The sequence below is a fragment of the Muscardinus avellanarius genome, assembly GCF_963383645.1.
Source record: "Muscardinus avellanarius genome assembly, chromosome: 21".
In the NCBI taxonomy this organism is placed as follows: Eukaryota; Metazoa; Chordata; class Mammalia; order Rodentia; family Gliridae; genus Muscardinus; species Muscardinus avellanarius.
Window position 1 is genome coordinate 1,315,008 of NC_137807.1, and position 121,455 is coordinate 1,436,462.

Sequence of the window (121,455 nt, forward strand, 5' to 3'; positions counted from 1 at the left end):
TAAAACAAAAACACAATTCAATGGGACCAGCCCTTTAAAAGTCTGTGGCAGGTAGAAAGGAGGCGGCGGCGCATAAGATGACGTCATCAACTTCCGGCCTCATTTAAATGAGCATGCGCACAGCTCGCCTCTCGGAACGTCACTTTCTGGGCTGTGTGCGCATGCGCCTGTTGAAGGCCGGCGGTATCGGCACCGCCCACCACCTGAGTGGGCGGAGACAGCCGCGGGAGTTCCTGCACCCACTGGCTCCCGCGCAACCTCTGCACATGCGCAAACCTAAGCGATAGCTGCGCCTGCGCTCTGGAGGTTTCTGCGAGAAGTGGGCGGGGCGCGTTCGCCAAGACGAAAGGAAGGGAGGAGAAAGCGCGGCAAAGTTGCCCTGGAGAGTACTGTGGGTATTCCAATGTCCACCTGCAGAATTACTAAACTTAAGAGTACAGGCCGGAGAACTTTTCGACTTAGAAAAGATTTCGCAGCACCCAGGGGCATTTTATTTCTGAGTTACACCCCAGCCTTGCCTGATTTTGTCTCTATATTATCTCCTCTATATATTATCAAGGGGGTGGAACCCAAGGGCATCCTACCTCCACGCTACACCCCAGCCCTATTTTAGACCCTAGAAACAGGGTCTTACGAGGTTGAAGAGTCTGGTTATTTGCTGGGGCTGTCCTCACACCTGTGGTCCTATTTCAGCCTCCTAAATGCTGAGATTACAAGTGTGCTCCACCACGCCGGCATGCTAAATACTTTGAGGAATCTATTTTCGGAGGCGGAGACACCATCTCGCAGGACCACGAAGACCGGCCACCGGTTTTCTCTTGCTCCCAGATCAGAGCTTGGGTTCTCAGAGGAGCAGCTCCCTCCATCCGAGGGTCGGGTCGGTGCGCATTGGCTTCCTGGAAATCCAGGACAGGACCGGGCTCTGGACGTGTCTGCGGTCCAGGAAGACGACAGACCCGTGTCCTTTGCGAACCAGCTGGCCACACTCCATTTCCCCTAGGATTGCACCCCAGAGGTCAGCCTCGGGTCGCGTGGAGGTGCAGGCCGACCCAGGCCCCAGCGGAGATGCCCGGCCAGCAGGGTGGCGGCCACCTGATGGCCGGGAGTGAGAGGGAGGCAGGATGAGGGCCGAGGTGGGGGCGCTGGGACGCCGGCCGCCTTCTCCCTGACCTGGCCCGCAGTGCCCGTCTGAGATGTCGGCCATGCTGAGTGAGTGTGCGTGCGAGGCGTGTGCATGTGGGCCCGGGCAGTGTTGGTGTCCAGGGTCGAGAGGCACTGTTTGTATTTGTGCAGGAGGTTGCAAGTGGAGGTGGCTGGTGAAGCGAAGAAGAGCGTGAATCGGGGTGTGTGCGCGCGGTGTGTGCTGTGGGAGGTGCAGGGGGTGTGTTTGGGGTGGGCCTGGTGTTGGTGAGGGGTGGAGGGCGGCCGCTGGGAGGCTGTCGGGGAGGGCGGCGTGTTTGCGAGTGTGGCCCAGCAGGTGGCGGTGTGGAGCGAGCGGCGCCGGGGAGGGCGGCTGCGTCATCGGGCGAGCGGTGAAAGGGCCGCGGAGCCGGCTGCGCCAGCGCCTGGCGTGGTGGCGCACGCCTGTCATCCTAGCGCTTGGGAGGCTGAGACAGGAGGATCGAGGCCAGCCGGAGACCTTCGGCAACTTAGCGAGACCCTTTTTGGAGACCTCTTCTACCTCCCGCCCCACACCTAAACCTGCTTTCTGTCTCATTTCCCTCTGTCTCTGATTGGTCTATTGATTGATGCGCTGGTTTACCTCGCCGTGTCACTGCAGTCCTATTTCCTCTTTTCGCCCTACTGGGGATGGAACCCAGGGGCATTCGACCTCCGAGCTACACCCCAGCCCTAGTTTTTATTCTTTATTTTGAAACAGGGCCTCACTGAGTTGGAGGCCTCACTAAATATCCGAGGCTGGCCGTGAACTCTGATCCTCCTGTCTCAACCTCCCAAGTACTGGAATGACAAGCGTGCGCCACCACGCCCGGCTCCCGTAGGGCATTTTCAGAAACAGAAAAGGGATCATCGTTTTGATGAAGACACATCTGTTTGGGTGCCCAGCAGTCATGAAACCCTGGAGTCAAAACCCAGCACCACCTCCGAAATAAAGAAATGACAGGATGGAACCCAGGGGCATTCTACCTCTGAGCTACACCCTCAGCCCTAGTTTTTATTCTTTTTTCTTTTTCTTTTTAATTTGTGTGTGTGTGTGTGTGTGTGTGTGTGTGTGTGTGTGTGTGTGTGTGTGGTACTACGGATGGAACCCAGGGGCGTTCTACCTCTGAGCTACACCCCACCCCTATTTTTTAGTGTTTTATTTTATTTTTAACTTTTTTGGGTGGTACTGGGGTTCCTGGAAGCCCTTCTACATATGAGCTACACTCCCAGACCTATTTTTATATTTTTTAATTTGGAAACAGGGTCTCTTAAGCCAGTGCGGCTGGCTTTGAACCTGCGTGATCCTCCTGTCTCCACCTCCCAAGCTCTGGGATTATAAACGTGCACCACCACGCCCAGCTTTTATTTTATTTATTTATTTATTTTTTATTTTTTATTTTTTTGGTGGTACTGGGGTTCCTGGAAGCCCTTCTACCTCCGGGCTACACTCCCACGGGCTACACTCCCAGACCTATTTTTTAACTTTATGTGGAGACAGGGTCTCTTAAGCCAGCGAGGCTGGCTCCGAACCAGCGCGATCCTCCTGTCTCAGCCTCCCAAGCGCGGGGACTACAAGCGTGGGCCACCACGCCCGGCTTTTATTCTTTATTTTGAAACAGGGTCTCACTGAGTTGCAGAGGGCCTCACTAAGTAGCTGAGGCTGTCTGTGAACCCTGATCCTCTGGTCTCAGCCTCCTGAATGCTGGGATTACAACCGTGCCCACCACACCTGGCTTTATTTAATTAATTAGTTTTGTGGTACTGGGAATTGTACTCACCTCTGAGCTACACTCCCAGTCCTATTTTTATTTGAAGCAGGGTCTTGCTATATTGATGAGAGTCTCACTACTTGCTGAGGCTGTCCTCAAACCTGCCTTCCTCCTGTCTCAGCCTCCTAAGTACTGGGTTTACAGGCAGGCATCACCACACCCAGCAAGGACTGTTTTGTTGCAGGGGAAGGAAGTGTCCACCGGGGAGAGGATGGTGTTTTTAATGAGGGTGGATTGCCTGTCAGGAGTGCTGACTGGACAAGGAAATAAGCTATGACTAATCTATTTATGGAATCCTTTTGGAGAACGGAGTAACAAACAGCGGAGACTGGAGGTGCCTCCTAACCCCAGTATTTGGGAAGCTGAGCCGAGATCACAATTTTGAGGGCAGTTTCAGCAAGTTATGGGACTCCCCTCAACCTATCGAGACCTGTTTCAAAATTAAATATAGCCGGGCGTGGTGGCGCACACTTGTCATCCCCGCGCTTGGGAGGCAGAGACAGGAGGATCGCGCAGGTTCGAAGCCAGCCTCTCTGGTTTAAGAGACCCTGTTTCCAAATAAAGTATAAAATAGGTCTGGGCCGGGCGTGGTGGCGCACGCTTGTAATCCCCGCGCTTGGGAGGCAGAGACAGGAGAATCGCGCAGGTTAGAAGTCAGTCTCAGCTACTTAGTGAGGCTCTCAGCAACTTAGTGAGACCCTGTTTCCAAATAAAATATAAAAAAGGACTGGGAGTATAGCCCGGAGGTAGAAAAGCCCCTGGGTTCCACTCCCAGTACCATAAAAATAAAAAATAAAAATTAAATAAAATTGGTCTGGGAGTGTAGTCCGGAGGTAGAAGGGTTCCATCCCCAGTACCACCAAGAAAAATAAATAAATAAAAATAAAAAAATAAAATAAATAAAATATGGCTGTGCATTTCCCTTGGGATCCAGGATGGGGCTCTCAACCTGTCTGCATTCAAGGAAGAAACAGACACGTGTGTCTGATGTCCAAGCAGGGGAGGCAATGTTTGATGCTATGCGGGAGTTTTGAAGTCGAGGTGTTTCCTGAGGTGAATTCTGTGGATTGGGGTGTGTGTGTGTTGTTTGTGGTAGATCTGGAGTGCAGCAGGCCGTTCCTGTTTGCCTGAACCTTTGGGCTTTTGTTAGAACAAGTAGACATCATCGCAAGCAGGCACCAGCAGGTGGCGGGAGCAAAGCGGCTGGATTGACTTGGGTTCTTTTATTTATTTATTTATTTTTATTTTTTAATTTCTAGGTACTGGGGATGGAACCCAGGGGCTCTCTACCTCCGAGATACACCTCCAGCCCTATTTTTTATTCTTTATTTTGAAACTGGGTCTCACTGAGTTGCAAAGGACCTCACCACATAGCTGAGGCTGTCTGAGAATCGCGATCCTCCTGTCTCAGCCTCCTAAATGCTGGGATTACAAGCCAGCACCACCATGCCTGGCACAGTCTCTCCTTTTTTACCTCTGTGTACTCTTTGCAGAAATATGTGCAAAGCCTGTAATCCCGTGTTGCACACCTGTAATCCCAGTGCTTGGGTGGCTGGGACAGGAGAACCACAAGTTTGTGGCCAGCCTCCGCAGTTTAGGGAGACATTCAACAAGTTCTGAGATCCTGTTTCAAAAAATAAAACAGCCGGCCGGGCGTGTTGGTGCACGCTTGTAATCCCAGCATTTGGGAGGCTGAGTCAGGAGGATCTCAGTTTGAGAACAGCCTCAGCTATTTAGGCCCTTTGCAAGTCAGTGAGACCCTGTTTCAAAATAAAGAATAAAAAATCGGGCTGGGGGTGTAGCTCGGAGGCAGAATGCCCCTGGGTGCCATCCCCAGTGTAGCTGTGGTACAGGACTGTGGGTGTAGCTCAGAGATACTATGTCGCTGGTTTCAATCTCTAGTCACACACACACACACACACACACACACACTCTACCCAGAGACTGCATTTTTGTTTAGACCTCTTCCAGTTACTTAAGCCATCCAGTTTGGGTCCCGACAACTACTTAACCCATCCGGTTTCTGATTCCTGCAGCCCTAGGCACCTAATACAGGTCCCAGCGGCCCCGAGGCTCCGGCGACGAGAAACAGGGGCGTTCCACACGAGGTCGGGAGGAGCCCCGGCAGGGGCTGGGGGCAGGATCCAGGTAGGAGAGGCGACGAGGGCCAGGCCGGCCTCGCATGGCAGGGGGTACGGGGGTCCATCAGCGCCCGAAACAGCTGATAAGAGTCACCCAGGGCCTTAGCGGGCGGGAGTCTAGGATGTATCGGTTGCAGTAAATAATGACAACCGAAGACGTTAGGGTTCTCTGCGCGCTTCCCCTGACCTTGCTGCAAGGTCAAGGTCAGCTTTGCCATTCCAGGGCGTTGGTCCGGGGCAGGCCAGGGTTTAAGGGGCCGGTGGGCTTTCACGGCCCCCTCCCCAAATCTTACTCCACGTCCCCCCAGTCCCCAACCTGCAATCTAAGTAACGCACTCCTGCAAATGCAGCTCGCGGAGGAGCTCCCAGCCTCCCGGAGAGGAGGCGCCCCGGCACCCGGGAGGAGCGGGCACGGACCCCGCCAGGCCCCGCCGCGCTCCGCAGTCCCGGGCCCGCGGGCCGCGCGCCGGGGCGGGGCCGGGGAGGCGCGCGCATGCGCAGACTCCGCCTCGCGGGGCGGGGCCGGCGCGGGGCGGGGCCGTGACGTCAGGTGCGCGCGTGGCTCCGGCTGCGCAGGCACAGCTGGTGCTCCGGCGGGCGTGGGGCGCTGCTGGCGGCCGGGCCACGCCGCGGGAGCCGCCGCCGCCGCCGCCGCCCGGCACCCCTGCACCATGTCCGGCCAGCTGGAGCGTTGCGTCCGCGAGTGGCACGAGCTGGAGGGGGAATTTCAGGAGCTGCAGGTAGGGCCGGGCCACCTGGTCCCGCCACCCTGCCACCTGCGGGGCGCCCCGCCCCGGCCCGCCCCGCCCCCACCCAGCCCGGGAGGCGGCGGGGGGTCGCGCCGGGGCTGCTCGCTCCGGGGGAGGCCCTGGGGGGGCTGGCGGCGCCCCTCAGCCCCCCCCCGCCCTCCCCTCTCCCGGGCGGTGCCCGCACGGGGCGCCCCCCGCCGCCCCCCGGCCTCTCACCCGCCCTGTGCTCCGCGCACCTCTGTGGCTGGCTGCGGAAAGTTGGCTTGTGCCCTCCGGGGGCAAGTTCCAGGGCTGGTGGTTGGGGTCTCCCGCACCCACCCCCGCAGCTGCTCCCTGCGCCGGCCCGGAGGGGTGCTCAGGAGCCCCGGGCTGTGTGGGGGGCTCGGGCGCCCTCGCACACAGACCCCTGCCTTCGGGTCGCTGCGCGGTGCGGGGTTGAGCCCCGGGCTGGTGGACCGCGGCGGTCAGCCCTGACAGCCCGGCTGCCTCCGCGGTGATCCGGGCTGCGCCGGCCTCACCCTGCTGGCCCCGAGCCTGGGAGCCAGGGTGGGTGTACCCGGCGTCCCTGGGGAGGTGGCGTGGCCACCAGCGAGGGTCACCGGCAGCAGCCTCCTCCCGGAGAGGGCGGCCTCAGCTTCCTACTCTGATGACTGGAGGCGCCCCAAGAGGGACACGGGGACCACTTTAGAGATTTCCCTCTCTAGCCACCGGGTTGTTTCCTCCGGGGCTGGCGCTCAGTTTTGCCTGAAATCACATCACATCCGCTAGCTCCTCCATGTCCAGAGGACAGGAGAGGACTGGACAAGGGTGTCTGGGTCGTGAGTGTGTGCGTGTGTTACTCGGGATTGAACCCAGGGGCATTCTACCCCCGAGCTCCACTCCCAGCCCTTTTTTAAAAATTGGAAACAGGGTCTCAGTAGGTTGCTGAGTCTTGTTAACCTGCAAACCTGTCTCAGCCTCTCAAGTGGGATTATATGATGGTGTCACCGTGCTCAGATCTTTTTGTTTTTGTTTTTGTTTTTTGGCCTCATGGACAGAGGGGTGAATGAGCCTGAGGTGGGCCGGGGTGCTGTTTCAGGCGTGGACCAGGTATCTACGATAAGGTACCCAGGGCCTGTCATCTGTTCTTGGCCTGTTCAGTGTGTACGGATCAGTGCCCTCTCCTGCGGATTTAGGACTTGGGTCCCTTGCAGTTCCCGGGGCCCCCCCTTTTTAAATACTGGGGATGGAACCCAGGGATATTCTACCTCCAAGCTGCACCCCTAGCCCTATTTTTTTTTTTTTTATTATTTATTTTGAAACAGGGTCTCACTGAATTGCAAAGGGCCTGCTGAGGCTGTCCTCGAACTGTGGTCCTTCTGTCTCAGCCTCCCAAATGCTGGGATTACAAGAGTGCGCCATCATGCCCAGATTATTTTTTATTCTTTATTTTGAAACAGGGTCTCGCTAAGTTGTGGAGGGCTTTACTAAGTAGCCGAGGCTGGCCATGAACCCAGATCCTCCTGTCTCAGCCTCCCAAATACTGGGATTACAGTCGTGTACCACCATGCCTGGCTTGCAGGGCTCTCTTTTGTTGTTACCTCTGTTCAGAAGACACTCCTTCTTTTTTTTTCTTTCTTCATTCCTTCTCCCACCCTCCTTTCCTTTTTTTCTTTCTCCATTTCTTTCTTTGCTTTTTCTTTCTTTTTTTGTGGTACTGGGGGTGGAACCCAGGGGCTTTTCTACCTCTGGGCTATACTCCCAGACTTATTTTATTTTCTACTTTATTTGGAAACAGGGTCTCACTAAGTTGCTGAGAGCCTCACAAAGTAGCTGTGGCTGGGTTCGAACCCGCGCGATCCTCCTGTCTCAGCCCCCCAAGTCCGGATGCCCAGCCTTTGCTCTTTCGAAGAGAGTCTCATGTTTGCAATCCCAGTACTTGGGAGACTGAAACTGGAAGATCACGGGTTCGAGACCAGCTACCACAACTTAGGCCCTCCGCAACTCAGTGGAACCCCTGTTTTCAAAAAAGAAAAATAGGGCTGGGGGTGGAGCTCAGGTAGAATGCTGCTTGCTGGGTCCCATCCCTAGTCTCACACACACACACACACACACACACACACACACACACACACACACAGTCTTACACTTCAGAGACATGCAATTAGTGCAATTAACAGCAGTTGGACAGCGTGTCTTGGCAGGCAGACCTGGCAGCGGAGCCCTTTGATTTGTTTTGATGTGTTGATGTCCAGGATGCACAGGTGTGTCTGTGTCCGGGGACAGACGAGGAACTGGGAAGGGGGTCTGGGTCTCATTGCTGAGGTTGTAGACAGGGAACTGGAGCAGACTGGATCCTACTCTGGGAAAGAGAGACTGCTGGTCATGGCCTTGGGGGTCAGCTGCTGGGTCAGGGGCCCTCTCCATGGCCTCCCGGAGGTCAAGGTCCTACACAAGACTGAGAATGTTGTTTAGAGTTTCAGTTCTCAGACTGGAAGCCAAAGCTTGGGCAGGCTGAGCGTGCTGGGGGCGCAGAGCTGTTTAGTGGTAAGGTTGGAGTTAGAACTTGGTTCTGAAGCTAGGCGTGGTGGCGCACGCTTGTAAACCTAGTACTCGGGAGGCTGAGACAGGAGAATCCCTGTTCATGGACAGTCTCGTTTACTACCCTGTTTCAAAATAAAGCATAAAAAAAAAAGGTGAGTGTGTAGCTCAGAGGTAGAATGCCCCTGGGTTTCATTCGCAGTATTACGAAAAAAAAAAAAAAAAAAAACTTGGGGGTGGTATTAGGGGTTGAACTCAGGGGCAGTGTACCTTCAAGCTATACCCTCAGCCCTTTTTTCTTTTGTGGGTCTGGGGATGGAACGCAGGGGCATTCGACCTCTGAGCTACACCCCCTGCCCTATTTTTATTTTTTATTTTGAAACCAGGTCTCACTGAGTTGCAGAGGGCATCACTAAATAGCTGAGGCTGTCCGCGAACCACTATACTCCGGGTCTCAGTTTTCTGAATGCTGGGGATTACAAGCGTGTGCCACCACACCCGGCTTTCAGCACTATTTTTTTTTTTCATTTTTCTTTTTTGCAGGTCTGGGGATGGAACCCAGAGGCATTTGACCTCCAAGATACACCCCCTGCCCTATTTTTTTATTCATTATTTTGAAACAGTGTCCCACTAAGTTGCGGAGGGCCTCACTAAGTAGCTGAGGCTGTTTGCGAACCACGATCCTCCGGTCTCAGCCTCCCGAATGCTGGGATGACAAGCGTGAGCCACCACGCCTGCCCAGCTTATTCTTTATTTTGAAACATGGTTTCACTGACTTGCAGAGGGCCTCACCAAGTAGCAGAGGCTGTCCTCGAACCGCGATCCTCCGGTCTCAGCCTCCCGAGTGCTGTGATGACCAGTGAGTGACATCACACTTGGCTTTTTCTTAACATTTTTTTTCCTTTTTTCTTTCTTTCTTTCTTTCTTTCTTTCTTTCTTTCTTTCTTTCTTTCTTTCTTCTTTCTTTCTTTCTTTCATACTGGGATTGAATCAAGGGGCATTCCTAGCTCTGCACTACACCACCAGCTCTATTTTATTTTTATTTTGTTTGTTTTGTTTTTTGGTGGTACTAGGGGTGGAACCCAGAGGCTTTCTACCTCCGGGCTACACTCCCAGACCTATTTTATACTTTATTTGGAAACAGGGTCTCACTGAGTTGCTGGGAGCCTCACTAAGTAGCTGAGGCTGGCTTCGAACCCGTGCGATCCTCCCGTCTCAGCCTCCCAAGCGCAGGGATTACAAGCGTGCGCCGCCACGCCCAGCTTCTATTTTGTTTTTATTTTGAAGCAGGGTCTCCCTAGGTCGGTGAGTCTTCTTACTTGCTGACTTTGACCTGGATCTGCCTGCCTCAGCCTCCAAGTACTGAGGCAGGTGTGCGCCACCATTCCCAGCCTTCCTTCTGTATTTGAAATGAAGAAAAAAGAGATGGGCAAGGTAGCATACACCTGTAATCCCGGTAATTGGGAGGCTGAGACAGGAAGATCACAGCATCAACCTAGTGAGACTCTGTTTAAAAATAAAAATAGCTCGAGCCGGGTGTGGTGGCGCAGGCTCGTAATCTCAGCATTTGGGAGGCTGAGACTGGAGGATCCTGGTTCAAGGACAGCCTCAGCTACTTAGGGAGGCCCTCTGCAACTCAGTGAGACCCTGTCTCAAAATAAAGAATAAATAATAGGGCAGGGGGTGTAGCTCGGAGGTCAAATGCCCCTGGGTTCCATCCCCAGACCTGCAAAAAAATAAATAAAATAAAAATAAGAATAGGGCTTGTAATCCCAATAGGGTGAGACAGGAGGATCACAGGTTCGAGGACAGCCTCAGCTACTTAGTGAGGCCTTTCCCAACCTACTAAGACCCTGATTAAAAATAAAGATTAAAATTGGGCTATGGATGTACCTCAGAGGTAAAATGCCCCTGGTTCAATCCTCAGCACCACACAAAAAAACAACAAAACAAAAAGAATAAAGTCGAGCGTGGTGGCGCACGCTTGTCATCCCAGTACTTGGGAGGCAGAGACAGGAGGATATGGGTTTGCGGCCAGCCTCAGCTATTTAGTGAGGTCCTCCCCAACTTAGTGATACCCTGTTTCAAAATAAAGAATAAATAATTGGGCTGGGGGATTAGCTCAGAGGTAGAATGCTCCTAGGTTCAATTCTCAGCACCACAAATAATAATAATAATAATAATAATAATAGTAATAACAACAACAATAATAATAATAATAAAGAAAAAAGGAAGCCTAATTCTCAGAACCTGGAGGACTTCAAAGGTTTTATGGAATTCCCTTTCCTTCATTAAAAAAAAAAAGCCTTGTCACAGTTGGGCGTGGTGGCACATGCTTTAATCCCAGCGTTGAGACCAGAGGATTACGGTTTGCAGACAGACAGCCTCAGCTACTTAGTGAGGCTCTTTGCAACTCAGTGAGACCCTGTTAAAAAAAAAAAAAAAAAAAAAGACTAAAAAATAAGGCTAGGGGTGTAGCTCGGAAGTATAATGCCCCTGGGTTCCATCCCCAGTACCGCAAAAAATAAAATAAAAATAAAGAAAGAAAAAATAAAGAAAAGAAGAAGCCTATTCTCAGAACCTGGAGGACTTCAAAGGTCTTATGGAATTCCCTTTCCTCCAATAAAAAAAAAAAAAAAAAGAAAAAAAGAAAAGAAAAGAAAGCCCTGTCCAATAGCTGGGCCTTTGTGGAGGACAGTTTTCTGGAGGACTGCCTTTCCTTGGAAATGAGCTGTGCCTGTCGGGGCCTTCCTGGACTCAACACTGAGCGTCTGTGAGGACTCTGTGTGGGTCCTGGGGTTCCAGCCAGGCGGGTGAGTCTGAGAACCAGCGTGCGTCCTCCCCCTGCCCGTGGAGTGACCACAGAAGGTCCCTCTCAGACGCCGCAGGCTACCGAGTGAGCAGCCCCTGCCCGGGTCCCTGCAGGCTCCTGCTGTTCCCCCGACCTTGCAAGGTTATAGGGCCTTGTAGGTCATCGCCCAGATTTTCAGCTGTGTGTGTGTGTGTGCGCGTGTGGGTTGCTGGAGATTGAGCCCCGGGGGCATTCTACCTCAGAGCTACACCTCCAGCCCCTTTTTTTATGTTTTATTTTTAATTTAGAAACAGGGCCTCACTAGGTTGCAAAGAGTCTCCCTACTTGCTCAGTAGCTGTCTTGGCTTCTGTTGTCTTTCTGCCTTTTGGGCCTTTTCTTTAGAAGTGGGTAGTGGGGGCCGGGCGTGGTGGCGCACGCTTGTCATCCCAGGGATTGGGAGGCTGAAACCGGAGGACCCAGGTTCGCGGCCAGCCTCAGCTACTTAGCGAGGGCCTCTGCAACTCAGTAAGACTCTGTTTCAAAATAAAAACTAAAGCCGGGCGTGGTGGCGCACGCTCGTCATCCCAGCATTCGGGAGGCTGAGACCGGAGGATCGTGGTTCGTGGCCAGCCTCAGCTACTTAGCGAGGGCCTCCGCAACTCAGTGAGACCCGGTTTCAAAAGAAAGAATAAAAAATAGGGCAGGAGTGTAGCTCGGAGGTCAAATGCCCCTGGGTTCCACCCCCAGACCCGCAAAATAAATAAATAAATAAAGACTAAAATACAGGGCTTGGGGATGTAGGTCGGAGGAAGGCTGCCCCGGGGCAGCCAAAGTTCCACAAAAAAAAATTTAAAAAAAGACATAGGTAGTGGGCAGGAGGCAGCTTTGTTGGGTGTAGGCCCTGCCTCTACCTCCTCTGTCGCATCTGACCCGCAGCAAACCTCTGGTCATTTATCTGCAAAACAAAGGTCGAAGCTGGTAATAACTACCGGGATTAGCAAGGTGTGCGATGGGCACTTGATCTAAACAACAGCTTTCCCTGTTTTACAGATAAGAAGATGGAAGTGGAGATATTATTAAGCAATTTGAAAATCTTGGAGCCAGAATTTGAGCTCAGGCCTGATTTTTTTTTTTTTTTTTTTTTTTTTTGGTACTAGGGATTGAACCAAGGGTTCAACTCAACACCCCTGGTTTTTATCCCTAGTACCACAAAAAAAAAAAAAAAAAAAAAAAAATTTGAGACCGGATCTCATTAAATCGCCTAGGCTGGCCTTGAATTTACCGTCCTCCTGCCTTAACCTCCCTCCCAAGCTGAGTCCAGTCACTGGAATTAGAGCTGTGCGTCTCCACCTGTGGCAACCCCAGTGGGCTCCCAAAGAATCTAGACGCTCTTAGTCCTAGAAGAAGAAAGCCTTTGACCTTAGGAGGCCTCCACGTTTGTCTGAGGCTTTTGCAGGACACGTTGGTGCAAACGACAGACGCTTAGCTCACCTCGTTTTAAGCCAAAAGGTGGGTTTATTGGCTCATGCGTCAGAAAGTTCTGTGGCAAATGGCTGTGGGCCAGGCCAGATCCACGAGCCGCGGCGGTGTCCGTGAGCGTCTCTTTTTCCTCCTCTCTGTCCCCTTTGTTCCCCGGGCAGCCTTTTCTGTATTTGGCAAAGTAGCGCACAACCCCCCAGGTTGACATCTCCCAACTCAGCCAGGCAGGCTGACTGGACGTTTCCCCGCCCCTCGGCTCCAGCAGGGCGTCCCAGGGCTGCCGCTCCCGGGCCCAGCTTGGCTCTTGTGATATTACTCCTTGCTTAACCAGTCTCTGGCACAGAGTCACCGGGCCCTGTTCACATGTCAGCCCCGGGACCCAGGCATGGGATCCGTACTACCCACAATCCAGGGAACCAGTGGGTGGGGGGAGCCCAGAGAGGAGACTCAAAATACTAAAAGTAAGCCTGGTGTGGTGGCGCACTCTTGTAATCCCCGCGCTTGGGAGGCTGAGACAGGAGGATCGCACAGGTTCGAAGCCAGCCTCAGCTACTGAGTGAGGCTCTCAGCAATTTGGCGAGATCCTGTTTCCAAATAAAGTATAAAATAGGTCTGGGAGTACAGCCTGGAGGTAGAAAGCTCCTGGGTTCCACGCCCAGTACCACCAAAAAAAAAAAAAAAAAAAAAAGAAAGAAGAAAATACTAAAAGTAAGCCTGGCGTGGTGGTGCACCGTTGTCATCCCAGTCCTTGGGAGGCTGAGACAGGAGGGTCCAGCTTCACTGTAGCCTCAGCTGCTTAGTGAGACCCTGTTTCAAAATAAGAAATAAAATTGGAGCTGGGCTGGTGGGCCATGCCTGTCTTCCCAGTACTCGGGAGGCTGAGACAGGAAGATTGCAGGTTCTTGGCCAGTGTCAGCTACTTAATGAGGCCCTCTGCAATTTAATGAGACCCTGTTTTCATAATAATGAATAAAGCCGGGCGTGGTGGCGCACGCTTGTAATCCCAGCATTCGGGAGGCTGAGACAGGAAGATCACATTTCACAGACAGTCTCAGCTACTTAGGCCCTTCACAACTCAGTGAGACCGTGTTTCAAAATAAAGAACAAAAAATAGAGTTGGAGATGTAGCTTGGTGGTAGAATGCCCTGGGTTCCATCACCAGTGCGACAAAAAGAAAGAAAGAAAGAATAAAAATAGGGCTGGGGGTGTATCTCAGAGGTAGAATTATTTTGCAACTGAGTCTTGTTAAGTTGCCAAGGCTGGCTTTCAACCTGTGAACCTCTTGTCTCAGCCTTCTGAGTACTGAGGTTACAGCTGGGTACCACCACTTCTGGCTGCAGTGATTATTTTTTTAATCTGAGTGGATGTATATGTGTGTGTGTATACATATATTTACAGTTGACAATGTCAATAGCATACTTGTGTTACAGGTGGGTTTTTTTTAACACTTTTCTGTAAAAAGCTAAAAAACACTGGACCTACCATGTACAAGGCTCACTTCCCAGCACTCAAAAAAAAAAAAAAACCCAAAAACATTGGAAATCTAATTGTCCACCAGAATGAACAGTTACACTGAGCATCCATAAAGTGTCAGTACTAGAACAAATAAAGGGGGGGATGTATCGCCATTGAGCAGAATGTTGCAGAGGAATATGCAGGCTAGGCCGTTTATAATTCAATTAAGACATTTAAAGCAGTGTTGATGTATCACTAAGGGTTACGATTGTATATAATACAAGTATAAGACTTTGCAAAACATTAGACCCAATTTAGCACTGCAGGGCCCTGGCAGGAAGCAGGTCCTTCCTTTGGGGTGAGCGCTCCGCTCAGGAGCTCAGGCTTTGCCGGGTCCTTGGCTAACATGAAGGAAGAAAGTTTCAGCACATGCCAGTCAGAGACACAGAGGTGGCGCACTCGTAATCCCAGCACTCGGGAGGCTGAGACAGGAGGATCGCAGGTTCGCAGCCAGCCTCAGCTACTTAGGCCCTCTGCAGCTTAGTGAGACTCTGTCTCAAAGAATAAGCTGGGCATGGTGGCGCAGCTTGTTATCCCGGCATGGCTAGGGAGGCTGAGACAGGAGGGTCATGGTTTAGTGAGGCCCTTTGCAACTCCTTGAGACCTTGTTTCAAAATAAAGGATAAAAAGAGCCGTGCATGGTGGTGCACGCTTGTCATTCCAGCGCTTGGGAGGCTGAGACAGGAGGATCGCGCAGGTTCGAAGCCAGCCTCAGCTGGCTTAAGAGACCCTGTCTCCAAATAAAATATAAAATAGGTCTGGGAGTGTAGCCCAGAGGTAGAGAGCCCCTGGGTTTCATCCCCACTACCACCAAAAAAAAAAAAAAAAGTATAAAATAGGGCTGGGGTTATAGCCCGGAGGTAGAAAAGCCCTTGGGTTCCACCCCCAGTACCACTCATGCCCCCCCCCAAAAAATAGGGCTAAGGTATAGTCCAGAGGTAGAATCCCCCTGGGTTCCATCCCCAGTACCATAAAAATAAGTAAATAAGCTGGGTGTGGTGGCACACACTAGTAATCCCAGCATTTGGGAGGCTGAGACCAGAGGATTGTGGTTCACGAACAGCCTCAGCTACTCAGGCCCTCCACAACTCAGTGAGACCCGGTTTCAAAATAAAGAATAAAAAACAGGGCAGGGAGTGTAGCTCAGAGGTCAAATGTCCCTGGGTTCCATCCCCAGATCCGCCAAAAAAAAAAAAAAAAAAAAAATTAAATAAAATAAAAAATAATTAATTAAATTAAATTTAAAAAGGGCTGGGTGTAGCTTGGAGTTACTGGGTTCTATCCCAAGTACCAAAAAGAATTCGGTAGCATATTATGGTTGTGTTTTTGGAAGAATAAATGTCTTAGTATTTAATTTGTTAATGGCAAGGTTGTGTGTGTGTGTGTGTGTGTGTGTGTGTGTTACTGGGAACTGAACCCAGGGGCATCTACCTCTGAGCTACACCCCCAGCCCTATTTTTTAATTTGGAAGCAGGGTCTCACTCCATCGAGGAGGGCCAGCCGAGGCTAATCTCCAACCCGCAGTGCTCCTGTCTTCGCCCTGCGTGCTGAGATTCCTGGCGTGTGCCAGCTGAGGTTTGCTTTATAGCTGCCCAGCTCCATCTTGAGCTGTCCTGCCGAGCTTGTGTTTGTCTGGACGGCCTGGGACCAGGCAGCTGGGGGCTGGGGCCCGCCTTGGGCTCCAGAAAGAAGTCCTGCTCTCCACGGCTGCCCGTCTGCGTCGGAGTCTCGAGCACCGGGTTATTTTTAGAGGGAGCAGTTGATGCGCCAGTCAGTCATGCTCAATAAGCTGGTTTAAGGAGCAAGTGGCCCCGTTGCAGAGAGCCGACTCCCAGCCTGGGGCGAGGGTCTCCTGGGATCCAGTCCCCTGATGCCAAGGTTAGAAAGAAGAATAACAGCCCAGCCCTTTGGTATTTTCGTTCCTCTTATTTATTTATTTACTTACTTTGGTACTAGGGATTGAACCCAGGGGGTTCTACTAACGACCTACACCTCCACCCCGTTTTTTTTTTTTTTTTTTTGCGGGTCAGGGGATGGAACCCAGGGGCATTTGACCTCCGAGCTACACCCCCTGCCCTATTTTCGTTTTATTTGGAAACAGGGTCTCACTAGGTTGATGAGAGTCTCACTGCTTGCTGAGACTGTCCTCAAACCGTGATCCTCCTGTCTCAGCCTCCCAAATACTGGGATTATGAGCATGTATCACCAAGCCCGGTTTATTTATTTATTATTTATTTATTTATTTATTTATTTATTTATTGCGGTATTGGGGATGGAACCCAGGGGCATTCTACCTCTGAGATACACCCCTCCTCCAGCCCGATTTTAATTTTTTTATTTTTTGTGGTACTGGAGATAGAACCCTGTTTTGTTTGTTTGTTTGTTTGTTTTTGCAGTACTGGGGATAAATGCCTCTGGTTCAGTCTCCAGTACCAAAAAAGATAGATAAATAAGCCGGGCGTGGTGGCGCACGCTTGTCATCCCAGCATTCGGGAGGCTGAAACTGGAGAATCGCCGTTCGCAGGCAGCCTCAGCTACTTAGTGAGGCCCTTTGCAACTTAGTGAGATCCTGTTTCAAAATAAAGAATAAAATATAGGGCAGGGGGTGTAGCTCGGAGGTCGAGTGCCCCTGGGTTCCATCCCACACCCGCAAAAACTAAATAAATAAAAAAAAAGAATAATAAACGAATCCGGGGGGCTGGGCTTCCACCTCCCTCGCAGCCTCTTCACCCATCCGAGGCAGCTCCTTCTCAGGTTCCAGCTTGGCAGGGCAGCCCCACCCTTGCCCCGGGCCACCTTGCTGCCTTCAGAACCGGGGAACAGAGCCTCTCTTTTCTGTGGTTCTGCTCCTGCCCCGGGCTGCCCCGTGCTGGCTCTGGACGTCCATCCTCGACCTGGCGGTGGCTCAGGAGGCCGATGCTGGTTGGCGGGGCCTGGGGTGGTTCTCTTCCTCCGGAGCCCGGGCCGGGCCAGTCCCCGCCAAGCCATGTCTCCACTGGGTGTGGGGAAAGATGGGTCTCCAAGGAACCCGGGGATGCAGACCGAGAAAGGGTGGCTGCCTGGTTAGCAAGAGCACCAGAAGGCTTCCATCTGGCTTCCTGGTTGCGTGCAGAGGCACCGGGTTGTGTGGATGGGAGGGAGGCTGGGATGACCTCAGTCGGCTCGTTCTGATCTTGGGAAAAGCAGCTCAAAGCACAGTTCCAGCCGGGGTGTGATGGAGACAGAAACTGTGTCCTCCCCCAGCCAGGTGTGGTGGCGCATGCTTGAAATCCCACCACACCCAGGGAGGCTGAGGACAGGAGGATTGCAGGTTCGAGAACAGCCTCAGCAAGTACCGAAATTCATCAGCCTGGCAAGAACCTGTTTCAAAATAAAAGTAAAGCCGGGCGTGGTGGCGCACGCTTGTCATCCCAGCATTCGGGATGTTGAGACCGGAGGATTGTGGTTTGTGGACAGCCTCAGCCTCTTAGGCCCTTTGCAACTCAGTGAGACCTGGTTTCAAAATAAAGAATAAAAAATAGGGCAGGGGGTATAGCTCGGAGGTTGAATGCCCCTGGGTTCCACTCCCAGACCCGCAAAAAAAAAAAAAAAAAAAAAAAAAAAAAAACTATTAAAACCAAAAACAGAGCTGGTCATGGTGGCGCACGCTTGTAATCCCAGCATTTGGGAGGCTGAGACAGGAGGATTGTGATTCACGGCCAGCCTCAGCTACTTAGTGAGACCTTGTTTCAAAATAAAGAATAAAGAACCCAGCCTCAGCTACTGAGTGAGGCTCTCAGCAACTTAGTGAGACCCTGTTTCCAAATAAATAGAACATAGGTCTGAGAGTATAGCCCGGGGGTAGAAAGCCTCTGGGTTCCACCCCCAGTACCACAAACAAAGTAACTAAATAATACAAAATTTAGTTGGGCTGGGGTGTAGCTCCGAGGTAGAATGTTTCTGGGTTCCATCCCCATTACGCAAAAAACCAAACCAAACCAAAATAACAACAAAACAACTCTGTTGCCTCTGGCCTGGGAATTCCACGTCCTTCCCCAGAGGGGTGCCCGCCCGTGCGCCCAGAGAAGCTGCCCGAGGGTGGTGTTGAGTGCTGCGGTCAGAGCCAACCCAAATATCCCTGGTAGGGGAATAACTACTGCCAGAGCTTGAAATCTTGACACTAAGGGGCAGGTGTGAGCCTTGGGATACATCAGCTCTGCCAGCCGCGTACGGTGGTGCACATCTGTCATCCTGCGCTCGGGAGGCTGACGCAGGAGGATCGCAGTTCCCAGCCAGCCTCAGCTACTTAGTGAGGCCATGTGCAACTGGGTGAGACCCTGTTTCAAAATAAAGAATCAAAAGTAAGGTTGGGGGTGTAGCTCAGAGGTAGAATGCCCCTGGGTTCCGCCCCTAGTACCTCAAGCAAACCAAACAAAAACGATCCTAGCCGGGCGTGGTGGCACACTCTCGTCATCCCAGCACTCGGGAGGCTGAGACTGGGGGATCGCGGTTCGCGGACAGCCTCAGCTACTTAGTGAGGCCCTTTCAACGCAGTGAGACCCTGTTTCAAAATAAAGAATAAAAAGTAGGGCCGGGGGGGGGTATCTCGAAGGTAGAATGGCCCTGGGTTCCATCCCCAGACCCACAAAAACAAAACAAAATCTCACTGGTGGGAAGCTTTGCCGCGCGCTGTCACCGTAGGACTCCGGTTGCAGAGGGGACGGTGGGCTCGGCGTTTGCATCTTTTGACTTCCAGCTGTGTGATTTATGTAATTAGACCATCACCCTTATATCCCAGACAGGAAAAAGAGCTACTAGAGGGCAGACAGTTCCTTAGAAGACAGTCTTTAACCTGAACGCGTCGGCCGGGGAAGTACCGCAGGGGTCAAGTACGCATTTCTATGTGCGGTCCTCGGGTCCAGCCCTAACAGCAGACCAAAGAAAAACCCTGGCACGCATTGCTTCCTTGCTTGGCTGACCCGTGCGCTGCTGCCCTGCTGCAGTGGGGGCAGGGAAGCCAGTCCTCAGCTGAGCAGCTGGCCAGCAGTGGTAGCGGACTGTTACTTAAAGGAAACACCTCTGGGATAATGATTTTCTTGCCATTCTCGGGATACTTTTTGTTTTCTTGCAACAGTATATATTGATGAGTGGATGCTTTTATTTGCAACAGTGGACATCAGTGCTCTTGGTGCTTTTTTTTTTTGCAACAATGAACTATGTATCAATGCTCTTGATACTTTTTTGCAACAGTATATTTTTGTTTGTTTGTTTGTTTGCAGTACTGAGGATGGAACCCAGGGGCATTCTACTTCTGAGCCATAACCCCAGCCCTATTTTTTATTCTTTTTTTTTCTTTTTTTCCCTGTGGTACTGGGGATGGAACACAAACCAAGCTACCTCCAAGCTATACCCCAGCACTATCTATCTATCTTTCTATCTATCTATCTATCTATTTGCAGTACTGGGGATGGAACCCAGGGGCCTTCTACCTCCGGGCTACACTCCCAGACATATTTTATATTTTATTTGGAAACAAGGTCTCTTAAGCCAACGAGGCTGGCTTCGAACCTGCACGATCCTCCTGTCTCAGCCTCCCAAATGCTGGGATTACAAGCGTGCGCCACCACACCCGCCTTCCCAGCCCTATTTTTTGTTCTTTATTTTGAAACAGGGTCTCAATGAGTTGCAAAGGGCCTCACTAAATAATAGCTGGGGCTATTATCAAACCATGATCCTCCTGTCTCAGCTTCCCAAATGCTGGGATTGCAAGTGTGTGCGCCATCACGCCCGGCTCCCTAGCCCCCCCCCCTTTTTTTTTCCTATTTTTGTTTTGGGCCAGGTGTGATGGCACATGCATGTAATCTAAGTACATGGGAGGATGAGACCAGAGGATCACAGGTTCTAGGAAAGCCTCAGCAATTTAGTGAAACTCATAGAAGTCTAGGAAGACCCCACTTCAAAATAAAGAATAAAGCCAGACGTGGTGTGGAGGATCGTGGTTTGAGGACAGCCTCATCTACTAAGTGAGGCCTTCAGCAACCTAGTGAGACTTTATTTTAAAATAAAGAATAAAAAGGCCGGGCCGTGGTGGTGCACACTTGTAATCCCTGCGCTTGGGAGGCGGAGACAGGAGGATCGTGCAGGTTCGAAGCCAGCCGCGTTGGCTTAAGAGACCCTGTTTCCAAATTTTAAAAAAAGTATAAAAATAGGTCAGGGAGCGTAGCCCAGAGGTAGAAGGGTTTCCAGGAACCCCAGTACCACCAAAACAAAACAAACAAACAAACAAACAAACAAAAAAGAATAAAAACATAGGGCTGAGGGTGTAGCTCAGAGGTAGGATGCCCCTGGATTCCATTCCTAGTACTGGGGAAAAAAATAGGGCTGGGGTGTAACTTGAAGGTAGAATATCCCCCGGTTTAATCCCAGTACCACCAAAAAGATATATATATAATGTATAATTAAATTATATGTAATTACATATAAATATATATTTATATAATTTTGAAACAGGATATATCGCTGGCTTGCTCTGTGTAGCTAAGTTGCTAAGGCTGGCCTTGAACTTGCAATCCTCTTGCCTCAGCCTGAGAGGAGGCACTGCTTTTTCACAAGAAATAATGCCTGGCTTTCCACACTCTTAGGAGTGGTGACAAGCCTTGTTATTTTCCAAGCGCTGAAGGGCCGGTCTGCAGGGCGTTGCTGTGCAGCCGGCTGACGGGCATTTCTCCTGGATTACCTTGTTTCCCCACTTTTCTTGAAGCCGGAGCGGTTCTGTGGCAGAGTGTTTTAATTTTTACCAAGGGTAATGTCTTCACGTTTTACTTGTGGAATTAAATATTAATCTACACTGAGGAGCGCCTGGCCGTCGAGTGTCTGGCAGCTGATTCTGTGGTTTCATCTTATCGCTCAGCCTGGGAGCCCAACAAGCCTCCCGGGAGGTGGTGCCCTTATCTCGCCCAGCCCGTCCCTGAGGCCCCACCTTCTGGAAGGTCGCCTCTCCCTGCCTGCCCCCTCCAGCACTTCCTTAGTGTCTGTCTCTTTTTTGGGGGGGAGGTCCTGGGGATGGAACCCAGGGGCCTTCTACCTGTGAGCTCCACCCCCAGCCCTATTTTATTCTTATTTTAAAACAGGCTCTCTGGAGGTTAATAAAGGCTTCACTATTGGCTGAGGCTGTCCTCAGCCTCAAGATCCTCCTGTCTCAGCCTCCCAAGTACTAGGATTACAGGGGCGCACCACCACGTTCGGCTCTAAAAACATTTTTTTAAAGACAGGTTTGTAGCCGGGCATGGTGGTGCATGCTTGTAATCCCAGCATTCGGGAGACTGAGACCTGGAGGATCACGGTTCGCAGACAACCTCAGCTACTTAGTGAGGCCCTCTGCAACTCAGTGAGACCCGGTTTCAAAATAAAGAATAAAGAATAGGGCAGGGGGAGTAGCTCGGAGGTACAGTGCCCCTGAGTTCCATCCCCAGACCCACAAAATAAATAATAAATAAATGAATGAATAAATAAATACAATTTAATTAAAAAAAAAAAAGCCAGGCGTGGTAGCTGGGCACCCTTGGAATCCCTGCCCTTGGGAGGCTGAGATAGGAGGATTGCACAAGTTCGAAGCCAGCCTCAGCTACTAAGTAGTGAGGCTCTCAGCAACTTAGTGAGACCCTGTTTCCAAATAAAATATAAAATAGGTCTAGGAGTATAGCCCAGAGGTAGAAAGGCCCTGAGTTCCACCCCCAGTACCACCAAAATAATAATAATAATAATAATAATAATAATAATAATAATAATATTATAAGCCAGGTGTGGTGGCACACACTTGTAATTCCAGCATTTGGGAGGCTGAGACAGGAGGATTGCGGATCGTAGCCAGCCTCAGCTACTTAGCGAGGCCCTCTGCAACTCAGTGAGACCCGGTTTCAAAATAAAGAATAAAAAATAGGGCTGGGGGTGTAGCTCGGAGGTAGAACGTCCCTGGGTTCCATCCCCAGTACCGCAAAAAAAAAAAAAAAAAAAAAAAAAAAAAAAAAATATATATATATATATATATATATATATATATATATATATATATGTATATAGCTGAGGGGTGCAACTTAGAGGTAAAATGCCTTTGGGTTCAGCAAAGAAAAAGACAGACAAACAGACGGAAAGAGATATACACGTACCCAGCCATGCCGCCTTCCCAGTTCTATACCAGTCCTCTGCCCGACATCTCGGGTAGCGTACCCTGCCGTAGCCATGTCCCCTGTCCGCAAGCAAACTATAAAAAGTGACCTGTCCGCCTTTCTCCCCCGCGCCCGCCTGGCCTCGGCTTCAGGAGACCCACAGGGTCTACAGGCAGAAGCTGGAGGAGCTGACGGCGCTGCAGACGCTGTGCAGCGGCTCCATCCGCAAGCAGAAGCGGCGCCTCAAGGACCTGAAGCGCTCGCTGCAGAGGTAGGCGGCCGCGTGTGCGCGCGTGTGTGTGCGCGCGTGTGTGTGTGTGTGTGTTACTGGGGGCGGACCCAGGGGTTTCTAGCTCTGACCTACACTTATGTTCCCGGGGATGAACTCAGAGGCAGTCTTCCAAGCTACTTCCCAGCCCTATTTTTTTTCTATTTTATTAATATTTTATTTTATTAATCCCCTCTGGGGATTGAACCCAGAGGCATTCTACCTCCGGGCTGTACCCCCAGACCAGTCTTACTTGTTTGGAAACAGGGTCTTGCTAGGTTGCTGAGTCTCAGTACTTGCTCAGGCTGTCCTGGGTCTGTGACCCTCCCGACTACTAGGATACCAGGATGTGCCTCCACGCCTAGCTGTATTATTTGGAAACAGGGTCTCCTAGGTTGCTGAGAGCCTCACTATGTAGCCGAGGCTGGCTGCGAACCCGCGATCCTCCTGTCCCCGCCTCCCAAGGCTTGTGCTACCACTCAGCTTTTTTTTTTTTTTTTTTTTTTTTGAAACAGGGTCTTGCCTACATTCTTGAGGCTGGCCTCAGACCTGCAATCCTCCCCTCTCAGACTCCCCAGTCCTAAGATTACAGGTGTGTGTCACACGGAGATGGCACCCTTGGTTTTAAAACCGAGGGACAGGAACCCAACTCAGAACTGGCTTACACAGAGAATTGAAATTGCTCTTTGGATCTGGTCATGGTGGTGCACACTTGTCATCCAGTACTTGGGGGGCGGAGACAGGAGGGTCGCAGGTTCGTGGCCAGCCTCAGCTACTTAGTGAGGCTCCCAGCAACTTAGTGAGACCTGGTTTCAAAATAAAGAATAAAGCCAGGCGTGGTGGCGCACGCTTGTAATCCCAGCATTCAGGAGGCTGAGACCGGAGGATCGTGGTTCACAGACAGCCTCAGCTACTTAGTGAGGCCCTCTGTAATTTAGTGAGATCCTGTTTCAAAATAAAGAATAAAAAATAGGGCAGGGGGTATAGGTCAGAGGTAGAATGCCCCTGGATTCCTTCCACAGTTCCACCAAAAAAAGAAATTGTCTTTTGGCACTGGAGATGGAGCCCAGGGCCATTCTACCTCTGAGCTACACCCCCAGCCCTATTTTATTTTCATTTAAAAAAATTAATTAATTAGTTAATTTGTGGTACTGGGGATTCTCCTATGTCGGCCTCCCAAGTACTAGGATTACAGGTCTTTTCCACCATGCCCAGCAGAGAATGGAAATTTTAATGGAAAACAACCAGAAGGAGCTTCAGGGCCGACTGGACCCAGGGGTCAGAGGGCGCGGGTTGGAATCTGGACCTCTCCTCGCAGCTCTCCTCGATGGCCTCCAGAGGGTCCAGGGCAGGCCCTTCTGCCTGTCTTGTTTTTCTCTTGAAGTCGGCTGAAGTCCTGGGACTGAGTCTCATTGGCTGGAACTGGTCACGTGCCCGTCTATGAGCCAGTCACTGAGCCCTGCTTGGGCGGCACGGCTTGTGCTCAGCCTGCGGAGCTCTGGTGGTTTGGCCGCCTTGATCCGAGTGGAGGGAGAAGACTCATCTGTAATCCTAGTACTTAGGAGGCTGAGACGGGGATCGCTGCCGCGGCGATGGAGGAAGACCTTGTTTAAAACAAAAAATAAAATAGAGCCGGGGATGTAGCTCAGAGGTACAGTTCCCCTAGGTTCAATCCCCTGTACCAGACACACCCCCATGGACGTGCGCACACGCACACAGAGAAAAGGCTGAGGGGATACCTCGGAGGCAGAACACCCCTGAGTTCAGATCTTTAACACACACACACAGTCAAGCATGGTGGCACGCACCTGTAATGCCAGCACTTGGGAGGCTGAAACTGGAGGATCGCAGGCTTGAGAACGGCCTCAGCAAGTAGTGAGACTCTATTCAACCTAGGGAGACCCTGTTTCCAAATAAAAATAAACAGGGCTGGAGGTGTAGCTGCCGGAGGTAGAATGCCCCTGGGTTCTATCCCCAGCACCGCAGGGGAAAAAATTAAGCTCAGAGCTCGGCCTGGTGGCGCACGCTTCTAGTTCAGCAGTTGGGAGGCTGAGAAAGGAGGATCGTGGTTAGAGGACAGCTTCAGCTACGTAGCGAGGTCCTTTGCAACTCAGTGAGACCCGGTTTGAAAATAAAGAAGAAAATGGCCGGGTGTGTCGGCACACACTTGTAATCCCGCATCTGGGAGGCAGAGACAGGAGGAGCCGTGTGCGTTCACCCTCAGCTGCTCAGGCCCTCTGCAGCTCAGTGAGACCCTGTTCCAAAACAGAGAATAAGATATACTGCCGGGAGTGTAGCTTGAGGTAGGACGTCCCTGGGTTCCATCCCCGTACCATAAAACAAGATAAAAAAGAAAGAAAGACTAAAAATAAAACAGTAGCTCGAAGGCAGAATGCCCCTGGGTTCAATCCCCAGCACCAGGAGAAAAAAAAGGAAAAGGAGAAGAAAGAGCCGCAAGGACATGGCGGGGCCCCGGGGTGCACGGGGAGGCTGACGGTGACCCCGGGGCGCCCTCTTCCTCGTCCGCACCCACACTCTCCCGCAGGTACCAGCGCCACGCGGGCCCGGAGGCGGCGGAGCTGGTCCAGCAGATGGGCGCGCACGTCAAGGAGCGGCAGAGCGACTTCTTCAGCATGGAAGCCTACCTGCCCAAGAAGAACGGGTAGGAGCCCGAGAGCCCAGCCGCCTCCCGGCCGGGCGCGGGCCCAGACCCCAGCAGTGTGGGCGCCTGCTGCGTGCCCAGCGCGGCCGGCCGGCCGGCCTCTATGGCAGAGTGGGGTCGGTGGTGGTCTCCGTTTCCGCGAGGCCCCGAGACGTCGGGGGATACCTGGGCCCAGATATTTGGGGATCTCTCCACGCAGCTTTGAACATGAGCCAGCATGACCCCAACCCTCTTCTCAGGTTCAGCCTGGCACCGAGTCTGAGCCCCGCTAAGAGGGCACATTCCTTGTCGGCCCGCTTTATTTATTTATTTTTTGAAACAGGGTTTTGGTAAGGTGCTGAGGGCCTTGCTGATTTGCTGAGGTTTGGCCTCCAACCTGCAGTCCTCCTGTCTCAGCCTCCCACTCGGATGACAGGCATGTGTGTCTGCCTGGCAGCCAGCTTCTGCATCCATTCTCAGAGAGAAAGAAGGCTCTTCTGTTTAGATTTTTTTTTTCTCCTCTCAAACTCATTATTCAAAGCTTAATTTATATTTTACTTTATGATTTTTAGTGCTGAAGGTTGAAGACAGGGGCGTTCTACCTCTGAGCTACATCCCTGGCCCTATCTTTTATTCTTTATTTTGAAACAGGGTTTCACTAAAGTGCTGGCTAAGAACCTGTAATCCTCCTGTTTTAGTCTCCCAAGTACTGGGATTATAAGCTTGCACCACCAGGCCCACCTTAATTTATTTCCTTTTTTTTTGGGGGGGGGGTACTGGAGAATTGAACCCAGAGGCATTCTGCTTCCTAGCTATACCCTCAGCCCTGTTTTATTTTATTTATTTATTTATTTATTTATTTATTTATTTATTTATTTAAGTTTTGTAGTACTGGGGATGGAACCCAGGGACTTTCTTTTTTTTTTTTTTTTTTTTGGTACTGGGGTTCCTGGAAGCCCTTCTATCTCCGGGCTACACTCCCAGACCTATTTTATATTTTTGAAACAGGGTCTTTTAAGCCAGCGAGTCTGGCTTCAAACCTGCACAATCCTCCTGTCTCTGCCTCCCAAGCGTGGGGATTACAAGTGTGCGCCACCACACCCGGCGTGGACCCAGGGGCTTTCTACTTTCAGGTTATACCCTTAGACTTATATTTTATTTGGAAACAGGATCTCACTAAGTTGCTGAGAGCCTCACTAAGTGGCTGAGGCTGGTTTCGAACCTACACGATCCTCCTGTCTCAGCCTCCCAAGTACTGTGATTACAAGTGTGCGCCACCATGCCCGGCTTTTATTTTATTTTTTTATTTTTGTGGGTCTGGGGATGGAACCCAGGGCCATTCGACTTCCAACACCCCCTGCCCTATTTTTCATTCTTTATTTTGACTCAGGGTCTCACTACGTTGAGGAAGACCTCACTAAGCAGCCGAGGCTGGCTGGAGCTAGTTGGAACTGATTCTCCTGTCTCAGCCTCCTGAGTACTGGGGTTATAGACAAGTGTCATCATACCCAGCCGGGTTAGTGAACTTAAAGTAAACTCCAGGTTTACTTTAAGTTTGAGTAGTTCAATTCCTAGTACTAGATATAAAAATAACCAAGATGTTGATGGCGGGAGTGGCTAGGGGTGTGGCTCAGAAGATTACCCCTGGGTTCATTCCCAGCGCTGTCAAAAAACAGAAACAAAAAGAGAGTCCTTTTAAATTGACCTCGAGATTGCACCTCCGTCTTTTCCTCCTGGGCTGGGACTTGGTCACATGCTCACGTCTGGCCGCAAGGGAGCCTGGCAGAGGGACCGCGAGCCAGCGTTGAGGGGACGCGGTCAGCCGCGCTCGCGTGTGCCCTGGAGGGACGTGACGTGGTCCTCATGGGGTTTTCCTTCCAGCCTCTACTTGAACCTGGTCCTGGGCAATGTGAACGTCACCCTCCTCAGCAACCAGGCCAAGTAAGTGTGCGCACACACCCGGGCTCGATCGGGGGAAGATGGGCCCCGGTTAGAACGTTTGCATAAAGGACTCATCCAGTCCTTGGGATGCCGAGACTGGAGGATCGCAGGTTCGTGGCCAGCCTCAGCTGCTTAGCGAGACTCAGCAACCTTGCGAGATCCTGTTTCAAAATAAAAACAAATAAAAAAAGGGCTGGGGGTGTAGGTCAGAGATAGAACACTCCGTGGCTCCATCCACACTGCCACAAGAAAACAAAGACAAACAACAAAACACTTAGCAGCTGGCATCCGCCTTCCCAGCCTGGCCCTCCCCGGCGGGGACGCGCTTCCGCAGGCCCCGCTTTCTTCCTCTCCAGTCTGCTGTTGGGTCCCGAAAGGTTGCCCCTGCCCTGATCCCTAGTACTGCCTTTCTCCTGGGAAGTGGGCACGCCGTCCACCTGGGTCCACCGGCCCATGTGCAGACGCGCTGGGCCTGGAGGAAACGCCCTGGCGCTGCCTCCTCCCCGGCCGGGGCCAGGCTCGGGGCCTTTGCGTTTCTTCTCTCCCTCCTCGGGCCTCGCTGACTGGAGGCCGGTGTCTCCTCTAGCAGGACAGGCGGATCCGTGGCAGGCGTGGCGGTGGCGTTAGGCCTGGGGTGTGGCGGAGATCAGGGTCCTGCGCCCCGAGGGGCGGAGCGGGTGAGGAGTAGTGTTATGTTGCTAGTACAACGGCAGTAGCGTTATAGTAATAACATCATAGTAATAATGCTGTCGTAATGGTACCGTAGTAATGACGCCATAGTAATAGTGTAGTAATGACGCCATAGTAATAGTGTAGTAATGACGCCATAGTAATAGTGTAGTAATGACGCCATAGTAATAGTGTAGTAATGACGCCATAGTAATAGTGTAGTAATGACGCCATAGTAATAGTGTAGTAATGACGCCATAGTAATAGTGTAGTAATGACGCCATAGTAATAGTGTAGTAATGACGCCATAGTAATAGTGTAGTAATGACGCCATAGTAATAGTGTAGTAATGATACTATAGTAATAGTGTCGTAGTAATGATGCTGTAGTAATAATGTAGCAATGATGCCATAGTAATAGTGTAGTAATGATGCCATAGTAATAGTGTAGTAATGATACTATAGTAATAGTGTCGTAGTAATGATGCTGTAGTAATAATGTAGCAATGATGCCATAGTAATAGTGTAGTAATGATACTAGTAATAGTGTAGTAATGATACTAGTAATAAATAGTGTAGTAATGATGCCATAGTAATAGTGTAGTAATGATACTATAGTAATAGTGTTGTAATGATACTATAGTAATAGTGTTGTAATAATGATACTATAGTAATAGTGTAGTAATGATACTATAGTAATAGTGTTGTAATAATGATACTATAGTAATAGTGTTGTAATAATGATACTATAGTAATAGTGTAGTAATGATACTATAGCAATAGTGTTGTAGTAATGATGCTGTAGCAATAGCACTATGATATATTATGGTATGTATCAGAGTATATTACTATGATAGCACGCAACAGTACTGTAGTAATCGTGTCGTCGTAATGGCACCATAGCCACGGTCTCCCTGAGACGACGCCATAGTAATAGCCTAATAATAACGCCGCGTAATGGCATCATCGTGTGATAGTGCCGCCGTAAGGCACGCTGTGGTGCTCGCACTGACAGTAGCCTCCCCGGGGCTGTGTCCGGCAGGTTTGCCTACAAGGACGAGTACGAGAAGTTCAAGCTGTACCTGACGATCGTCCTGCTCCTGGGCGCGGTGCTGTGCCGATTCGCCCTCCACTACAGGTAGGGGCTGCGGGGCACCAAGGGCGGGAGGGCGCGAGGCGGCAGCCTTGGTGTGGTAAGCTGTGACGCTGGAGGGAAACGGCAGTGCCGTCCATTCCGTGCTCATCCCGCAAGTACCTAGTAGGCCGCAGCTGGAAGGACTCCCTCAACGTAGTAAAGGAAGGGCCCCGGGCTGGGGGCGTGTGCTTGTAATCCGAGTACTCGGAGGGCTCAGGAGGACCCCAGGTTCGAGGCCAGCCTCAGCAAGTACTGAGACTCATTCACAAGTGGCACCTTGTTTCAAATTAAAAATGAAGCCAGAGCCGGGCGTGGTGGGCACGCTTGTCATCCCAGCATTCGGGAGGTTGAGACAGGAGGAGCACGGTTCACGGACAGCCTCAGCTACTTAGTGAGGCCCTTTGCAACTCAGTGAGACCCTGTTTCAAAATAAAGGAATAAAAAATGGGGCTGGGGGTGTAGCTTGGAGAGTAGAATGCCCCTGGGTTCCATTCCCAGTACTGCCCAAAGGAGATATATATATATATATATATATATATATATATATATATATATATATATATATATATATCGCCAGCCAGGTGTGGTGGCACACACTTGTGATCCCAGTACTTGGGAGACTGAGACAGGAGGATTACAGGTTTAAAGCTAGCTCAGCTACTTAGTGAGACCTATTTCAAAAATAAAAATAAAATCGGGCTGGAATGTAACTCAGAGTTTGAATGCCCCTGGGTTCGGTCCTTGGTAGCACACCCATACACACACAGCCCGATGTGGCTCACCCATAGAATGGAATATTCAGCCATGAAAAGGAATGAAGCAGCGGCCAGGCGCGGTCACGCGCTTGCAGCCCCAGTCCTTGGGAGGCTGAGACAGGAGGATCGCAGGTCACGGCCAGCCTCAGCTACTGAGTGAGGCTCTCCGCAAGGTAATGAGACCCTGTTTTGAAATAAAAGAGTAAAATAGGGCAGGGGGTATGGCATAGAGGTAGACTGCCCCTGGGCTCCATCCCCAGGACCACACACTACAAAAAAATAATAATAACAATAAACTGCCCCCTGCTCTCGCGTGCTCTCACACGCAACCAAGCGAAAGGAGGTGGACGGAGGCCACGCATTGCTTAACTCCGCTCCTGTGACACTCCCAGACGGGCAGGTCCATGGAGAGAGACGGAGCTCCTGCCGCTTGCCAGGCCGGGGCAGCAGGAGGAGAGTGCTGTTGTTGGGCTGCGTAGCTTCTCTTTTGGGGTGAAGCGAATATTCTGAAATTAGGTAACCGTGATGATTGCGCAGTTCTGAATTGCGTACCTCTTTTGGGAGGGGCAGGGGCATTTTACCTCTGAGCTATAACCCCAGACCTTTTTTTTTTTAATTTTAAAACAACCGTATTTTATTTATTTATTTATTTATTTATTTATTTATTTATTTTTGGTGGTACTGGGCGTGGAACCCAGAGGCTTTCTACCTCCGTGCTATACTCCCAGACCTTTTTTATATTTTATTTGGAAACAGGGTCTCACCAAGTTGCTGAGAGCCTCACTAAGTAGCCGAGGCTGGCTTCGAACCCGTGCGATCCTCCTGTCTCAGCCTCCCAAGCGCGGGGATGACAAGCGTGCCCACCACGCCCGGCTAAAACAACCCTATTTTATTTTGATGTTGAAACAGGCTCTTGCTAGGCTGATGAGAGTCTCGATACTTGCCGACGCTGTCTTCCACTCTGCCACCCTTCTCCTTTCTCAAGCCTCCCAAGTACTGGGATTACAAGCATGAGCCGCCACACCCGGCAGCTGCTTGTGTTTTTTGTTGTTGTTGTTTTTCTGTTTTTTGTTTTGTTTTGTTTTTTTGGTGGTACTGAGGATGGAACCCAGGGGCATTCTATTCTACGAGCTTATTCTTTATTTTGAAACAGGGTCTCACTGAGCTGCAAAGGGCCTCACTAAGTAGCTGAGGCTGAGAACCGCGATCCTCCTGTCTCAGCCTCCCTCCCGAATGCTGGGATTACAAATACAAGGTGCGCCACCACGCCCGGCTCAACTGCTTTTTTTTTTTTTGTGTGTGTGTGTGGTACTGGGGTGGAACCCAGAGGCTTTCTACCTCCGGGCTACACTCCCAGACCTATTTTATACTTTATTTGGAAACAGGGTCTCACTAAGTTGCCGAGAGCCTCACTCAGTAGCTGAGGCTGGCTTCGAACCTGCGCGATCCTCCTGTCTCAGCCTCCCGAGCGCGGGGATGACAAGCGTGCGCCACCACGCCCGGCTAACTGCTTGGTTTTAAGTCAAATCCTGGCTGGCCACGGTGGCGTGGTCCCATCATCCCACTCCTTGGGAGACTGAGACTGGAGAACCAGAGGTTTGAGGGCAGCCTCAGCAGCTTAGTGAGACTCTCCACAACCTAGAAAAACCCTGTTTCCAAATAAAAAAATAAAATAGGGCTGGGGGTATGGCTTGGGGAAAATGAAATCAGATAAAATAAAATAAGCCGGGCGTGGTGGCACACGCTTGTCATCCCAGCTTTGGGAGGCTGAGATAGGAAATCCAGATGGGAGGACAGCCTCCGGCTATTTAAGTGGGGCCCTCTGCAACTCAGTGGGACCCTGTTTCAAAATAAGGAAAAAAGGGGGTAGAATGCCCCTGGGCTCCATCCCTAGTACCACAGGGAAAAAAAGTTTAAATCCTGGCCTTGAGATTCCCTGGCCCTTAACATGCGTGGATTCCCTCTGGGTGCCTCAGTCTCCCCGTCTGTGAGACAACGTGCCAGGCTCAGGACCATTAGTGGGTTAACACGTGTCCTGGCATCGTAAGGAGCCAGGCTGAGGCCCGTGTCCTGCTGCCCAGGGAGTCATTCCTCTGCCACCCTGCGTCTTCTGCCCCGACGAGGGCAGCCAAGTCGGGCCTGGGCCTTTGGCCCAGCCGTCTAGAGTTTATTTCCTGCCAGGAGCTTGGCCGGTGTGAATGTCCCGCAGAGGCTCCTGCAGGCCCCGGGCGCGTGTCTGCCCCACGTGGGTCCTGGCTCGTCTCCCTGGGGGCAGAGCTGGAAGGGGTACAAGTTCTTGGCATGCAACCCTGTTCCCTTACCCTGGGACCGGGGGCCCTCCAGGGGCAGCCTTGGGACATTGACCTTCTACCTCTGAGCTCCACTCCCAGCCCTATTTTATTTTATTTCATTTATTTTTGCAGTACTGGGGATGGAACCCAGGGGCATTCTACCTCTGAGCTACACTCCCAGCCTTATTTATTTTTTTTTTTTGGTGGTACTGGGGATGGAACCCAGAGGCTTTCTACCTCCGGGACATACTCCCAGACCTTTTTTATATATTTTCTTTGGAAACAGGGTCTCACTAAGTTGCTGAGAGGCTCACTAAGTAGCTGAGGCTGGCTTCGAACCTGTGCCATCCTCCTGTCTCAGCCTCCCAAGCACGGGGATTACAAGCGTGCGCCACCATGCCTGGCTTATTTTTTATTTTAAAACAGTCTCACTGAGTTGCAAAGGGCCTCACTAAGTAGCTGAGGCTCTTTGAGAACTGCAATCCTCCTGTCTTAGCCTCCCAAGTACAGGGATTACAAGCATGCCGCCACACCTGGCTCTAGCCCTATTTTTTATTCTTTATTTTGAAACAAGGTCTCACTGAGTTGCAACAAGAGGGCCTCACTAAGTAGCTGAGGCTCTTTGGGAACTGCGATTCTCCTGACTCAACCTTCCAGATGCTGGGATTACAAGCACCACCACACCCGGCTTTATTTTTTGTTTGGAAACAGGCTCTCACTAGGTGGCTGAGTCTCACTACTTGCTGAGGCTGTCCTCAAACCTGCGATCCTCCTGTCTCAGCCTCTCAAGTACTGGAATGACAGGTGTGCGCTACCACGCCCGGCTCAAGTTTCCTGTTGGGAAGGTCCTTCTGTTACCGCCCCACTAGCAACTCGCCTTCATACAGGAAGAGTTCCGAGGAGAGGAGAGGCTGCCCTGGGCTGGGGGGGCAGGGGAGGAGGGGGAGCCACCCTGAGCCTGGAGTGGCTCCCAAAGTGGCCCACGCAGGGGGAGGGCCTCGGAGGCGGCCCCTCTGCCGCGGGCTGGAGCGGAGGTCCCGGAGGCTGTCCCTTGTCTTGCTCTGCTAACCTGGGGCTGTGTGCTTTCTCCAGGGTGACGGATGAAGTCTTCAACTTCCTGCTGGTGTGGTATTACTGCACCCTGACGATCCGGGAGAGCGTCCTCATCAGCAACGGCTCCAGGTACCCGGGAGCCGGCCCGGGGCGGGCACGGGGCGGCCAGGGGACCGCGTCGCCGGCCACAGACCCTGCCTTCCTCCCCGGGACCCCGTGATCCTCAGACCCCGGGAAGTCTAAGGTCCCTGCAGAGCCACATGTTGAGAGCCGGTCTCCGGCTCATGAAGCCCTACTTCAAACTGCGTTAAGCCGGGCGTGGTGGCACAGGCCGGTCATGGCCGTCCTTGGGAGGCTGAGACAAGAGGATCGCAGGTTCAAGACCAGCCCCAGCAACTTAGTGAGACTTTCATGACCCTGTTGCAAAACAAAAAAAATAAAAAGTGTTGGGGCTGTAGCTCAGAAATGGAATGCCCCTGGATGCCATCCCCACTACCACCAATAACAAAACAAACAACCACAGGAAGCCAGGTGTGGGGGCACAAGCTTGTAATCCCAGTGCTCGGGAGGTGAGACAGGAGGATTGCAGGTTCGAGGCCAGCCTTGGGCTCCCTCCCCTGCACTGGGGGGAAAAGGAGATAGGTCCTATGTTGCTTGGAAGACCTGCTGAGGCTGGCTCAAACCTGCATGATCCTCCTGTCTCAGCCTCCCAAGTGCTGGGATTACAGGTGTGCGTCACCACACCCGGCTTCTTTGTGTGTGTATGCGTGTGTGTGTGTATGTGTGTGTGTATGCGTGTGTGTGTGTGTGTGTGTGTGTGTGTGTATGCGTATGTGCATGTGTTATGTGGCACTGGGAATTGAACTCAGGGGTGTTCTCTGAGCTATACCTGGGCTCTTTTTTTTTAAAAATTTTTTTTTTTTTTTTTGGCAGTACTGGGGATGGAACCCGGAGCATTCTACCTTTGAGTGGCACCCCCCCCCCGCCCTATTTTTTTTTTAAATTCTTTATTTTGAAACAAAGTCTCACTGCATTGCAAAGGGCCTCACTAAGTAGCTGAGGCTGGCTGCGAACCCGTGATCCTCCTGTCTCAGCCTCCCAAGTGCTGGGATTACAGGTTTGCACCACCGTGCCCGGCCTTTAGGGCCTACTTTCTGATTCCTTCTTGGGGTGAAGAGGTAACAACCTCCCAACCCCTCCCCACTTCTTCCCTCCTGGGGCCTGTAGGGTCAGCCAAGGGCTGCCTAAGACTGGGGGACCCGTCAGACCCCAGGAGCGGTCCGGGCAGGACCTGGCCTGCTGGATCTCCCAGAAGGCAAAGCGCAGAGGTGAGGACAGAGCGTCCTCCTGCTGCGGGGAGACTCAGCACGCGGCCTGGAGCTCGCAGCCGTGTAGACAAGCGCAGTGTTTCTCAAACTCTCATTCTTGTCCCGTCCTGGCTAATTTTGCCATATCCACCTGTCACCCGGGGGATGACTCCCTCGCTTTTTAAATAAATCCCACCACCTTTTTTGTTACCGGAGACCGAACCTTCTGAGCTGGACCCTCAACCCTTTTTATTTATTTTATTTTTTGAAGCAGGGAGGGTCTCCCTAGGTCGCCAAGGGTCTTGCTGAGTTTTGTTTTGTTTTTTTTTTTTTTTTTTGCGGGTGTGGGGATGGGACCCAGGGGCATTTGACCTCCGAGCTACACCCCTGCCCAATTTTTTATTCTTCATTTTGAAACTGGGTCTCACTGAGTTGCAGAGGCCCTCACTAAGTAGCTGAGGCTGGCCGCGAACTGTTGCGGGAATATCTTGGGGGGGAAATGTGCGTGGTGTGTGTGTGTGGAGAAGTAATTCCCCCCCCCCCCCCCGCCACCATACAGACAAACAGAAAAACCGTGGATTCTTGTCCTAAGCTAAGAATAAGTATTCATCGCTTGGACAGCTGCTGAAGATTTAAAGAAGTTTATTAAAAAGATAGAAATACAGAGATAGTTACAGCCCTGTGCCGGAGCGGGGCACGGGGTGGGGGCAATTCGAGTGAAAATGCCAACGAACTCCAGTTTACTGAGTTTTTATCCTGTCTAAGTCCAGCAGGTCCCTCTGATTTTGGAGATCATGTTACCCCTTATCTCCAACCCAGCCCTGCTTCTGTTATCTCTCCCTCTGAATTTATGGCCTAAAGGGGGAGGCATCTCTGTCTCCAGACACAGGCTTTTACCTTTCGTCTTCTCCCCCAAAATGTGTTAAATTGTTCTTAGGAATGCAAGGACATTTTAGCTAACCCTGGCTTTCTTAGTAAAGAAGATATATTTTAAAATTGGAAATCTTTCCCAGTCCCGACACATTAACACATTTTTTTTTTTTTTTGATGGTACTGGGGTTCCTGGAAGCCCTTCTTCCTCCGGGCTACACTCCCAGTCCTATTTTATATTTTTGAAACAGGGTCTCTTACGCCAGCGCACGCGGCTGGCTTCGAACCTGCGCGATCCTCCTGTCTCCGCCTCCCAAGCGCGGGGATTACAAGCGTGCGCCACCACACCCGGCTTCACATTAACACATTTTAACCCCTCTTCCCAACACCAGTCCATGGACCGCGGTCCTTGGTCTTAGTCTCTTAAATGCTGGGATTGCAAGCGTGCCCACCACGCCCGGCTGGTCTTGCTGAGTTTTTGAGGCTGTTCATGAACGTGTCATCCCCAAATCGGCACCCCAGATAACGGGGTCACAGGTAGTGCCATCATATCTGGCGCAATCCCCATTTTTTTTTTCTTTTTTTCTTTTTTTGATGGTACTGGGGTTCCTGGAAACCCTTTTACCTCCAGGCTACATTCCCAAACCTATTTTTATACTTTTTTATTTGAAAACAGGGTCTCTTAAGCCAGCATGTCTGGCTTCAAACCTGCGCGATCCTCCTGTCTCCTCCTCCCAAGCGCGGGGATTGCATACGTGCGCCACCACACCCGGCTTCAATCCCCATTTTTAAAACCTTAAATAAGCCAGGCGTGGTGGCGCACGCCTGTCATCCCAGTACTTGGGAGGCTGAGGCAGGAGGATCGCAGGTGCGTGGCCAGCCTCGGCTACTTAGCGAGGCTCTCCACAACTTAAAGAGCCCCAGTTTCAAAATAAAGAGTAAAAAATAGGGCCGGGGCAGGTGTAGCTCAGAGGTAGAATGCCCCTGGGTTCCATCCCCAGCACCACCAAAAAAAAAAAAAAAAGAACAGACCTTGTTCCCTTGCGAGAGCGGCTCACCAACCCTCTCCTTGACTTAGACTCGCCCCTCCGTCACTGACTCCAGGGCCGCGCTCTGGGGTCCCCTGAAACTTCCTGCTCAGTGCCCCACACTTTGGGAACCGCCGAAGTAGAAACCGTCGCTGAATTAGTAACAGCCATAGTCTCCCCTGATGGCAGAGCCTCTAAAAGACCCTAAACGAGGCTCCTAGGAGACCGGAGCCTCTCCGGGTTTTAGAGTGACTGTGTGTCTGCCTTGCGTGGTTGGAGGGAGGGCAGCAGACGCTGTCTGGTGGGGACGGGCAGAGCTCCCCACCACCATCTTCCTTCCTGCGCCGGCTCGGTGCTCCAGCCTTCCGGGGACTCACAGTAAGAGCGCTTGGCGGCGGCGCTGTCTTCTGTCTACATGTTCCCAACTCCAACAACTCCTGTTTATTTCTGTATGTTGAGGTGTGGGCGGGTGGGTTGCCAGAGGCAAGGAAGCGGGCTGCAGAGAGGGTTTTGGGGAGTGTGGGGCTCAGCTGGGGCTGATGACGCCTGTCATCCTGGTGCTCGCGAGCCAGACCGGGGATCGCAGGTTCGAGGCCGGCCTCAGCGAGTAGTGAGCCTGTCATCGATAACGAGACCCTGTTTCCAGTGTCACACACACACCAAGCATGGGGCTCATTGGGATACTAAAGTGGGGGGAGGGGGTCCCAGAGACCTGTCTCTATTGCTTATCAGAGTGTTGCCTTATCACTGGCCCAGACTGTCTGTCTGTCTACCTACCTACCTATTGTATGGCTGCTGGGGATGGAACCCAGGGGCATTCTACCTCTGAGCTGCACCCCAGCCCTATTTTTTATTCTTTATTTTGAAACAGGGTCTCACTGAGTTGCAGAGGGCCTCGCTAAGTAGCTGAGGCCGGCCGCAAACCGCGATCCTCCGGTCTCAGCCTCCCAAGTCCCGGGATGACGAGCGTGCGCCTCCACGCCCGGCTTTGGTCATGCTAAGCTTTCCGTGTGGCCTGCTCCGGCTGCCCCGCCCCATACACTGTCCACCTCACACTTTCTGAGCATCTCCCAAGCCAGACAGAGTTAGAGCCTTGGGGATAACTCATGCAGCCGGGCGCAGTGGTGACACCTGGAATCCCAGCCCCGGGAGGCTGAGACAGGAGGATCACAGGTGTGAGGACAGCCTCAGCGACTCCACAACTTAGTGAGACCCTGTTTCTTTTTTCTTTTTCTTTTATTTTTTGCGGGTCTGGGGGTGGAACCCAGGGGCATTTGACCTCCTCCTGCCCTATTTTTTTTTTTTTTAATTCTTCATTTTGAAACCGGGTCTCACTGAGTTGCAGAGGGCCTCAGTAAGGAGCTGAGGCTGTCTGCGAACCGCGATCCTCCAGGCTTAGCCTCCCGAATGCTGGGGTGACAAGCGCGTGCCGCCATGCCCGGCTTAGAGACCCTGTTTCAAAGTGAGAGATTGCTGGAGTATAGCTCAGAGCTGGAATGACCGTGGGTTCCATCCCCACATCGAAAGCAAAAGAAAGACAGGCCCTTTTGAGGCAAATACGGTCCAAGCAATCTCCAGTTGTAATGAAACCCGTCCTCCATGCCTGGCTCCACCCCAAGTTGGGGGGCGGGGAGCCCCAGAAGGTGCCTCAGCTTCTAAGACCCTTTGTGGGGGAGGAACGCGCAGGTGGGCGAAATCGGGCGACTCCACGCTGACTCACCCTCACATCTGCTGCAGGTTTAGTCTCTCCCAGAGCCGCGAACAGGGGCGGTGAGGGAGGGGCTTCGGAGCCCTCCCACTCTGGCCCCAACCAGGAGAGCTCAGGAACCATTCCCAGAGTGCGGGGAGGTCCGGCGGGGGGAGCGCTGAGAGGGACCCCGCCCTGCCCCTCCGGAGCACCCCCGAGCCAGCCAGACCGCGGGCCCGCCAGGGTCCACCTCCCAGGTTCCGTGTCTACAGGCACGCGCCACCAGGCCCAGCGTGGATTGTGTTGATTCGTCTCCTTCCTTTCTTCCTTCCTTCCTTTCTCTCTCTCTCTCTCTCTCTCTCTCTCTCTCTCTCTCTCTCTCTCTCTCTTTTGTAGTACTAGGGATTGAACCCAGGGGGATTCCACCTCTGAGCTATTCCCTTGGCCCTATTTTTTTTTTTTTCCAAACAAGGTCTCTCTAGGTTGATGAGAGTCTCACTATTTGCTGAGGCTGGCCTCAAACCTGTCATCCTCCTGTCTCAGCCTCCCAAGTACTGGGATTACAGGCATGAGCCACCACGCCTGGCTTGAATTGTTTACTTGAAATGGATGAATAGTTTGGTATCTGAATTATATCACCATGAAGTACTCTTCTTTTTTTTTTTTGGTGCCATACTGGGGATGGAACCCAGGAGCATTCTACTTCCAAGCTACACCCCTTTGAAACCGGGCCTCGCTGAGTCTCAGAGGGACTCACTAAGTAGCTGAGGCTGACCGCGAACCTCGATCCTCCCATCTCAGCCTCTCGAACGCTGGGATCACAAGCGTGCGCCACCACACCTGGGTCCCACAATTAAGTACGCCTACATCGGTACACAGGTGCACAAAACCAGCCAAGAGCCCTGGGCGCAGAGAGACGGAGGGGCTGGTGAAGGCGGAGCAGGGAGAGGTGATGCCCGCTGCGCTCCTGGTGGCTGAGCAGTGCAGATGGCTGGCGGCTGGCGGCGCTGGGCGCAGTGAAATGAAGGGCTGCTGCTCGGCCCAGCTGGTTGCTGGAGTGTTTCAGGCTCAAGCAGCTCGCAGACAAAGAGAGGGCACTACCCCTGGGAGCTCTGGGGAACAGGGCAAAGGACTTGGTTTTGCAGAGCTCTGGAGAAGCTGCAGCGAGACCTCGTGTGTGTGTGTGTGTGTGTGTGTGTGTGTGTGTGTGTGCGCGCGCGCGCGCGCTGCTACTGGGTATTGAACCCGGTGGCTCTACCACTGATCTACTCCCCCTATGGAGGTCTTTATTTGGAGACAGGGTCCTAGCCGGGCGTGGTGGCGCACCCTTGTAATCCCCGCATTTGGGAGGCTGAGCCGGGAGAATTGCGGTTCATGGCCAGCCCCAGTTACTTAGTGAGGTCCTTTGGAACTCAGTGAGACCTTTTTTCAAAATAAAGAATAAAAAATAGGGCTGGGGTGTGTAGCTTGGAGGTAGAATACCCCTGGGTTCCATCCACAGTACCGCAAAAAAAAAAAAAGACAGGGTCTTGCCAAGTGGCCCACAGTGGCCTCAAATTTGCCATCTCGTGCCTCAGCCCCTGTTTGCTGGGATTGCAGCGTGTGCTCCTGCGCCTGACTCTCAGTTACTTTTTATTTTTTTTTTGCAGTACTGGGAATTCTACTTCTGAGCTACACCTTCAGCCCTATTTTTTATTCTTTATTTTGAAACAGGGTTTCACTGAGTTGCAGAGGGCCTCGCTAAGCAGCTGAGGCTGGCTGCGAACCTATGATCCTCCTGTCTTAACCTCCCAAGTACTGGGATTACAAGTGTGCGCCACCGCACCTGGCTGTTGACAATGCATTCTGAGGCTCTCCAGAGGCCCTGAAAGCCCAAGTGGGTATCTGGGCAATTCTGCAGGTAGTTTATGCAGGATAATGTCTGTCTGTCTGTCTCTCTCTCTGTCTTTCTTTCTTTTTTTTTTTTTTTTTTTGGTGGTGGATTGAACCCAGAGACATTCTACCTCGAGCTACACCCCCTACCCGATTTTATTTATTTGGAAATAAGGGTCTCACTAGGTTGATGCAAGTCTTGCTCTATAGCTGAGGCTGGGCTTGAACCTATAATCCTCCTGTCTCAGCCTCCCAAGTACTGAGATTATAAATGTGCGCCACCGTGCCCGGCTTATTTCTTATTTTGAAGCAGGGTCTCGCTGGGTTGCTGAGAGGCTCAGTAAGTTGCTGAGGCTGGCTTTGAACCTGTGATCCTCCTGTCTCCGCCTCCCAAGGACTGGGATTTCAGGGCAGGGAAGGGTTCTCCATGCCTGGAGGACTGGGAGAAGGGCCAGTGCTCTCCCGAGCCAGCCCTTGCTTGGGCCCCTTCTTCCCACAAGGAGCTGCTCGCAGCTGCAGAACGTGGCTGGCCGCGTGGGCTAGGAGCAGACTCCCGCGGCTCTCCCCGCCTGAGTGCCTTTCCTTCTCTTCTCCTCCCTGAGAATCAAAGGCTGGTGGGTATCCCACCACTACGTGTCCACGTTCCTGTCTGGAGTGATGCTGACCTGGTGAGTTGCCCCTCGCTGGGCCCCTGGAGCCGCCCTGGGGGCCGGGACTGGGGCTGGTGAGTGGGGAGGGGCCGATCCAGGTTAGGGGGTCTTCTAGGGCTGACTTGGGGCAACTCTGAGCTAAGCACAGGGCCTGAGGCCCAGCTGCCACGGCCCCAGCTGAGAGCTTTCACCATCCTTCCGTGGCCCGGCCAGGGTGGCGGGGAGGGCGGGAGGCTCCCCTGGTTCTAGAACGGACGGTGGACACAATCCTGCCCAGCTTCAGGACAACTAAAGGCAGCAAGTGGGACTCTGGTTGAACTTTAAAACCTCATCTTCTAGCCGGGCATGGTGGCACACATTGTAATCCCAGTACTTAGGAGGCTGAGACAGGAGGAGCACAGAAGCAGCCAGCCACAACTACTTAGTGAGGTCCTCTGCAACTTAATGAGGCCCTGTTTCAAAAAATAAAGAATTTGCTGGGCGTGGTGACGCAGGCTTGTAACTCCAGCATGCGGGAGGCTGAGACAGGAGGATCGTGGTTCGCGGACAGCCTCAGCTACTTAGTGAGGCCCTCTGCAACTCAGTGAGACCCGGTTTCAATATAAAGAATAAAAAATAGGGCAGGAGGTGTAGCTCGGAGGTCGAATGCCTCTGGGTTCCACCCCCAGACCCGCAAAAAAAAAAAAAAAAGAAAGAATAAAAGAATAGGGCTGGGAGTGTCACTCAGAGGTAGAGTGCCACTGGCTTCATTTCCAGTACTGCCCAAAAAACACACACACAAAACAGTAAATCCTCATCTTTCCTCTCTTGGCTGGAAGGGAGACGGGGCAGGCGCGGAGGTCAGGTTCCACAGCGGCTCATCTTTGGTTTTCCTTCTCTCTCCCCAGGCCTAATGGACTAATTTACCAGAAGTTTCGCAATCAGTTTTTAGCTTTTTCAATTTTTCAGAGTGAGTGTCCGGGCCCAGCTGTGGAGGAGGGGCCTGGCTTTCCGGGGGCTGTAAGTTAAGGGGCCCCACGCGTCCACCACTGCCAGCCCACGAGGAAGGGGCGCGGGGAAAACCGAGGGCCCTGGCCAGCACCCTGCGAACGAGCCCCCACCCGGCACAGGAGCCCCTCCTGCCTGCCACCAGTCTGGGGTGGGGCCGGCCACCCCTCCTGCGTGGGAGACACGAACCTTATCTATCAGCTGAACCCAGCCCTAGAGTGGACAGATGGGAGCCGGGCGTGGTGGGCACGCTTGTCATCCCAGCATTCGGGAGGCTGAGACAGGAGGATCTGGGTTGGCGGCCAGCCTCAGCTGCTTAGCGAGGCCCTCTGCAACTCAGTGAGACCCTGTTTCAAAATAAAGAATAAAAATTAGGGAAGGGGATGTAGTTCAGAGGTAGAATGCCCCTGGGCTCAATCCCCAGTACTGCAAAAAGAAAAGAAAAGAAAGGGTGGCGTGTCTGTCTGTCTATCTTGGGGACTAGGGAGGGGAGAGGGTTGTGAGCAGGGCGTCCCCTGCCCGCACCATCAGCCTGTGGGTGGGAAGGTCTGTGGGTCCGCGGCCTCAGGGAGGGAGGCCAGCCCCGAGCCGGCGCTCTGCTCCCGCAGGCTGTGTGCAGTTCCTCCAGTACTACTACCAGAGGGGCTGCCTCTACCGGCTGCGCGCGCTGGGTGAGAGGGACCACCTGGACCTCACGGTGGGTGAGTAGCGGGGACACGGGCCACCAGCTCCCGCACGAGCCGCCACGAGCGCGAGCCCTTCCCCGAGGGCCGGGCCCAGCGTTGACCGGGACGCTCGTCATAATTCATAGTGGGTCCTGTGTCAGCCGCGTGTGTGACGCTGGCTGAGTGCGGGCCCTCAGGGCCAGCCCCGCCGTATCCCTGTGCTTGATTGGTGGTTTGGTGCTGTGGATTGGACCTGCGCCTCCGAGCTACACCCACAGCACACTGATTGATTGATTGATTGATTGCTGTACTGGGATGGAACTCAGGGGCATTCTGCCTTCAAGCTACACTCCAAGCCCTATTTTTTATTCTTTGATATAATAGGGTCTCACTGAGTTACAAAAGGCCTAAGTGTCTGAGGCTGTCCTTGAACCGCCATCCTCCTGTCTCAGCCTCCTGAATGCTGGGATGACAAGCCTGCGCCACGCCAGGCTACCAGTATTTATTTATTTGTTTGTTTATTCATTTATTTATTATGGCACTGGAGATCAAACCCAGAGGCATTCTACTTCTGAGCTATACTCCCAGCCCTATTTATTTATTCATTCATTCAGTTATTTGAGGTTCTGGGGATGGAACCCCGGGGCTTTTCTACCTCCAGGATACACCACCAGGCCTATTTCCTATTTTATATTTTATTTGGGAACAAGGTCTCACTAAGTTGCTGAGAGCCTCACTAAGTAGCTGAGGCTGGCTTTGAACCTGTGGGCTCTTCCTGTCTCAGCCTCTCAAGTACTGGGATTACAAGTATGTGCCACCATGGCTGGCTAATTATTAGTATTAGTATTATTTTGTAGTACTGGGATTTGAACCCAGGGGCATTCTACCTCTGAGCTACTCCCCCAGCCCTATTTTTTTCTTTTCTTTTCTTTTTTTTATGGTACTGGGGGTGGAACCCAGGGATTTTTCTACCTCTGGCCTATACTCTCAGACCATTTATTTATTTATTTATTTATATTTTTATTTTTTTGGTGGTACTGGGGTTCCTGGAAGCCCTTCTACCTCCGGGCTACACTCCCAGACCTATTTTTTTATATTTTTACTTGGAAACAGGGTCTCACTAAGTTGCTGAGAGCCTCACTAAGTAGCTGAGGCTGGCTTTGAACCCGTGTAATCTTCCTGTCTCAGCCTCCCAAGCGTGGGGATTACAAGCGTATGCCACCATGCCCGGCTTTTATTTTTTATTTTCAAAAAGAATCTCACTACGTTGCTGAAGGTCTTGCTAAATTGCTAAGGCTAATCTAGAACCTGTGATTCTCCTAAATACTGGGATTACAGGCACGCGCCTAGGCACCTGGCTACCTTTTTTTTTTTTTTTTTTTTGTACTGGGGATGGAATCCAGGGGTATTCCACCTCCGAGCTACACCCCCAGCCCTATTTTTTTTTTTTGAAACAGGTGTTTGGGGGTTGCATGCTTGTAATCCCAGTGTTTTGGAGGCTGTGACAGGAAGATCGTAGTTCGCGGACAGCCTCAGCTACTACTTAGGCCCTTTGTAACTCAGTGAGACCCTGTTTCAAAATAAAGAATAAAAAATAGGGCTGGAGGTATAGCTCAGAGGTAGAATGCCCCTCGGTTTCATCCCAAGTAACACTAATAATAATAATAACAACAACTAAAATAAAAAGAACTGAGGGTGGAGCTTGTAGCTCAGAGGTAGACTGTCCCTGTACCAAAAAAAAGTCATGAAATACAAAATACTGCATAAATTAGGGAAATGAGCGAAGGCCTTGGGCTCCTGGAGACTAGGGGGAGGACTGTGGCGGTGGCGGGGTCTCCGCGGGGCTGGGGCTCCCCCTGGGGGGGCGCCCACCCAGCTGTTGTGTGGCCTTTGCTCCTGGCCAAGCTGGGGCTGCGCGGGGGGCAGCCAGCGGGCTCTTCGCCCCTCACCCGGCCGGCCCTTCTCCACAGAAGGCTTCCAGTCCTGGATGTGGCGAGGCCTCTCCTTCCTCCTGCCTTTCCTCTTCTGTGGCCACGTGAGTCCCCTACTCCTTTGGGGCCCCCGCTTCACCCACCCGGGAAATGAACGTCCTCGGGGTTCCTCCCCTCGCTAGCTATCCCTGGGGACAGGGAGCTGAGAGGGATGTCCTGCGTCAGGGACATGCTCTGTACACGGTCCTCCCAGCGTCCCTGGGACCTGGAACCTTCCCCACAGGCCCTGGCATTGGTGGAGGCTGCCCCAGTCTCCCGGCGGGGGGGGGGGGAGCCCGCGTCCCTGTTCCCTCCTGCTCCACCCGGGGCCCACCGCTTCCTTGGGTGCTGGAGGTCCCTGGTGTCTCTGGACGGGGGGCGGCGTGGGGGGCTGGCCCAGGCCCCGGGCTGTTGGGGGCACAGTGGGCGAGCTGGGCTCGTCTCCCCTCAGTTCTGGCAGCTCTACAATGCGGTCACGCTGTTCGAGCTCTCCACCCACGAAGAGTGCAAGGAATGGCAGGTAGGCCGCGAGTGCACACGTGTGGGTGCGTGCTAGCGGGGTTGGCGGGTGGGCTAGGAGGAGTCTGTCCTCAGCTCCCTTCTTTCCTCTGCCTTGGGGCCCTACTGCCCGGACGCTCTGCTGCAGGGGTCTGGTGGATGGTGGGAGGGGTTTCGGGAAGCCCCGCAGGGGTGCACGGACCCAGGAGGCTCACACAATCCGATGAGCCCTTCACCTGGCGTTCCACCTGTGCGGAGTTCTGGGGTGCGGGCTCTGGTGGAGAGTGGGTCCTCCGGCAGAGCACTGTGTGTGTGTGTGTCTGTGTGTGTCTGTGTGTGGTGTACTGGGGATGAACCCAGGGGCGTTCTATCTCTAAGCTACATCTCCACCCCTATTTTTTACTCTTTATTTTGAAACGGTCTCACTGAGTTGCTGAGGGCCTAAGTAGCTGAGGCTGTCCTCGAACCGGGATCCTCCTGGCTCAGCCTCGCTAATCCTGGCTGAGGAGCGGCTGGAGCAGAGCCCTGGACTGGTTTCTGCGTCTCGCTGCAGGTGTTCGTGCTGGCGCTCACCTTCCTGGTCCTCTTCCTGGGCAATTTCCTGACCACACTCAAAGTCGTGCACACGAAACTACAGGAAAACAGAAGCAAGATCAAGCAGCCGTGAGCCGGGGTCTGCCTGCCCCGACCGCGGGCACCGAGACTGCTGAGGGCCCCAGCGGCGCCCTGGGTGCCGGTGGCCGGTGATCAAAGGCAGGAGCACTGGGGGCCAGCGCTGTCCCCGCTGGACTGGACCGTGAAGGCCGCGTGTCCGCACAGTATTAGCGCCCAGCCCTCCTATTTATGATGTATTTAATGCCAGGTCTTCCCAGCGCCCCTGGAATCTGAGGCCTTCCCCGCTGCCCGCGGCCAGGGCCCAGACTGGCTCAGTCTTCCTGGGGGTGGGGGGCAAAGCTCAGGGACCCCCGTGTCCCCACTCCCACCATTTGAACCCCGGACGTTGGGGTTTGGATGTACCTCGCCGGGGCTGGGTTTATGCTGAGCCACCACTCACCGTGTCCCAGGAACGGCGGGTGGACAGAAGCCTCCACTTGAGTGGAGCCTGCGCCTGGCCACGGTGGCCCTGCCGCACGGCCCTCTGCGGCCTCCTCCCTCGGCGCCGAGGTTATTAAGTTCTCAGAGAACCACGCTTGCTGTAGCCTCCTGTTCTTTGTGATCCCTGAGTCGCCTGGCCGCTGGCCGCATGGAGAATGGCCCTGCCTCCCTGGGCCGGGCAGGTCCAGGGCCTTGGCACCTGTGCCATCCTCCGGCTCACCACCGGGGGGCACCCGAGGACCGGCGTTGTTTTGCGTGGCCAAGGGGAAGAATGACGGAAAATTCCAGCGGGCTGGGGCAGGGCCCTGATCTCCCTCAGCCCACTCCCCACGCTTGCCACGAGTACTCGGGTTAGGACCCTCCATGGAGGCTGGGACTGAAGCCCCTGGAGCCTCCGAGCAGGCTCACCCCCACTGTGAGGCCGGGCGGGTGTGCTGAGGTGTAGACAGGGCCCTGGGTCCAGCTGAATCCTGCCCCTTCCCCGCCCACCAGCCTCTGCCACTCTGTTTCCCTACAGATCCACCCCACACTGGCGGCTACAGTCACGCTTCTTTTGATCCTTAAAGGGTTTTTGTTTAGCCAGGCGTAGTAGTGTTCTCGGAGGCTGAGACAAGAGGGTCGCTGGGTTGGGGCCAGCCTCCGCAGTTCAGTGAGGGCCTCTGCAACCTAGTGAGACGCCCCTGTTTATTCTGTGGTACTGGGGATGGAACCCAGGGGCGCCCACTCCATCGGCAGCTCTTTTTATTTTGAGACAGGGGCTGCATTCGTCCAGGGCGGCCTCAAACTCACAGCCCTGCCCCAGCTTCTCGAGCAGCTGGGGTTACAGTCGTGCCACTGTCCCTGCATCAGAGGGGGCTTATATTCCGCAATCACCTTTAGCCAGGCGGTAATCTCAGTACTCAGGAGGCTGAGACAGAAGAATCACAGGTTCGTGGCCAGCCTCAGCTACTTAGCGAGGCCCTCTGCAACTTGGCGAGATCCTGTTTCAAAAGAAAAGGTAAAACAGGGCTGGGGTGTAGCTTGGAGGTGGAATGCCTCTGGGTTCAATCCCCAGTGCCCCCCCCCACACAGTTATATTTAGCCTCTGGGCATGGTGGCACACACGTAAGTCCTTGGGGAGGCTGAGACAGCAGGATGCAGGTTGAAGGCCAGCTACAACAAATTAGTGAGAGCCTTATTCAAAATAAAAAGCTAGCTGGGCGTGGTGGAATCCCAACTTGGGAGGTTGGGACAGGAGGATCGCACAGGTTGGAAACCAGCCTCAGCTAGTGAGGCTCTTAGCAACACAGTGAGACTCTCGTTACCAAATAAAATATAAAGTAGGTCTGGGAGTGCAGCCAGGAGGTGGAAGGTCCCTGGGTTCCATCCCCAGTACCACAAATAGATAATTAAAAATTAAAAGGCTGAGGGTGTAGCTCAGAGATATGTTCCTGGGTTCAATTCCAAGTATCCCCTGTACCCCAAAGAGGGTTCACATGCACCCCCAAAAAAACCCACAGATTTTTACTTTCCCTAGAAAAATGGAAACATCTGGCAACCTTCTCACAGGGCAAGAGCGCCTCTCCCCGGTTCCCTGCGGCCCGCCAGCCCTGATGAGGAGCCAGGCCCGGTGGTGAACATTCTCGGCTTGTTGGGCTACGCGGGCACCGCGGCGCCTGCCCTGGTGCGGGGCGCCCGCACGCGATGCATAAACGAGTGCGCGTGGTCGTGTGCCAATAAGACTTTTATTCACAAAAATAAAAGGGCCCTGGCCAGATGTGCGCACGGGCCGGAGCTGGCCGGCCTCCACCCTGCGCCATTCGTCTGTGCATCTTGGACCCGCCAGAACACAGAGCCTTGGGTGACCCCCGGGGACAGCGGGGCCTCGGGAGCCGGTGGGGATGGGTTTCCCAAGTCTCTTTCCCTGGGTCCCCTCGCTGGGCACGGGGCCGGGGGAGAAGGCGCCGGGCAGGGGGTGCCCGCCAACGCCACGGCCCACCCGCCGCCCAGGGGGCCCAGGGCCATGTTAGAGTCCCCTGGGCCCTTGGTTGAGAAGTCCTGAGGCTCGACTCGGAGCGACACAGGCGGGCAGAAAGCGGTTTATCCCGGGGCCCCCTCCAGGTGAGGACGGAACTGTCCACCCCGAGTCCCCCCAGGGGCGAAGCCTGGAGCACTGGTCAGATGGGCGCCCAGGACACACTTTTTCTTAATGGCTGCGGATGGAACCTGGGTTATCCTTCCTCCACGCTACACTACCCTGGCCCTATTTTATTTGGAAACAGCCTCACTAAGTAGCTGAGGCTGGTCTCCAACCCGCGATCCTCCCATCTCAGCCTCCCAAGAGCTGGATGACAAGTGTGCACCACCACGCCCCGCTGCCTTCTGACCTTTTAAGATGGCTTGTTCTCCCTGGACCGAGGCCCAGGCCCACCTTGTGAGGTGGAAGAGGAGAAGCTGGTGCCAGCCCCACATCCGGGCTGTGGCCTGTGTCCTCTTGATAGGCTTTGGCCTCGCGGTGGCCCCCCACCTTCTGGGGGAAGAAGGAAGAGGCCGGAGGATGCAGCGGACATATCTCGGCAGCCCAGGGGCGGGACGTGGGGGCAGTGCCAATCCACGTTCACTGACGTGCTGGCGTAGCCCTAAGTTTTTGTGTGTGTGTGTGTGTTTCTGGGGATTGAGCCCAGGGGCATTCTACCTCCAAGCTGCACCCCCAGCCCTATTTTATTTTCTTTCGAAACAGGGTCTCCCTTGGTTGGTTAGAGTCTACTTGCGGAGGCTGTCCTCGAACCTGCCATCCTCCTGTCTCAGCCTCCCGAGTCCTGGGATGACAGGCGTGTGCCCCCACACCCGGCTTAGTCCTAAGTCTTAAGCATGAGGTGGGCGCAGAGGGGCCACGGGTGGCAGGGACCCCGGGGTTGAGGGATGTGCAGCCGTTCACCACCTCAGTCCAGCGTGGGCCCGGTGCTGAGTCTGTGGGAATGGAGAGTTCCAGAAGGCCCTAAGAGTCCAGCGCCGGGGTGCTGCCGGCCAGGCCAAATGAGGCAGGATCCTGGGAGCAGGCCGTCTGTCCGTCCGTCCCCCTCACAGCAGCAGGCAGAGGCGGTGATGTTTCTGCCTCTGAGCTTTCTTCAGGGCGCTGAGGGCCACCTTGGTGGCTTCTCGGAAGACATCTTCCACATTCTCCCGAAACTTGGCCGAACACTCCAGGTAGCGTGCGGCGTGGATCTGCTCGGAGGCGCTCAATCCCTGGGCGGGAAGGGGGCCTCGGTGAGTAGGGCCTGGGGGACGGCCGGGGGGCTCCCCACAGGTGGAGCCCGGCGCTGGGAAACCCTGTCCCTTCTCCATCCCCACCAGCAGGCGTGGGTGGCTTAGGGCCCATCTTTATTTCATCTTTTCTGAGGTTTTAGGGATGGAAGCCACAGGCGCTCTACCTCGCAGCCCCAGCCCCAGCCCTATTTGATTATTTTTCTATTTTGGAACAGTCTAACTAGGTTGCTGAGTCTCCTTCTTGTCGAGACTGTCTTGAAACTTGTGCTCCCCCCCCCCCCCGTCTCTGCCTCCCAAGTACTAGATTACGGACGTGCGCCACCACACCCAGCTTTCTCTCTCTTAGTACTGAGGATTGAGTCCCGGGGTGTTTTACCAGAGTTATGCCCCCAGCCCTATTTCGTTTTTTATTCTGAAACAGGGTCTCACCGAGATGTTGAGGGTCTAGTCTAGCTAAGTTGCTAAGGCCTGCCTGAAACCTGTGCTCCTCCCGTCTCGGCCTCTCCAGTACTGGGATTACTAGCATGCACCACCACGCCTGGCTAAAAATCTCTTTTTAAAATGAACTTGCGGCCGGGCGTGGTGGTGCACGCTTGTAATCCCAGCATCTGGGAGGCTGAGACGGGAGGATCGAGGTTCCTGGACAGCCTCAGCTACTATTTAGGCCCTCTGCAACTCAGTGAGACCCTGTTTCAAAATAAAAAGAATAAAAAATAGAGCTGGGGGTTTAGCTTGGAGGTAGAATGTCCCTGGATTCCACCCCCAGTACTGCAAATAAATTAAATAAATAAATAAATAAATAAATAAATAAATAAATAAAATTGGGCTGGAGGTGTATCCTGGAGGTAGAATGCGCCTGGGGTCAAACCTCAGTTAAAAAAAAATAGGGCTGGGTGTAACTTAAAGGCAGAGTGCCCTGGGCTCTAGCCCCAGCACCACAAATAAAATGTATTTGTCATTATTAATGTCCTCTTTATTTGCACCTATTGACGTTCCTCGTTCTGTTCTCCCGTGTGTCAGTCACGACGTTGCAGGGCGTGGGGTCGGTGGTGACTCTCGGGGTCCCAGGCCTGCCCGCCCTTCTGGCCCCGGGAGGGTAGGGGCCGAGCGCCGGTGGCCACGTTCTGCCTCCACCTCAGGCGTATTAGCTGTGTGACCCCGGGCAAGCTGCCTAACCTTTCTGGGCCTCAATTTTTCCCCTCTAAACTGATGTAAACGGTACTTGGCTCAGAGGCATAAGGATTAAATAAAGTAATAGCAAGTGCTTAGATCCCTGGGCTAAGAATATTTTAAATTATTCTTAGATCAGACAGGAGGATCATGGTTTGCGACCAGCCTCAGCTACTTAGCGAGGCCCTCTGCAACTCAGTGAGACCCTGTTTCAAAATAAACAAAAAATAGGGCTGGGGAAGCCGGGCGTGATGGCGCACGCTTGTCATCCCAGCGTTTGGGAGGCTGAAACCTGAGGATTGTGTTCAAGGACAGCCTCAGCTACTTAGGCCCCTGTTCAAAAATAAAGAATAAAAATTAGGGCTGGGGGTGTAGCTCAGAGGTAGAATGCCCCTGGATTCCATCCCCAGTACTGCAAAAAAAAAAAAAAGTTTTTATTTTGTCCTGGGGATGGAACTCGGGGGCATTCTACCTCTGAGCTGCACCCCCAGCTCTTGTTATTTGGAAACAGGGTCTCACTAAGTTGCGGAGGCTGTCCTCAAGCCTGCGGTCCTCCTGTCTCACCCTCCCAAGTACTGGGATCACAGGCATGTACCACCACACCTGGCTTTTAGTGTACGTGTGTGTGGTAACGGAGATTGAACCCAGGACCACCACACCTCGCCTGGCTCTTATTTATTTTATTTATTTATTTATTTTTGGTGGTACTAGGGTTCCTGAAAGCCCTTCTACCTCCGGGCTACACTCCCAGACCTATTTTCATACTTTTTTATTTGGAAACAGGGTCTCTAAGCCAGCGCGGCTGGCTTCGAACCTGCGATCCTCCTGTCTCCGCCTCCCAAGCGCGGGGATTACAAGCGTGCCCACCGCGCCCAGCCTTACTTTTTAAATTTGAAACAGCAGAGTCTCACTAAGGCTGAGGGGCTCCGTAAACTACTGAGGCTGGCCTTGAACCTGTAATCCTCCTGTCTCAGCCTCCCTAGTCCTGGGATTTCAGGCGTGAGCCACTACACTGGGCTTGGAATCACTCTCGCTTCGGCTCCCTGAAAGCCCATGCGGCCACGCGGTGGCAGAGGCCGCAGCTCGGGGGGCGGTGGCCGCGGCGTGGGTGGGCACGAGGCGCGGGCTCACCTGCGTGTAGGTGATGGGCTCCAGCTGGGCCGCCCGGAGCTTCCGCAGCTGCTCCTTGTCCTTCCTCAGGTCTGTCTTGCAGCCGATGAGCACCATGGGTGTCCCCCTGCAGAAGTGTGTGACCTCCGGGAACCACTGTAGGGAGAAGGCGGGCGTCATGGCCGGGCCAACCCGGCCCCTGACCCCCGACCCCGACCCCTGACCTCACCTTAATGAGCACGTTGTCGTAGCTGGTGGGGTTCATGACGTCGTAGCAGATGAGCACAAGGTGGGTGTTCTGGTACGACAGGGGCCGCAGCCGGTCATAGTCCTCCTGGCCTGGAACCAGAGAGAGGCCTCTGTCCGCAGGAGCCCCGTGTGGGCTCCGGGGAGTGGGGCGGGGTGGAAGACCGGGCAGAGCCGGGTGGTGACGCGGGCCTGCCATCTCAGTACTTGGGAGGCTGAGACAGGAGGACCCCAGGTTCAAAGCCAGCCTCGGCCACTTAGTGAGCCCCTCGGCAACCTAGTGAGTCCCTGTTTCAAGTTAAGAAATAAGCTGGGCGTGGTGGTGCATGCTTGTAATCCCAGTACTTGGGAGGATGAGACAGGAGGATCACAGGTTTGCGGCCAGCCTCAGACACTTAGTGAGGCCTTCTGTAATCTAGTGAGACCCTGTTTCCAAGTTAGAAAGAAAATGGGGCTGAGGGAACCGGGCGTGGTGGCGCGCGCTTGTCATCCCAGCATTCGGGAGGCTGAGACAGGAGGATCGCGGTTCCTGGACAGCCTCGGCTACTTAGTGAGGCCCTCTGCAACTCAGTGAGACCCTGTTTCAAAATAAAGAATAAAAAATTAGGGCTGGGGGCATAGCTCGGAGGTCGAATGCCCCTGGGTTCCATCCCCAGTACTGCAAAACAAAACAAAACAAAAAGTGGCTGAAGGTATAGTTTGGGGGAAGAATGCTTCTGGGTTAAATCCTCAGTACACCCTGCAAAAAACTAAAAAACTAAAAAAAAAAAAAAAAAAGATGCAGTAGGCGCCAAAGCAGGTCACAGGTGCGTGAACTCTGCAGCGTTCAGAGCTGGGCCGATACCTGGAAATACTGTTGGCAACTCTGAGGACCAAGCGCGGGAGCCCCTGACCGATACACAGGGTAAAAGCCCAAACCCGAGCCCGGCATGGTGCCGCCTACTGCAATCCCAGCACTTGGGAGCCTGAGGCCGGAGGATCTCAGGTTCGAGATCAGGCACAGCGACTTGGTGACACTCGCAGGACCCTAGAAAGATGCTGTTCTAAACAAAATTCAAAGGGCCGGGGGTGTAGCTCAGAAGTAGAACATCCCTGGGTTCAATCTCTGGGACCAGAAAGAAAGAAACAAATAAGAATAACCCCCAAACCTCAAGTTAAGCGCAGGGTGCAGAACTGCAACCCCAGTGACTTGAAGGCCAAGGTAGGAGGATGGACAGTTTGAGGCCAGCCTGGGCACTTTAGTGAGGTCCTGTCTTAAATTAAAAATAAGATGGGTGCGGTGGGACATACCTGTAATCCCAGTCCTTGGGAGGCTGAGACAGGAGGGCTGCAGGTTCAAGAACAGCCTCAGCAAATATTGAGATTCTCAGCCAACCTACTGAGACTGTTTAAAAATAAAATAGGGTAGTAGCCGGGCGTGGTGGCACATGCTTGTCATCCCCGCGCTTGGGAGGCAGAGACAGGAGGATCGCGCAGGTTCGAAGCCAGCCGCGAGCGCTGGCTTAGGAGACCCTGTTTCCAAATAAAAAATGTAAAAATAGGTCTGGGAGTGTAGCCCGGAGGTAGCAGGGCTTCCAGGAACCCCAGTACCACCAAAATAAATAAATAAATAAATAAATAAATAAATAAATAAATAAATAATAGGGTAGCCAGGCGTAGTGGTGCACGCTTGTAATCCCTGCACTTGGGAGGCTGAGACAGGAGGATCGCACAGATTCAAAGCCAGCCTCAGCTAGTGAGGCTCTCAGCAACTTAGTGAGACCCTGTTTCCAAATAAAATATAAAATAGGTCTGGGAGTATAGCCCGGAGGTAGAAAGCCTCTGGGTTCCACCCCCAGTACCACCATAAATAAATAAATAATAGGGCCGAGGATGTGGCTCAAAGGTAGAATGCCTCTGGGTTCAATCCTTAGGACCACAAAAATTAAATAAACAACAACAACAAAAAATAAGCCGGGCGTGGTGGCCCATGCTTGTAATCTCAGGATTCGGGAGGCTAAGGCAGGCGAGTCGAGGTTTGTGGATAGCCCCGGCTACTTAGTGAGGCCCTTTGCATCAGTGAGACTGCTTCCAAATAAAGAATAAAAAATAGGGTTGTGGGGAAGCTCAGAGGTAGAATCCCCCTGGGTTCCATTCCCAGTACTGAAAAAAAAAACAAAAAAAAAACAGCTCCTTGGTTGCCATGGCTACACCCCCAGTGATTGATTGCCCCGCCCCCCCCGGGGCAGTGGCTTCCTCGCTGGGTGGCACAGGTGCAGAACACCCGACACCACCAAAGTCCCATGGGCAGTGTGGCTCAGCCCCCGCTGGCCTCTGGTGCCACCTTTCCTGGTCTCCTGTACCCCTTCAATGAGTCCACTCTCCACCTGACCCCAGGATGGATCTTAAAATACCAGCCAAATCCTGGCCCCCTCCACCTTTGACGGCCCCTGTTGTCTGTGCGCGTGTGCAGTGCTGGGGATGGAGCCCAGGGGCATTCTACCTCCGAGCTACACCCCCAGCCTTATTTTTTTATTCTTTTTTTTTTTTTTTTGGTGGTACTGGGGTTCCTGGAAGCCCTTCTACCCCCGGGTTACACTCCCAGACCTATTTTTTATTTTTGGAAACAGGGTCTCTTAAGCCAGCACAACTGGCTTTGAACCTGTGCGATCCTCCTGTCTCTGCCTCCCAAGCCGGGGATTACAAGCGTGCGCCACCACGCCTGGCTTTTATTCTTTATTTTGAAACAGGCTCTCACTGGTCGCAGAGGGCCTCACTAAGTAGCTAGGCTGGCCCCGTCCTGTCTCAGCCTCCTAAGTGCTGGGATGACAAGTGCCGGACACCACACCTGGCTTTTTTCTTTTCTTTCTTCTTTTCTTTGCGGTACAGCGATTGAACTCAGGTGCATTTTACCACTGAGCGACACCCCAGCCCTTTTTATTTTGAAGCAGAGTCTCAGTTGCTAATGGTCTTGCTAAGTTGCTAAGTTGCCTGGGAACCTCCTGTCTCAGCCTCACAAGCACCGGGGTTACAGGCTCCAAGGTGCCTTGAGTCTGTACTTGAAGGAAATTTCTGCAGGGTGTGCTGGCATACAATTGTGATCCCAGTACTTGGGAGGGCAGGACAGGAGAATCACAGGTTTCGGGTCAGTCTCAGCTACTTAGGGAGGTCCTCTGCAACTTAATGAGACCTTGTTACAAAACAGAGTAAAAAAATAGGGCCGGGTGCAGAGGCTGAGACAGGAGGATCTGGGTTCGCGGCCAGCCTCAGCTACTCAGGCCCTTTGCAACTCAGTGAGACCCTGTTTCAAAATAAAGAATAAAAAATAGGGTAGGGGTTGTGGCTTGTAGGTCGAATGCCCCTGGGTTCCACCCCAGACCTGCATAAAGAAGAAAGAAAGAAAGAAAGAAAGAAAGAAAGAAAGAAAGAAAGGAATGGAGAGAGAGAGAGAGAAAGGAAGGAAGGAAGGAAGGAAGGAAGAATATAGGGCTGGGAGTGTAGCTTGGAGGTAGAATGCCCCTGGGCTCCATCCTCAGTACTGCAAAAAAATAATAAAATAAAATAATAAAACGGTAACTCCTGGCCCCCAGTAAGCACTCAGAAAATACTGGCTAACTGTCGCACTAAGTTGTTCAACTCTTATCAAACGCAGGAAGACCAGGGCGGAGGGTTTAGCCAGGACTGAATGTGGTGACATCAGGGCGGCACTTGGTGGAGGCGGCAGCCAGGCAGGACTCCCAGGCAGGACTCCAGCCGCTGAGGAGGAAGTGCGAGCCCCGCTCCCGCCCGGGCCTCCCTCTTCCAGAGGTTCCTTGGGCAGGTAGCTGCCTGGGGCTTCCTCCTTTCTGCTGGGTGCTTACAGAAATGTCGAGGAGGCCGCTCCCAACCACCCTGACACGGGAGCCTCTTCGGCAGCCTGTCCTGTGTCGCCACCTGGTGTCACAGTACTTTGCCCAAGCACGGGCCTGTCCTGCTCTCACTGCTGACACGGGGAGCTCAACAAATGTTTATTTAGTGAAGGGAGGGCAAGCAAAGGACCCGGGAACCAAATCCAGTCACCTTTGAGGCCCGCAGTCCTTCAGGCATCCCAAGGACGTTTCGAGGCCCCACCTGTGAGCGTCAAGGTCACACACAGGCTGCCCCAGGACAGAGCTTCTCCCAGGAAGACTTCTCCACTTGGAATTACACCCCCGTGCCTCGGTTTCCCCGTCAAATGAGAAGGGTCCGAGAAGCAGGGGAGCCTTGGTGACCTCATATATGGGTGGTTGCTAGCTGGGTGCGCGGCGTCCGTCTGTAATCCCAGTACTTGGGAGGTTGAGTCAGGAGGATCACATTTGAGGGCAGCCTCAACAAGTAGTGAGAATCCCAGTAGTGAGAATCAGGTTTGGGGCCAAGCTCAGCAATGTAGCAAGACTCTCGGCAGCCTAGTGAGACTGCTTCAAAACAACAACAACAACAAAAAAAGGGCTATGAGCCGGGCGTGGTGGCGCACACTTGTAATCCCACCTTTCGGGAGGCTGAGACAGGAGGATCGTGGTTCGAGGACAGCCTCAGTTACTTAGTGAGGTCCTTTGTGTACCAGTATTGGGAATGGCCTAGGAAGATTTGAGAAAGCTCTGATTATTAATATAATAATTGTGTCAAAATGGCAGCAGACCTGGAGAGAGAAAGGCTTGGCTTTGGTCAGGAAGCAAATAGCTATTGAAACTTAGATTGAATCAGTGAGACCCTGTTTCAAAAAAAAAAAGAATAAAAAATTAGGCTGGGGGTGTCGCTCGGAGGTAGAATGCCCCTGAGTTCCATCCCCAGTACCACAAAAAAGGTGGTGGGGGGCGTATGAGCCAGGCACGGCACATGCCCATACATAATCTCAGTACTTGGGATGCGGAGACAGGAGGACCACAGTCTGTGGCCAGCCTCAGGTGAGGTTCAGAGGCAGAGCGCCCCTGGGTTCAATCCCTGGCACTCCCCCCAAAAACGTGGTTCCTTTTTACCTCGTTTGAAACCCTTTACCTGCATCAATTCTTCATCATAGCAGGTAGACACCGCTGTTATCTCCAGCTTATGGAGATACCAAAGCAGAGAAGCAGAGGGACCTGCCAGCTGAGGGGCAGCTTTGTCAAATAACAGAGGACGACCCAGGTCGCGAACAACTCAAACGTCCCTCAGGACAGGGAGCGGTCCTCACTCAGCGCACCCGGCATCAGACCAGGTGGAGAAATATCACACACAGACAGCTCCAGGAAGACTCTGGGAGGGGCTGGGCGGCCAGCCCGGACCCCAGGCCTCCCCCAGTGCCCCTCCCGGCTCCGTGCCCAGGCCGCAGACCCCAGGCTCCCCAAGAGGACACGGGGTGTCCAGCCTCCACCTGCAGGAAGGTTCTAGGTCCTAGGTACTCCCCTGGGCCTGAGTCTTTATCTGGGAAAGGGATTAATACCCTGCAGATTTGGGACGAAAAATGCCTGCAGGTTGGACAAAGACCAGGGACTGCCATTGTAGTTCCTACTACAATGGACATTTCAGCTGGGCGTGGTACTTGGGAGGCTGAGACAGGAGGGTGTAAGTTCAGGGCCAGCCTCAGCTACTTAGTGAGGCCTTTTTAAAAATAAAGGATAAAAAGATAAAGGATTAAAAAAATAGGGCTGGATACCGGGCGTGGTAATCCCAGCTTTTGGGAGGCAGAGATAGATGGATCTCAGTTCTCCACAGCCTCTGCTACTTAGTGAGGCCTTTTGCAACTCAGTGAGACACTTTCAAAATAAAGAATAAAGGCCGGGTGTGGTGGCACACTCTTGTAAGGCTGAGACAGGAGGATCACACAGGTTCGAAGCCAGCCTCAGCTACTTAGTTGAGGCTTTCAGCAACTTAGTGAAACCCAGTTTCCAAATTTAAAAAAATGTAAAAAAAAAAGGTCTGGGAGTATAGCCCAGAGGTAGAAAGCCTCTGGGTTCCACCCCCAGTACCACCAAAAATTAATAAATAAATATATTTTTTAAAAAATATATATATATATACCTATAAAATAGGTCTGGGAGTGTAGTCCAGAGGTAGAGGGGTTTCCAGGAATCCCATTACCACACACACACACACACACAAAACATTCCAGTGTTCTGTGCAAAAGGGCACCCTTGTTTCTGGGGGGCCAAGGTCTCTGGGCCCACACTGCTTCCAGGAAGCCGCCGGGCTTCCCGCAGTTGGTGGAGCGGGGCAGAGGCCCGGCTCTACTTCCCCGTGAGCTGGCGCTTTGCCAGCGCAGCCGCTTCCCCAGGGCAGGAATCCCTAAGGCCCGAAGGAAGCTGGGCTAAGCAGCGCCCCAAATCTCACTGGAGGGCACGCCCGGAGAAGGTGGTTCCCCGCGCTGGCGGGGGAGGGGCACAGGCAGCTGAAAAGGGGAAGCCGGCACCGGGAACCCACTTCTACTAGCTCCGGGGCCACCCACCTACATTTCCTCCCCAGAGACAGGACGAGCTGTGACCATGTTCTCAGGCTCCCCAGCGGGCACCAGGTTTCCACACACTGGGGTTCACGGCACCCCTCTGGTCTGATTCCTTGTCTGGGCAATTCTGTCTGCCTCTTTATTATTTTCTCTTTCTTTTCTCTCTCTCTCTTTCTTGTACTGGAGATGGAACCCAGGGTCATTCTACCTCCAAGCTATACCCCCAGCCCTATTTTTTATTCTTTATTCTGAAACAGGGTCTCAAGGAGTTGAAGGGCCTCACTAAGTAGCTGAGGCTGTCCGCGAACCCAAATCCTCTGGCCTCAGCCTCCCTAATGCTGGGATTACCAGAGTGCGCCACCACGCCCAGTTCTTATCCTTTATTTTGAAAGGGGTCTCAGGCGTGGTGGTGCATGCTTGTAATCTGCTTGTAATCCCAGCATTTGGGAGGCTGAGGTTCCAGGACAGTCTAGGTTACTGCTTAGTGAGGCCCTTTGCAACTCAGTGAGACCCTGTTTCAAAATAAAGAAAAAATAGGGGTGGGAGGTGTCACTTGGAGGTAGACCGCTTCTCAGTTCCATCCCAGTATGGTAAAAAGGGGGGGGGGGGTCTCACTGAGTTGCAAAGGGCCTCACTAAGTAGCTGAGGCTGGCTTCAGACCTGTGCGATCCTCCTTTCTCAGCCTCCCAAATGCTGGGATTACAGGCGTGGGCCACCACACCCGACTCTTATTTTTTTCCTTTTGGGTGCTACTGGGGATTGAACCTGGGGTCATTCTACCTCCGAGCCACACCTCCAGCCCTATTTTGTTTTGAAACAGGGTCTTGCTAGGTTACTGAGCGTTTCAGAACCTCACTATATTGCTGAGGCTGTCCTCTGACCTACGACTCTCTAGCCTCAGCCTCCCACATACTGGGATTACAGACTTGGGCCGCCATTCTCTCCTTTTGCTGCTGTTTCCATCTTGGGCTGGGGAAAGGGACCACAGCTCCCTACCCGCTCTGCACACCTCCAACCCTGGCCCCGCCTGAGGCCCAGATAAGCTTTCTTCCTTCCTTCCTTCCTTTCTGTTTTGTGGCACTGGGGGATGGAACCCAGAGGCATTCTACCTCCAAGCTACACCCCCATCCCGATTTTTTATTCTTTACTTGGAAACAGGGTCTCACCGAGTTGCAGAGGGCCTCACTAAGTAGCTGAGGCTGTCCGCGAACCGCGATCCTCCTGTCTCAGCCTCCCGAATGCTGGGATGACAAGCGGGCGCCACCACTACTGGCTAGTTCTTTCCTTTTTTGTGTGTGGTACTAGGGATCGAACCAGAGGCATTCTACCTTCGAGCCACAACCCCAGATTTCACTTTTTATTTGGAAATAAGTTCTCACTAGGTCCTTGCCAGTCTTGGTACTTGCTGAGGCTGGCCCCAAGTCTGCAATCTTCCTGTCTCAGCCTCCCACGTCCAGGGATCACAGGTATGCCCGGCGTACGCCAGCACACCCGGCTCGCTAAGGGCAGTTTCTGAGTATCTTCACGCTCCCCCGCCGCCCAGGAACCTTCAGGCCTCACCACAGCTTCCTGTCTGAGGATGTCAGGGTGGGACCCTGCTGCCGAGCAAGGGGTGCTGAGGGCCCCGCCCCCCACCCTGAGCACCCAGAGGCCTCTGGGTGCCTGTAACTGCTTCCGCAGGATGGAGACAGGCAGCCAGACCGCCATGCGTGGGGGCCCCGCCGGCACGGTCCCCACACCGCTCACAGCCATCACTGGGCCCGCTCCACAGCTCAGACCCCCGCTGACTGGAAAGATGCCGTCTCCCCTACTGAGTCCAGCCCATCAGCTTCTAGAAGCTCCCAGAACATTTATTAGTCTCTACCCCAGCATGGCCGTTCCCCTCACCCCCTCCAGCCTCCGCCTGGCCCTCGAGGATCCCCTTGGCCGCCCCGCGCGGCTTTTTCCTCCTGATACCCATCCACCCGGAGCTGAGCTGTCTCCTGCTCAGATGCATTAATGATTCATTCATTCCATAGCCCGTGAGGAAGGAGCAGGCCTCAGCCCCAGGTTCCCTGACCAGGGAGTTTCTTCCAGCCAGCCGGGCTTCCCCGCCACAGCGGCCTCCCTGCCTGGGTCGCCAAGTCGCGCTGATCACCTAGGCCACCTCCCAGGGGCAACGCCCTGCCAGGAAAGATGGGCGTCCCTGCAGCCCAAGCCCTTTGAGAGCCAGCCCCCGGCTAAGCGCCCTGCCGAGTTCCCTGATCATCAGATTTAACCCTCAGGACGCTCTGAGCCCTGATGATAGAAGAGGAAACTGAGGCCAGAGGTCCCCAGTGACACACAGCCGGGGACCTTGGTCTGACACCCAAGCAGATGGCGGCAGACTGTGTGAAGAGGGACAGGCCGGTCCCTGCGCCCGCTCACAAGCGGTTGTGATGGCCACGGGAGCCGTCCCGTCTCCAGCAGAGGCTCCTGCACAAGGGGCAGCTTTCTGGAACCTTCCCACGACAGTCTGCTCTGGCCTGTCCACCTGAGCACCTTTCTATTTATTTTGGAACAGGGTCTCACTGCGTTGCAGAGGGAGGGCCTCATTAAGTAGCCGAGGCTGGCCATGAACCGCCATCCTCCTGTCTCAGCCTCCCAGTGCTGGGATGACACCACGCCCGGCTCCAGACAGACTTTTACTGCCTCTGGGATACAGTCTCAGGAATTCTGCTAAAGACTTTCACTTTCCCAGCTCACGTGGGGCTGGCGGCATGGCTCTGCGCTGGGAGCAGCCTCATCCCAAGGCAGGGGGGGGGGCTCCTCCGGGACCACTGTAAGGGTAGGGTGCCCTTACAGCAAAGCCTGCTCAAGGCAGGAATCGAGGAGAGGGGGTGACGTCTGGATTTTGAGTCCATCTAAGGTCAGAAACTTCAGCTCACACACATGGCAGGCTAGGTTAGCAGGGGAAGGGACACCAGACAACACCGTACCACCCAGGCCACTAAAGACCTGGGTGAGTCACGGAGCTGGGTGGGGCCTCATGGGGCACTCCAACCTTTGTCCCCCAATGGTGATGACACCCAGAAAAGCATAGGGCCTTCTCACGACCTGTCCCCCCACCCCCAACTCAACTCTCTAGTGCCACTAGCAAAAATCCCCCAAAGAGCCGGGCGCGGTGGCGCACGCTTGTCATCCCAAGCAATTGGAAGGCTGAGCCAGGAGGATCTTGGTTCACAGCCAGCCTCAGCTACTTAGTGAGGCCCTCTGCAACTCAGTGAGACCCCCGTTTCCAAGTAAAGAATAAAAAATAGGGCTGGGGGTGTCCCTGGAAGGTAGAATGCCCCTGAAAAAAATAATCCCAGAAGAGCTGCAGGTGGCAGGTAGAACCTTATCTGGGGCCTGCTTCCTAGAGCTGTTTCTTCCTTTACCCCTTTGCAAGTTGTCTGGTTCCTTCTCAGGAAAACACGAAACCAACTGTAACTGCAGAATCCCGGGACCACCGCGCTGCAGTCCCCGGAACCCCAGAAGCCTGGGGAGGCAGAACTCCAATCCGCAGGAGCCGGGAGCCTGGAAGCACAGGGCCCAGGAGCACGGCCCCAGGGACGCAGATCTCTGCCCACGGCATCGGGGACCTCAGCAGGTAGCGCATGAAATCTTGGAACCAGCAGGGGCAGAAGCGCGGCCCACGTTTCTGGAACCACAGGCGACCAGGCGTGGGGGTGCGCGGCGCCCAGGCAGGCGGGGAGGGTGCCCGGGGGCTGCGCCTGCAATCCGGGGCTCACAGACGGACCCCTAGGCCTCCCGGCCTGGTGGGGAGGGGTGACCAGGCGGGTGTAAGGGGACGCCCCGCGGGCCCCGGGCGCACTCACCCGCCGTGTCGTAGAGATTCAGGGTCACCTCCTTGCTGCCCACGGTCACGCTGGCCGTGTACTTCTCAAACACCGACGGGGCGTAGTGCTGGGGGGAGGTGGTCTGTAAGGGTCGGTCCGGCCGACCCCCCCTAGGCTGACCCCCTGGCCGCACCCAGCTCAGTGCGCCAAACGCGGGGCCCTGGGGTTCCCGGGGTGGGGGCAGCCGCCCTCCACACCCAGGACACTGGGGACCCAGCGGGAGCCCCGGGGGGGGGTCCCCGCCCCAGGGGTCTCACCTCGGGAAAGGATCCCTGGCTGTACACCATGAGCAGCGACGTCTTGCCGCAGCCGCCGTCGCCCACGATCACGATCTTCAGCTCCTTCCTGCCCGGCTGCGGGGCGGTGGTCGCGGCCGGGGCCCCCGGGGCGTCCATAGCCCGGAGCCAGCGGCACCCGAAGCTGCGCGGGGCTGAGCCGGGCTGCGCGCCGCGGCGGGGGCGGGGCCGAGCCACGGAGGCCCCGCCCCTGGGACTGGGCGGCGGAGGCCCCGCCCCCGAGGGCCGGCGCCACCTCCGCCAGGCAGCCTCCCGGGCCCGCCGCCGCCCGGGTCTTCACCTCTCAGTCCCGGGGAAACTGAGGCAGCTGAGAAGCGTGGCGCTCGGCCGATGGCGCAGCTCTCAACCCCATCCCCGCGCCCCAAAGACTGGCCCTTTCCCCTACCCCGCTCCCCATACCCCTGACCGGTAGGCTCCGCCTTCTGGAAGGGGCCTTCTGATTGGCCAGCTCGGACAGGGGCTCCTTGATTGGCGGTCCGCACCTAGCACCCGGGTTAGAGGAGTCCGAGGCCCAAGTCCTGGGGGTCAGCCACCAGCTTTGCCTCGCCCCAGCTATGCAGCTGAGTCCAAGTGGGCCCCTGGCCTCAGTTTCCCCACAGGATGCAGCTGCGGCGATGCCCGGGAGGATGCCGGCGCTGGGGTCGTGTCTGCCCTTGACCCTGGTCCTCCGGGCGCTTTAGGTTAGCGATGGGCAACCAGGCGAGGAGCGCCTTCGTCCCTCTGCCTCCCTGGGCCGCGGGGTGGAAGAGTGGCGCCCTCTGCCGGGCGATGGCGTCAGTGCGCAGCTTCCAGGATTGGTCCCTAACCAAGGTGGCCCTCGCCTCCCTCCTTCAGGAACCCGAGGGGTAAACCCAGCAGGCAGGCACCCTCGGGAGGCAGGCCGAGGGGTCCAGTCGGACCTGCTGGGTTTTCTCTTTGCACTTTGGAGAGACCCAATAACCCCAGCCCGCCAGGAAATGTAATGGTTCACCTAGCAGCCTCAGGGCGTCGGGGTGTAGCTCAGTGGCAAAGTGCCTGCTTTGCAGGTACAGCACTCTGGGTTCGATCCCCGGTTCCAAAACGACAAAAAGAAAGAAAGCAAGAAGAAAGCCCTGAAAAAAAGTAAGCCAAGAGCTCACTACTCGGAGGTGCTCCCAGGGCACCAGGTTCTTGGTGGCCCATCCCTCCCGGGGGACTCCCTCACCCCCTCCCACTTGGTGGCACAGGGACCCCTGGGGGCTGAATGAGTGTTTCTCCCAGCGCGGATAGGCAGAGCTTCCTCCAGAGATGAACCCAGGGGCATTCGACTTCTGAGCTACACCCCCAGCCTGATTTTTATCTTGAAATAGGATCTCACTAAAAAGTTGTGGAGAGCCTCAGGGGGTTGCTGAGGCTGGAGGGGAACCTGAGATCCTCCTGCCTCAGCCTCCCAGATACTGGGATTACAGGTGTGTGCCACTGTGCCCGGCTATTTTAATTTTGAAATAGGGTCTCAGTAATATACTGAGGGCCTTGCTAAGTTGCTGAGGCTGGTCTCAAACCTGTGATCCCCGTCACAGCTTCTCAAGTACTGCAATTACAAGTGTGCACTATCCTGCCCAGCTGGTTAAAGCTTATTTTCAGTCTGTTGAAGGCAAATGGCATAGATTCTTCAGAGAGCTGCTGGCAGGAGAGAGGATCTTCTCGCCCCTGACCCAACCCCACTAACTTTCACTTCTCAGGAAAAATCAAGTAAATAGCAGGTTGTGGCCGGTGGTTTCCAGCAGGTGCAAGGCAAGATCTGAACACCAGAGGGCAGCAGTGCCCGCCTCTGGACACCCAAAGACAGCTCAGGGCTGGGGAGTCCAGGACCCATCCCAGGAAGCCTCTCCAGTCACCCAATGGAAGGACGCCTGCCAATCAAGGGCCCCTGGACAAAATTACAGCAACTCATCCATTCCTTTTTTGCAAAATGTTTATTGAGAGGCAATTGCATTCTTGTCTTTGAGGAGGTCAGTTTTGGGGGAAGCCAAAGGACAATTTGGGCAGCGTGGATATTTAGAGCCCTTAGCTGACCAGGTCCCTGCAAGCGGGTGGGCGGGGTAGCTCCTCTTGCGAGCTCACTGGAGACAGAAAGCCCCTTCCAGCTTCCGCAGTGGCTGGGCTGGGCCAGCTCTCAGTGGCCGGGCCAGGATCCCGGTACCTCCACGATTCCAAGGGGAGGGGGAGGGGGAGGTGGCCAAGCCACAGTGGAGCGACAATCCCGGAGTCTGGGGGCTTGGGACAAGATGAGGACCACTTACCTTTGCGGTGGCTCTGACTTCTCCAATCCTGGACCCAGGCCCCTGAAGCTCTGGAATGACCAGAAAGGGGCGGCCCCGCTGCTCAGGGGCTGGGGAGAATTCACTTTGAAGGCGCAGGAAACCAGGTTTATCACGTGTGGCCTTAAGGGGGGCTCCTGAAAACTGTCAGACCTGTCTCTGCTTCCCGCATCCAACCGTGGCTAGACTCCACGACAGAGTCGGCCTGCACGGAAACTGCAGGGAGAAGCTGGGGAGCCCTCCCCGCCAGCCCTGCTGGCCAGGAGGCTGGCAGAGCCCAGTCCCACCCAGCCTGGAGTGTTTCACTTGGACTCTGATGCTTGCTGGTGGGGCTGATCTGCAGCTAAAAATACCCAGGAGCCCAGCCAGCTTCTGGGAGCTCTGGAGGCAGCGGGGCGGCCTGCTGAGGGGCCTGCGGCCGCGCTCCCTACACCAGCTCACTCACCTGCAGACCCAGTCCCTCCAGCTCACCAGGAATTCCTGGAGAGTTTACAGAGGCCCAGTAGACTGTTTAGCTGGTTCTGCTGAGACAGAAGTCCCAAGGGGGCTAGCAGGTGGCCTTAGTATTTTTGTGGTGCTGGGGATTGAACCCACAAGCACTGTCTACCTACGCTGCCCTCCCCCGAAACCTTTTTTTTTTTTTTTTTGCAGAAACTGGGAATTGAACCTAGGGGCATTCCAGCTCCAAGCTACACCCCCAGTCCTATTTTTTACTCTTTATTTTGAATTATTATTATTTTTTTTTGAGGTGCTGGGAATGGAACTCAAGGGCATTATGCCTACCTCTGAGCAAAACCCCCAGCCCTAATTTTTTTTATTCTTTTTTTTTTTTTTTGGTGGTACCGGGGTTCCTGGAAGCCCTTCTATCTCCGGGCTACACTCCCAGACCTATTTTTACATTTTTATTTGGAAACAGGGTCTCCTAAGCCAGTGCGCGCGGCTGGCTTCGAACCTGTGCGATCCTCCTGTCTCTGCCTCCCAAGCGCGGGGATTACAAGCGTGCGCCACCACACCCGGATAATTTTTTTTTTTTTTTGAGGTGCTGGGAATGGAACTCAGGGGCATTATGCCTACCTCTGAGCAAAACCCCCAGCCCTAATTTTTTTTTCTTTCTTTCTTTTTTTTTTTTTTTTGGTGGTACCAGGGTTTCTGGAAGCCCTTCTACCTCCGGGCTACACTCCCAGACCTATTTTTTTAGTTTTGGAAACAGGGTCTCTTAAGTCAGCGCGGCTGGCTTGGAACCTGCGCGATCCTCCTGTCTCCGCCTCCCAAGCGCGGGGATGACAAGCATGCACCACCACGCCCCACTTTTATTCTTTATTTTGAAACAGTCTCACTGGAGTAGCAAAGGGCCTCACTAAGTAGTAGCTGAGGCTGTCCACAAACCCCGATCCTCCTGTCTCAGCCTCTGGAAGGCTGGGATTACAACCCTGTGCCACCAGGCCCAGCTTACTCTTTATTTTGAAACAAGGTCTAAGTTATGGAAGGCCTAAGTAAGTAACTGAGGCTGGCTATGCACCTGCAATCCTCCTGTTTCAGCCTCCCAAGTACTGAGATTCCAAGCATGTGCCACCACACCTGGCTTTTTATTTATTGGTATTGGAGATGGAGCCTAGAGGCTTTCTACCTCTGGATTACACTCTCAGACCTATTTTATATTTTTATTTGGAAACAGGGTCTCGCTAAGTTGCCGAGTCTCACTAAGTAGCTAAGGCTAGTTTCGAACCTGCGCGATCCTCCTATCTCAGCCTCCCTAGTACTGGGATTACAATGGTGTGCCACCACGCCCGGCTCTTATATTTTATTCTGAAACAGGGTTTTGCTAAGTTGTTGAGGGTCTCACTAAGTAGCTGAGGCTGGCCACGAACCTGTGATCCTCCTGTCTCAGCCTCCCAAGTGCTGGGATCACAAGTGTGCTCCACCAAGCCTGGCTGCCAGGTGGCGTGTGTGTGTGTAAAACTCCTTGGAGGCCAGTGCCACAGACAGTCCGACAGGGAAACTGAGCCAATTTGAGATGCAGGGGTTCAACCACCCTGTCTTTCGGGGCCCAGTAGCCAGCCACCTCCTTCCCTGGGTGTACTGAGAGAGGATATTAAACCATCTACCAAGGACAGTACAGATAACAACAGGAGAGATAAAGGCTCTGCCCAAGACAGGAGCATTGACAGATGGAGCTTCTCCCTGAGGGCAGGGTGCCTGCAGCTCAGGGCTGTCGTCTATCTACTAGTCAAGGACTCCCTCCAGGCCCAACAGCACTTGCCCCCAGGAGTTTGGGGTCGGCCTGGGTAACAAAGTGAAAGCCATCTTTTTTTTTTTTTTTTTTTTTTGGTGGTACTGGGGTTCCTGGAAGCCCTCCTTCCTCCGGGCTACACTCCTAGACCTATTTTATATTTTTGAAACAGGGTCTCTTACGCCAGCATGGCTGGCTTCGAACCTGCGCGATCCTCCTGTCTCCGCCTCCCAAGCCCGGGGATTACAAGCGTGCCCACCACGCCCGGCTGAAAGCCATCTTAACACACACACACACACACACACACACACACACACACACACACGGCAAAGTGTTTGCTTGGCAAGTGCACTACCCTGGGTTTGATCCTCAGTCCAAAAAGACAAAAAAAAAAAAAAAAAAAAAAAAGATCCCCACCTTAAAAAAATATACAAGAACAACTCGCCGGGTGTGGTGGTGCACGCTTGTAATCCCAGCATTCAGGAGGCACTTCATGGACAGCCTCAGCTACTTAGTGAGGCTAAGTTTTCATTGCAACTCAATGAAACCCTGTTTCAAAATAGAGAATTAAAAAAATCAGGCTAGGTATGTAGCTCGAAGATAGAATGCCCCAGGGTTCCATCCCCACCCAGTACCCCCCCACACACACACACACAATAAAAACACTAAAAACCAGGGCTGGGGGTGTAGCTCTGAGGTACAATGCCCCTGGGTTTCATCCCCAGAAATAAAATTAAAAAAAAAAAAAAACTAGAAATATCTCCAAAAGTTACCATCCTCCTCCCAGTAGAGGGGTAGGAACTCGCTAGCCAGGGGCTGCTGGGAGAAAGCCCTGGGGCCAGGTGAGCAGAAGCCAGGTGCTCTGAAAGGTCAGAGTCCTCTTGGGGACCTAGGCCGGGAGCCAGGAAGGGGCGGACACTGCCTCAGTAGTAGAGCTGGCCCAGCCACCTCCCAGCCCAGGCCACCCTTCCGCTGGCGTGGCCGCCTCTCCGCGCTGGCCGGGTGACCGGGAGGCGGGGCACCCTCCCCGGCCAGAAGGACACGCCGCCCCGCCCAGGAGAAAAGGAGGAAGGGAATCTAGGGCCGGGGGTGGGGCAACACCCTTCCAGACGCCTCCCTGGGAGGAATCCGCAGGTGGGCGCTCAGTGGCTCCCCAAGGGTCCAAGGACCCGAATGCAGAACTGGATTAGCCTGGGGTGCCGCGGGGCGGGGCGGGCCGGACTGACACCCAGCCGTGGGCAGTGGGCGCCAACCGCAGCAAACGCAGGGGTCTGCGGCTGGTGAGCTGGTCAGCTCGGAGGGCACTTCGACCCCGTGCCGGGCCAGGCAGACAGAGGAGCCCGACCGCGGCCGGCGCGTCCTCCTGACCCTCGCCAGGAGGGGCCGACCGCGCCGCCCTGGCTACTTCCAGCCAGCCGGCTCGGGCAGCGCTGCCAGCAGACAGCTGGCTGGCAGGGAGGGCGCCCAAAATAACTCCGACAGCTGGGCGAGGGGTTGCAGCAGGCCCAGGCGCTGGGCCGGAGTCAAGACACCTGGAGTTCCCACCCCGGCCGTGGGCAGGTGACCCCAGAGTGGGCAGGCCTCGGGGCTGGAGGAGAAGGGCCTGAGGGGCCCAGACGTTTCCACTTAGCCGGAGGCTCCGGCCACGTGCTGCGGGAGGTGGGCAGGCGGGGAGGAGCTCCGGAGCCAGCCCTGCCCCCACCCGCCCCCACCGGCAGCCAAGCCCAGCAGAGCCCGGATCGCAGAGAGGAACTCCCGCGGAGCCGGCCGGGGAGGGCGGGCCCCGAGCGGCGCTGACTTAATCCCCGCCCGCCTCCCCAGCGCGTGCCATCACCGTCCACTTCACAGGGGCGGCTCAAGGTCACCAGCACCACCCAGATTCCAGCCCCGGCTAGGCGCCCCCCGCCCTCGTTAAGCAACTAGGTCCCTCCAATCAAGTCTACAAAGCCTAGCAACCCCCCCCCCGCCATAATTTAGCCCTCATACCTGGGGGGGAGGGCGGTCGGGCCGAGGGTCTGCAAAGCTAAGGCCCGGAGAGAGGTAGCAGCCTGATCGCAGGCACCTGGGAGGTAAAGCCCCCAGCCCCAAGGGGTCTCAGTGGCCCCTCGAGTTAACGACAAATAACAGCTCCCTGGAGGTGGGGTGGGGGGCGGCCAGGAATCAAGGGCCCAGGAGCTCCAGCTGTGGCCCGGGCGGTGAAGCTAACGAGCTGTGTTTAGAGGGAGCGGCCTCAGGATGCATCCAGCCGCATCCCACTGCGGGAGCTCCAGGTGCCGACCCTACCCCGGAGGAGGGTCTGGGGGGGGGGCTTTACCCGGCAACCTGCTAGAAATGCCAGTTCTCAGCTTCCCCCTCCCTCGGGCCCCCTCCGGATCCTGCTGCGGCTCCAGTCGGACCACCACTGATCTGACCCCATTTTTGCAGGCGGGGAAACGGGCTCCCCCCGGGACTGGCCGCCGCGGCTTAGGCAAGGTCGCAGCTGGTAAGGGCTCGCCAGCTTTCACGTGCCGGGGGGGGGGGGGGGGGTCTGGTTCCAGAAACCGGCCGAGCGGCTCCGCGAGCAGGGCGGCCAGGTGGGAATCCCGGATTGGGGTGGAAGAGCCCAGGAAGCCTTTCTCCGGGACGCTGGCTCCCGCACCTCGAGTCTGTCGTTCCTCGCCTGTCCTAGCAGCCAGACTTGGGGGCCTGGCTCCCCCCGTCACCCTACTCGCCCCCGGCCGGAAGGGAGGGCGGGGGCTTGCAGGCGGCCTGTGCTTTCAGAGGCCGGAGGCCTGCGCCCCCCCCAACACACACCCGGGGAAGGCTGGCCGGCGCAGCCTCTAGTAAGCTGCTAAATCCGGCAGCGATGGCACGCCCCACTGGCCTGACAAGCTGCCAGGCCGGGCGGGAGGGGCCGCGGGCCTCCCCCTTCTCACGCAGCCGCGCGTCTGCGCGGGGGAGGGGCTGCAGAACCAGCTCGGCGGGTGGGGGGATCCCGCCCCGCCCGGGCCGGGCCGCGGGCCAAAGCCCCCCGGGGGCCCTCGCGGCCGGGACGCGGGCTCTCACCTACCTCCACCGGCCAGGGCTGTCCGTCAAACTCGGCCCGCGACTGCGGTCCAGAAGCCAGGGCCGTCTGTCCGGGGGGAGGGTGTGCCCGACGCGGCCCCTTCCCGGCCAGGGACCTGGGGGAGGAATTCCGAGGCTCGGGTCAGGGCGGCCCCCGCTTGTGGGTCGGAGAAGGGGGCGGCCCACAGCACCGCGACGGGGCTTCCTAGACGGCAGGCCTGCGGGCAGAGCCCCCCCGGGGGCCCAGGCGGCCCTCGCTCCGGAATGGAGGGGGGTGGGGCGGCCGAGTCGCCGGGTTCAGCCGGGGCGGCTCATCTGCATTCCAAACGCCCCCCCCCCGACCCGAGGTCCCCCGAGGGTGTGCACCGGGGCACCCCGGGGCGCCCGCTGACTTTCCCAGGCCCCCACCCCGCGCCGCGGTGGGGGCCCTAGAGGAGACCCCCCCCCCCCGGTCAGGGCGGCCCAGGGCGCGGCGCTGCGCCCCCAGGCCCCCCGCCCCGGCTCGCACGTCCTCTGCTCGCCCCGGGCCCGGCGACGCGCCCGTGGGGAAGAAGCCGACCGCGTGCGCGACCCCCAGGCCGCCGAGCCCGGCGCCATCGCGGGCCCCGGCCGCAGGGAGGAGGAGGACGAGGAGGGAGGAGGGGGCGGCCGCCACGACCCTGGCCCACCCGCCCGGCCCGCGGCGAGGCTGGCCAGCTCGACCCGCTCTCGGGCTGGGGCGGGAGCGGCGAGCCCGGGGAGATGCTGCGTCACGGCCCAACATGGACGCGGGCCTCGGGTCCTCCTCGAGGGCCGGGGCGGCCGGAGCCCAGCGTGCGGAGGCGGGGGCCCGAGGCCCGGCAGGCGCCCTGGCTTTGAGACCCTCCCCCACCGGAGGCTCGGCTCCTGGGGCCCCGGGGTCGCGGGGGGAAGAGACCCCTTCCTTCCCGCCTCGGGGCCCAGGGCTCTGGGGGCCTCCCCGTCCGTCCCCCTCCTCCGTCCTGGCGGCCAAACACAGACACCCAGAAACCTGCTCCGCGGGCTCCCATTCTCTCCGCCCTGGGCCTGCTTCATAAAGGATTTTCTCTTAGCGGGCAAAAAGGCACTCTTTTTGCTATTATTATTTTTTACTTACCCGCTCAGCCTGGTTCTATGGAGTCTAGGAGATGGAGCTGGGCGGTGGTTTTAGAGACGTTATTATAAAAAGTATCTTTGTTTTTTGATTGTTTAGTTGGGAGGATTGGGGGTTACGGTGTTGCCTTTTTTGTTGTTACCTTTTTGCAAAGTTAAACTCTCTCTTGGCATTTTCTGTTTCTTCCTCTCGGCTGCAACCTTTCCAGGGCCGGGTTGGCAAAGAGACGGCTTCGCACGGGGCTGGGCTGTTTACCGCTCTGGATATAGCAATGGTGTGATTGTCATTAAAGGGACAAAAGGCAAAAACAACACAGAGTCAAACAAAAGGCGCCGCAGCCATCTCAAACACACACTACCGAGTGAGCGTCGGGTGCTGGGCTCAAACCAGCTAGGACTTGTTTTCTAATTTTAATCTAGTTTCCTGTGACGGCTTTATAGTCTTTCTACACAAAGAGAAGGTCTTCCTTTCTCTCTGACTCCCCCCCCCCACCACCACCACCACCAAGATGAGAAAAACAGGAGCTGTTTTTCTTCGAATAGATCGATTTTCAAAGAAAGTGAACGACCTACTGGGGGAAAAAGCTGACTGGCATTTATTGCTGTAAACAGTTTTCAAAGCTTGAAGCCCAAACCTTAGCTTCATAGAGGCAAAATCGTCCAGAAGCATTTCACTAGCTTATTATTAGACAAGAGATACAAAGGACAGACATGCAGATAAAGGTTCGGAAAATTAAGGACATCTCAGCCAACATTAACATGAAAAACTGTACTGCATTAAGGACAGAATGGATTGGGTACTTACAATGTTAAAGGTTTTAAAAACTTAAAAAAGTAACCACTGCTCACAATTTTTTTTTGTTGTTGTTGGCAGCCATTTCGCTAGTCCTAAAACTATACGTAGAAAACATTACCTTGTTAAAAAGAAGTTAATAAGATGACCAGGTTTAAGTGTTTAATAGAGGAAATTATATTTAAAAATTTATTGTTCAAAGAGAATACAGATTAAGACAGCTCCAAGCTCCCCCAACCCACCCAAGAAAAAAAAAAGAGTTAAAAAAATTAAATATGTCATCTACTTAAGGTTTTTTGGAATTCAAAACTGTTAACTGCTGACATTAATGGTGTGCTATGACCTAGTTGTATATTACAAGACAAAATGGATTCCAAGTCATAAGGAAAAATCCAGATCTTTTTAAAAGGTCTTCTTCATTCTTCCAACTGTGGGTCCTTTTAGCCTGTTGACAAATGTTAACCAACACATTCAGGCGTCCAGAACTGGATGGTGGAGTCAAAGGAAAAACGTTCCCCATTTGCAACAAAGGAAAAACCCACTTGGCCATTTAATTCCATTGCAGAAAAATGGCTGCCTCATCTCTTGGTGTCTCCTTGGTGTCTGATGAAGGATGTCTGGAGAGCGGCGTCTAATAACTCAGGCCCTATAGAAGCCGCGCGCTGATTGGCTGCCGCGCCCTGCCGCCCTACTCCAGCCAATTACCTACCCACGGCCCCACGACAAACCCCGAAAAGACCCCAATATGAGAGACGGCCGGCGCGAAGCCCCAGCGACGCGGCCGGCTCGCGGGGCCGCCCGATGGGGGCCGCGGGCGCGTCCTCGCCGAGCCCGGAGCCTCGGAGTTGAACGCACAAAATGGAAGCCGCGCGCTGATTGGCCGCCGCCACTCCCGGACCTTTAATAAAGAAAGGGGAAGGAAAAGATAAATGCAAAAAAAAAAAAAAGGGGGGGGGACCTCTGTGTCGCTGGTGGCTGGAGGAAAGGGGGGGGTGGAGAGAGAGAGAGAAAGCATGTGTTCAGGACAATTACAGGGCGCTCCCCTCCAAAAATAAAGAGAAAATAGCTCTTTTCACCCAGGTCCAGGCGAAAGCTGCATCCTCCCCGGAATGTGCATGCTTAATGGAGTTCAAAAACCCTGCTTTCTCCTCGCCAGCCCAGCTCCGGGGACAGGCAGGGCCGGGGGGGGGGGGGTCTCCGGGCCGGAGGGAGCCGGAGCCCGGGCCCCTCGCTTGCAACTCGCCGGGACTCGGCGTCTGCCTTTCCCCCCGCGGCTCCGGGCCTCCAAAACAACAACAACACCACCACCATGGCCGGGCTCCCCTCTCCCGAAAGAAAAACGCAGCAGCCCCAGCCCCGACCTCCGGGCCCCCACGCGCCCACCCCCGGCCTGGCCAGTTGGCAAACACTTTGGGGGCGCGGAGCGAGCGCCCCCCGCCCGGTCCCCGCAGGATAAATACATTAGAAGGCCCCCCCGGGGGCGGGGGCCGGCGTGCGGGCGCGCGCGGGCAGGGTGGGGGGCCGCCGGCCCGGGCTCGGGCGGCGCAGCTGCCGCGGCCGGGAGGGCGCCCGCCGGGAAGCGGCGAAGGCGAGGGGCGGAGGCGGCGGCGGCGGCGGCGGCGGCGGAGGAGGAGGGGGAGGAGGGTGAGCGCCGGCCGCTCGGCGGTGTATTGTGGGATGCGCGGCGCCCGGGCGCCCAGCCTCGGCCGCCAGCCGCCTCCCGGGCAGCAGCAGCGGCGGCGGCGGCAGCTCGCGGCCCCGCAGCCCGGCCGGCCGGCCTCGGCGCCCGCGGGGGCCACCATGTTCTGGCTGGCGGCGCGGGGAGGCCGGCGCCCGGCGGGGATGTAAGCCGCGGCGGCGGGCGGCGGGCCGCGGGGGGGCGCCAGGCCTGCAGGGCCGCCAGCCACGCCGGCGCCCAGGCCGCGGCCGAGCTGCGCCCGAGCGCGGCGCCGCCCGGGGACGGTGGCCGAGCGGCGGCGGTGCTCCCGGAAGGGTGCTCGCGCCCGTCCATTTTTATTCCCTGCATTTTGGGGTGGGGGAGGCGGCGAGACGGCTCCCGGCGGGGAGGGCGGGAGGGGGCCGGCCCGCGGGGTCCCCGCTCGCCCCGACGGCCGCCCCTTGCCGGCTTCCAGGTTGGGTTAACGGCATGGAGAACAGCCACCCCCCCCAGCAGCAGCAGCAGCAGCAGCAGCAGCCCCCGCCCCAGCAGCAGCAGCAGCCCCCGCCGCAGCCCGGCCCGGCCTCGGGCGAGAGGAGAAACCACCATTGGAGAAGTTACAAGTTGATGATCGACCCGGCGCTCAAGAAGGGGCACCACAAGCTGTACCGCTACGATGGGCAGCACTTCAGCCTGGCGGTGAGTGGCCGCCCCCCGCCCGCGCCGGGACCCCAGCCCGCCCCCGCCCAACTGTCAGCCCGCTCCCGCCCCGAGCGGCCCCGGGGCTCGGCCCCCGCCCCCCCGGCCCCGGCAGGACCCCCGCCCGCCCCGGAGCCCCCCTTCACCCCGATTTCTCCCCCGCAGATGTCCAGCAACCGCCCGGTGGAGATTGTCGAAGACCCCCGGGTGGTGGGGATCTGGACCAAAAACAAGGAGCTGGACCTGTCGGTGCCCAAATTCAAGGTGGGGACCCCTCCCCCGCGCCCCGCCGGGCCTCCCCCTCCCTCCCTCCCCGAGTTCGAAAATAACGCCAGCCCGGCCGGATTCTGAGTTCCCGCCGTCCCGAGGGCTGGGAAGTTTTGGCGGGGAGGGGGAGAGGAGGTCCCCCCCCACACCCCTTCCCGGCCACGGTAAACAAAATAACACTCGGGGAAACTGTAATCCAGGCGCGGATACTGTATCCAGCCCGCCCAGCTGGGGGCTCCGGGTCCCCACCTGGCTCGGCTCGCCCAGGGGCCTGGCCGGACCCGCCCCCCTCCCCAGCCGCGGCCCTGCCGAGGACGGCTTCCCAGCCAGCTCCAGGGGGACCCCGACTCCCCAGCTCGGAGAGGGAATGGGGTTGGGGAGAGGGAAACTGTTTCTTTTACCCCTTTTCCTTCGGAACCCAAAGGACTTCCAAGTTCCAAACGATTTAATCCTCCGTTTCTCGGGCCCGCCCGCGTGCATTTTTTTCCCCCAAAAAAAATTTAAAAAAATTTTTTTTAAACTACATCCTTGATTGTTTTCAACCGGGCCGGCTGGCGTGGCCAGTGCAGAATGTTGGTCTCATTGCTTTTTTAAACTCCCTCCCCCCTCCCGCGGCCCCCGCCAGATCGATGAGTTCTACGTGGGCCCGGTGCCTCCTAAGCAGGTGACATTTGCCAAGCTGAATGATAACATCCGAGAAAACTTCCTGAGAGAAATGTGCAAGAAATATGGCGAGGTGGAGGAGGTGGAGATCTTGTACAACCCCAAGACCAAGAAACACCTGGGCATCGCCAAGGTGGTCTTTGCCACGGTCAGGGGGGCCAAGGAGGCCGTCCAGCACTTACACAGCACGTCGGTTATGGGCGACATTATCCACGTGGAACTGGACACCAAAGGTCGGTGTGGCGCCCAGGGGAGGGGCGCGGGCTGCGCCCTGGCCCTTCCTGTCCTCCGCGGCGTCGGGAGCCCCCTCACTCTTTCCTCGGGATCCCCCACGACCTGATTTATTTTTTCGAGACCCCCCTCTCTGGAGGGTAGAGTCACGTGGGGCTAAATGTGTTGTCTGTTGCTAAGAGACAGGCTATAATTTACCAAACTTGCCGGTCCTTGGCCCCTGGGCCCCGAGGGACCACCCCGAGGTTTCCCCACCTCCGACACCCCCCGGGCCCCTCTCTGAGCCCTGGCGGCTGGGTTTGTAGTCCCAGCGCTGCCGCTGTGTTAGGGGAGGAGGCACTGTTTGTTTATTTGTAGGGGGCAGAGAGAGGGAAGGGGCTCCAGCCGTCAGAATGCCTTTAAAGAAGAAAAAGACAAGGTCCCTGAACTAAGAGAGAATCCTTAAGGATGGGGTGCCCCCTCCCCCGGACCAATCTGGGCCCGGAGTGTTCATTGATAATGTTCCCAATAGAGCCGAGGGGGCGGGCTGCTCTGGGTACTCTGGGGTTGACACTCCGTCTTCCCTCCTCTCTTAAAGAGACCGCAGCAACCTCCCCCGCAAGAGTCCAGAGCGGTTCCCAGCCAGGCTGGGGAGCCACACCTCCTACCCTGGGGCTGCAAAGGCACCCCACCCCGTGCCACCCGGCCGGAAGGGCTCCCCGGGCCCTGGGCTCTTTTCCTCACCCCGGTTTGCCTGTGGCCTAAGAGGTTCCTAGCGTCCTGGGAGAAGGTGCCGATGCCACTGTGAGGTCCGACGCCCACTGGGCCCCCCCTAACCCTGCCTGGGGGGTTTAGTCACGGCCCCAGAGGTTTGGGGGCTTCTGAGCTAAGCCTTTTTAAAATTTTGCCTTTAATAATTAACATGGATCGGAGTCCACGGGACCTCGTGGTCTTGGGTGGGCAGACCTATCCCACACACAACTGCCAAGTCTATACCTAGTGGTGTGTCTTCTTGGGGCACCAGCTTGTGGTTTGTGTGCAATCCACAGCCCCCCCCCCCTCCGTGGTTCCTCAATCTCCTAGGCAGGGGGCGGGGCCTGTGGGCTCCTAAATGGACTTACCCTCCTGGGCGGGACTCTTCCCCCTGGACCACGTGCAGTCCAAGCCCCCAAACGGGGCAGCATCTTTGGGAGCAGTCAGGTCTCACGATTTCATTTCTGTCTAGACAGTAAATAAATAAAAGCCCCTGGAGCCTGCCACCTAAGTTTGTATTTCTAGAAAAGAGGCTAGCAAAGTGCACCGCGTAGCTCCAGGAACGTATCTTCTTTGCATATGTAGGCAGCTGCCTCTGAGGCTCTATAAATACGTAGGGGCCCTGGTGTGTAAAGACGGAGGGGTGAAGGGTTCCCGGACAGGCTCAGTGCCATTTGGTGGGGATTCGCTGGGGCCCTAGGCGCTCCCCCGGCGGATGGGGCTCGGCTTGCCGGAGGCTACAGCAGCAGCAGCGTACTGCTGGAGCGGGTTTTGCAAACTCTGCTGGTCACTTGGCCCCAGAGAGTGAACACACTGTCACCTCTGTCCACCGGACTTCCTCTGCCCTTGCTAAACCTGCTAACGTGAGGCGTGAACGGGGGGCTGGGAAGGGCTCCTACTTTGGGCACCGCAGCCCAGGTAGTGGGAAGGGGTTTCGCGCTGGAGGAGGCAATTTTGGATCTGGGAGGAGATTCCTGACTCCACAGGTTTTAAATTCGGAATATCACTAGCAGAGAAATCCGTTTAGCAGCTTCTTCCTTAAGGAGGGGAGAGAGCCGGCGTGGTGGCGCATGCCCATCATCCCAGCACTTGGGAGGCTGAGACGGGTGGGGGGGGGGATCGCACACGTTCAAAGCCAGCCTCAGCTGCTGAGTGAGGTTCTCAGCCACTTAGTGAGACCCGGTTTCCAAATAAAGTATAAAAATAGGTCTGGGAGCCGGGCGTGGTGGCGCACGCTTGTAATCCCGGCGTTTGGGAGGTGGAGACAGGAGGATCGCACAGGTTCGAAGACAGCTGTGCTGGCTTAAGAGACCCTGTTTCCAAATAAAAATATAAAAAATAGGTCTGGGAGCGTAGCCCGGAGATAGAAGGGTTTCCAGGAATTCCAGTACCACCAAAATAATAATAATAATAATAATAATAATAATAATAATAATAATAGGTTTGGGAGTATAGCCCGGAGGTAGAGAGCTCCTGGGTTCCATTCCCAGTACCACAAAAAAAAAAAAAAAAAAAGAGGAAGAGGAGGAGGAGGAGGAGGAGGAGGGGATCCTGGGGGAAGTGTGGAGGGGCTGGAGCTGCCCCGGTCCTGGGGGCTCAGACATGAGGCACCCACAGAATGCCACACGGGTTGGAGTCTCCACGGGTCCTGCCAGACCCAGGAGCCTTGCTGAGAGCCTCCCCCTCCCCTCTCCATCACAGGGGAAACCCGCATGCGTTTCTACGAGCTGTTGGTCACCGGCAGATACACCCCCCAGACCCTCCCGGTGGGCGAGCTGGACGCCATTTCTCCGATCGTGAATGAAAGCCTGCAGGTGGGTTGGTCGCCACAAGCATCCCCATCACCACCTTCCCCGCCGGCCCTCCACCTCTGGGAAGCCTCCCCCACCCCACCAGCCCCCAACCCTAGCCGCCAGCTGCAGGGTCTCGACACCCTGTGTTCCCCAAGCTCAGCTTGAGGGGTCTCCCCTGGGAGAGCCCCGTGCTCCCCCACACCGGCGGGCATTCCCAGAACGCAGAAGCCACACTGCCACCTAAGCGTGACCAGGTCCGGGGTCCTCGCTCTGTTGTCCGCGGTATGCCATGGCCCTGGCCACAGAAAGCAGAGGAAAGACTGATCCCGCTGGGTGCGGTGGCGCAGGCTTGTAATCCCAGCATTTGGGAGGCTGAGATTGGAGGAGCGCGGTTTGCAGACAGCCTCAGCTAGTTAGTGAGGCCCTTTGCAACTCTGTGAGACTCTGTTTCAAAAGAAATAGTAAAAAAATTGGGTAGGGGGGTGTAGCTCGGAGGTCAAATGCCTCTGGGTTCCGTCCCTAGACCTGCAAAAAAAAAAACAAAAAAAACAAAAACAATTAAAATAGGGCAGGGGCTGTAACTTGGAGGTCGAATGCCCCTAGGTTCCCTCCCCAGACTCAAAACAAAAACAAAAACAAAAAAAAAGACTGATCCCCAGAGCACCTCTGCCCTGGCCCTCGCAGACCAGTTACCTTGGGGGTTTACCTGCCTGCCAGGCGCTTTCCTTGAATCGCATTATTTTGCAGTACTGAAATAGAACCCAGGGGCACTCTACCTCCTAGCGACACTCCCGGCCCTATTTTTTATTCTTTATTTTGAATCGGGGTCTCACTGAGTTGCAGAGGGCCTCACTAAGTAGCTGAGGCTGTCTGCGAACCACAATATCCTCCTGTCTCAGCCTCTTGAATGCTGGGATTACAAGCATATGCCACCACACCCAGTTTTTTTTTTTTTTTTTTTTACGGGTCTGGGGTGGAACCCAGGGGCATTTGACCTCCAAGCTACACTCCCTGCCCTATTTTTTATTCTTTATTTTGAAACAGGGTCTCACTGAGTTGCAGAGGGCCTCACTAAGTAGCTGAGGCTGTCCGCAAACCGCGATCCTCAGGTCTCAGCCTCCCAAATGCTGGGATTACACGCGTGCGCCACCACGCCCGGTTCCCCAGTCCTATTTTTTATTATTTTGAAATAGGGTCTCACTAAATTGCAAAGAACCTCACTAAGTAGCTGAGGCTGGCCGCAAACCTGGAATCCTCCTGTCTCAGGCTCCCAAGGACTAGGATTACAAGCGTGCACCACCACACCTGGTTTATATCACATTTTTTAATCCTGTGACCTTGAGGGGAGGCACAGCAAAGCCCTCAGCCACTCTCAGGCCCCAAGCGGTAGCTTTTGGTCATTCCTCTGCCTGAAAGTTCTTTTTTTTTTTTTTTTTTTTTTTTGGTGGTACTGGGGTTCCTGAAAGCCCTTCTATCTCCGGGCTACACTCCCAGACCTATTTTATATAGATATAGATATATTTAATTTGGAAATAGGGTCTCTTAAGCCAGCGAGGCTGGCTCTGAACCAGGGCGATCCTCCTGTCTCCATGTGCCACCACGCTTGGCCGTGCCTGAAAGGTCTTTGACATCTCCATTCTGAGGCAGAGAGGAATTCCAGCCTCTACCAAGATATCTGGGATTAGGAAAACCCCTCAGCTTCTCTGAGGCTAGTAGGCTACTCCTAAGAATAAAGTTAAGCCCGTCCTGAGAACCCCGCTTTGTGTGTGTGTGTGTATATGGTACTGGGGTTCCTGGAAACCCTTCTACCTCCGGGCTACACTCCCAGACCCATTTTTATACTTTTTTAAATCGGAAACAAGGTCTCTTAAGCCAGCGGCTGGCTTCAAACCTGCGCCATCCTCCCGTCTCCGCCTCCCAAGCGCGGGGATTACAAGCCTGCGCCGCCACGCCCGGCTGAGACCCCACTTCTTGGCCTTGCCCTCTAGAGCAGTTTGGCTCTGGGCTTCCCAGCAGTCAGAGTGAGAAGGGAAAGCAGCTGCATCCCTCACGTGTAAGATACCCCACCCTTCCCATCCTCAGAGCACAATCTAACTTCTCTCTTTCTCTCTCTAGCTGTCAGATGCCCTAAAGCGTCTCAAGGATGGCAGCCTGTCTACGGGCTCCTCCTCTGTCACTCCCAACAGCGGTGGGACACCCTTCTCCCAGGACACGGCTTACTCCAGTGGCCGCCTGGACACACCCAACTCCTACGGGCAGGGTACTCCGCTCACGCCGCGCCTGGGCACCCCCTTCTCGCAGGACTCCAGCTACTCCAGCCGCCAGCCCACACCCTCCTACCTCTTCAGCCAGGACCCCAGCGCCACCTTCAAGGCCCGGCGGCATGACAGCAAGTTCACGGACGCCTACAACCGCCGCCACGAACGCCATTATGTCCACAATTCTGCAGTTGCTGCGGTGGCCGGAGCCACGGCCGCCTTCCGGGGCTCTGTGGACCTCCCGTTTGGGGCGGTGGGTGGCAGCGGTGGCAACGGGGCGCCCGCCTTCAAGGGCCAACCGCAGGATGCTGCCTTGTTCGCTCACACGCCGCCGCCCGCCCAAGCAGCCCCCACTCCCGGATTTAAGGCGACTTTCTCTCCCTACCAGACCCCTGCACCCCCTTTCCCCCCGCCCCCCGAGGAGCCCAGCGCCGCAGCCCCCTTTGGGGCCCGTGACAGCGGGGAGTTCCGGAGGGCGCCTGCGCCCCCGCCGCTGCCGCCCGCCGAGCCGGTGGCCAAGGAGAAGCCGGGCACCCCGCCGGGCCCGCCACCCCCGGACACCAACAGCCTGGAGCCGGGCGGCCGGCCCACCTTCGGCTGGAGCCCCGAGCCCTGCGACAGCCCGGGCACACCCACCCTGGAGTCCTCGCCCGCGGGCCCCGAGAAGCCCCACGACAGCCTGGACTCGCGCATCGAGATGCTGCTGAAAGAGCAGCGCACCAAGCTGCCCTTCCTGCGGGAGCAGGACTCGGACGCCGAGCTGCAGATGGAAGGGAGCCCTATCTCCTCCTCCTCGTCCCAGCTGTCCCCCCTGGCCGGCTTCGGCGCCAACTCGCAGCTGGGCTTCCGCGGCCCTACGTCGCCCTACTCGTGCCCCTCCAGCACGGGCCTGGAGGACATCAGCCCGACCCCGCTGCCCGACTCCGACTCCGACGATGAGCTGGGCCTGGGCCTGGGGCCCCGGCCGCCCCCTGAGCCGGGCCCCCCGGACCCTGCTGGTCTTCTGGGCCAGGCGTCCGAGGTGGCCTTGGACCTGGCCGGAGACAGGACCCCGACCTCTGAGAAGATGGACGAGGTACCACCATGTCTGTCCCCGTGTCTGGGCTGGGCTGTGTCTCTGTCCCCCTCTCCCCCCTCTAAACAAGCGAGAGAGCAGGGCGGGTGCAGGCAGAGGCCACAGAAGAGGCCCCTGCGGAGAGCGCGTGGGGTTTAGAGTCCAAGGGAGGCCGCAGCGGGCAGTGAGGGAGGCACGAGCCTCCAACCCAGGGCTCGGAGGCTGAGACAGGAGGCCACAAGTCCGAGGCTGGCCTCCGCAGCTTAACTGTTTCAAAATGAGAAAAGTGCTGAGGGTGTAAGCTCAGTGGAGAGAGAGCCTCTGGGTTCAACCTCGTCAGTCGCACGCACGCACGCACGCGCGCACAGAAAGCCAGCTGAGAGCCTAGGGCGTGAATAGTTGGTCTGAAAGCTTCCTAGCAGCCATAGAGTTAGTAATTTCTCATTTATTTATTTATTTATTTATTTTCAGTATTAGAGATGGAGCATTCTACCTCTGAGCTGCACCCCCAGCCCTATTTTTTATCCTTGGGTCTGCACTGAGTTGCAGAAGACCTCACTAAGTAGCTGAGGCTGTCCTTGAACTCTCGGCCTCCTGGGATTCCGGCTGGGGCCAGTCCTTTCTGTAGGACTCTCCTTTTTTGGTGGGGGTGCTGCTGGTGGTGGTGGTGGTTCTGGGGATCAAACCCAGGGCCTCCTGTGTGAGAGGCAAGTACCTTACCACTGAGCTATCTAGGGAGAAACTCTGGTCTGAGCTTCTTTGGGGGGTTTGCAGAGCCCCCCCAGAGACGTGGCGGTGGAGAGGGTTCCAGGCCCCTTCTTGGTTGGGCGGCTTGGGAAGGACTGCGGCTGGTGCTGATGCCCAGGCGGGGTGGAGGAGGACTGGCCCCGGCTAGGCCAGCTCGGAGGAGTCCCCAGAAGTCTGATGCTCGAAGAGCTGGGGGAGCCGGGCAAGCAAGTTTTCCTTCCCACTCCTTGAGGGCGGAGCTGAGGCTGGTTTAGGGGGGCGGTAACCAGAAGCAGGCGTGGTCGGCCTCATCACCCAAACCTTTAGCGGCCACACAGCACTTGGGAGCGCCTAGGCCCCTTCCCGGGCTCCGCCTCCTCCTGGTCAGGCCCTGCCTGGCCGCCCTCCGGACACCTGCGCGGAGCTCCCGGGCCGGCGGGCATGAGCGGCCAGGGGCTCAGACAGAGCTCTGTGCCCCTGTGGGCAGGGGAGGAGGGTCCCCCTCCTGGCTCCTTTGATGAGGCCGGCTTAGCTGCCTCGGGGCGGAACAGAGAGGACCGCGGCCTGCCTGGCAAGGGGCTGCAGGTGGCTGAGGCTCCGGGGCCTCCGGGCAATTCTGGGGAAGTGGTTTCTGGTGGCAAGGGGTCCAGGCAGGGAGAGGTGACAGGTGTGCCGCCGCGGGGGCTGCCTGCGGCCGGGGGGTGTCCACCACGCAGACCAGCTGGTGCAGTGGCCGGATGGCAGGGCTCCGTGGATCCCCGGGCTGCTGCAGGCCGGGGAGCAAGGCGGCTGACGACCAGGAGCCTGGAGTCTCCGGGGAGCCCGGGGAACCTGCAGGCCGGGCCTCGGGCGCCCCCTGCTGGCGGCCGGGAGCAGCGCCTGGCCCCGTGGGGCTGAGTGCCTGCGTGTGCGTGTGTGTGCGTGTGCGCGCGTGTGTGCAGTCGAGCCTGCACCGCATCTGAGCGGCGTGGGGCGCGGGAGGCCCCTTCACCAGCCTGGGGCTCAGCGCCTTGGCCCAGGGCACTCGCTGCCCGAGCCCCACTCTGGCACCTGGCGCCTGGGCCGGTGGGTGAGCTGCTCGGCCAGGGATTCCTGCGGGTTCCCACCCGCCGCCGGGGCGGGGCGCGGCGGGGGCTGGAGCTGGCTGCGGCTCCTGCGATTGGCTGGCCGCGGAGGCCGGGTTAACCCTCAGTGTGCCGCCACCCCTGCCCTCGGCGAGGAGCCTGGCTCGCCTGGCTCGCCTGCTGGTCCCTTCTTACACCAGGGGACCGAGAGGGGTGTGTGCGTGCGTGTGCGTGTGTGCGTGTAGCGGAGACCCAGTAAAGCCAGGCCGCAGCTTCCTGCGCCTTCTGTAGGTTTTGTGTTCCTCTCCTCTTCTTTGACCTCAATTTCCCTTTAAGGCCCCCTCCCCTGGCCTGACCTCTGACCTCGCAGCGCACACAGACACCCTTCTGCCTTTACAGCTGGGTGCAGTTGCGCACACCTGTAATCCCTCTACTTGGGAGGCTGAGACAGGAGGATCACAGGTTCAAGGACAGCCTCAGCAGCTGAGCGAGGCTGTCAGCAACTTAGTGAGAAAAACAAAAATAATGCCGGGCGTGGTGGCGCACGCTTGTAATCCCCGTGCTTGGAAGGCGGAGACAGGAGGATCGCGCAGGTTCGATGCCTAAGCGACCCTGTTTCCAAATAAAAATATAAACTAGGTCTGGGAGTGTAGCTCGGAGGTAGAAGGGTTTCCAGGAGCCCCAGTACCACCAAAACAAACAACAAAGCTCTGGTGGCATAGCTCAGAGCTAGAACGCTCCTGGGTTCTAGCCCCAGTAACACACACCAAAAAACACCTCTTTCTAGGCTGGGCGTGTGGCTCAGTGGTAGAGTGCTTGCCTAGCAGGCGGGACTCAGGGCTCCAGCCCAGCACCCACAAAACAGAAAAAAGTTTCCTGAGACTCTCAAGAGGCAGAATAAGCCCCCCCTCTTCCGCCTGGCCCTCCTCCAGCCTAGCTCCACCTCCAGGAGAAGCCCCGTTCCCCCATCCCAAAGTGAACCCCCATCAGCTTTGGGCCCAGGCCACCCTTGCCCCCGAGCCAGTCCCCGACGGGACAGGTGCCCCATCCAGCTTCTTTCTTTTCTCTCCCGCCCGCCCTCCCTCCCTCCCTCCTTCCTTCCTTCCTTTCTTTTCTTTCGTACTGGGGATTGAACCAGAGGCAGTCTACCTCCGAGCTACATCCCAGCCCTGTTTTATGTTTACATTTGGAAATAGGCTCGCGCTAAGTTGCTAAAGCTGGGCTTGAACCTGCGACCCTCCTGTCTCAGCCTCCCAAAGTGCTGGGATCGCAGGTGTGCGCCGCTGCACCCAGCTCCCAGTCCCCTTTCTAACGGGCGGCACCCGCAGCTGGGTCTGTTTCCTCAGCCTGCCCTGCAAGGTTCTCAGGTAGATAAGACAGGAGACCTGGCAGGGCGTCGCAGCTCTCAGCACCACCCGCCCCCTACTCAGCAGGAGACTTAGCTGGCTGCAGCAATGGTGGCCCACGCTTGTAATCCCAGCACCTAAGAGGCTGAGACAGGAGGATCGCGGTTCGCAGACAGCCTCAGCTACTTATGCCCTTTGAAGCTCAGTGAGACCCTGTTTCACAACAATATAATATAGGGCTGGGGGTAGAATGCCCTTGGGTTCCATCCCTCATACTGCAAAAGAAAAACTACTTGGGAGCCCTTTGTGCTGACGCCCCCGCCCCCGGTCACTGTCTGCCAGGTCCTCCTGGCCAGCTGTGGACAGCAGGCCGAGCAGAGACCAGGGAGCCAGTTCCTGGTTCGAATCCTGGCTCTGCCTCTTCCCAGCTGCGTGGTGTGGGCGAGTTGCTCAAGCTGTGTGTGTCCCAGTTTCCTTGGTAGTAGCAGTGGAGACAGGGTTGTCCTAAGGATTTACTGAGTTAATGCACACACAGTGGCCCCGCTGAAGTGTCAGCTCTTAGTGATGTTGGTCTGAGTATACACTGTAGGAGGATGGGCTCCTCCGCCCTGTGCCTCTCGGCTGCCTCCCTCCTGGGCTCCTCCGCCCTGTGCCTCTCGGCTGCCTCCCTCCTGACTTGCTTGCTTTCTTCCTTTCTTTCCTTTTTTTTTTTTTTTTTTTGCAGGTCTGGGGTTGGAATCCAGAGGCATTCGCCCTCCGAGCTACACCCCCTGCCCTATTTTTCATTCTTTATTTTGAAACAAGGTCTCACTGAGTTGCAGAGGGACTCACTAAGTATCCGAGGCTGTCTGTGAAACCGCTGCGGTCTCAGCCTCCCGAATGCTGGGATGACGAGTGCGCCGCCACACCCGGCTTCTGACTTGCTTTTTTCTTTCGGGCTTTCATCCCGTTACCCATCCTCTTTGTCTGGAAGTTCAGCTCCTCGGGAGCAAGCTTCGTATCTGGCTTGGTCCCTCTGTCCCCAGTACCTAGAATGGTGTTTTGGGCTCAGGTGCTGGGCAGGGGTTTGTTGAGTGAATGAACCCTCACGGGAGCCCGGGAGGCGGGTGCTGTGATGCTCTTTATGGTACCAGAGAAGCTGAGGCGCAGAGGGGCCGGGACTTGCACAAGCTCATGTAGCCGGGGAGAGTCTTGCAGAAGGCAGCCTCCAACCCGGGCCTCCCTGCCTCTCCCTGCCCACTCCCCTGGCCTCTCCTCTCTCCACAGGGCCAGCAGTCCTCGGGCGAGGACATGGAGATCTCGGACGACGAGATGCCCTCGGCCCCCATCACCAGCGCCGACTGCCCCAAGCCCATGGTGGTGGCCCCAGGGGCGGCCGTGGCGGCCCCCAGCGTGCTGGCCCCCTCGCTGCCGCTGCCCCCGCCGCCCGGCTTCCCGCCGCTGCCGCCGCCACCGCCACCACCACAGCCCGGCTTCCCCATGCCCCCGCCGCTGCCGCCTCCGCCGGCCCACCCCGCGGTGACCGTGCCCCCGCCGCCCCTGCCCGCGCCGCCCGGGGTCCCGCCGCCGCCCATCCTGCCGCCGCTGCCGCCCTTCCCGCCCGGGCTGTTCCCGGTGATGCAGGTGGACATGAGCCACGTGCTGGGCGGCCAGTGGGGCGGCATGCCCATGTCCTTCCAGATGCAGACGCAGGTGCTGAGCCGCCTGATGACCGGCCAGGGCGCCTGCCCCTACCCGCCCTTCATGGCCGCCGCCGCTGCCGCCGCCTCGGCCGGGCTGCAGTTCGTCAACCTGCCGCCCTACCGCAGCCCCTTCGGCCTGGGCGGCAGCGGCCCGGGCCGCAGCCAGCCCTGGCCACCGCTGCCCAAGTTCGACCCCTCGGTGCCGCCGCCGGGCTACGTGCCCCGGCAGGAGGACCCGCACAAGGCCACGGTGGACGGCGTGCTCCTCGTGGTCCTCAAGGAGCTCAAGGCCATCATGAAGCGCGACCTGAACCGCAAGATGGTGGAGGTGGTGGCCTTCCGGGCCTTCGACGAGTGGTGGGGCAAGAAGGAGCGCATGGCCAAGGTTGGTGACTGGGCGGGAAACCGGGGGGCGGGGCTGCCAGGTGCCCGAGCCCTCCGAGGCCAGCCGGCCTGCTGCGGACCTGCCGTCGACCTGCCGTCCAACTCCACGGCGCCGCTGCTCGGCTTCTTAACTTTATTTACTTTTTGAGGTAGTGGGGATGAAGCCCAGGGGCATTCTACCTCCGGGCTACACCCCAGCCCTATTTTGATTTTTTTTTTTTTGGTGGTACTTGGGATTGAACCCAGGAGCATTCTACCTCTGAGCTACACCCCCAGCCCTTTTTATTTTTTATTTTGAAATAGTGCAATGTCATGCTAAGTCACCCAGATTGGTCTTGAACCTGCAATCCTCCTGTTTCAGCCTCCCAAGTACTGGGCATATAGACATGTGCCACCACACCAGGCTGGGTTCTCTCTCTCTCTCTCTCTCTCTCTCTCTTTTTTGTTATCCCCCCCCCCCGGGGATAGAACTATACCCACAGCCATTTTTATTTCTGAAATAGGGTCTCACTGAGTTGCAGAGGGCCTCACTAAGCTGCTGAGGCTGACCATGAAACTGGTCTCTCAGCCTCACAAGTACTCAGATGGCAAGTGTGTGCCGCCATGCCCAGCTCCAAATGACTGATTTGACGCCTATAACCCAGTAGCTGTTAGTATATTCATAGAGCTGTGTGTTCATCACCATAGCCAATCTTAGAATATTTTGGTTATCCTAAAAAGAAACCCTATAGGTGTGTGTGTGTGTGTGTGTGTGTGTGTGTGTGTGTAGTACTGGGGATAGAACCTAGGGACATTCTATCTCCAAGCTATACCCCCAGCCCTATTTTTATTCTTTATTTGGGAACCGGGTCTCACTAAGTTGTGGAGGTCTCACTAAGTAGCTGAGGCTGGCCACGAGCCTGCTGTCTCAGCCTCCCAAGTACTGGGATTATGAGCGTGCGCCACCACGCCCGGCTGAGTTCTGTATTTAACGGGTTGGAGCGGGCAAATCGGCAGAGTAGGCCTGATTTGCGTAGCCCGTGTCTCAGTACTGAGCAGCATGGGGCTTTTAGATTCCACCCCCCAGGAGGCCACGGTTCTGAGCAAGGGGTTGTAGGGCCCAGTTTGCATGGCGGGGGGCTGCTGAATCAGAGCAGGGTCTGCAGCTGGCCGAGGAGGGGCACAGTGCGGCCAGCCGCGCGGATGCTGAGGGGCCGCCGCGCCGCCCTGTTCTGACTCTGTGCCGCCATTGCAGGCCTCTCTGACCCCCGTGAAGTCGGGGGAGCACAAAGACGAGGACCGGCCAAAGCCCAAGGACCGGATCGCCTCCTGCCTGCTGGAGTCGTGGGGCAAGGGCGAGGGCCTGGGCTACGAGGGCCTGGGCCTGGGCATCGGGCTGCGCGGGGCCATCCGCCTGCCGTCATTCAAGGTCAAGAGGAAGGAGCCCCCGGACGCGGCCTCGTCCGGGGACCAGAAGCGGCTGCGGCCCTCCACCTCTGTGGACGAGGAAGACGAAGGTCTGTGCCCTGGCCGCTCGGCCCTCTCGCTGGATGCTGGGTTCCCCTTCGCCCCAGCCCAGCTCCAACACCTGTGTCTTCCTGTAGAGTCAGAGAAGGAGCGGGACCGGGACATGGCGGACGCCCCCTGCGACCTGGCCAAGCGGGACCCCAAGGGCGTGGGCATCCGCCGGCGGCCGGCGCGGCCCCTGGAGCTGGACAGTGGCGGGGAGGAGGACGAGAAGGAGTCCCTGTCGGCGTCCTCGTCGTCTTCGGCGTCCTCGTCCTCGGGGTCGTCCACCACCTCGCCCTCGTCCTCAGCCTCAGACAAGGAGGAGGAGCGGGAGAGCACGGAGGAGGAAGCGGAGGAGGAGGAAGCGGAGGAGGAGGACGAGGAGGAGGAGGAGGGCCCCCGGAGCCAGGTCTCCTCCTCCTCCTCCAGCACCTCAGACAAGGTCTGCGTTGTGGGAGGCCTGGGCGCCGGGCAGGCGGGCAGCCCGGGCCTCGCTCACCTGTCCTCTTCCGCCCCGTCCCCAGGACGACGATGACAGCGACAACAGGGAGGCAGAGAGCGAGGACGAAGACACGGCTCCGTCTGAGGCCAGCGAGCGGGACGAGGCCGACTCTGACGGAGGTGCGTGGGGCCAGGGTGGGGGCCAGGGCCGGGGCGCGGCCCGATGCTCTGGGCAAAACTACATGCTCTCCAAATATTCCCTCATTAAAACATGCACCAGCCAGGTGTGGCGCACGCTCGTCATCCCAGCATTCGGGAGGCTGAGACAGGAGGGTCGCGGTTCGCGGACAGCCTCCGCTACTTAGTGAGGCCCTCCGCAACTCAGTGAGACCCTGTTTCAAAATAAAGAATAAAAAATAGGGCAGGGGGTATAGCTTAGAGGTGAATGCCCCTGGGTTCCATCCCGAGTACTGCCAAAAACAACAAAAACAAAAAAAAATGCACCAGCCAGGCGTGGTGGCATATACCTGCAATCCCAGCACTGCAGGTTCGAGGCCAGCCTCAGCAACTTAGTGAGACCTTTCTCAAAGTAAAATAAATGGGTACTAGGGGTGTGGCTTGGAAGTAGAAGGCCCTTGGGTTCCATCCGCAGCATACACAATAAAAGAAGAGTTAACAGTTCTCCCATAGCTGAGGGCCACGCTAGCCCAGGCACCCCCAGTTTGAACTCAGCCTTACGGGAGGCAAGGACGCGGGGCTGGGGCTCCGAGGACCACGGAACATCTGTCTGTCTTACGCAGAGGACACCGTGAGCATCGCCACCTCCAAGGCCGGTGCGGACTCGTCCAGTGAGACTTCTGAGTCTTCCGGCTTCGAGTCGAGCTCCGAGTCCTCCTCCTCGTCCTCGGAGGATGAGGAGGAGATGGCGGCCGGGGAAGAGGAAGACGAGGAGGAAGAGGAGGCAGAAGAAAGCATGCAGGCCACAGGCGACGAGGACTTGGAGCCGGACAGGGAGGACACGGCACTGGCCTCGGCGGCACCAGCAGCAGAATCCCTGGCCCCAGAGGAGGAGGAGGAAGAGGAGGAGGAGGAAGAGGAGGAGGACCTTGAGGCCGAGGCCCCAGGGGAGCGGACCCCCAGGCCGGAGGAGCCCCCCTTGCCTACAGGGGCTGAAGACCTGGCTGCAGTCAAGGAGCCTCCCGAGGAGCTAAGCCCAAGTCACGAAGAGGCCATGCTGCTGTCTCCGGAACCCCCGGCCAGCGAGGCAGAGACCCAGCCTCCACCGCCCCCGCCTTGTATTTCAGGTACCACCCACCGCAGCTGCCCCCCCCCTCCCCAAGGAGGCAGGTGTCCCCGCTGACACACCCCCTGGCCCCTTCCTGAGTCTCAGAAATGGTACCAGAGCTGATCTACCTGGTGCTGGCCTTGTGCCGAGGGCAGGGGAGGGCGCATTTCTCAGCAGCAGGGGTCCCCAGTGGCTGCGGTCATAGGCCTCCATGAAAGGCAAGTGGGGGCCTTGGGGTGCCAGGCCAGGTAAGGGGGCGTGGCCTTCACGGCCTCCTCGAGCCATGCGCTACTCGCCAAGGGCTCCTACGGCGCCATCCATACGTAGAACTTTCTGCAGCGATAGAAGTGTCTCTGCTGTGCTGTAGAGACCGAGCTCCCGAGATACAAGGCCAGAGACCCTGACACCCAGGTCTGTAAGCTCACTGTAGCAACATGTGCTTGGGACCTGCCTTTACTGAGTCCTTCAGGAAAGAAAACTATGCTGTTGAACATATTTTTTATTTTATTTGACCACAAACCACAGGTCTTTGAACAGTGATTGGATGTTAAGACTCTCCCCCCCGGCACTGTTTAGCCTCTAGCAAGGCAACGGTGGCCAGACAGATGAAAATATTTGTCTCTGGAGCTTATATGTGAGAGCGTGGTAGGAGGTGACAACAGATAAATTAGAAAGTGTTTTCTAATGGAAAACATTAGCCAGTGGAAGGAGAAACTTGACGGCTGGCAAGGCCTGCAGAGGAGCGCCTTGTTACGTTTTGTCTTGGGCCGGAGGAATATAGTTTTGTTACTTTGGTGCCGTGGTGGTGGTGGGACTTGAACCCAGGGCCTCTTGCATGCTGGGCAAGCGCTCCACCACCCGGCTACCCCCAGCCCCAGGAGTGTGCTCCTGAAGGCGCAGTGTAAGGCCAGCCACACTGTCTCCTCTGTCTTTGACTCACCGACATAGAAGCCGAGCACCTGTCTTGTGCCTGACGGGGCTGAGTCCTAAGTGGTCTTTGAGGGGTTCAACGGGGTACAGCATCGGTGCCCCCGGAACCTGGGGGCTCAAGTAGCCAGCAGCGGGAAGAGATACGGGAATCGCATGCTAACGCCCGGCTTTTGCCCGTCTCTCTGCAGAGAACGAGCTGGAAGCAGCGCCCGAGCCCCCGCCCGTGCTCCCCGTACCTCTGCAGCCCCCGCTGCCCCCGCCGCGGCCAGCGCGGCCCCCCAGCCCGCCACCAGAGCCCCAGGCCCCAGAGCCCCCACCCCCGCCCGCCCCCACGGAGCCTCCCCCCGAGGACCAGCCCCCGCGTACTCCAGGCCTCTGTGGCAGCCTGGCCAAGTCCCAGAGCACCGAGACCGTGCCGGCCACGCCGAGCGGGGAGCCCCCGCTGTCGGGCAGCAGCGGCCTGTCGCTGAGCTCCCCGCCGGTGCCCGGCAGCCCCTTCTCCTACCCAGCCCAGTCCCCCAGCCTGAGCAGCGGGGGCCTCCCACGGACACCGGGCCGGGACTTCAGCTTCACGCCCACCTTCCCCGAGCCCGGCGGGCCGCTGCTCCTGCCCGTCTGCCCACTTCCGACTGCCCGGCGTGACGAGCGCTCAGGGCCCCTGGCCTCCCCGGTGCTCCTGGACACGGGCCTGCCGCTGCCCCTGCCGCTGCCGCTGCCGCTGCCCCTGGCCCTGCCCGTCCCTGTCCTGCGGGCCCAGGCGCGGGCTCCCACGCCGCTGCCACCCCTGCTGCCCGCCACCCTGGCCCCCTGCCCGCCCCCCATCAAGAGGAAGCCGGGCAGGCCCCGGCGGTCCCCCCCGTCTATGCTGTCCCTGGATGGGCCGTTGGTCCGGCCACCTGCAGGGGCTGCCCTTGGGCGGGACCTCCTGCTCCTGCCAGGACAGCCACAGACCCCCATCTTCCCCGGTGCCCATGACCCTCGGGCTGTGACTCTGGACTTCCGGAACGCCGGGCTGCCCGCGCCCCCGCCGCCCCTCCCGCCCCAGCCCCCGCCGCCGCCACCGCCGCCGCCCGTCGAGCCCGCCAAGCTGCCCTTCAAAGAGCTGGACAACCAGTGGCCCTCCGAGGCCATCCCCCCCGGGCCGCGGGGCCGCGACGAGGCCCCTGAGGAGTACGCGGATCTGGCCAAGGCTCCGGGCCCCTGGCGCCGGCCGCCCAAGAAGCGCCACGAGGACCTGGTGGCGCCCGCCGCCTCGCCCGAGCTCTCGCCGCCCCAGCCCCTCTTCCGGCCGCGCTCGGAGTTCGAGGAGATGACCATCCTGTATGACATCTGGAGCGGCGGCATCGACGAGGAGGACATCCGCTTCCTGTGCGTCACCTACGAGCGGCTGCTGCAGCAGGACAACGGCATGGACTGGCTGAACGACACGCTCTGGGTCTACCACCCCGATATCCTGCCCGCGAGGGTCCTGCCGGCGGCCGGTGGGCTCCGGCTCCAGTGCAGAAGACAGTCGATTGTCTTGTCTTTTTTTATTGTGGTGCTGGGGGTTGAACCCGGGAGCAGTCTACCTCCAAGCTACACCCCCCAGCCCGATTTTATTTTTTAGTTTGAAACAGGGTCTCATTAAGTGGTTGAGTGCCTTGCTAAGTTGTTGAGGCCGGCCCCAAACCTGGGACCCTCCTGCCTCAGCCTCCCAGCTACTGGGATGACGGTGTGTGCGCCACCGCGTCCAGCTGAGGTTGTAGAATGTAGTGGCAGGGCCAGAGGCTCCAATGAGCAGCTACTTAGCCCAGCCTCAACACCTGGGTCCTCCTCGATGGCCCCTGAAGTGAGGGCCCTTCATATTCCCGTTTGATATGTGAAGAAACCGGGGCTCAGAGGGAGAAGCGACCGCCCAAAGCCATCGCTGTAAAGCGGTGGGAGCGAGATTTGAACGCAAGCAGACCGGCCTCTGCCGCCGGAGCTCGCTCTGACACCGGCCGGATACTTTCTTGTAACTGTAGCCCAGCCGGGTTGGAGCTGTGTAAACCCCCCTCTACCATACTGATTTTTTTTCTTTTGGTATTGGGGATCGAATCTAGGGACATTCTATCTCTTTTTCTTCTTTTTTTTGTGGAACTGGGGATTGAACCACCCAGGGGCAGTCTACCTCTGACCTATACTTGTAGCCCGATTTTATTTTATTTTTTATGTTGAAACGGTCTCGCTGAGCTGCCGAGGCCGTTCTCGAACCTGCGCTCCTCCTGTCTCGACCTTCCAAGTACTGGGATTACATGCATGCACTGCCACGCCCTGTTTATTTTTTTAATTTTTATTTATTTATTTATTTTTATTTTTTGTGGTACTGGGAATGAAACCTAGAGGCTTTCTACACTCCCAGACCTATTTTAGATTGTATTTGGAAATAGGGTCGCGCTAAGCTGCTGAGAGCCTCACCAGTAGCTGAGGCTGGCTTCAAAACTGTGCCATCCTCCTGTCTCAGCCTCCCAAGTACTGGGATTACAATTTTTTTTGTATTTTGAAACAGTCTCACTCAGTTTCCGAGGCTCGCTTGGGACCTGCAATCCCCCTGTCTCAGCCTCCCAAGTCCTGGGCTTACAGGCATGCAGCCACCACGCCTGACCAGTTTATTGAGCCTTTACTTGTCTCGGGAACGCTCCTGAGCACCCCGAGCGTACCTAATCGTTCACAGAGGCATCACGGACACCCCAGTGTGCAGGTGGGAAACTGAGGCAGAAGGTGGTTAGTGCATATCCCAGGGTCCTGGCGGAGGAGGTGCAGGGCAGATGGTAGAGGCTGGTGTCTTTCTTTCCGAATACCAGGCACTGTTTGGGAAGTGTCGGAGCAAAGCCTTCATGTGTCTTCATGGAACGGGTGTCAGGTGGTGTGGGGAAGAGATAATCAAGTAGGCAAATAGGCTCGGGAGGCTGAGACAGGAGGATCGCGGCTCATGGCCAGCGGCAGCTACTTAGGCCCTTTGCAACTCAGTGAGACCATGTTTCAAAATAAAGAATAAAAAATAGAGCTGGGGCCGGGCGGGGTGGCGCACACTTGTCACCCCAGCATTTGGGAGGCTGAGACAGGAGGATTGCGCAGGCCGGGGAGGCCGGGCCTGGCGGGACGCATCCCCTGTGGGACCAGAAGGGGCTCTCTGAGAAAGTCCGTGTGGCCCTTGACCCACGCCCACCCACCAGCCTCTCTTCGGCCAAAAAGAAGAAGCGGGAGGACGGCATCCGCGAGCACGTGACAGGCTGTGCCCGCAGCGAGGGCTTCTACACCATCGACAAGAAGGACAAGCTCAGGTACCTGAACAGCAGCCGCGCCAGCACCGACGAGCCCCCCGCCGACACCCAGGTACCGTCCCGGCCGCCGCGGGGTGCGGGCGGCGAGGGTGGGAGCTGAGGCCGCCGCCGGCCCTGGCCCGCAGAGTCGCATCATCAGAGGACTCTCTGTATATGTATATGTGTTCTTTCTTCCTTTCCTTCTTTCTTTCTTTCTCTTTCTTTTGTTATCAGAGGAATATATATATATTCATTCATTCATTCTTTGTTTTTTTCGTTATCAGAGGACTATATATATTCTTTCTCTTTCTTTTGTTATTAGAAGACCATATATATATATGTATTTTCTTTCTCTTTCTTTTGTTATTAGAGGACATATATATATATTCTTTCTTTCCTTTTTTTGTGTGTGGTACTGAAGATTATTGAACCCAGAGGCATTCTACCTTTGAGCTATAGTCCCAGCTCAATTTTATTTCTTACTTGAAAATAGGGTCTCAATACGTTTCTGAGAGTCTCACTGCTTGCTGAGGCTGTCCTCGCACCTGTGCGCCTCCTGTCTCAGCCTCCCAAGCACTGGGATGACAGGCCGCCACCACAGGTTTAATGGGTGCGCCACCACGCCCGGCTGGGTCCCGTCTTTTCTAATGCGGTGCTGGGATTGGACCCAGAGGCGCTCTGCCGCTGAGCCGCGCCGTCAGCCCTTTTGGTTTTTCATTTTGAGTCTCGCTGGGTCTCTCAGGCTGGCCTTCAACTTGGCAATCTTCCTGCCCCTGCTTCCCGAGAAACTGGTATTAGAGCTGCTGCACCTGGCTCCTTTCCTTTCTTTTCTTCTTTTCTTCCTTCCTTCCTTTCTTTTTTTCTCTTTCTCTCTTCTTCTTTCTACTGGAGATTGAAACCAGGGATGTTCCACCTCTGAGCTACACCCTACCCTTTTTTCTTTTCTTTATTTCTGTGTGTGTGGCAGTGGGGATTGAATTCAGGGGCTTTCTACCTCTGAGCTATACCCTCAGCCCTATTTAATTAAATTTATTTATTTTCTGTTGTACTGGGAATGGAACTCAGGGGGTAGTCAGTACTGCTGGGGTATGCCCCTAGCCCTATTTTATTTTTATTTCAAAACAGGCTCTCCCTAAGTTGCTGAGAGCCTCCCTAGGTTGATGAGGCTGCCCTCAAACCTATGATCCTTCTGCCTCAGCCTCCCAGATACTGGGATTACGGGCATGAACCACCACACCCAGCTCTTTCTTTTTTTTTTCTTCTTGAAACAGTCTCGCTGAGTTGCTCAGGGGCTCACTAAGTTGCCGAGGTTGGCCTCAAACCTGCCATCCTTCGGTCTCAGCCTCCCATGTTCTGGTATTACAGGCCTGTGCCACCGCTCCCAGTTTTATTCCTTTTCATAGTTGAGCCAATGTCCACTGAACACCTGCTGAATGCCAGGCACTGTTTGGGAAGTTTCGGAGCAAAGCCTTCATGTGTCTTCATGGAACGGGCGTCAGGTGGTGTGGGGAAGAGATAATCAAGTAGACACATAAGCCCGGGAGGCTGAGACAGGAGGATCGCGGCTCATGGCCAGCGGCAGCTACTTAGTGAGGCCCTTCGCAACTCAGTGAGACCGTGTTTCAAAATAAAGAATAAAAAATAGAGCTGGGGGTGTGTAGCTCAAAGTTTCAATCCCCAGTACCGAAAAAAAAAAAAAAAAAAAAAGGTTGGGAGTATAGCCTTAGAGATAGAATCGCCCTGGGTTCCATCCCCAGCACCGCCAATAAAATAATAAGCAAAAATAATAAGGGCTGGGGTTAGGCTAGGGTAGAGGTAGAAAGGCGCTGGGCTCAATTCCCAGTATAGCGTGTGCACGTGCGCACACACACACACACACACGTGCGCGTGCACACACAGCAGGAGTGTGATCTTGTTCGGGGGCAGAGGGAGAGGAAGAGCCTGGAGTCTGCCAGGCCTGGGGACCCTCCGAGCCCCGGGCAGCTGCCCCTCCCGTGCCCATGCCCATGGCCGTCCTTGTGCCCGCAGGGCATGAGTATCCCCGCGCAGCCTCACGCCTCCACCCGGGCGGGCTCGGAGCGGCGCTCGGAGCAGCGCCGCCTGCTGTCCTCCTTCACCGGCAGCTGTGACAGCGACCTGCTCAAGTTCAACCAGCTCAAGGTAAGACGGGGCCCGCCCGGCGCCAGGCCTGGGGCGCCCCAGCCCCGCGCGCACCCCGCGCTCACCCCGCTCCCCTGGCCTCTCCCAGTTCCGGAAGAAGAAGCTCAAATTCTGCAAGAGCCACATTCACGACTGGGGGCTGTTCGCCATGGAGCCCATCGCGGCCGACGAGATGGTCATCGAATACGTGGGTCAGAACATCCGCCAGGTAGGTGCGGCGGGCCGGACGGCGCGGCCGGCGGGCAGACACCGGGCGGCCGGGGCTGACGCCTGCCCGCGACAGGTGATCGCGGACATGCGGGAGAAGCGGTACGAAGACGAGGGCATCGGCAGCAGCTACATGTTCCGGGTGGACCACGACACCATCATCGACGCCACCAAGTGCGGCAACTTTGCGCGTTTCATCAACCACAGCTGTAACGTGAGTGTCCGCAGCCGGGCGCCTGGGACGCGGCCCACGGGCGCGTGGCGGGGACAGAGGGCTCCCTCTTCTCGGCCTCGGTTCCCCGTCTGTGCAGCGGGTGCGTGAGCCTGGCGCTGCTGTGCGGAGACCGAGGTGCTCAAGAAGTGGGAGGGTGCCGGGCGCGGTGGTTCTGTCCTCCCAGTACCTGGGAGGCTGAGACAGGAGAATCGCAGGTTTGAGGACAGCCTCACCAAGTAGACTCAGCAGCTGAGCTACCCTGTTTCAGAACAGAATTTGAAAAATGGGCCCGGCATGGTGGCACACGCTTATAAACCCAGCTTTCGGGAGGCTGAAACAGAATCGCAGTTTTGTGGACAGTCTCAGCTACTTAGCGAGGCCTTTTGCAACTCAGTGAGATCTGGTTTCAAAAAAAGAATAATAAATAGGGCTGGTGGTGTAGCTCAGAGGTCAAGTGCTCCTGGGTTCCATCCCCAGTACTGCACACACACACACACAAAGCATTGTATGTATGTATGTATGTATGTATGTATGTATGTATTTATTTGATGGTGCTGGGGGTGGAACCCAGGGGCTTTCTACCTCCGGGCTATATTCCCAGACCTATTTTATATTTTATTTGGAAACAGAGACTCACTAAGTTGTAGAGGGCTTCACTAAGTAGCTGAGGCTGGCTTTGAACTGTGCGATCCTCCTGTCTCAGCCTCCCATGTACTGGGATTACAAGCATATGCCACCATGCCTGGCTGGGAAACTATTTTTATCTTTTTTTTTTTTTCTTTCTTTTCTTTTTTTTTTTTTTTTTAGTCCTGGAGATTGAACCTGGGGACACTGTATCTGTGAACTACGCCCCAGCCCTTTTTATTATTATATATTGATTTATTCTTTTTTTTTTTTTTTGCGGGTCTGGGTATGGAACCCAGGGGCATTCAACCTCCACGCTACACTTTCTGCCTTATTTTTTATTTTTTATTGTTGAAACGGGGTCTCACTGAGTTGCAGAGGGCCTCACTAAGTAGCTGACGCTGTCTGTGAACCGCGATCCTCTGGTCTCAGCCTCCCGAATGCTGGGATTACAAGTGTGCGCCACCACGCCCAGCTTGATTTATTCTTATTTTGTTGTTTTGGGACTTGAACCCAGGAACATTTTACCTCTGAGCTGCACCCCCAGCCTTTTTCATCTTTTTTGTTTGTTTGGAAGCAAGGTCTCACTATGTTACTGAGGCTATCTGAACCTGCGATCCTGTGTCCACCTCCCAAGTCCTGGGATTACAGGCGTGCCCAGCTTCTATCTTTATTTTGAAATAGGGTCCTGCTGAGTCGCTAGGGGTCTTATTAGGTTGCTGAGGCCGGCCTCCAGCCTGTGATCCTCCTGGCCCTGCCTCCCTAGCTCCCTACTCTTGGGATTCCAGGTGTGAGCCACCACATCTGGCTATTTTTTTTTCTTTTTTTTTTTTTCCGGGTCTGGGGATGGAGTCTAGGGACATTTTACCTGCAAGCTTGCATCCCCTGCCCTATTTTTTATTTTTTATTTTGAAACAGGGTCTCACTGAGTTGCAGAGGGCCTCACTAAGTGGCTGAGGCTGTCCGCGAACCGCGATCCTCCTGTCTCAGCCTCCCGAATGCCGGGATGACAAGCGTGCGCCGCCGCGCCCGGCTCACGGCTGTCATTTTTGTTCGCCGTCAGAGACGAGGGTCTTTTTGTCCCGGATGGGTCTGAGCCCGGAGCAGGCAGCCCGCGGGTAGGGGTGCGGTGGGCCCCGAGGCAGGCCCCGCGCTCACCACCTGCCCCCCGCCCGCAGCCCAACTGCTACGCCAAGGTAATCACGGTGGAGTCGCAGAAGAAGATCGTCATCTACTCCAAGCAGCACATCAGCGTGAACGAGGAGATCACCTACGACTACAAGTTCCCCATCGAGGACGTCAAGATCCCCTGCCTCTGCGGCTCTGAGAACTGCCGGGGGACCCTCAACTAGCCCCCGCCAGTGCCAAACGCGAGGGCCTCCGCGCCCGGGCCCCTCCGGCCCAGGCCGGGCCCCCGCCCATTTCAGGTGCTGTCCCCTCCCCGCGGCCGCGCCGGGCCTGGCCCCCAACACTACCCGGGCCCGCCCGCAGCGCAGCCCGCAGCGGGAAAGGGCTCCTCGTCTCCCCCCGTGTGTGTCTGTCTGTCCTCTTGTCTTTTCCTGTAACGTGGCTCCCAGGTCTCTGGCTCCGACCCAGACCTCTGTCCGTGTCCAGCCCGCATCCGCCGTGTGTGCTGCTGCCCGTCCGTCCGTCCATCCGTCGTCTCCATCCTTGGCCTCTTTCCGTGATGCTGCCACGTGGTTCTGTCTTCTCTTTATTTTCTTCCTCGTCGTAAGAAAAGACATTTTAACCGTTGAAATGTGAAGGCAGAAGCGGGGTGGGGTGGGGGGTCCCCGGCGGGGCCGCCGGCTTCGGGGTGTCCGGCTGGGCCCTGTTCTGGAAGCTTCTGGCCAGAGGCTGGCCCCGGTGCTGCGGGAGGGAGCACCGTGGACGGCAGAGGCCCGAGGCCATGGCCGCAGTGCGGGCCACCCTCCCGCCCGCCGTCCAGGCAGAGCGGCCCCTCTGGGCGCCTCTCCCGCACCCCCAAGTCCTCGGGTTCAATGTTTACTCTCTCATGGGATGCCAGCTCTGGGGAGCCCCCGCGGCCGGGTGTGGGCGAGGGCACGGCCCGCGGCCTCCCCAGCCCCGCCGTCGCGGGTCGCCTGACCGCCCCGTGCGCGCGGCATCTTTCGTTGATAAGCTCCACCGCTCGCCCAGCCCGCGCCCACCTCGCCCTGCCAGCCCCCCGCGCCTCTGAAGGCCAGAGCATATTTATTTTTGGAGTGAGCAGGTTGTTTTTTGTTTTTTTCCCCTCCCAGAGAATGGAAGATCTTGGGAAAGATTTTAAAATTCAGATCTCAGTCTTTGACCATTCTTGTTTTGTTTCCTTTTTCAAACCCTCCGAGCCCCCGCCCCACGTCAGCACCCGCCCACCCTCCCTAGGGGTTATTTCCATGAAATTTCTTTTTCTTACGCGTGTATAAAATCAAAACGAAGGGAAAAAAAAATAGGTTTTCAGAGTTTAGAACCAACTTCTGTATATAGACTGCCGTAAAGGACTTTTTTCTCGGGAACATTGTTTCTTGTAGAAACATGTGGGAAGACTTTTTTGCTCATTTCTTTGTACTTCCAAAAAAAAAAAAAAAGAAAAGAAAAGAATAAAAAAAGACACGAAAGCAAGTCCCCCTGCCCCCCTTGAAAGCAGAGCAGGCGTGTACATAATTTCTGGAATTGACTGTTGTGACCGGGGTCCTCCCCAGGACGAGAGTGCTCGCAGGCGGCCGGGTCTCGGTATCTCAGCTTGTGTCAAGCTTCTTATGTAAATTCTGTACAAAGAATTGTTAGTTTTTTTCTCTCTCTCTCTCTTTTTTTGTCGTTGGTGGTTTTGTTGTGTTTTTTTTTTTTTTTTAATCACCGCAGGCCCTCTCTGTCTGAGACTGTGCAGAGGGGTTACCTGGTCTCAGCGGCGACCTTCTCTTCTGTGTGTGGTTTTCTGCCTAATTGTGCAACCGAGGAAATATTTATTCTTCACACGAGGAAACGCGTAGTCCGTAGCGATGGATGATCTGAGTTAGTCCGTGCGGCCCCCAAGGGGCTGTCTTCATTCTGTCCCCATTAAAGGAAAAGGGGGGGTATGAGGAAGCCAGGGAGGGGCCCTGTGGCGAGACCCCACCAGGAAGCCAGGGCTGAGCCCCCAGCCTCACCGACCCCGTCCCACCCAGGAGCGGTTTGCAATGATCCAGAGAGACGTTCGCTCATTTTCCGTTCCAGACTCTTGTGTTCATTGAAGAAATCTCTGCTTTCCGAGCGTTGGGGGTTTCTGCTTTTACATTTTCTTTTCCCCTCGTCCCTCCATTTCTCCCCCCCGCCACACACCCCAGCAAAGAAGAAAAGCGATGAATTTTAGGGCTGTTTGTACGTGTAGGCTCTGTCCTCCCGCTGTACCTCGAAGAGAAGTGTTTCCGTTGTGGGTGTGTCTTGCTGTAAATAATTGTCGATACTTTTGTGAATTCAATACTATGTACCATTGTATTATAGTAACTTTTATAAAGCAAACCATAAATATACTGACTTTTCTTACAGATACGCCGTCTCTCGCTCTCCTCCTGTCTGTCTGTTGCGGGGCACCCTGTCAGGAGGAGGCGCGCTGGCCGGGCCCGGAGCGGCAGGAGGCCCCGTGCCGGCCCCTGGCGGGCGCCTCTGCTTCACTGGGTTTTGTTTTCTGTTTGGGTGGCACTGAGGATTGAACCCGGGGGCATTCCACCTCTGAGCTCTACCCCCAGCCCTTCTTTTTTTTTTTTTTTTTTTTTTTTTTGCAGGTCTGGGGATGGAACCCAGGGGCATTTGACCTCCGGGCTACACCCCCTGCCCTATTTTTTATTCTTTATTTTGAAACCGGGTCTCACTGAGTTGCAGAGGGCCTCACTAAGTAGCTGAGGCTGTCCGCGAACCGCGATCCTCCAGGTCTCAGCCTCCCGAATGCTGGGATGACAAGCGTGCGCCACCACGCCTGGCTTACCCCCAGCCCTTCTTTACGTTTTGAAACAGGGTCTCGCTAGGTTGCTGAGGCTGGCCTCGAACCTGGGATCCCCCTTGTCTCAGCCTCCCAAGTACTGGGACTGCAGGTGTGCGGCGCCACACCCAGCAGATGGTGGGCTCTTAAACTCGGAGCCTGTGGGTGGGTCCTGTAATCTGGGCCGCGTGACAGATAAGACCTTTCCCAGCTTCCTGGGGACGGAACTCAGGGGCACTCTACCTCCGAGCTGCACCCCCAACCTATTTTGTATTCTTTATTTTGAAGCACAGTCTCACTGAGCTGGGAAGGGCCTCACTAGGTAGGAGCTGAGGCTGTCCGCGAGCCGCCATCCTCCTCTCAGCTTCCCGAATGCTGGGATACAAGCCGTGCCCGGCTCCAAAATGTCTTCACGTGCGGGCTGGGGACGTAACTCAGTGGTCAAGTGGCTGCCCAGTGTGTGCATGCCCTGGGTATGATCCCCTGCACCACACACACACACACACATGCACACACACACACACACACACACACACACACACACTCCTGTGGCAAGTCTGTTTGACACTGTCCAGGGTATCTCCAAAGAAAAGACATGGGCAAAAGCAAGGAGTGAGAAGACGGGACGTTTCTTCTGCCTAGAGAGGTCTTTTTTTTTTTTTTTTTTGGTGGTCCTGGGGGTGGAACCCAGAGGCTTTCTACCTCCGGGCTACACTCCCAGACCTTTTTTATATTTTATTTGGAAACAGGGTCTCGCTAAGTTGCTAAGAGCCTCACTAAGCAGCTGAGGCTGGCTTTGAAGCCACGTGATCCTCCTGTCTCAGCCTCCCAAGCGCGGGGATTACAAACATGCGCCACCACGCCCAGCCTAGAGAGGTCTTAACCTCCGTGTCCTTCCCCCACCATGAGAAGCCAGCCGGCCAGGGAGGGGCCTCGCGCACCCCTAGTAGGCGCACGGGTTCTACAAGCTTCGAGGGGAAACAGTAATACGTATATTAAAAATCAAGTATTCTGGGGTATGTGGTCCTGGGGGTGGGACCTAGGGGGTCCTATTGCAGGGCTACATCTCCAGATTTTTAAAAAATTTTTTTGCAGTACTAGGAATGAAACCCAGGGGCATTCTACCTCTGAGCTACACCCCCAGCCCTATTTTTTATTCTTTATTTTGAAACAGGGTCTCACTGAGTTGCAAAGGGCCTCGCTAAGTAGTAGCTGAGGCTGGCATGGACCCGGATTCTCCTGTCTCAACCTCCCAAATGCTGGGATGACAAGCGTGCACCACGACACCCAGCTTTTATTCTTTATTTTGAAACAGGGTCTCACTGAGTTGCACAGGGCCTCCCTCACTAAGTAGATGAGGCTGTCCTCAAACCTGTGATCCTCCTGTCTCAGCCTCCCAAGTACTGAGATCACACAAGGCACTCACCACTGTGCCCTGCTACAAACAAACATCCGGGTTGTTTGGTTTATTTTGTGTGCACTTGCTTTTTAGGTACTGGTGTTCAACTCAGAGGCATATTTATTTATGGTACTGTGAATCTAACCCAAGGGCATTCTACCTCCAAGCTACACCCCCAGCACAATTTTTTATTCTTTATTTTGAAACAGGGTCTCACTGAATTGCCAAGAGCCTCACTAAGTAGCTGAGGCTGCCCGCAAACTGCGATCCTCCTGTCTCAGCCTCCCAAATGCTGGGATGACAAGCGTGCGCCACCACGCCCGGCTTTCTTCTTACTTTCTTAACGGATTTTTTTGACAGTACTGCAGATTGAAACCAGGGACATTATACCCCTGAGCTGTATCCCCAGCCCTGTTTTTTATTATTATGAAACAGGGTCTCACTAAGTTGAAGAGGACCTCACTAAGTAGCTGAGGCTGGCTTTGAACCTGTGCGATCCTCCTGTCTCAGCCTCCCAAGTGCAGGGAGTATAAGCGTGCGCCACCACGCATGGCCCACTTATTTATTTGAGGTACTAGGGATGAAACCCAGGGGCATTCTACCTCCGAGCTACTATTTTTTATTTTGAAACAGGGTCTCACCGAGTTGCGAAGGGCCTCACTAAGTAGCTGAGGCTGTCCTCAAACCACAAACCTCCTGTCTCAGCCTCCCAAATGCTGGGATGACAAGCGTGCACCACCAGGCCTGGCCACCAGGCCTCTTTCTAAAATATTGATGCTAATTTGTTTGAAGCCATGCAAACAAAATAAAATACATCTGCCATCCAGATTTGGCCTGTGCGCCACCAATTTGCAACCTTCTGGGTTATAGAATTTCCCTTCTTTGCATGCGCTGTGAACGGTTGCAGGGAGAAGGGTTCTGCATGGGCCTCAGCGGTTGCTCTTGGTTCCCCCTCCTGTTCTTTGCAGTCCTGAAATTCATGATCCCAGAAACCCTGATTTTTTTTTCTCTAATCTGAAAAAAAATTTCAATTTCTTTCATTATGCCAACTCAGATTTTTTTCATCTTCTTGTGTGTGTTTGTGTCTGTGTGACTAGAGATTGAGCCCAGGGGCATTCTACCTCCAAGTTACTCCCCTTGCCAGTTTTTTAATATTTTGTTTGTTTTTAATTTATGGGTCTGGGGATGCAACCCAGGGGCATTTGACCTCCGAGCTATACCTCCTGCCCTATTTTGTATGTGTGTGTGTGTGTGTGTGTGTGTGTGTGTGTGTGTGTGTGTGTGGTACTGGGGGTGGAACCCAGGGGCTTTTCTACCTCCGAACTATACTTCCAGACCTATTTTATATTTGGAAACAGGGTCTCACTGAGTTGCTGAGAGCCTCACTAAGTAGCTGAGGCTGGCTTCGAACCCGCGCGATCCTCCTGTCTCAGCCTCCCAAGTGCTGGGATTACATGCCACCACGCCCGGCTTGTTCTTTATTTTGAAACAGGGTCTCACTGAGCTGCAGAGGGCCTCACTAAGTAGCTGAGGCTGGCCGCGAACCGCCATCCTCTGGTCTCAGCCTCCAGAATGCTAGGATGACAAACTGGGCCACCATGCCCAGCTTCCTTTTATCTTTTGTTTTGAAACAGGGTCTTACCAGGTTGCTGAGAGTGTCACTACTTGCAGATCCTGTCCTCAAACCTGAGATCCTCCCATCTCAGCCTCCCAAGTACTGGGATGACAACAGCGTGCCACCATGCCTGTTCGATTTTTTTTTTTTTTCTCTAAACCTAGTACTGAGTTGACTTATCTTCAGTAAAGAGTGTTAAGGGCATAAAGCAGAAGGAAAAGAGACCAAATTTGTCCACCACCCACCTCCTCTTCCCAGAGTGAGGTGTTTTTTGTTTGTTTTTTGCCTGTTTTTGTGGTACTGGGGACAGAACCAGGGCTTTGCCCACGCTAAGCAAGCACTGTACCACTGAACTCTACCTGTAGCCCCTCTGCCTTGCTGGTTTTTTGTCTTGTTTTGTTTTTGCGATACTGGGGATGGAGCCCAGGGGCATTCTACCTCCAAGCTACACCCCCAGCTCTGCTCTTACTCTTTATTTTGAAACAGGGTCTCACTGAGTTGCACAGGGCCTCGCTAAGTAGCCGAGGCTGGCCGCGAACCGCGATCCTCCTGTCCCGGACTCCCGAATGCTGGGATGACAAGCGTGCGCCATCACGCCCAGCTCTTCCTTGCTTTTAAAAAAAAAAAATGTTTTTGTGAACCCAGGGGAATTCTACCTCTGAGCTAAAGCCCCAGCCCCACTTCATTTTTTATTTTGAAACAGGTTCCAGAAATCCACCGGGGCTCCCATAGCGCTCAGAACCCCAAACGCCGCGGCCCTGGGCTCCCCCTGGCGGCCACGAGGCGCCAGTGCTCTCCGCGCGGCACAGACCCCAGACACCTCGGTGGACTTGGGTCCGTTTACTAGGCGGCAGGGGGCGTGGCCACCGCGTGGGCGTGGCCTGGCGGGCGGGCCGGGGGAGTGGCCCGCGGTGGGCGGGGCCTACATGCCAGGCACCACCCCATTGGTCTCCAAGTCGGTGAGGTTGCCGCGGAGGTTCTGCTCCTCTTCGAAGGCCTTGAAGAGCGAGTTGAAGTTGCCGGCTCCGAAGCCCTGGGCGGCAGAGGGCGGTGAGCGGGGTGGAGCAAGGCCGGGCCCCCTCCCCGCCGGCCGGCCCTACCTGGTGGTTATGGCGCTGGATGACTTCCAGGAAGAGCGTGGGCCGGTCCTGCACTGGCTTGGTGAAGATCTGCAGCAGGTAGCCCTGGTCGTCGTAGTCCACCAGGATTTTCAGCTCCTGCGTGAGAAACGGGGGATCTCCATTAGGGGGAGGCTGGTCTGTCCTTCCAGGGCGCAGACCTGGCATCTGGCCTTGGGAGGCTGAGGCCGGAGGATCGCAGGCTCGAGGACAGCCCCCGGCAAGCCGCGAGACTCACCAACCTAGCGAGACCCTGTTTCCAAATCTGAAACAAAATCGGGCTGGAGGTAGCTGGCAGGTAGAATGCCTCTGGGTTCAGGCCTCAGTACCACACACACACACACACACACACACACACACACACACACACACACAGAGTCAAGTCACGAATATCTCACAGGAGGAATTGGCCCCTGCCTTCCTCCTGACCCCGGTCACTTCTCAGATGCCATAAGCCAGTGCTGGCCTTCGCTCTGTTCCTCAGACGCTTGGAACTTGCTCTGGCCTCAGGACCTTTGCACATAATCTTTCCTCTGCCAGGAATGCTCTTTCCCAGCCCTTCCTGTAGCCAGTTCTCTCTCAATATGTAGGTTTCAGTGAGTTCCCGTCTCAGAGAGAACTTCCCTGACCGGGTCCTGAGGAGTAGCCCCAAGAGGCTTCTTCTTTTCTTTCTTTCTTTTTTGCAGGGGAAGGGGAGACTGGGGACTGAATCCAGGGGCCTTCTGCCTCTGAGCTACACCCCTAGCCCTAATTTTTATTCTTTTTTTTTTTTTTTTTTGGTGGTACTGGGGTCCCTGGAAGCCCTTCTACTTCAGGCTACACTCCCAGACCTATTTTTACATTTTTATTTGGAAACAGGGTCTCCTAAGCCAGCGCGCACGGCTGGCTTTGAACCTGCGCGATCCTCCTGTCTCTGCCTCCCAAGCGCGGGGATTACAAGCGTGCGCCACCACGCCTGGCTTATTCTTTATTTTGAAACAGGGCCTCACTAAGTAGCCCAGGCTGGCCCTGGTCCTGCCATCCTCCCGTCTCAGCCTCCCAAGTACCGGGATTACAGGCGTGCGCCACCACGCCGGCTCTCATTTATCTCTGACCCCCACGCCCACCCAGATGCAGTTCCCACGGCCGGGGCCTGGCTTGGTTTCCTGCCTGCGTCCCCGGGTCTGCTGCAGGCCAGGGGCTTGGACACCGTGTGCGAGGCCGGAGGGCGCTCAGGGCTCCTGGGGCGGGGCGGAGGGTCGGGGCCTCACCTCCAGCACGTCGATGCTCTCCTTCACCCGGATCTTGGCCGACTTGAGATTCTCCCGCAGCTGCTTGTAGTACGTCGAAGGGACCGCCAAGAACTCCATGCCCCGCTCCTTCAGGTGGCGAATCTGTCCCGGAGAGGGACAGGCGTCAGCCTCATATCTTTGCCAGCTCAGTGCCCCCCGCCCCTGGGGATGCTGGACCAGGGGGACGCAGGGTCCCGTCCTGACTCCCTGCCTGTCAGGGCGTGGGGAGCCTCTGCCGCCTCCTACCCCATCTGTGTCCCCTTGGAGCATGGCTGCTCCTAGTTATACCGCACAATCTATGCCCTCCTCCTCCTCCTCCTCCTCCTCCTCCTCCTTCTCCTATTTTTTGAAGCAGGGTCTCACTAAGTTGCAGAGGCTGGCTGTGAACCTGGGATCCTCCTGTCTCAGCCTCCCTAGTACTAGTATTAGAAGAGTGCCACCACGCCCGGCTTTTTTTAGGTTTTTGTTTGTGCTGGGGATTGAACCCAGGGCCATTCCACCCCCCCAGCCCTATTTTATTCTTTTTTTTTTTTGCTGGTACTGGGGTTCCTGGAAGCCCTTCTACCTCCGGACTACACTCCCAGACCTATATTATATATATATGTGTATATATATATATAATATGTATATGTATATGTGTATATATATATATATATATATATATATATATATTTTTTTTTTTTTTTTTTTTGGAAACAGGGTCTCTTATGCCAGCACGGCTGGCTTCGAACCTGTGCGATCCTCCTGTCTCTGCCTCCCAAGCGCGGGGATTACAAGCGTACGCCACCACGCCCGGCCTATTTTATTCTTTTTGATTTGGAAACAGGGTCTCACTAAGTTGCTGAGGCTGGCCGCAAACCTGCGATCCTCCCGTCTCAGCCTCCCAAGCACCGGGATGACAGAGGTGTGTCCTCCCGCCACCTTGCACAGATGATTCATTAGGCTAAAGGGTATGGCTGAGCTTATCACCCCATCCTCACTTCCAAGGTGAGGCAGCTGAAGAGCTAAGAGAGCACTGACTGTCCTGGAGAGGAAACAGCCAGGCGCCTACAGAGCTGGGTCTGGGGTTCCTTATCCCCTGGCACCTGCGCCCTCCACCACCCAGGTTCTGCGGAGACGGAGCTCTCTGGGGTGTGGAGGGCCGTGGGGATTGGAGCACATCTGAGTTGCAGGCACCAGGAAGGGAGCCAGTCAGCCCCCAGATCAGAGAGGGAGCCCAGGATGGCCGCTCTCTGCCCCTCCCTCTCCGCTTGGCAGAGACCGACCCTGGAGCTGCAGGGGAGGGACTGGGGACCAAGAACCGAGTCCTAACCGCTGTGATGATGTCTTGGGTCTTGAGAGCGATGTGCTGGACCCCGGCGCCGCCGTTATAGTCCACGTATTCCTGCGCGAGACACAGGGACCCCGCTGCCACCCCGGCGCCCACACCTGGCCGAGCGCGGCCGCCTCCTCCCCGCCCTCTCCCGCCCTCACACCTGGATCTGGGACTTCTTCCTGCCCGGCGCTGGCTCGTTGATGGGCATCTTGATGGATTCCTCATAGTTGGCCACCACGATGGAGCGCAGGGAGCTGTACTCTGTGTGCACCTGCGTGTCGTCCACGGACCAGAAGCGGTGGAACTGCAGGGTCTTCAGGTACCTGCGGGAGGCCGGGGCGGGGGCGCCGCTGCCATGACTGCCAGGCGGCCCGAGCCCTCCTCCCGCCAGCCCCGGCCGCACCGAGGGCCGCACAGAGGCAGCCTAGGTTTGTACACAGAGCCACAGGCAGGTGGAGGTGTGCCCCTGGGGAGGAAGCTTTTTCTTCTTCTCAGTATTGGGGATGGTATTTTCTTTTTTGATGGTGGTACTGGGGACAGAACCCAAGGGGTATTCTAGCCCTGACCTTCACCCTGCTCCCTCTATCATCTATCTATCTATCTATCTATCTATCTATCTATCTATCACTATCATCTATCTTCTATCCACCTATCTTACAGTACTGGGGGTGGAACCCAGAGACTTTCTACCTCCGGGCTACACCTCCAAGCCCTATTTTTTAGTCTTTATTTATTTTATTATTTGCGGGTTTGGGGGTGGAACCCAGGGGCATTCGACCTTCGAGCTACACCCCCTGTCCTAGTTTTTCTTCTTTATTTTGAAACAGGGTCTCACTGAGTTGCAAAGGGCTCACTAAGTCGCTGAGGCTGTCCGCAAACCGCGATCCTCTGGTCTCAGCCTCCCGAATTACAAGCGTGCGCCACCACGCCCGGCTCCAGACCTATTTTATATTTGATTTGGAAACAGGGTCTCACTAAGTTGCTGAGAGCCTTACTAAGCTGCTGAGGCTGGCTTCGAACCTCTGCGATCCTCCTGTCTCCGCCTCCCAGGTATTGGCTTGCGTCACCACGCCCGGCTCATTTATTATTTTTCAATACTTTTTATATTGAACAGGGTCTCACTAAGTTGCTGAGACTGCCCTGGAACCTGCGATCCTCCTGTCTCAGCCAAGCAAGTATTGGCATTAGCACACCAGGCTCGGTAGGGGGAATGCATAGCCATTTTACCTCCAAGCTACACCCCAACCCTTTTTGTTGATTTTTTTTTTTTTTTTTTTACTGAACTGGGAACTAACCCAGGGGCATTCTATGTCTGAGCTACACACCTGGCCCTGTTTTTCAGACTAAGACAGGCAGAGGCAGCCTCCCCCAAGACTCCCTGGACCGTGACATCCTCCTTCAGAGGGAGGCAGGACGGCTTTTCCTGCAGTGACTCATGAGCAGTAGTCTTGGGTCACCGCCCCCCTCCCCCCCGCAGTCCCCTGACCTGTTGTGCGCTAGGGTGAGCACTGGGGAGGGGCTGGCCTCCTCAGGGGCCGGGCCGGTGCTCACCATTCAGAGGCAGGCAGCATCTCCTGATCCGGCTGGTTGCCCACGATGTGGTCGATGATCTCCAGACCACAGCTGGGCCTGGGAAAGGAACGGGTTGGGATGAGAACGTTACCTCCCCAATCCCTCTCTTTCCATGGGCCCCTCCATGGTAATAATAATAATAATAATACATCACCCTATGAAGCTATTTTTTTTGGTACTGGGGATGGAACCCAAGGGCATTCTACCTCTAAGCTCCACCCCCAGCCCTATTTTTTATTCTTTTTTTTCTTTCTTTTTTGGTGGTACTAGGGGTAGAACCCAGGGGCTTTTCTACCTCCAGGATCTACTCCCAGACCTATTTTATACTTTATTTGGAAACAGGGTCTCACTAAGTAGCTGAGGCTGGCTTTGAACCTGTGTGATCCTCCTGTCTCAGCCTCCCAAGCTCTGGATGACAAGTGTGGCCACCACGCTGGGCTCACAGAACCTCTTTAAGTGGGGAGCAGGTGTCCCCCTGCCTCTGTAGGAAGGACACTCACAGCTTGGAAAGCAGGGGGTCCTTGAATTCTGGCGCCTCGAATCCAGGCAGGAACAGCCCGGTGTAGTTCATCTTCTCCACCAGGGTGTGTGTGGTGTCGCCATACTGTGGGCGGGAGGCAGCCCGGCTCAGCCCGGAGCACCCATCTCACCAAGGCCTGGTGCTTCCGGTGGTGCAAGCTTGGCCCCGGGTTCCAGCCGAGTCTGCCCCTACTGTGATCATGGGTCAACCCTACCCCCTTTTTTTTTTTTAGTTTTGGTGGTACTGGGGGTGGAACCCAGAGGCTTTCTACCTCCGGGCTATACTCCCAGACCCATTTTATATTTTATTTGGAAACAGGGTCTCACTAAGTTGCTGAGAGCCTCACTAAGTAGCTGAGGCTGGCTTCGAACCTGCGCGATCCTCCTGCCTCAGCCTCCCAAGTGCGGGATTACAAGCGTGCGCCACCACCCCTGGCTTCTCTCCTCTTTTAAAAGCCGCCCCCCCCAGTCACCTCCCATGGGGAGGTGGGGTCTCCAGGGAGGGGCGGTAGCTCCTCAATCCTTGCACTGGCCTCCGAGGAGGCTCGGGTGGGATGGCTCAGCCTCAGCGTTGCGTTTGGGGTCCTGGATCTCAGCAGGTGACGCCGAAGCCAACTCACCGTCTGCAGCACAGCAAACTTCACCCTCCCGAACTTGTCCTGCTCCACCCAGGGCTCCCGGATGATCTTGGCGCCCCGTTCCCGGGCTTTCTGTAGGGGAGATGGGGGGCCGTGGTGAGGGCGAGGGGGCTCCTGAGCCCTTGCTGCTGCTCCTGATTGGGCACGGACACCCCCTTCCCCCGTGCGGTGCCTCATGCCCAATGGGCAGGATGGGAGACAGAGGCCCAGGCTCAGGGTGGTGTTCTGGGAGACAAACCAGGTGGTTGGGAAGGGGGTCCGGCCTATTTCTGCTGACTTTCCTAACTCATTCTGTGGCCCTTCTCCCTCTCAGGTCCTCCATTTTCCTCTCTATGGATGGATAAGAATCCAAGATGAGGGCCGGGCGTGGTAGCGCACGCTTGTCAGCCCAGCGTTCGGGAGGCTGAGACAGGAGGATCGCGGTTCGAGGACAGTCTCAGCTACTTAGCGAGGCCCCCTGCAACTCAGTGAGACCCTTGTTTCAAAAATAAAGAGACTAAAATTTAGGGCTGGGGTGTATCTTGGAGGTAGAATGCTTCTGGGTTCCATCCCCAGAACCGCCCAAAAAAAAAAAAAAAAAGAAAAAAAGAATCTGAGCTGACTTATTTTTATTGATTTATTGGTAGTAGAGGCTGAACCCAGGGGCAGTCTGCCATCAAGCTATACTCCAAAGCCTTATTTTTTATTTTCTTTTTTTGTTTGTTTGTTTTTTTGGTGGTGCTGGGGTTCCTGGAAGCCCTTCTACCTCCAGGCTACACTCCCAGACCTATTTTTACATTTTTATTTGGAAACAGGGTCTCCTAAGCCAGCGCGCGCGGCTGGCTTCGAACCTGCGCGATCCTCCTGTCTCCGCCTCCCGAGCGCGGGGATGACAAGCGTGCGCCACCACGCCCGGCATTATTTTTTATTTTCATTTGGAAACAGAGTCTCACTAGGTTTCTGAGAATCTCTCTAAGTCCTGAGGCTGGCCTCGAATCTGCCATCCTCCTGTCTTAGCCTCCCAAGTACTGGGATGACAAGTGTGCCCTACCATGCCCGGCTCCTATATTATATTTTTTATATGGAAACCAAATCTCACTAGGTGGATGAATGAGAGCCTCACAACTTACTGGGGCTGTCCTCAGACCTGCGATCCTCCTTTCTCAACCTCCCAAGTACTGGGATCGTGGCTGGCTGTGAGGCTGTGGCACCCCAGCCTGTCGGGGTCCCCGGGGTCCCCGCCGCAGCTTGGGCGTCTCCTCACCTGGACGATGTAGTCGCAGTCTTCCACCTCGAACGCAATGTCTTTCACTCCGTCTCCGTGCTTCACCAGGTGGCTGCCCATCTCTGTGGCCGGCGGGGGACACTGCCATTGGAGCCCGGCGCCCTCGCTGGCCCGCCCGCCCTGACCCCCCTCCCGCTCCAAAGCCCTGACCTTTGTTCCAGGGGTTCAGCGCAGAGGAGAGGATAAACACAATCTGGCAGGAAGGAGAAAGGGCTGTGGATGGCGGCTCCCTCCCCGCCTCCTGCTCCCCCCAGACACCCCAAAACGGCAGGTCCCAGCGCCTTCTCTGCCTGAGTCCCCACCCACCCCACCAGTGGAGGCGGAATCCTGAGACCTGAATCCAGGGTCACCCAGAAGAGAATACCAGTGCTCCGTGGACCAGAGAGCTGCGCGTGTGCCCTGCTCTGACGCCTTGGGCTCCCGGAACTTCTGCGCCCAGGCGAGGCTGAGCTGAGGACCCCGAACTAGGAAGGTGTCTGGCACATGGTTGTACAAAGGTACTGACGCGCGGGCAGGTGGGGCTGAGCCGGGTGTGCACCCCGGGACCAGCCGGGCCCTGCATCCCAAAACAGGACCATCCCCTGGCTGGGGGTGCTGGAAGCTGCGTTAGAGAGGCCAAGGGGGTGCCATGACCTGGGGGCTCACCTTCCCTTGCTTAATCACGTGGCTGACCACCTCGCGGGAGCCCGTCTCCAGACCCCTGTAGGCCAGCGGTTCGAAGCCCATCTTGCTGCAGTAGAAAGAGGCAGCCTGAGAGACAGAGGGTGGTGGGGTTCACCAGGTGGAGCGGCCCCGAAAGGGAGTCCCTGCTCCCCGGAGCAGAGACCGTCCTGGGAGGGAAGGCTGCTCTCGCCAGGCATGGAGGTACACGCCTGTAATCCCAGTGCTAGGGAGGCTGAGACAGGAGGACCGCAGCTTCACCGCCAGCCTCAGCCACTTAGCGAGGCCCTTTGCAACTCAGTGAGACCTTGTTTCCAAATAAAGAATAAAAATAGGACTGGGGGTGTAGCCCAGAGGTAGAATGCCCCTGGGTTCCATCCCCAGTACCACACAAAAATAAAATAAATAAAATAAAATAAGGCTGGGAGTATAGCTCAGAGATAGAACACCCCTGGGTTCAATCTCTAGTAACACACACACACACACACACACACACACACACACACACGGAGAAGTTTCCCACTGGGGTCCAAAGTGTCCCTCCCAACCTGGCCCTGACCCTCCCCTGCAAGAGCCAACCCCAGCCCGGCCCCTGCCCCGGCCCCTGACCACCAGGGCCTACCTGCTTGGCGTTCCCAACCCAGAAGGTCACGGAGTGGAAATTAAGAAATCGGCCCCTCTCGGGCTGCAGGAAAGAGGAGGGAGGCCGGTGGAGTGGGGCCTTCCTGCCCCTTAGGCTCAACCCCAGAGCCCAGGAAGCAGAACCCCGCATGGCCTTCCTCAACCTCAGAAGCCAATGTCTCATGTTGACATTGAGCTCCTGGGGGTTCAGGATTGGGGTGCCTCATCAGGAAGCCTGTCGGCTTTCACAAAAGGAATGGTTCTAGCCGCGCATGGTGGCGCACGCTTGTAATCCCAATTTGGGAGGCTGAGACTGGAGGATCATGGTTCGTAGACAGCCTCAGCTACTTAGTGAAGCCCTTTGCAACTCAGTGAGACCCTGTTTCAAAATAAAGAATAAAAAATGGGCTGGGGGTGAAGCTCGGAGGTAGAATGCCCCTGGGTTCCATTCCCAGTACCGCAAAAGAAAAGAAAAGAAAAGAATAAAAATATAAGGCTGGGATGTATAGCTCAAAGGTAGAATGCCCCTGGGTTCCATCCCCAGTACCACCAAAAAAGGGAATGGCTCTAAGTAGACCTTAGAAAGAACTTCCAGGCTGGATCAAAAGCAGGTATTTAAGAAGAGAGAAAAGGTGAGCCAGACAGGAGGATCACAGGTTTGAGGCCAGCCTCGGCAACTTAGTGAGAGCCTGATTTATTTTTTATTTTGAAACACAGGCACGCTTGTAATCCCAGTACTTGGGAGGCTGAGACAGGAGCATCCAGGTTCGGGGCCAGCCTCTACTTAGTGAGGCCCTTTGTAACTCAGTGAGACCCTGTTTCAAAATAAAGAATACAAAATAGGGCTGGGGGTGGAGCTCAGAGGTAGAATGCCCCTGGGTTCCACCATCACCAATACCGCAGAATAAAAAAATAAATAAGTAAATAAATATAAAAAGGGCTAGAGGTATGCCAGGCGTGGTGGCGCACGCTTGTAATCCCCGCGCTTGGGAGGCAGAGACAGGAGGAGCGCGCAGGTTCGAGGCCAGCTGCGCGCGCTGGCTTAGGAGACCCTGTTTCCAAATATAAAATGTAAAAATAGGTCTGGGAGTGTAGCCCGGAGGTAGAAGGGCTTCCAGGAACCCCAGTACCACCAAAAAAAAAAAAAAAAAAAGGGCTGGAAGTGTAACTTGGAGGTAGAATAGCACCTGGGTTCCGTCCCCAGTACTGAAAAAAAAAAAAAAGAAAAGAAAAGAAAAAGAAAGAAAAAAGAGTCCTCGTGTTTCAGGAGGTGGCACTGAGCCCTCCTGGGTCCGGGAGCCGGGCACGCACACTCTGTGGTTATCCCTCTCTGGCTCAGTGTTGACACCCCGTGTCCTCGTGCCCGACTCCCCGCTAGGCCCAGGCCCCCTCTCCCAGGCTTACCTTTGCACCTTTGTCGCTGTAAGAAGTCTAAGAAGAAGAAAAAGGAGAGTGAGACCCGGCAGGTCCAGCACGAGGCACGGTGCTCCGGAGGCCCCGCGCCCTTGGCGCCGCCATGGCCCCAGGCACCCTTACCATGGTGGATCCTGGTCAAGCTTCCTGCCGGGGCCTGGGACAAGAGGCCGGCAGAGTGCTGGGCAGGCGTATTTACCACCTGCGGGACCGCCCTTGACCTCCACCTCCCTGGGGGTGGGGAGCTGAGCTGACCCTGGCCCAGGCGGGGGGAGTGACTGGCCGCGGCCACTAGCAAGCGGGGGCAGAGCCAGGGCGAGCAGTCAAGGGCAGCCGGGCGGGCGAGCCGTGCGCACCTGTAATCCCAGTGCTCGAGAGGCGGAGGCAGGATTGCAGGTTCGAGGCCAGCCTCAGCAATTTAGCGAGACCCTGTTTCCAAATAAAAAATAAAATAGGAGTCAGGCGTGGTGGCGCACGCTTGTCATCCCAGCGCTTGGGAGGCTGAGACCCGAGGATCGCACAGGTTCGAAGCCAGCCTCAGCTACTTAGTGAGGCTCTCAGCAACTTAGTGAGACTCTGTTTCCAAATAAAGTATAAAATTGGTCTGGGAGTACAGCCTGGAGGTAGAAACGCCCCTGGATTCCACCTCTAGTACCACCAAAGTAATAATAATAATAATAATAATAATAATAATAATAATAATAAAAAGGCTTGAGGTGTAGCTGGGAGAAACAACGCCCCTGGGTTTAATCCCCAGTACTATACACACAAGCACAAAGGCAGGCGTGGGGGTGCACGCCTGTAATCCCAGTGCTTGGGAGGCTGAGACACGCGGATTGCAGGTTCACAGCAGCCTCAGCAACTTAGTGAGGCCCTGTTTTTTGTTTCTGTTTTTGTTTTGCGGCACTGGGGATGGAACCCAGGGGCATTCTACCTCCGAGCCACACCCCAGCTCTATTTTTTATTCTATATATGTGGTACTGGGAACCCAGGGGCATTCTACTTCTGAGCTACACCCTCTGCCCTATTTTTTAGTCTTTTTTTTTTTTTTTAAGCAAGGTCTCACTAAGTAGCTACGGCTGTCCGCAAACTGTGATCCTCCTGTCTCAGCCTCCTGAATGCCGGGATGGCAAGTGTGCGCCACCACGCCCGTCCCTATTTTATTTTCATTTGAAATAAGGTCTCGCTAGGATGCTGAAAGTCTCGCTAAATTGCTGAGGCTGGCGTGAACCTGCGGTCCTCCTGTCTCAGCCTCCCAAGCACGGGGATGGCAAGTGTGTGCCGCCACGCCAGGCCCAGCTCACGGGATTCTGAGCACGGATCTTATCCACCCATCCAGACAACTTCTCCCTTCTTTTCTCTATTTCCTGGACAATTTTGGTTGGAAGTAGCACAGCCCCACTCTTTTTTTGTTTTTGTTTTTTGTGTGTGTTAGTGGGCATTGAACTTAGGGGCATTCTACCTCCAAACTGCACCCCCAGCCTGATTTTTATTTTATTTTTATTTTTATGTTTTTCAGTACTGGGGATGTAACCCAGGGGCATTCTACCTCTGAGACACACCCCCAGCCCTATTTTTTATTCTTTATTTTGAAACAGGGCGTCACTGAGTTGCAAAGGGCCTAAGTAGCTGAGGCTGTCCGTGAACCGCGACCCTCCTGTTTCAGCCTCCCAAATGCTGGGATTACAAGCGTGCGCCACCACGGCCGGCTTTTTATTTTTTATATTGGAACAGAATCTCACTAAGTTGCTGAGGCTGGACTGGAACCTGCGACCCTCCTGTCTCAGCTTCCCAAGTGCTGGAGTTAAGCCCGGCCCTGCCTGCTTATTCTGTCCTCCAGGGTGGCACTCCAAATCTGTTTCCAACTGAGAACCAGAGTGAGGCCCAGAAGGTCCGGCTGGGGCAGAAGGGCCAGTGTAGCCCACCCACCCCCTCCCCCAGGCCACCAGGAACACCCTGTCCCTTGCTAAAGCTGTGATCCATGCAAATCTCTGCCTGGAAGCCTGGCTGGGTTTATATTCTGAGCGAAAGGTCAGTGTTTACTGAATTAGAAAACACCAAGAGCAGCGTTGGGGGCCAAAGGCTGTGTTGGGAGGTGTCCGGTCTGCCTGAGCCGGGGAGGGAGCTTTGTCCTGTCCTCCCCCCGCTGGACTTTGCTTCCAGAAACATCGTGGGTCTCTTTCATGGTCTGGGTCCTCCCCTCACCGCCAGGTGCCATTCCCATCTGCGGGCTGAGCTGGGGAGGGGGAGCCTGCAGGGTCCTCTGTGAAACACCTGCTCAGGCTGCGTCTGGCTGAATGACAGATCCATAGCGGTGGGATAGTCAGTCGTAGTAATCCCAGCATCCGGGAGGCTGAGACAGGAGGATTCCAGCCTCACGGCCGGCCTCAGCTACTTAATGAGGCCCTCTGCAACTTAGTGAGACTCCGTTTCAAAATTAAAAAATAAAAATAAAAATAAAAATAGAGCCAAGCACGGTGGTGCACACTTGTAATCCCAGCACTTGGGAGGCTGAGACAGGAGGATCGCAGGTGCGTGGCCAGCCTCTACTTAGCAAGGCCCTTTGCAAATCAGTGAGACCCTGTTTCAAAATAAAGAATACAAAATAGGGCTAGGGGGTGGAATACCTCGGAGGTAGAATGCCCCTATCTGCAAAATAATACTGCAAAATAAATAAGTAAATGAATAAATATAAAAAGGGCTGGAGACATATCACTTGGAGGTAGAATGGTACCTGAGTTCAGTTTCTAATACTTTCCTGGGGTGGGGGAGAGAGAGAGGGAGAGGGAGAGGGAGAGGGAGAGGAGGAAGGAAGCCGCCGTGGGGGTGTGCTGTGCTGAGGCTGCCCACAGGACCCACCCCCAGCAAGCACCCCGGCCTGTGGCTCAGGCTTCCCTGGGAGAAACCATTTCACAATGTCCTCTAGGCCTGGGTCCCCCGTGACGTCAGCGTGGGCGGCCTCTGGAAGTTTGCACCTGCTGTGTTCCAAATTCCACCAATGTCGCTATGTCCTTTTTGGTAGGGGTGGGGTGGGGGTACTGGGCACGAACTAGGGGGCCTTCTACTTCTGAGCTATACTCACCTTTTCTAAGATTTAAAGAAGTTTATTAGAAAGATAGAAATACAGAAAATAGAAATACTGGCATGGAGGGGTGACTCGAAATGAATACACCCCACCTTTTTTCTTTCTTCAGTACTGGGGATGGAACCCAGGGGCATTCTACCTTTGAGCTACACCCCTGCCCTATTTTTTATTCTATTTATTTATTTATTTATTTATTTATTTATTTATTTTTGTGGTCCTGGGGTTCCTGGAAGCCCTTCTACCTCCGGGCTACACTCCCAGACCTATTTTTACATTTTTATTTGGAAACAGGGTCTCCTAAGCCAGCACGCGCGGCTGGCTTCGAACCTGTGCGATCCTCCTGTCTCTGCCTCCCAAGCGCGGGGATGACAAGCGTGCGCCACCACGCCCGGCTTCTTTATTTTTTTTAAAGATTTAAAGAAGTTTATTAGAAAGATAGAAATACAGAAAATAGAAATACTGGCATGGAGGGGTGACTCGAAATGAATACACCCTTTTATTCTTTATTTTGAAAAAGGGTCTCACTAAGTTGTGGAGGGCCTCACTAGTAGCTGAACCTGTTTGTGAACCGCGATCCTCCAGTCTCAGCCTCTCGAATGCTGGGATTATAAGCGTGCGCCACCACGCTGGGCTTATACTTAACCTTATTATTATTATTATTATTATTATTATTATTACTAATATTATTATTATTATTAATCATTGGGTTTTTTGTGATACTAGGGATGGAACCCAGGGGCATTCTACCCCCGAGCTACGCCTCTAGCCCTGTTTTTTCTTTTTTTTACTCTTTATTTTGAAACAGGGTCTTGCTCAGTTGCTGAGAGCCTCTCTAAGTTGCTGAAGCTGGCTTTGAACCTGCGATCCCCTTGTTTCAGACTTCCAGGTGTGCACCACTATGCCCAGCTCATATTTTAATTTAGAGTCTTTGGAAGCCGGGCGTGGTGGGCACGCTTGTGATCCCCGCCCTTGGGAGGCTGAGACAGGAGGATTGCACAGGTTCGAAGCCAGCCTCAGCTACTTAGTGAGGCTCTCAGCAACTTAGTGAGACCCTGTTTCCAAATAAAGTATAAAATAGGTCTGGGAGTATATCCTGGAGGTAGAAAAGCACCTGGGTCCCACCCCAGTACCACACACACACACAAAAATTTTAAAAAGTCTTCAGCTGAACTAGTGGGATCTGCCAAGCAATTACCACAAAAGGCAGAGTACTTTCTCTCTCTTTCTTCTCTCTCTCTCTCTCTCTCTCTCTCTCTCTCTCTCTCTCTCCTTTCTTTTTTCGGTACTGGGCAAGGAACACAGGAACATTCTACCTCTGAGCTACACCCCCAACCCTATTTTTCTTTTTCTTTTCTTTCTTTTCTTTTTTTTTTTTTTTTTTTTTTGCCATACTGGGGGTTGAACCCAGGGGCAGTCTACCTCCAAGCTATACCCCCAGCCCTATTTTTTATTTTTTATTTTGAAACAGGGCCTCACTAAGTAGCTGAGACTGGATGCAAACCTATGATTCTCCTGTCTCAACCTCCCAAATACTGGGACTATAAGCGTGCACCACCTGGCCATAGGGCACTTTGTTTTTGTGGTACTGGGGATGGATCCCAGGGGCTTTTCTACCTCCAGGCTACGCTCCCAGACCTATATTATACTTTATTTGGAAACAGGGTCTCACTAAGTTGCTGAGGCCTCACTCAGTAGCTGAGGCTGGCTTCGAACCTGCACAATCCTCCTGTGTCAGCCTCCCAAGCGCGGGGATTACAAGCGTGCGCCACCACGCCCGGCTCACTTGAGGATTTTGAAACCAGTTTGGATGATATAGTGAGAGCTCATCTCATAAAGAAAATGAGTATAACCCGGGCGTGGGGGCGCACGCATGTCATCCCAGCATTCGGGAGGCTGAGACCGGAGGATCGCGGTTCGCGGACAGCCTCAGCTACTTAGTGAGGCCCTCTGCAACTCAGTGAGACCCGGTTTCAAAATAAAGACTAAAAAATAGGGCAGGGGGTGTAGCTCAGAGGTCAAATGCCCGTGGGTTCCATCCCCAGACCCGAAAAAAAAAAAAAAGAAAAAAAGAAAATGAGTCTAGAGCCAGGCATGGTGACGCACGCCTGTAATCCCAGTACTTGGGAGGCTGAGACAGGAGGATCACGGGTTTGAGGACAGCCTCAGCAAGTAGTGAGACTCAACAACCTAGTGAGATCCTGTTTCCAAGTAAAAATAAAATAGAGCTGGGGTGTAGCTTGGAGGTCAACTGTCCCTGGATTCAGTCCTTAGTACCAAAGAAATAAATAAAATAAAAATAAAAACAACCATCTCCGTGCTGTTTCTAAGTATAGACTCTGACTATAGACTCCCAAACAGTAAGCAGTAACAAGGACTCCAAGCCGGGCATGGAGGTGCATATTGTAATCCAAGTCCTTCAGAGGCTGAGACAGGAGGATCACAGGTTTGAGACCAGCCTCAGCAACTTAGACCCTGTTTCAAAATTAAAGAAAAACAAAAACAAACACATACAAAAAAACCCCAAAAACCTTGCCGGGCATGGTGGTGGCACACACTTGTAATCCCTGTACTTGGGAGGCTGAGACAGGAGGATCGTGCAGGCTTGAGGCCAGCCTCAGCTTCTTTATGAGACTCTCAACTGTTTAGTGAGACCCTGTTTCCAAATAAAATAGATAAACTATATCTGGGAGTATAGCCTGGAGGTAGAAAGGCCCTGAATTCCATCCCCACTAACACACACACACGCACACACACACACACACACACAGCTGGCCCTGTTATCTATCGGGGCTGGTGCAGCTGGGCAGCTCGGGGTGGGGCTGTCCTTGCAGCTGGGCAGCTCGGGGTGGGGCTGTCCTCTATCTCTGGAGGCACAGGGGCGGGGCCTGAACGCTGGGGTGGGGACAGGCAGCGATATCTGCAGGCATCAGGCAGCCTGGGGGGCCAGAGACTGGATGCCCGTAGACTGTGGTGTGAGGCTGCTGCCAAACGCCTTTCCTCTGGGTGTCTCAAGCTGCCCGGGCAGGGGCACTGGGTGGCGTGTGGTTTTAAGGTGTCCTTTGTGCCTGGCACTGGGGACTTCAAGGCGCCACCTGGCTGTACGTGCCCCCCAGTGTCAAGTTCTTCTCTGCCAACCAGCCTCCCCAGCCTTTAGCTTCTCCTTTGAAAACCATCCTTTTCCCCTCTGTCCAGGTGGCTGGTGTGTGAGTTAAACTGGAGAATCCCCGTGATTGGTTCACAGATGGTCACAGGACCAGAACTGGCCAATGAGGGGTTGCCCTGGGATTTGTGTGTGTGTGTGTGGGGGGGGGGTACTGGAGATTGAACCCAGCGGTATTCGACCTCCGAGCTACACTCCCGGCCCTATTTTGTTATTCTTAAATTGGAAACAGGGTCTCACTAAGCTGCAGAGGGCCTCACTAAGTGGCTGAGGCTGGCTGTGAACCCGCGATCCTCCGGTCTCAGACTCCCAGGTACTGGGAGTACAAGCGTGCGCCCCCACGCCCGGTTGTCCTGGGACTTTTGCTTGATAACAAGGCTGCCTCTGAGCTCTGGGTTTGCCAAAGAGATGGAACGGTGCCATGGTGACCATATTTGAGTCCCCTGAGGGGGGAAATGAAGCCGATGCCGAGAACGAGCCGGGAGGAGGCAGGCAGAGACCCGATGTCGTAGCGACCTGTCCCAGGCGTACCTCAGGGCAGCCTGGACAATTTCCCTCTGGCTTACACTAGTTTGAGTTGGATTCCTGTCATTTACCACCGCCACAAGGAATTTACCTGTCATTTACCACAGACACAAGGAACAGTAACACAAAACATAAAAACACAAAAACAGTAACAACACCGGGGAGGCGGCGCACGCTAGTGATCCCGGTACTTGAGAGGCCGAGACAGGAGGATTGCAGGTTCAAGGCCAGCCTGAGCAAACAGTAAACCTCGCAGCAACCTACCAAACAGGCCGGGAGGCTGGTCAGCAAAGCCCGGGGCACATCAAAGGGGTTTTCTTTCCTTTCGGACCAAACTACCATCACGTCAGTAGCCGTAGCTCTTGCATAAGTCAAGGGCTAAGTTACCCAAGAGCAGCCATCGATCCCTTCCCTCCTGGCCAAGCCTGCGCCCACCCAGCGCCCAGACCTCAGCACGCCCACCTGCCCTTTACAGACCAGTGCTGAGTCATTTTCTTGGCAAAAGCAGTAGGAGAGTTCCCTTTGGTCTCCGATTTGCTGAACTGTCCTCACTACAACCTCTGAACCCCCCTCCCTTTCCCATTTCTGAATATTAGGGAGAGTTTTTTTTTTCCTTTTTTGGGGGGGTACTGGGGATGGAACCCCGGGGGCATTCTACTTCCAAGTTATACCCCCAGCCCTATTTTTTAGTCTT

General features: G+C 55.3%; 4 protein-coding genes across 5 annotated transcripts; 2 read left to right on the top strand and 2 right to left on the bottom strand.

Moving 5' to 3' along the window:
- Nucleotides 1–5,727: 5,727 nt before the first annotated feature.
- Nucleotides 5,728–45,223, top strand: TMEM120B (transmembrane protein 120B; the record flags this gene model as incomplete). Of its 2 annotated transcripts, XM_080717456.1 has the most annotated exons (12): nt 5,728–5,811; nt 22,423–22,541; nt 25,084–25,200; nt 27,061–27,120; nt 28,831–28,926; nt 33,062–33,151; nt 40,389–40,454; nt 41,324–41,385; nt 42,032–42,124; nt 44,059–44,123; nt 44,510–44,578; nt 45,110–45,223. In XM_080717456.1, 12 exons carry the CDS (start codon nt 5,743–5,745, stop codon nt 45,221–45,223), a joined length of 1,020 nt encoding a protein of 339 aa, XP_080573582.1. The 2 variants fall into 2 exon arrangements, with proteins under 2 accessions (XP_080573582.1, XP_080573581.1); XM_080717455.1 differs by lacking the exon at nt 25,084–25,200 and having other exon boundaries at nt 5,743–5,811.
- A 3,488-nt stretch (nt 45,224–48,711) lies between these two features.
- Nucleotides 48,712–62,090, bottom strand: RHOF (ras homolog family member F, filopodia associated; the record flags this gene model as incomplete). The annotated part of the gene is made up of 5 exons (XM_080717641.1): nt 48,712–48,876; nt 51,199–51,333; nt 51,407–51,516; nt 61,675–61,762; nt 61,953–62,090. 5 exons carry the CDS (start codon nt 62,088–62,090, stop codon nt 48,712–48,714), a joined length of 636 nt encoding a protein of 211 aa, XP_080573767.1.
- Nucleotides 62,091–71,366: 9,276 nt separating this feature from the next.
- SETD1B (SET domain containing 1B, histone lysine methyltransferase) lies at nt 71,367–97,986 on the top strand (the record flags this gene model as incomplete). Its single annotated transcript, XM_080717582.1, has 19 exons — nt 71,367–71,424; nt 72,847–73,036; nt 73,177–73,292; nt 73,581–73,804; nt 73,970–74,068; nt 74,697–74,967; nt 77,399–77,511; nt 79,606–80,823; nt 85,205–86,005; nt 87,239–87,943; nt 88,017–88,113; nt 88,734–89,237; nt 90,337–91,629; nt 92,013–92,064; nt 93,343–93,502; nt 95,458–95,589; nt 95,678–95,797; nt 95,873–96,010; nt 97,813–97,986. 19 exons carry the CDS (start codon nt 71,367–71,369, stop codon nt 97,984–97,986), a joined length of 6,465 nt encoding a protein of 2,154 aa, XP_080573708.1.
- Nucleotides 97,987–104,522: 6,536 nt separating this feature from the next.
- HPD (4-hydroxyphenylpyruvate dioxygenase) lies at nt 104,523–113,997 on the bottom strand (the record flags this gene model as incomplete). The annotated part of the gene is made up of 13 exons (XM_080717513.1): nt 113,983–113,997; nt 112,580–112,642; nt 111,943–112,047; nt 111,448–111,490; nt 111,277–111,359; nt 110,016–110,105; nt 109,377–109,480; nt 108,856–108,933; nt 107,465–107,627; nt 107,302–107,373; nt 105,969–106,091; nt 104,701–104,817; nt 104,523–104,633 (listed from the first exon to the last, which is right to left on the bottom strand). The coding sequence occupies exons 3-13, from the start codon at nt 112,021–112,023 to the stop codon at nt 104,523–104,525; spliced, it is 1,065 nt and encodes a 354-aa protein (XP_080573639.1). The 5' UTR covers nt 112,024–112,047; nt 112,580–112,642; nt 113,983–113,997.
- Nucleotides 113,998–121,455: the final 7,458 nt, after the last annotated feature.